At 64.5% G+C, this 112,859-nt stretch overlaps 3 protein-coding genes across 5 annotated transcripts; 1 reads left to right on the top strand and 2 right to left on the bottom strand.

Annotated features, from left to right (window-relative positions):
* Positions 1-13,547: 13,547 nt before the first annotated feature.
* On the top strand, positions 13,548-58,716 carry LAMA5 (laminin subunit alpha 5). 2 transcript variants are annotated; one of them, XM_045980319.1, is made up of 80 exons: positions 13,549-13,914; positions 18,338-18,490; positions 27,200-27,317; positions 27,962-28,080; positions 28,164-28,334; positions 28,427-28,524; positions 30,749-30,864; positions 31,198-31,316; positions 31,450-31,540; positions 31,716-31,850; positions 31,991-32,053; positions 35,647-35,787; positions 35,865-36,002; positions 36,097-36,231; positions 36,309-36,443; positions 36,519-36,656; positions 37,122-37,174; positions 37,393-37,498; positions 37,611-37,663; positions 37,758-37,863; positions 38,191-38,290; positions 38,392-38,548; positions 38,664-38,802; positions 38,963-39,105; positions 39,183-39,289; positions 39,389-39,542; positions 39,926-40,086; positions 40,178-40,286; positions 40,829-40,926; positions 41,011-41,212; positions 41,329-41,455; positions 42,040-42,179; positions 42,836-42,951; positions 43,270-43,481; positions 43,853-44,057; positions 44,264-44,408; positions 44,567-44,707; positions 44,822-44,983; positions 45,209-45,310; positions 45,430-45,513; positions 46,157-46,387; positions 46,794-46,907; positions 47,138-47,265; positions 47,443-47,523; positions 47,614-47,828; positions 47,995-48,095; positions 48,210-48,390; positions 48,473-48,622; positions 49,085-49,236; positions 49,306-49,416; positions 49,561-49,672; positions 50,070-50,240; positions 50,344-50,540; positions 50,658-50,774; positions 50,926-51,080; positions 51,360-51,501; positions 51,615-51,717; positions 52,188-52,298; positions 53,074-53,250; positions 53,344-53,492; positions 53,573-53,743; positions 53,820-53,956; positions 54,032-54,185; positions 54,321-54,454; positions 54,531-54,693; positions 54,771-54,905; positions 55,000-55,157; positions 55,242-55,374; positions 55,454-55,597; positions 55,702-55,832; positions 55,938-56,105; positions 56,214-56,352; positions 56,452-56,597; positions 56,666-56,858; positions 56,929-57,093; positions 57,220-57,382; positions 57,465-57,589; positions 57,697-57,790; positions 57,895-58,017; positions 58,247-58,716. In XM_045980319.1, exons 1-80 carry the CDS (start codon positions 13,609-13,611, stop codon positions 58,384-58,386), a joined length of 11,112 nt encoding a protein of 3,703 aa, XP_045836275.1. In that variant the 5' UTR covers positions 13,549-13,608; the 3' UTR covers positions 58,387-58,716. The 2 variants fall into 2 exon arrangements, with proteins under 2 accessions (XP_045836276.1, XP_045836275.1); XM_045980320.1 differs by lacking the exon at positions 36,519-36,656 and having other exon boundaries at positions 13,548-13,914.
* Positions 58,717-58,851: 135 nt separating this feature from the next.
* Positions 58,852-64,502, bottom strand: ADRM1 (ADRM1 26S proteasome ubiquitin receptor). The gene is made up of 10 exons (XM_045980321.1): positions 64,417-64,502; positions 63,712-63,925; positions 63,165-63,281; positions 61,602-61,725; positions 61,043-61,129; positions 60,401-60,482; positions 59,937-60,169; positions 59,583-59,740; positions 59,300-59,402; positions 58,852-59,081 (listed from the first exon to the last, which is right to left on the bottom strand). The coding sequence occupies exons 2-10, from the start codon at positions 63,922-63,924 to the stop codon at positions 58,978-58,980; spliced, it is 1,221 nt and encodes a 406-aa protein (XP_045836277.1). The 5' UTR covers position 63,925; positions 64,417-64,502; the 3' UTR covers positions 58,852-58,977.
* An 8,119-nt stretch (positions 64,503-72,621) lies between these two features.
* OSBPL2 (oxysterol binding protein like 2) lies at positions 72,622-112,626 on the bottom strand. Of its 2 annotated transcripts, none has more exons than XM_045980612.1 (14): positions 112,605-112,626; positions 96,411-96,580; positions 92,669-92,813; positions 91,011-91,086; positions 86,908-87,042; positions 86,282-86,379; positions 83,480-83,662; positions 82,003-82,110; positions 81,327-81,416; positions 79,263-79,386; positions 77,811-77,939; positions 76,668-76,791; positions 75,783-75,873; positions 72,622-73,935 (listed from the first exon to the last, which is right to left on the bottom strand). In XM_045980612.1, exons 2-14 carry the CDS (start codon positions 96,445-96,447, stop codon positions 73,833-73,835), a joined length of 1,443 nt encoding a protein of 480 aa, XP_045836568.1. In that variant the 5' UTR covers positions 96,448-96,580; positions 112,605-112,626; the 3' UTR covers positions 72,622-73,832. The 2 variants fall into 2 exon arrangements, with proteins under 2 accessions (XP_045836568.1, XP_045836567.1); XM_045980611.1 differs by lacking the exon at positions 112,605-112,626 and adding an exon at positions 109,508-109,631.
* Positions 112,627-112,859: the final 233 nt, after the last annotated feature.

The following is a 112,859-nucleotide window of genomic DNA, read 5'->3' as shown; positions in this document are numbered from 1 at the left end:
CTGGAGCCGTAGGGACGGGTGTGTGCGAGCTCGGGACCCACCAACCGAGCAGTCCAGCGGGTGTTGCAGCCACAGCCTCCCAGCCTGACTCTGGCCTGTCCTCTGCTCTCAGACACAGGCGATCCCTGGCCCTCCCCGATCCCGACGAGGCTCAAAGGAGGTCATGGCGGGCGCGCAGCCCCACCGTGCGGTCAACATCGCCGTCCCAGGCCCCAGGGCCTCTGGTGTCCTTACTCCAACAGTCAGCGCTCCAGGGAGCCTGGGAGGGCCGGGCCAGCGCCCCCTTCTGCTTGATTTTACCTGATTTTATGATCTCATTTTGTCACTTTTGTTTTATTATTTCCCTATTTTTTACTTATATGTCAGTTTATTTCACTTTATCGCAATGTCTTACTTTATCTTGTCATTTTATTTTCTTTCTGGATTGTTTTCACTGAGATGTAACGCACGTGTGGTAAAAAGCACAAACACGGGTCCGGAGTGTTCCAGCCCCTGGGTGTTTGCGCCTGTGCACGCCTAAGGCATAGTCTTCTGGTGACCGTGCGTCCTGGGGCAGCGTCTTGGTGGGCCAGCCCCCTTCCCCAGCAGACTCCCAGGAGGTTCCTGCTGGCCCCTTCCCAGGATGTGGCTAGAGGCACCCCGGAGGGCCAGCTGACACGGGGCAGCCGCCAGTTGGGGGGGAGGGGCACTGAGCTCAGAGTCACCCAGGACTGTTCTGTCTTCTGGCCCCACCCCTCCCGCGGGGCTGGGTACAGAAGACTAAGCCAGGTGACAGGAAAGGAGGCGCTTCTGTCGCAAGCACACACAGAGCGTCCCGCCGGCTGGTCGCAGCACACGGAGGGTTTGCCAGGCTGGCTGGAAGCCCGTGTGTTCCCACCCGACCGCGCGGCCTTTCAGGTTCCGTGGAGAACGCTGCGGGGCACGGGCAGCAAAGCCCCGGGGGGGCAGAGGCCGGGGTCTGAGCCCACGCTGACTTCTGACCCCAGGCACAGACCGAGCCCCAGGGCAGGCGCCCCCGTCTCGGAAGGCAGCACAGTAATGAGGGCGAGGCCCCGCGGGACGTGGGAACGGCCTGTGTTCCAGCACCGGCCCCTACTCCTGGCCCTTCTCCCTTCTGAGCCTCTGTTTCCGCCTCAGGAGGGTGAAGCCGTGCTCCCAGTCCCGTGGGTGGGGGCCAGGCTTCCCCGGAAGGGGCGGGGAGGGAAGCGGGGCTGGCACCGCGGCACACCTTGGGGGGCTCCGACTCAGGGAGACAAGGGGCGCCCACCCTTCTGCTGCTGTTCCCCCCCGTCGGAAACGGGCTGGGGGCTCCCTGCCTGCCCACCTGTCTGGGAGGTGACCCCGCGGCAGGGCGGCCATGGGCACCAGGCTCCCCAGCAGTGGTGGCCGCAGTGTCTGGCCAGACGCCGTGTGGAGGGAGCTCCCCGCCTGGCATTTCCAGCGCCTGCGAACTGCGGCCCGAGAGGGGCCGCCTCCTGGGGAGGGTCCAGACCGCTGGCCTAGCACCCAGCACAGAGGCCCTGTGGCAACCCTGAGAGGAGGGCAGTTGTGAGCCCATTTCACGGAGTGGGAAATAGAGGCCAAGTGCGAGGAGGTCCCCTCCCTCCAGTCACGTAGCTGGGGTGTGGCGGGGAGCAGGGGTGAGGTAAACGCCGCCAGGACGGCCGCCTCTGTGCTGGAGAAGGGCGTGAACCTGGAGGTCTTAGCAGGGGCACCCGCAGGCTGGCACCCCAGGGACGCCCACTGTGGGCCCGGAGGGACTACACAGGTAGGTGGCCTGGGTCCCCAGCCGCAGGCGCTAACAGGGCCTCCTCCCCGCGCCCGGTCCCGCTGCCAGCTGGGCATGTCAACAGCTGCTGAAACACGCCCAGAGGCAAAGGTGTGTTTGGCCTCAAAGGCCAGGGTGGAAAGTGACGGATCCAAATTCCTGTCCCAGGTACGTGGGCCTGGCCCAGGCTTGTCTCCTGCGGCGGGCCCCCACTCCTCTCGGCCGCGGGCCGCTTTGCCCCCTTCCCCCATCCAGCTCTGCAGGCGCTCTGGGCTCCCGAATTTCTGGGGAGTCGAGCACTGCCTCTCACTGGCCCTGACCTTGTGCAAGTAGCTACGGGAAGGCAGTGGGGCGGTGCTCCTGGGCGCGGCCGGGCACTGGGCCCTGCAGTTTGCAAGACACATGGTCCCCACCCCAGGGAGCTCCTGACCCGAGGAAGAGGCCCCGGACAGCGGCTCTCACCTGGGGGTGATTCCCCCAGGAACCATGCCAAGGTCGTCATGGCTGGGGGAAGAGAGGTGCTCACTGGCCGCTCGCGGGGGGAGGTCCGGGCACTGCTCCACAGCCCAGTGCCCAGGACGACCCCTCAGGGAGGCCTCGAACCAGAAGGCCTGGGCTGGGGTTTTGAAGGGTGGTCAGGGAAGGCCTCTCTGAGGAAGGGACATCACCACCGCGCAGCAACCAGCCCCGGGGGGTCCTCGGGTCCTCCCGGGGGCCCTGGCAGGGAGGAGGGGAGAGGACTGAGCCACAGGCACTCTGGGCTGGGGGCAGGGCGAGGTGCAGGCCCGGGGAATTCCAGAGGGCTTCTGGGCTCCCCGCTGCCTCAGACACATTCCTCCCCGGGGTGGGCAGGATCTGGCCCGGTGCATTCCTGGAGGAGATCGGCAGGGGCAGGCCGGCAGAGCGAGCCAGAGGCGCAGGCCCTGCCCCTCTCCGCTCCATGGGGCCTCGGCCTCGTTGCCAGGACTCAGGTGGGCCTTGGCTGGCGAGCCGGTGGCACACGACCTGTCCAGCAGACCTGACCAGCAGACCGTCCAGCAGACCTGACCAGCAGACCGTCCAGCAGACCGACCAGCAGACCGTCCAGCAGACCTGACCAGCAGACCGACCAGCAGACCGTCCAGCAGACCTGACCAGCAGACCGTCCAGCAGACCTGACCAGCAGACCGTCCAGCAGACCGTCCAGCAGACCTGACCAGCAGACCGACCAGCAGACCTGACCAGCAGACCGTCCAGCAGACCTGACCAGCAGACCGTCCAGCAGACCGTCCAGCAGACCTGACCAGCAGACCGTCCAGCAGACCGCCCAGCAGACCGACCAGCAGACCTGACCAGCAGACCGTCCAGCAGACCGTCCAGCAGACCGACCAGCAGACCGACCAGCAGACCTGACCAGCAGACCGTCCAGCAGACCTGACCAGCCGACCGTCCAGCAGACCTGACCAGCAGACCGTCCAGCAGACCGTCCAGCAGACCGACCAGCAGACCGACCAGCAGACCTGACCAGCAGACCGTCCAGCAGACCTGACCAGCAGACCGTCCAGCAGACCGTCCAGCAGACCTGACCAGCAGACCGTCCAGCAGACCTGACCAGCAGACCGTCCAGCAGACCGTCCAGCAGACCTGACCAGCAGACCTGACCAGCAGACCTGACCAGCAGACCGTCCGGCAGACCGACCAGCAGACCTGACCAGCAGACCTGACCAGCAGACCGTCCAGCAGACCTGACCAGCAGACCTGACCAGCAGACCGACCAGCAGACCGTCCAGCAGACCTGACCAGCAGACCGTCCAGCAGACCGTCCAGCAGACCTGACCAGCAGACCGTCCAGCAGACCGTCCAGCAGACCTGACCAGCAGACCGTCCAGCAGACCTGACCAGCAGACCTGACCAGCAGACCGTCCAGCAGACCTGACCAGCAGACCTGACCAGCAGACCGTCCAGCAGACCTGACCAGCAGACCTGACCAGCAGACCGACCAGCAGACCGTCCAGCAGACCGTCCAGCAGACCTGACCAGCAGACCTGACCAGCAGACCGTCCAGCAGACCTGACCAGCAGACCGACCAGCAGACCTGACCAGCAGACCGACCAGCAGACCGTCCAGCAGACCTGACCAGCAGACCGTCCAGCAGACCTGACCAGCAGACCTGACCAGCAGACCGTCCAGCAGACCTGACCAGCAGACCTGACCAGCAGACCGTCCAGCAGACCTGACCAGCAGACCGACCAGCAGACCGTCCAGCAGACCTGACCAGCAGACCGACCAGCAGACCGTCCAGCAGACCTGACCAGCAGACCGACCAGCAGACCGTCCAGCAGACCGACCAGCAGACCGTCCAGCAGACCGTCCAGCAGACCTGACCAGCAGACCTGACCAGCAGACCGTCCAGCAGACCTGACCAGCAGACCGACCAGCAGACCTGACCAGCAGACCGACCAGCAGACCGTCCAGCAGACCTGACCAGCAGACCGACCAGCAGACCGACCAGCAGACCGTCCAGCAGACCGACCAGCAGACCGTCCAGCAGACCGACCAGCAGACCGACCAGCAGACCGTCCAGCAGACCGACCAGCAGACCGTCCAGCAGACCGTCCAGCAGACCTGACCAGCAGACCGTCCAGGTGGGGAAGGAGCACTTGCAGACCGGGTCGGGACTCAACCTCACGGCGCGTCAGCGGGACCAGAGCCGCAACGGGCCAGGTCACGCACGGCCTCTCTGATGGCCGGTGCCCACCTCTGTAAAATGGGATTTTAGTGACGACAATGAGGCGGGAAAACACGATCAGCCCCGTCTACAGAGGAGTGCAGGGAGGCCGTGCCCCTGACCTCAGGGCACACGGGCCAGCCCCGGCTCCCAGCCTGCGCTGTCCCCCACTGCTCCTGGCAGGTTCCGAGAGGAGGCCCAGGTGAGACCAGGCGTGGGGCCCAGACTGCTTTCCAGAAGGAGACTGGACTCCTGATGGCCCCAGCGGCCCGGCGGGGGCCGGCAAGTCTCCTGTGTTTACAGGAGCTGCAAGAGGAGCCGCAAGACACGTTTGTAAATGTTGGCGCCTGAGGCAGACAGAGGCCTGGAGAGGAGCCCAGCCACTCCTCAGCCGGGGGCGGGGGGGGCAGGTGACCCCTGAATTGCTCTCAGCAGCCCACCCCTCTCTGCCCCACCAGCAGGGCCGGAGCTGGAGGCCGCGGGCCCTGTCCGGGTGGGCACCTCCGTGTTCACCCACCAATCTGGTGTTCGCGAGCTCTCCTTACATGAGTCGGGGTGACGCTAGATGGACCGGGTCACAGGTCACTGAACTGGAGCACCGGTGACCCTAGGGGAGCTCCCTGTCTGCCCCCGCCCCGGCTCAGGCCTGCTGGGGGACGTGCAGGGGTGCGGCTAGGAGCTCAGGGCTCATTTCACAGTCCGGCCTTTGGGCCCCCAGTGGCAGGCCCCCTGCACAGCGACCAGGGCCTGCACGGTGAGACCCGCGGGGCACTCAGTGGGGACAGGGCGGGGTGGGGGCATGACTCAGAGTCTCCACAGACATGACCCAGTGACATCTCACGCTCAGGCTGAGTCAGTCCGCTCTTGAGGGTTGGGGGTTCACCGCAGCCCTAAACACAGGCCCACGTCTCACCAGAAGCTGGGACCAGCCGGTGAGCACGGGCAGGCCACGTGTGGGGGTCGCCCACGTGCACCCTGACGTGTCTCTGCCACGGCCATCTCTGCCTGAGGCCTGACGGGCACCCATTCCTGCCTACGCGGTGCCTCCGGGAGGCCCACCCAGCCTCCACGATGGGAAAGGCCAGTGGCCGAGCCGTGCCCAAGCCCTCTCCTGGTCGCTGGGCGGCCTCCTCGAAGAGCCCGTGTCCCAGGACACATCCATGTTGCAGCGGCCGACGGACCTCAGTGCTTTCCAGGCTGACCAGCTTCCCCCAGCGCACAGGCCTCACCGCATCCCCTGCTCACCCACGCACGGACCCAGGCACTTGTGGACACGTGCCTCCGTCTCTCCCGCTGACGTCCCCACAGTCGAAGGGCTGGGTCCCCTGGTGGGGCGGGACTTCGTCTGCAAGGAGACCACCCCAGCGGCCATGAGGGGCTGCGGCCGCAGAGCAAGGATGCTGCCGTGGACCTCGGGCCCTCTGGTGGTGCCGGGACCCCATCGGGCTGCCCACCACGTGGCTGCCAGGCCAGGGGAAAGCAGCGGCCGGGGGTCTGGCTCCTGCTCCACGTGGGGCTCCGGACACAAGATAAGTGACCAGACAGTGAAATGAGGTCCTGCATGTGAGCAGCTCAGTGGACAAAGGAGAAAGGAGGACTATGGCACAGACAGGGCTCTGGGGGGTGACCATGGTCTGGGGTGCACTGAGAGCGGGGGAGGGAGGCCTTCCTGGTGGCAGGAGCCCCGTCATCACAGCAGCGCCGTGGAGGGGGCGTTGTGAGGCTGGAGTGCAGGGGGACGTGCAGCCTCTCAGCCGAGGCAGGCAGCGGGGGAAACTTGTTTCTCAGTGGGGGTGGCAGGGCAGATGGTCTCAGCCCCCGGATGGCGTCCAGGCCAGGGCTCCCCAGGGAAATGACTCAGCCTCCAGCCAGCCCAGTCTGAACCGCTGCAGGAGAGACGGGGCAGGGGCTGCCCGGGGCCTCCCCCGACACACAGGTCCCCGGCCAGCCTCGGGCGGTGTCCCCTTCAGAGCACGTCCCAGACAGACGGCTGTCCACACCGCAGAGGGTGCCTCCCTGGCCCCTTCCTGGTTCCCTTCCTCCCCAAGCCTCAGTTTCCCTTCTGGGAAGTGGAACAGTGATTCCCAGCCGCTGAGAGGCTGCTTGTAAGGTGCAGGCACGTGGGGGGCGCAGGGGCCCCCACAGGGTTCTCAGGAAACCTGGCTGAGAAAGCGACTTGGGGGAGGCACAGAGGGTGGTCCGGCCCAGCCCCCGATTTCGGTCACTGTGGGTCCCCACCTCACCCTGCTCCCCTGGACCGTGGGGGAGGCGAGAGTCCCTGCCTTGCACAGGGGCCTGGCGAAGGGCCACACCCAAACACATAGTGGGGGCCATTGGCACTCGTCTCCCTCTGCCCGTGGCCCAGGCCTCCCTGGGTGGTAGCCGGGGGGCTGGCGGGTAGACTCCGGGTGGGCAAGCACGTGGGGGCAGGAAGATGGCACCTTCTTGCCCCTTGGACAAGGTGGACATCGCCTCCACCTGCGGTGTCCTGGGGCTGCGTGGTGTGGCTCAGAGCCGGGGAGGGCATCTGTCAGCTCAGGGCCTAGGGGAGCCAGGTCCTTGCCAGTGACCCTGCTCCCCGGCCCAGCCCACGAGGGCCGCTGGAACCCTGTGACCACAGCTTCATGGCAGGGGTGGCCCTGTCACCCCTCTGAGGCCAGACATGGGGCCGGGGGTGCCCCAGCGGGGCCCGAGAGGCTGAGCGGGGAAGAGCTAGGGCGTCGGGCAGGAAGGAGAGGAACAGAGAGAGCAGCCCGAGAGCAAGACGACCCTGAGAGGGAGAGTCAGAAAAGACAGAGGGTCCGCAGAGAAGGAAGGGGAAGGTGAGGGAGGCCCTGGGTCCAGGCCAGTCCAACCCAGGCGGAGGAGGAGACCTGGTGGGGGCTGGCTGCCGGGCTGGCTGCCTGGCTCGTCTGGCCCAGAGCAGGGCTGCAGCGGAGGGAGGGGACTGCACCTGCTGGGCACTGGTGTGGCTCATGCGATGCCCGGAGGGGCTGGCTGATCTGCATCGCCCCCCGCACCCCTACACCCCCCCCACAGCAGACCCAGCAGGATTCAGGGGAGTCTGCTCCTGCCGCCAGGACCAGAGGCTGTGAGGAGCTGCAGTTGGACCCCCTTCATCACAGGACCCCCAACCAGAGATCCCAAAGCTGGCAAGGAGGTCCAGGCTAATCTGGCTCCTTTCTACGGAGGGTGGGCCCCGGAGGCTGGGGTCTGGGCGCTGCTGGAGGGAGTCCGGGCGGTCGGTCCTGGCAGCCCCCGCCCTGCCCTTCCCGGGGGATCAGATTCCTCCTGCACCGAGGACTCCTGGCCATATAAGGCCGTCTGCGGGCACCTCCTGGAGAAGCTGCAGAGCCCTCAGCCCTGCCCGCCCCCCGTGGGAGCCCGAGCTTGGCCAGGTGCCCAAGGATGGAGGCGGGGAAGGGGCGTGCTGGCGCCCGATCCTGTGTGCGCCGGAGGACAGCAGGGGTGGCGGGCCTGGGGCCACACCGGACGGGCTCCCTCTGTGCTCAGCCCCAGAGCCCCTCACCTGTTCCCCCCACCCTGGGGCTGCCCAGTCTGAGGTGTGACAAAGGGAGGCAGTGGAGTCTGTCTCGCACCCCAGCCAGCGCCAGGAGGGGCCCCTCAAGAAAGGGGTGTGGGGCAGGGGGATCGAGAGCAGCTTCATTGCGGACCAGGACCTTCCTTTGCTCTCCCAGACGCATGGATGCTGGAGGAGGGGGGTCTCTGCCCTGCCCGTCCCTCCCCGCAGCCCCCTCCAGGCTGGGGCCCGAGGGTTGTTGCTGGAGCTTCTCCCCGAGGCCCAGGGAGGGGCTTCTGGTGGAGGGGGACAAGGGTGCCACTTTCCCGACGTGCCCCCGCAGGGGCTGCTTCTGGTTCACAGACCCCAGCCTGGGACGGGATGCAGGATGGGGACAGGAATGGGGTCATTGGGGCAGAGCAATGAGGGGTTCTTCCTGGGGGCCTGAGCCTTCCTCAGAATCGCTCCCCAAGTCGCCGGGCCCTCCACAGCCTGGCTGGCCCGGGGGAGGCCAACCCGAGAGGCCGGTCCTCTGTGCAGGGGCCGCTCTCCGGCACCAGCTCTCCGCCAGGCCCGGAACCACTGGTCACAGCCGACGAGGAGGCAGGACCCAGCTGAGATTTAACTTAACAGAATGAGTAAGTCCAAGAAGTCAGATGAGGAACCAAACCCGCTGACTCTGGGGGCGGTCCCTGGAGGGTCCAGACCCGGGGCAGGAAGGGAGGGAGGGGCCGGACAGAGAGCAGAGCGCTCTTGCGTTCCAGGGGGGAGGTGACAGGTGACGAGGCCAAGGTCCCCTGAGAGGGACAGGGAGCAGGACGCTCTCTAGCAAGGACGACTGGGCGGAGGGGCACCTGCTCCACAGGGCCCGGCGGGCTGTGGCGAGGGGTCTGGCTCTCATCCTGAGCCGAGTGGAAGCCCCTGCCGCTGCTCCAGCCCGGAGAAGCAGCCTCGGACAGCGCCGAGCTCTGCGGCTCCTTCCCGCCCGCCGCGCACTCACAAAGCCAGGTGGCTCGAAGTCATTCGGGGAAGGGGAACCCCTCATCTGAGGCCCAGGAGGCTGCAGCAGGGGGGCATTCAGGCTGGACCCCAGACTGTGAACCCTGGTCCAGGGTCCCCGCACATTCGTGCCACTCTCGCCGCATCCTTGGAGTCATGCAGCCCTGTACTCCGGAGCACCCAGGGGTCACGTGCTTTTATAGGCCACCCTGCCTGTCCAAGGCCCCAAGTGGGAGGAAGGCAAGCCCAGCGGGGGAAAGGAGCTTTGGGAACCCTCCAGGGAGAGCCCAGGATTGGGCGTTCCGGCTAGCCCCGGTCTCCTGTGGCGCCTGGCCACACCAAAGCCTGCCTATGCTCCGTCCCGTGGGCAAGTCCTCCTCCCGCCATCAGGATGCCCACAGGTCAGGCCTGCAGTGGGCACCCCGTGGAGCACGGCCTGGGAGCTGGGCACAGAGCAGGCAGACAGGGAAACTCCTGGGGTTCTGGGGTCAGAAGGCTCCCAGAGTAGGGACCTTGGCTGGGCAGCTTATGGGTCAAAACCATCTGTTCCTGATGGGGGTTAACTCTGAGCCTGGCAGACTGTGAGTTTCCTAGAACCACATGCCCTTGAAGCCAGGGAGAGCCCCGTGATGGCCAGCCAGGGCTGTAGGCAGGGAGCAAAGAGTACCGCTCCTTCCAGAGCAACAAGGGGCTGCCTCTGGTCCCCCTCCTCATGCCGGAATGCCGGAGCTCTCCCCTGGCCCCATCCTCCTGAGGGCAACAGTCCTTGGGGGGGGGGGGGGACACGGGCGGTGGCGCAGGAGGTAACAGGCTCCTGGCCTCAGGGAGGAGCCCAGCGGCTACTCTGGGCCTCCTTCCAGCTCTCGCACCCCCCCCCCATTCCTGGAGGCCTGTCCTCTGCCCGCTGGCCTTTAGCCCTCCCACCCCCACCCAGCTCCGAAGCTCTGGGCCGGTCATAGGGTGGGCTGCACCCACGAAAGGCCACGGGAAGGCTGTGGGCTGAGCAATGGCCAAGAAGGGACGAGGAACTCCCTCGGTCCTGCCGGGCTGATGACCTCCTGACGAGGCCTTCTCCCAGCGGCAAGTCTTCAGGGCGCCCAGCTGGTCTGTGTCTCCCTCCCACAGGACGGGGTTCCGCCGTGGCTGACGGTGGCCACCAGATTCGGCTTGGTATCTGCCCCCGGCCCCCCTGCCCGTGGCTGGGGTACATGTTCTCACCAGCTGGGGTCCCCGGAAGGGAATCAGAGCAGCCCTCAGAGATCCCAAAGCACAGAGCGAGCTACCGGGCAAGTCCTCTTCCTGCAGAGACGGGCTTTCCCAGTGGCAGCTCAGAGCCCCGTGGCCTCCCTTGGTGGGCGGGCGGCCGCCGGAACCGCAGGGCCTCCTCCGCCTCACAGCTTGGCCGGGACACCACCCCAGCCGCACAGCTTCTCCCCAGAGCGCAGGGCCGGGGGAGAGCTGGACTCTGGGGACAGCAGGTCGGGCACAGTCATCTGTTACCGACTGGGACGGCGATGATGCATGCGGAGCGAGGAGCGAGGGGACACCCTGTGCCCCCCCTTTCCAGCCAGGCCGGCTTCCTGAGGCTATGGCTCAGGCTGTCAGACGGGTGGGTGCCCTGCCCCCCACACATCTGCCCTGGCGATGGCGCTGACTGGGGGGCTCCTGAGGATGCCTCTGCCGAGTGGCGAGCGGGGTAGGGGCTCAGGTGAGGGGGTCGTCCTGAGGCCAAGCTTATCTGGCTCAAGGGTGAGGGCGAGTGGGCCAGGGCCAGGGGGAGTACCTCATCCCCCTCCCCCACCCGTCTCCAACCTCCCACTGGTCCCATTTACCCTGAGGCTGGGTGGAGAGGGGCTCGGGTTTGGGGCCTCCCTCTGGTAGTGGCCAGTGTCTGGTAGGAGGAGGAAGACCTGTGGCTTCGGAGCCCCTCCCCGCTGGCGCTCCTGCCGTGGACAATCTGCACCCTCCCCTCCACCCCACCCCCACCCAGGACCCAGGACCCAGGACCGAACGCTGGGCTGCCTGGTTGCTGGCAGGGCTGGGGACCCTTCCTCAGGACCAGTGATCAAAAGGTACCCAGTTAGGTGTCGGGGAGAAAGTGCACGGCTGTCCTCCTCTCTAACGGGCCCTCCTGACAGTCCTGAAGCTTTTGGCCTCGGCTTCCCCACTCGCAAGAAGGAAAAGGGCCTGCTGGCCTGGGAGTCAGAGGAAGACGGGAGCCATCAGTGGGTCATTTGGGGGTGACTTGCCGGAAATGTGACTTGGGAGGCCAGGGTAGAGGTGGGCAGAGAGGGCCCCGCCCTCCCCTGCCCTGCCCGCCTGCCTGCAGAGGGCCCCTCCAACAGGCCAGTGTGCAGCCTGACTGGGACAGCGCCTTCGTCCTCCCGCTGCCCCCTCCCTGGGTACAGCAGCTGGCATGGGCACGGGGTGGGCACATTCTCATGCCCACTTCGGTCCCCCCCACCACACCCCAGTTGCTCCTGGGACAGCTGTCTGCCGGGAAGCCACTAGCCCTGGATTAACCCTTCCCGCACCAGGTGCCCTGGCTGACTGGGCACGTTCTCAGGCCGCCCCTCCTCCCCTGGCCTGCTCTATGCCCTCAGAGGGCAGAGGCCTGGCCGCTAGGGGGCTCAAAGGGCTCCCACATGCCTCTGCCAGCTGCCCCCCACCCAGGCATGCTGGGAAACTGACCTGAGAGGAGGGTGGAGAGTGGGAGGGTCCCCAGCCTCCAGACCCCAGACTACCAGGACCCCAGCTATGAAAGGGGCGCGGGGTCCGGAGCACGGTGCAGCGATGTGCACAGTGAGGAGAGCTCTGGGCTGTAGGGAGGACAGGGTGGGGCAGGTCAGATTCCCCTCTGGAAGCCCCATAGAGGTGGCTCTCTGTGTCTCTTGCAAGGGGTCATGAATTAGCTCTTGAGCTGGCTTGTCTGCTTGGGGATTCCAGACTATTCCATGTCTCCCGCCCACCCTCTGGGCCAGCTCCTCCCCAACTCGAAACTTCTCTTACAAAGGCAGCTGCAGCTTTCGCCCTCCCCCAGGTGGAAGAACTAAAAGAAAAGTTACAAAATCATGGAAGACTACAGGGAGGAGGGAGGGTCATCCTCCCTGCTATGTCCCAACTCTGAGGAGAAAGAGCCACTCAGCTCCCTTGAGATACAGGATTTGGTGGCGGCCAGGGACACCCAGAAGGATGTGAATGGTGGAGCACCCTTCTGGGGCAGCTGCTGCCGCAGGACCCCCACCAGGACCAGCTGGCCACCACCCAGGACTGTGGGACATACGCACCCAGCTGGCCTGGCTCAGAGAATGGGGGGAAGCTGCCAGCCCAGCAGCTGCACACCAGGCCCCCCCCACCCCCCCCAGGCCTCCCTGTGAGGCCGATTTGGGCCAGGAGCTGGAGGGGAGGAGACCCAGTGGTCACAGCCACCGAACTGCAGAAGCAGCTGGGACACAACCCTGAGCCCTGGCCTCTAGGTCCTGTGTCATTTCCCAAGCATCCTCCAGTGCCTGGGGGCTGTACCCGCTGGGGGGGCTGTACCCGCTGGGGGGGCGGCCCTGAGCTGGGAGGGCATGGCCGGCAGAAGACGGTGGAGTGACGGTCCTCCAAAGCACAGGCACAAGGGCGAGCTCCCGGGTGACTAACAGCCCATGCTCAGTAGAAGTCCTTTGCAGCCCATCTTCCTGGCACCCTCGGGGTCCTGAGCATCCTCCCTTTGCCACAGGGGCCCCACAGTGGGCATCTGTGTCCTGTGCCTCTTGCTCCCTTTCCCTATTTCAGAATGTTGAAGAGCCAAGTACAGGTGGGTGTGGCAAGGTGGAATCGGACCTGCCTGCCCCAGGGACGCCTGGGTCCCCAGTCCGGATCTTTCTATCCCCCTGTGATTTGGACTCCCTCTGGGGCCCCACCCACAGCCACGTGTGACTGGCAAGGGCTCACCTCCACCGCAAAAAGAGGCAGATTTTGGGGGGGGGGGGCTAATAAGGGGAGAAAAACCAAACACTGAGGAGAGGAGTGAGGCTGCACAGGGTCTGCGGAGGTCACCCGTGGAGTCCTGGGGAACCAAGCGTCGGGGCTCCAGAGGGGAAATCACTCTGGACACGGAGCCGCTTCTGGGATGGAGGTGGGAACGGGCTGGGCCCTTGGTGAGGCAGAGGGCCCAGGCGGGCCGCTGCGCAAGCTTTCACCGAAGCGCCAGGTCCCGGGCCGCCGGGGGCGCTCGGCCTCCAAGAGGTGCCCAAAGTTAGGGAAACAAAGAGCGGAGCCGCCAAGCTGGGAAGGGCGGGCCTGGCGCCCGGGACCCGGGGACGCCGCTGGGGACCGGGAGCCACGCCCTGGGGGGGGGGGGAGGTCGCTGTCGGGCCGCGTTCCCACGGCCTGGCCGGGGGCCAGCAGGTGCCCCTTCTGGGGAGGCCGGCCGGGCCGGGGTTCGAAGGGTTAAGGCCCCCGGCCGCCCCTCCCCCTCCCCGCCCCTCCCCGCCCCCTCCCCGGGGCCCGGGGCCCGGGCGCCCGGGCGGGCCGGGGCGGGGCCTGACGTCCGCAGGCGGGGCGAGCCGGCCGGCCACAGCCGCACTCCCTGGGCTCCCGCGGCGCCGCGGTCCCTGGAGCTGGAAGATGGCGAAGCTGGGCGCGCGGCTCCGCTCGGGGAGCGCACGGCGCGCGGCGGAGTCGCGGGGCCCCGGGCCGCTGCTCCTGGTCGGCCTGGCGCTGCTGGGCGCAGCGCGGGCGCGGGAGCCGGCGGACGGCGGCTTCAGCCTGCACCCGCCCTACTTCAACCTGGCGGAGGGCGCCCGCATCACCGCCTCGGCCACCTGCGGCGAGGAGGCCCCGGCGCGCGGCGCCCCGCGCCCCACCGAGGACCTCTACTGCAAGCTGGTGGGCGGCCCCGTGGCGGGCGGGGACCCCAACCAGACCATCCAGGTGAGCGCCGGCCGGGGCTGGGTCGCCGCCGGGCGGGCGGGGTGGCGAGGACGCCGTCGCGGGGACGCGGGCGCCGGGGACGGACTTGGCGGGGAGCGCCCAGGTACGGACCGAAGCCCGCGCGCCCCGTGCCGACGCGCTGGTTCCGCACTTCGGGAAACGGGAGGGACCCCAGCTCGGCCTTTCTGGCTCGGCCAGAGTAGTGCGCGTCCCGCGGTCAGGGCGGGACGCAGCGTCCCCCGGCGGCGGTGGCAGAGCGGGAGGGGGGCTGGTTCCCGGTCCCTGGTCGCCCCGAGTCCCGGGATCCTGGCGAGGGCGGGTCTTGGCTTCCAGCGCGGCTGCCGGTGGGGAAGGGGCGGGCCCGCTCTGCCTTTCCCCGGGGCAGGCTGGAACCTGCCGGCGCGCAAGCCACTGGGAGGACGGCGGGAGGGTCGGGCTTCCTGGAGTTTGGAGCCCGACACTGAAGGCTTCACTGCTGGAGCAGAGGGTTGAAGCCAGGGATCTAGGGACTTGATGGGACCCTTAAGGTGTGTGCCTGGGGGGCAAACAATGGCATTTCTAATTGGGGGTGCGAACACAGATGCAGACCTGGGCAGCATCACTGCCCCACAGGTGCTGGTCTGTCGTCTTCAATCTCCTTGAGTGGATGGGGTTCCAACCCCTGAAGGCGCTCCGGGAGGCATGCCCACCCAAGCTAGGAGTCTAGGTGGGGGCCGGGTTCCGGGACTCCAGCTGCAGGGGGCACCTGACTGAGAAGGCAGCGCTCTGAGGATTCTCTGGGCTTAGCTTGAGGGCTGGGATCCTGTGAGGCCACTGGGCCACCCTTGGAGGCGGGTACCGGCTTCCCACCCCTCCCGAACCTTAGGGAGAGTGGAGGCCCCAAGGCGGTTGTAACCTGAGTCACCACAGTCCCGGTAGAAGAGGCAGGGGGAGGGGAGGAGGGCAGTTGGAGGTGGATTAGCTGGGGTGGGTGATGGCTGGAGGAGCCTCCGCTGGCCCCCTTGCTTGGCCTGCCCCCGGCCCTCCCCTGGAGCGGGGAGCAGAGCGGCGGTGGGGGGTCACCTGTGCCCCAGAGCCATCCGGCCATGCATGCTGGCCTCCCTTAGGCTCCTGGGCTTACCTGTGTGCCCTCCCCTGTGCCCAGCACAGCTGATGTAAGGGGTGTCAAGCCCGTGTTTCAGATAGGGAAACTGAGGCCCAGAGAGTTGTACTGTGGACACCTGCTGAAAGGCCTGCTGCCAGGCCAGGGTCTGGCGCAGGCGAGCAGTGAGAACCCATCCCTGCCGCAGGCTCTTGGCACATCGGTTGATGTCAGAGGCTGGGTGGCAGGAGGGAGCTTGTGTGGGGGTCTCCAGAGGGCCCGGCTGAGCCCTTGATGCCCCTTCCTGGCTCCTCTGGGCCCCTTAGAACCCCCATCCTGTACCTGCAGGCCCGGGCTGAATAGCCCCCTCGAGGACTCCTGGCTTTTGTCTCTTTCGCTCACTTCATGTGCTTAAGGGAGCAGCCCGGGGGCCCAGGTCAGAGCACCTTTCCTCTGCTTCTCCTTAGCTGTGTGCTTTCTCTCCCTGGGCCTCGGGCTTCTCGTCTGCCAAATGGGTATGAGAGCCTGCTTCACCTGTGGTTGTGAGCCTGGCGGGGGAGCCTGGGAAGCCCTCGGTTCCGGAGAGACTGCTGACGCACATCGTGTCACGTGGGGGGGAGCAGGCCCAGGGTGAGCGCCGACAGCCCTGCCCCCGCCGCTCCTGGCCTGGAAAGAGAGAGAGGGGGGCAGAGAGAGGGGGGCAGAGAGAGGCAGAAGCTCCCCTTTGAGCGTTGGGAGCACAGGTTAGCCTGGTCTAGCCGCCAGCTGCGCTAGGAAGATGCGTTGGCCCGAGGGGTACAAGCTGCACAGCCACGTGGCCTTGGCTGCGTCCCTGGCCCGGCGGTGCCTCTGCCTTCGCCTGTAGCTGCACAGGCCCCTGCTTGCTGCCCCGGCCCTGGAGCGGGCTGTCGAGAGAGCCTCGCCTGGAGTCCCTGTCTGGAGCCCCCGTCTGGAGCCGAGCTCGGGGTGGGGGGCGGGGGGAGGAGCAGGTACCAGGGAGGTGATGGCCTGCTTCTCTGTCCTGAGAGTTCAGTCTTGTGCTACCATGGGCGTTGGGTCCCAGAGGCTGTGGGGCCCGAGAATGGGGGCTAGCGGTGCCCAGGACCCCTGGAGGAGGCGGGACAGAACCTGGTGGCCTGTGGCGGCCAGAGCACGCAGAGGGCAACTGGGGCACTTCAGCCCCGTGGCCTCAGGTGGGCACTGCGGGAATTCCGGGTTGGCCTGGGCCCTGCAGGGGAAGTCGGGGGCTCAGCTGCCGGCAGGGTGACTCATGGGGAGGGGACCTTCTTATCGTTGCTCCCTGTTTCCTCACTCTGTTCCTGGCAGGACCCTCAGCAGAGGGGAGAGGGAGCCCGGTTTCCCCAGCACTGTCCGCTGCGAGCTGAAGCCAGGCACACAGGCCGGCCGGGAGGCCCGCACCGTAGCCTTTGGGGACCAGAGTCACCCTGTTTGACTCTCTGGGTGGGCCTGAGCAGAAACTTTCCTGGAACGCCTTGACCCAGCTTCCTCCTGGGCTTGGTTGTGGGGGGGCGTCTGACCCCAGGCAGCCTTTTCTGGAAGGCCCCCCAACCCAGCCAGGTGGCCCTGCCCACCTCCTCTAGGAAGGCCCCCTGCCGCCCTCGGCCCCTGAAGGCCCCTGACGCCGCACGCCCGCTTGTGGTGCGGGCTCCCTTTTCTGTTTACCTCCTGGGAACTCCTCTAGGTCCTGGGAGCCAGAGCCCTGGCTTCTAGTTTGGGGCCCCATTTGAGCTAGGCAGTGGGACTTTCCTGAGCGTCCCCTACTGCTCCAGTCCCTAGGTACGGCAGCCCTGGGCTGGGGGGAGGGGTTGCTCAGGGGCACAGGAAAGAAGGAGAGTTGCCACGAGGGGGGAGGGCAGTGAACGGAGGACCACTAGTAGCCGGGCAGTTTCAGCTCCGTGATAGGATGGAGAAAGCAGGGTGATACGTGGGTTAGCCGCCTGGAGGGTCTGGAGCCCGGGGGCCCCTGCCGAGGAGGGGACCTGTGCGCTGAGGCAGGACGTGAGAGTCCAGAGCCCCCTGGCCCGAATGAGATCTGAGCTGGGGCGGCCCGGGGCACCGCGTCTGAGGGGTCCTGGGAGCCTGCTGGGTGGGAGGCGGGTCTGCAGGTCCCGTGCATGAGGTCGCACGGACCCAAGCCCACGGGGGAAGCGTGGGGCAGACCCGCATTTGGGGCGGCTTGCCGGATGCTCTCCATGGCTGCCAGGCCTGGGATTGGGGCAGCAAGGGGTCTCCCACGCTCCCACCTCCAATTCCTAGGACAAGGTCTGGCCCCCTGGGAGGTTGGGAGGGGTGGGGCGCCGCATGTCCCAGACACAGCCTCTGGGGCTCCATGGATGCCAAATCCCAGAGCGCTGCCTTTGTGTGGCAGGAGGTGGAGGTCTGGTTTCCCCCTGGCTGGAGGCTGGGCCTCTTGCTGCCAGTGGCCAGGGCCCAGCTGTGTTCCGCCCCGTGGTTCCGCCCTGTGCCCGGCTCCCAGCACCTGCTCCTCCCTGACAGGGACGCCTCTGTCCCTCAGAGGACAGGCTCTAGCAGGTGCCTGGACCAGGGCAGAAGCAGCTGCCAGGCCCCGTGTGGGACCTGCTAATCTTTCCACGGCCAAGGCAGGTGCTGGCGTTACCCCCACTCTTCAGATGGGGACACTGAGGCGCTTGGCGCCGTGAGTTGGCCTGGTCCCAGGGCCCGGAAGCGGCAGAGCCTAGCCTGGAGGCTGCCCACACGCCTCCACACCGGGGCCTCTCCCCACAGGCTGCTGGAAGGGCTTAATTCCTTCTCTCTGGAGACCCCAATCCAGGGTCTGGGTAAGAGCCCGATGGGAGGGCTGTAGGGGAGGGGCTGGAGGCCGGGTGGGGGGCAGTTGGTCTCTCCCCATCGTCCTAGGCACCTGGACCCCCCCCACCCCGGTGCTCCGGGGCCTTCTGTCTGGGGCCTGTGGCCCCCCCAGACCAGCCCTCTTTCCGCCTGGGCTCCCATTCCATTGGCCTTTGGGTCCTGGCTCCCTGCTTCCTCCTGGCCCCGGGCCTGCGGGGCTCCCCCTCCTGTCTGGAGCCCACCCTGCACTTGCAGTCGAGGCCTCAGACGCCGCCCCAGAGAGGCGAGCAGGGATTTTCCCACCCAGAGAGGATGCCCTGCTCCTTCCCCGCTCTCCTGTTTCCCTGTGAGGGGTACGACCGCCCCTCCCCAGAGCCGAAGCCCCACTCGGTGCTTGCCGAGCAAGCGGGGCATGGAGGTGTGGGTCGGCAGGTCGGGGGTGCGGGGCTGGGGGGTGACCGAGGGGCAGGCTGCCAGCCCCCCCCCCCCGTCTGACCGTGTCCGCCCCCCCAGGGCCAGTACTGTGATATCTGCACGGCCGCCAACAGCAACAGGGCGCACCCCGTGAGCAACGCCGTCGACGGCACAGAGCGCTGGTGGCAGAGTCCGCCGCTGTCCCGGGGACTAGAGTACAACGAGGTCAACGTCACCCTGGACCTGGGCCAGGTAGGGTCCCCCGCCTCGGCAGCGGTGGCCGTGGGGCCTGGTGGGAGCGGCGGGTGGCGGGCCCCAGGCCGATGGAGACGTGGCCGCGGGCACCTTCTGTGTGTCCCATCAGCACCCCTGCCGCACGCAGGGGGAGAGGGGGCGGGAGGGGGCTTCCCAGAGGTCACAGTTTGGGTCAGGGGACAGCTTGGAGGCGGGCCCAGATGCTGGGAGGCCCTGGTGTTTACTTGGAGGAATTCCTTTGCCTGGAGCCTGGCGCTGCCTGCGCCGACAGCGGAGGAGGCTGTGGAAGTGCACATTCCTGGCATACCTGTGCTGCGGGCCACCTCGGGTCAGGTGGGCCTGCTCAGGCCACCGCTCTGTGCCCTCCTCCCCCTCCTTTGAAGCCCCGGCTCAGGGGGCAGGGGGCAGGCATTTCTCAGTGAGCAATGAGCCCTGCTCGCTAGCGGGATCCAGGGCGGGGGTCAGACTCCCTCAGGCTCTGTCCTGCTCTGTGGGGGACTTGGCCAGTGCCTGGCCCCGGTGACCTGCCTGTGAGACGGGCCTGCAGTCCTGTTGCCGCTGGGGCTGGAGTGGGGGCAGGTCGATGAGGCCGAGCCTGGAAGTGACCGACCCCGGGTCTGCCTGGGGTCCCGGCGACGAGCTCTGTCCTGCTGGAGCCCTACCTGTTCACGGTGGCTGGCTTTGCCACCGTCCTGGCGTGGGACCTGGTCGATGTCTGCTCCTTGCTGGCCCCCCATCCCCCTGTCACCCTGGTGTTGTTAGGAGAGGTGGGGAAGTGGCTGGAAGGGCGGGGTCCGGGGCACCCGGGGTATTTTGCTGGTGTCCCTCCTGCCTGAAGCCTGGAAGCCGGCAGGCCTGGCCCAGGGGAAGGTGGGCCTGGAGGGGAGTGGGTTCATTCATGGTTATGCCCTCAATTACCCCTCCGGAGAAGCCGCCCTCGTGCAGGGGGAGGAGCCGGGCCCAGGGTGGCATGGACTGGGGAGGGGCCGGTCCGCTTCCGCTCAGCTCACCAGTTCCTCCGATCACATCCGTGCTGTCCATCACCTGGAGGGGGTCTGGGAGGGGCATCAGAAACCCGGTGGGGCCCCGGGGTCCTCCTCTCCAGTACTGCCCTTGCGGGCCCCTGGGCGGGGAAGGACAGCTTGTAGCTGTTCTCGGGCCGTGGGCAGGAACTTGTGCTGAGCTGGAGGGCTCTTCCTGCCTCCCTCCTCCTCTATGGGACAGACCTGGCTAGGGGGTGGGGGAGCGGGGAGGGAGGAAGGCCCGAGCCCGGTGCAGTCTTCATGGCTGTGCCAAGGTGGCCGCAGAGCTGATGGGCACGAGGCCCCCCTGAAGTGCAGTGCGTGGGGCCGGGGAGGGGCTCGGACGGCGCTCTGCCCCCTCCAGGCTCCGGGGCCCCGGCCTCCCCATCTGTGAAATGGGCCGGAGCTGATGAGGCTGGCCCTGTGTTTGCTTCGTGCACTGGTTCCACCCTCGAGCGGCTGTCACAGCATATCCTGACTCCCCAAGCCTCAGTTTCCCCAACTGTGACATCACAGAGAAGAACACGGGAGGGAGGAGTGACGCACTCATCCCAAGAGTCACACCCCTCTCCCTCCCTCACCCGCCCTTCCTTCCTCCCCGCCCCTCCTCGCACCGAAGTCTCTTCCCATCCACCCACTGCCCCCCTCCCCTGCCACCCGCAGAGGAATCCCCCTACCAGACGAATGCCCCTACGCCAGTCTTGGTTCAGCCAAGGGGCTGCCGGCGTGGATGACACGGACTGCCTGCTCACATGCTTTGGAGCTGGGCAGCGTAGATGGACCTGGTGTCTGGCTGTGTGGGAGAGAGAAATCTCCTTCCTCGACATGTTTCCCCGCTGAGATGGGATCCCAGAGGAAGTTCCCGCTTTCGCCACCACTCTCTTGGAAAGGGAGCTCGTTGCCTCTTCCTCCCTGAGCAGCAACGGGGTCCCTTGGCGGCGCCCCTGCTTGCTGGGGTGGGGGAATGGAGGCCAGGCCTGGCCCTCAGTGCCCCATTGCAGGGCAGGGGAGCCCCACGTAGCGCAGGAGTAGCAGCGACGTTTCTGGAGGGAGGCTTGGAGCACCAGGGGGCATGTCTGGGAGCCTAGAATGTGGCCGTCTCAGTGACCTGGGGTCTGAACCCTCAAGAGCTCCTTGTCTGTTGAGGTCCTGAGGATGTCCCCAGGGTAGGACCCTCTGAGCCCACTCCCTGGCACAGATGGGGTGACAGACTGAGCTCAAGGGGCCTGGCCAAGCTAGCACAGCCCAAGGGGCAGAGCCCAGGGGTCCTGGCCGCGTACTCGGTTTTTCCCCTTTGGGACGAGGCGTGCTTGGAGGCATGGGTCCTGGGTGGGGCTGGGCTTCCGTGAGGAAGCCAGGCCGAGCGGGCAGTGGGTCTGGGCACGCCCCCTGTGGCGGGCCGCCAGCAGCCTTTGTTCTGGCCTCTGGAGCGGATACCCTGGGAGGGGGGAGGAGGCAGCTGGCACCGGGCACCAGGGGCCTTCCTGCCCCCAGGAGAGCCGAGAAAGGGGGCAGGGAGGCTGCATGCCCTGCGGGCGGGCACGGAACTGATGGCGCGTGATCCCTGCCGAGTCTGGGGGCACAGGAGCCCCACGGGGCCTCCGTGAGCCTGTTCCCTCTTGCCCTGAGTCACCTCTCCATCCCCTGGTGGCCTTTCCCATCTCATGGAGGCGGGGGACAGTGGGACCCTCTTCCTTCCATTTGGCAGATGGAGAAACGGAGGTTCTGTGAGTAAAGTCCTGGCTGGGCAGGGCACATGAGGCCCAGGCCCGAGTTCCCTGCCGCGCTTGCCTCGTGGACCTTGTCTGGGAACCCTCAGACCCAAGAGAGCAGAGCTGTTGGTCTGACGCTGCTGGGCACCGGCCTCAGAAGTGGGTGTCCTCCAGAGGGGTGCAGTCCCAGGACCTGCCTGGGGATGCTCCTGGGGCCCCCTGCCAGCCTGCGGCTCCCCTTCCCTGTACCCAGGGCAGGGTGGGCGTTGTTTCTGACAGCCCGGGCTCAGGCCGCGCGGCGGGAGAGGTGCTGGCTCCGGCGCCCTGCCCCCACGGGGGGCTCTGGACAGTGTCTCGAAGAGCTGGGCAGAGATAGCGGGGACTTGCTGTGGGGGGAGAGCCCCGGCCTTTCCAGACGGCCCCTGGGGCCTGCCGTGGGGGAGGGACTCTCCCCGCAGTCCTCTCCCTTCCCTGCCCACTGCGGCCACTGGGCCCAGACCCGGCTTCTGGGGGGGCATGCTGATCCCTCCTTACCTGGGACCGGCCAGGCCAGCCCTGTGTCTCAGCCCTCCAAGGCCAGGGGCAAGGGCATGGCAGGGGTGGTGGGCTTCAGCGTCAGGGTGCAGGCTGGGGCAGTTGGGTATGCGGCCAAAGGTTGAGGGCTAGAAATGCCAGGGTCAGGGGTCTGTGCACTCCCTGGGGGACAGTGGGGAGCCAGGGCAGACACCAGCTGCCACCACCCACCAGACAGGGCATACTGAGGAGCGAAGCTTTGGCACAGCTGTGAGCCATTGCAGGTGAGCCCTCCCTGGGCACTTGGGGAACCTGAGCCAGGGCGGAGTGACCGAGACCCTGGTGCCGGTCTCTGGAATTGACGGTGGGCTTGGGGACAGCCCGGCCATGTGGGCTGTGGCTCCTGGGCTGTTTCCTCTCTGAGTGCAGGGATGAGAGCTCCTGCATGTGGGCCAAGGGCCTTAGAGCACGCTGGCTGCTTTGGCTGTTAGGGTCCCCAGGCAGCTCTGCCCTGCCTGCCCTGGGTTCGGGCAGCATGTCGTCAGAGGCCGGCTGGCTCGGGGCTCCCTGGGAAGGCCTCCTGGTCCCGGGGTGCCTGCTGGCCTGCTGGCTTATGAGGCTACGGCCGCTGGCCCAGCTGTCTGGCCTGGCTGGGCACTCAGCCATGTGGCCAGCACCCTGGGAATGTCAGTGGGGTTGTTCAAGGGAGGTGGCAGGAAGTACGGGCAAGGCTGGCCAGGCTCTGGTTACTGAGCCCCGCAGCCGGGACAGGTGTGGGGGCTGGACTGGACATGGGCCCTTGAGCCGGGCTCCCGGGGGGAGGACACTGGGGGTCCTGGCGGTGTCGGTGGGGTAGACACCCCTCCTCCAGTGTGGGCCTCGCCTCTCCTCCTGAGAATGAGCAGGGTCCTTTGCTCCGAGGACGTGGGGCCAGAGGCACCACCCGCGCCCAGGCCTGGGGGCCATTTGTCGCCAGCCCTGCGCATCTCATCGCTGACACGCTTGCCTGTGGCCGTCCGGTCGCACTCAGGCTGGATACGTGCCTCCCCGCCACCTCCTCTCCCCCTGCCCCCGGCGAGCCCCCAAAGCCTCCAGTTCTCTATGTTTAAACAACCCCACGCACTGGTCTCCAGCAGCACCACTCACCGAGACTAAACTGTTTAGGTTTGGGGGCTCCCCCCAGGGATAAACTCTATATCCTGTGGCTCACGATTGACCATCTGGCCTGACCCGGGCCAGGCTGCAGGGAGGAGGGGACTGGGACAGCCCCTGGCGGTGGGGGTCTTGGAATAGCGAAGTGTGAAGCCATGTAGGACAGTCGTCCTCCGCTCTCGCCGGTGGGGCCCGCCCAGCCCCTGTTCCCCAAAGGTCTCCCCCCGCTCTGCACACCTGTGCCCGAGCGCCCTGATCGGCAGAGTGAGGCCCTGAAGCCGCCAAGCACGTCCCGCGTTTCCGGGTTGTGCTCTCCTGCCCACGACCCCTGCCCCTCCTGGAGCGTGCCGGGCCGGGCGGCCGTGCTTGTCTAACCAGCTGGGGGCTCGAGGAGGCACAGCCGCCCCCTCTGCCATTCGTCTGCACTGTTTCCAGATGGGGTCTCTGCAGGGAGGGTGGGCAGACCTGGTGTGCGGCCCTGAAGGTGGACCCTGCAGTCTGGTGGGGGGAGGATCCAGGAGGTCTGGGTGTCCCAGGGCTCTCTCCAAGGGGAAGCCCGACGCCCGGCTAGGAGGGGCTTCCTGCTTCCGCCCCGCCACAGCCTGGGACCCTGGCCCGTCCCGGGCAGCGGCGTGGGGCCCTGCTTCCTGTGGGGCCAGGGCTGAGTCACAGACTGCCCGGTGATTCACGCCGGCCGGCCCAGCAGAATGGGGCCGGGGCGGGGGGTGGCGGACAGGCTCCCTCTTCCCCTGGGACGGGGCACGAGGGCCAGCCTGGGTCTTCCCAGCCCCGAGATCGGCCAGGGCGGGGGTGGGCTGTGCCGGCCACAGCCCTGCCCTTCGTGACGTGGGTGCCCCAGCCCAAGTGGCTGCTGACCAGCCGTCCCCCTCTGCCCCCCTTCCCGTGCCTGGGGGCTCCAGAGGCTGCGGTGGGGTCTGGGGCAGCAGCGTTCTTGTTAGCCCTCCCTGTGCTCCCCGTGCTGTCCAGACCCCAGCCCTGTGCACGACCCCACCCCCCGCCCTTGCAGCATCCCCACCAGGCCGCCGACTCCTGCTTGCCCACTTCCAGGGTAGGTGGTTTCTGCCTGCTCCAGGCTCTGGGGAGACCCAATGTCCCGACCCACTCCCCTGCTAGGTTTGTCTTCCTCCTGCCCCCCCGCCCCGTCCTGGGAGGGAAAGGGACAGCGGGGCTGTGCAGCCACGGAACCTGGAACCCACCCGGGTCTCTTGCCCCGGGGCCCTAGCCCCCCTCCGGCCATGGTCCCCGGGGCTGTGCTGCCTGCCGCGGAACTCTGACCCTCGGCACTCAGGCCGGGCGTGGGGGCTGGGGCTGGGCAGCCGAGAGGCCGGTCGGGCTGCTGGGCTGGAGACGCGCCTGCCCCCAGAATAGCCCAGTTTTTAAAAATAACTCGGCAGGCTTTTGTTCAGCTTTATGCGTTCAAAGACATTTCTCTTCTGCCCAGAACTTTGCAGCAGCAGGAAAGGTCAGCCCCCATTGGCGGTGGCGCGGGGCGGGCGGGCCGGTGGGGGAGGGCTGGGTCTTGGGGGGGGGGGTACAGGGGTCTGCTTGTGCTTCCAGGCCCTGTCTGGGGCCTCTGTGGGGTCCTGGCAACCCAGCCCCGCTGGGGACAGATGGGGCATGCAAGGTGCGCGGCTGCCTCCCCTCCAGCCCAGGGCCGTGGGGACAGGCGTTGAGGGCCCATGCGACCGGCGAGGTGGTACGCGGATGGAGGCAGGGGTCCTTAAGCATGTCCCAGGACGCTGTGCACGGGGGCGGATGCTTCCACACCCTGGTCCTGCCCGATCCGTGCGTTTGAATCGATATTCGTGCAAGTGCTCTCGACTGGGAGGAATGAGACCAGCGCCGACCGGGGGGAGGGCCAGAGCTGGTCAGCAGAGAGGGCAGCCCGGCGGCCTCGCTCAGGGAAAGGCGGGGGTGGGTCCCAGGGGAGCTGGCTGGGAAACTTTGAAGTTCCTCCGGGCTTTGGTGGGGGCCGAGCTGCCGGGCACCCCCCAAGAACAGCCTGTGGGCATCTCACACAACCCAGTGCCCCCCTACTCCCCGCCCTTCTTGCTGTGACCCCTTCCTCACAGAGACCCCTCCTGGCATGGGAGCCATGGGAGGTCCCCCCAGAGCTCCCTGGAGCTGCTGAGGGTCAGCCAAGGTGCCAGGTTGGGTGTAGGGTCAGTAGCCACCCCTCTCCCCCAGTGGGTGGGGCTAATGGGACTACGGCAGAGCCTGGCCGCTCTGGCCGCTCTGGCTGCCGTAAATAAGCCCGTGCCCCCCCACCCACCCTGGGGAGAGGCGGCTCTTGGCCTGAGCTGGCCCTGTCTCTGCGAGCGCCCGGCCTTCTGGAAAGGGCAGGCCTCCGAAGGCATCTCTCAGGGGCCTGACCTCCCGCCCCCCATTCTTAGTAGCCCGTGCCCACCTTCCTCATGAGGTCACCACAGTGGCCTCAGGTTGATGGGCGGGGGGGGCTGACTCTGGGCCTCGGGCAGCCCTAAAGGGGCCCCTGCCCTGTGCCGTGGGGCCCCTCTGCTCTGGGCCCGGCCCGCTGGGTCCAGGGAGGGAGGTCCTGGAGAGGACCCGCTCCCGGAGCTGGTGGGGCGCCGATGAGGGTGCGGGGGATGGGCCAGCACAGGATGTCACCTCTGAGGTTGGTGCACGCTTCACTGCCTACCTGTGGGGGCCCGTGGGAGGGGCCTGGGATGGCGGTGTGGGCTCCCACCCCAGGCCCCCAAGGGGCATGTCCACTAGCTGTGTCTGCCCTTGTCTGGGACCTCCCACTCCTCTTGAGTGTCTGGCCCTCCCAGTGCAAACTGGGGATGTCCCAAGTCCCACTGCCCTCCCTGCCTGGGTCTCCTCGGAGCCCGAGCATACCCTGCCCAGAGGCGAGCCTGGACAGTGGCCTGCCTGCTTTGTTGTTCCCTTGACTTTGGGGCGGAGGGCTGGGAGCGGGGGAGGCACTGGCTGGCCCTCAGAGCCCCAGGGCCTGGAGGCCATCATCCCTCCCTGCAGCGATCGCTGCCCTGTGGTGGGCCCGCACGGAGGCGGAGGCTGGGGTGGGTGCCCAGATGGCAGCCCGAGAAGTGTGCGAGCGGGGGTGCCCCAGACACGCACGGCTGGGCTTGTGAGGGCAGCCGCCCTCGGAGGGGTCTTGGTGGCCTCATCATCGAGCCCCCAGGCCATTCTCAGGGCCCCGGAGCCCTTTCCTGGGAACTGTGACCCGGGGCTGGGGGCTCTGGGCGCTGATGTGGGGATCCCTTGCCATGTACTATGCCCCCGGGGCGCTGGATGAGGGGTACCTTTGGTAGCGAGAACCCAGCCAGATGGGGTTGGGGGCCAGGGCTCAGACCTGCTAGGGTGCAGGCCTGGGGGCACGATCGACAGAGGAGGGGCCTCAGCCAGCTCCCGGGGCATCCCCGGATGCTGACCTCCAGTCTGGAACAGGTGAGAGGCAGGCATGAGCGCTGCCTGGAAGTGCGGTTGTGCGGGGACCGGCGACGGAACAGGACAGGCGGGTCTGACTGGGGCTCGAGGGGTTCTTGGGGCCTCTGGAGGAACAGCTTCGCCCTTCCCCCTGTCTCAGTGCCGCCCTGACATGCCCGGGGCTCCATGGCCCAGTCCCGAGAGGGCTCATTCCCTGGTCTGCCTACCCCACTGGGGCCTCCTGAGGAGGACAGGGCCTGTCCCCGGGAACTCGGTGGCCATGGGCCAGTCAGAGGGAGGGGGGCAGGTCCTGAGTCAGCCCTGAGAATGGCGAGGGGCTAACCAGGGCGGGCTGGGACCGGGGCCCCGTCCTGGGATCTGCTGGCTGTTGGCAGAGGCCCGGCATATGTGGGAGCCGGGCTGCCAGCCGGCCGCCTGCCCAGGCCTGGACACCAGAGCTTCAGGGACCGTGGAATGAGCTCCTGTCCAGGCCGGCTGGCCTCACTGCCTGGACACTGGGCAGGCTGCCCCTGTGGCCCCTTCCATCACAGGCCCGCCGATGGCCTCAGAGCCTGACAGACCATGTTCCTCTAGGGCAGGGACGGAGGGAGGCACCCCTCGGCCCAGGAGCGGAGACATTCAGGAACCGCGGGTTCCCGCCCTTTGTCTCTGCGTCCCCGGTGCCAGCCTCAGCAGCCACGGGCCCGAGTGGGCTGGGAGCCGCTCCCTGAGCCGGCTGGGCCCCACAGGCCAGATCCCCAGATGGCCAGTGTGGGAAAAGAGCCCACCTTACAGGGTGGGGCGGCACCCCGGGTGTTTGGGGCCCTGAGCTGAGTGGAGGGGGCCCGGGACGCCAACACCACGCCGCGCCCCCACAGGTCTTCCACGTGGCCTACGTGCTGATCAAGTTCGCCAACTCGCCCCGGCCAGACCTCTGGGTGCTGGAGCGGTCCACAGACTTCGGCCACACCTACCGGCCATGGCAGTTCTTTGCCTGTGAGTCTCTGGGTGGGTCCCCTGGGGTGGGCTGCTGTGGCTGGGCTCTTTCAGGGTCCCCGCATGCCAGGCCAGCCCTCATGCCCTCCCTCCCGCACGTGTCCGGGGCGTCAGGCGTGAGTTCCCAGGGCAGGTGCGTGGTAAGCAGCTCCTGTCCCTGATGCGGGGCACGGCTGGCCCCAGAGGCTGGTGGCGCCGGGCGTCCCTGGTGCTACCTCTCGCCTCCCCGGTCCGGCAGCTCCTGAAGGAACAAGGGGAGCCGGGCGGGAGGCAAGGTGACTCCCTAGCCCGCCACGGCCGAGGCCTCTGTGACCTATCACCACGGGAGCCTGCGATTGGGTGGGCCTCGGTCACGGGTCCCCCAGACTCCACGGGCGAGAGCAGTTGGAAACGGTCGTCCAAGGATGGGGGTGGGGGGCACTTGTCTCTGCAGAGAGAGGCACGCGTGGCGAAGGCCGGGAGGGGTCAGTCCACAAGGCGTGGGCAAGTGCAGGGTTTCTGGGCTCGGGCAGGGGCCGCCCCGCCCTCCGTGCGCTCCTGGGGAGGCACCTCCCTCCTCCTTCACCCAGCGCTGCGGGGCTGGCGGGGCGGCCCATCGGGGAGTGGCAGCGCTCCAGCGTGCTCTGGGCCCCGCGTCCCCACAGCGTCCAAGAGGGACTGCCTGGAGCGGTTCGGGCCGCAGACGCTGGAGCGCATCACGCGGGACGACCACGTCATCTGCTCCACGGAGCACTCGAGGATCGTGCCCCTGGAGAACGGCGAGGTGGGCCCTGGGGCCACGGGGTGGGGGTCCCCACTCGTGGGAGGGTGCCGGTCCCCCGGCCTGACCCTCTGCCCCGCGTGCAGATTGTGGTGTCCCTGGTGAACGGGCGGCCGGGGGCCAGGAACTTCTCCTTCTCACCCCTGCTGCGGGAGTTCACCAAAGCCAGCAACGTGCGCCTGCGGCTCCTGCGCACCAACACGCTGCTGGGCCACCTCATGGGCAAGGCGCTGCGGGACCCCACCGTCACCCGCCGGGTGAGGCGCGCCCGGGGTGCGGAGGGGCTGTGGGGCTGGCGGGGCCCGACTGGGGCAGGGGGCCGTGGCACTCACCGCCCCCCTCCCCCTAGTACTACTACAGCATCAAGGACATCAGCATCGGCGGCCGCTGTGTCTGCCACGGCCACGCGGACGTCTGCGATGCCCAAGACCCCACAGACCCCTTCAGGTGAGGCCCGCTGCCCCCATCCTCCTCATCCCCTTCCCAGTGCAGGGAGTGGGAGACCTGGTTCCACTGCCCACTGGGTCCCTCGTCCTGCGTGGCCAGCCCTGGCCTCCGTACCCTTAGGTGTGCGGTGACGCGGAGGGCCGTCCTGTGCCTGGGCGGACCTATTTGTCTCGTAGCCAGAGGTCTCTGCCATCCCCGCAGAAGCCGGGGCCCTGTGCGGGGCAGTGGGGATGTCCTTGGCCTGAGGCTGCACGTCCCGTTCTCCAGCCCCTCCCTTCCGTCCGGACACGGATAAGACGCTCCTTGCTGTCCCCAGCTGCCCCCCGCCACCCCGCACGGTCCTCGCGCATGGCTCCCGGAGCTCAGGCCCTGCTGGTGGCTCTGGGAAATTAAGTGCCCAGTGGGGACGTCCACTGGCAAAGAGGGGAGCCCGCGGGCCCCAGATCAGCCTCAAGAGGAGCAGCGGGCCTGCCCTTACTTGCTGGGGAGGCGCTAGCATCCGCGCTGACTCACCTGTGCCGGGGTGTGCCCTGAGCCCAGCTCTGCCTGGAGGCGCGAGGGGTGGGGTGGGCTGGGCGGCTTCCCCAGAAGCAGGAACACCAGCAGCCCCACACGCTGTGTTTCGGGGCACCAGCCCATCGCCGTGGTGGCTGTGTCAGCCTCCCTCTCAGGGCGTAGTTTAGCTACAGAACTCCGGTCGGCAGTCATGCCAGAACGTCACCTGGCGTCCCGATGGTTGGCAGAGCCCGCGGTCACCTGCATTGTTGCCCCTCTGGCTTGTCTGCCCCTTCTAGAGGGTTCTGTGGCCTTCCCCTGGTGGTCTGCAGATTTCCTCTCTGGCATCAGGGAGCCGTAGGTCTTCTGTGGCTCAGGACTCCTGCCCTTCTCTTTCTTTTTTTAGAAGATTATTTATTCATTTATTTGACAGAGAGAGACAGAGAGGGAACACAGGTTGGGGCAGAGAGAGAGGGGGAAGCAGACTCCCCACTGAGCAGGGAGCCCGATGCGGGGCTCGATCCCAGGACCCCGAGACCATGACCCGAGCCGAAGGCAGAGGCTTCACCCACTGAGCCACCCAGGTGCCCCTCATCTCTCTATTTTTTCATAGCATCGCGTTTTCTGTGTTTCAGGTTTGTTTGGTTATAACTTTAAGCATTCTTATCTCATGGTTTCTACCTACTTGCTCCCGACTCCTGGGGTTGGATCGTGCTGACCGACGCGTTGACAGGCCGGCCGCGTTGTGTCCCACGGGTCCTGCAGACGTGACTCGTCTGTGCTTGGTTGGGGACGGTCGCTCCCCAGGGCTTTTGTGGGGTCCTTTGCCCAGTGCCCTGCGATGTCACCACCCAGCTCCACGTCCTGGGTCGTTTCCCGGTGAGCAGAACGTGGCACGGCCAGACGCCAGCTGCAGGTCCGACGTCAGACCGCCAGAGCCGGGGCGGAGACAGGCTGGCTTCCTGGAGCTGCTCCTGCTCCCTGTCCCCGGGAGGCCCTCCAGATAGCCCAGACCCCGAGGGCCACAGTGTTGATTCCCAGGGCGCTGCAGACACTTTGGGTTGCGGGGGCGGGGCTCTGACCGTGTGGTCTGAGACCTGGGGCTCCGCAGACCAGCTTCCGAGGTCCGGCTCGGGGCACACAGAGCACGGCAGGTGCGGTGCTGGCCGGGGCCCACCGAGCAGGCAGCCCCACTGTGGCTGAGTCATGGAGGGGTGTGTCGGGTGGGGCTCTGGTAGGGCTGTGTGAGTGGTGGGAGGCTGCGACCTCAGGCCTGAGCCGTGGCCAGCTGTCCCCCTGAGCCAGCAGGAGGCACTCTCCAGAGCGGCCGGCAGGGTTCCAGCCTCTGCCTGGTGTCCACCCCTGCTGGAAGAGGAAGCAGTTGCTGGCCCCTTGCCCCTGGGGAGGCCTCCTGGAAGCATGGGGGCGTCTGGCTGAGCTCATACTGCTGAGTGAGACCCGGGCCTCAGCCCTGGCCCAGGGAGGCTGTGGGCTCAGCCCGAGGGCCTGGCCATGGCAAGGAGGGGTTAGCTCAGTCCTGAAGGACCTGGAGCAGCAGGCGCTCTGTGGGTGGAGCCCACCCGCACCGACCAACTGACCACTCAGTCCCTGTCCCGGTCCCCACCCGCCAACAAATCCCGTCCCTCCTGCTCCCCTCCGTGAAGGCTGGGTGTAGCCCCTGTGGCCCCCAGGTCCACAGGGTGGTCCCTCCTGTCCCGTGTCCCCACAGGCTTCAGTGCACCTGTCAGCACAACACCTGTGGGGGCTCCTGCGACCGCTGCTGCCCCGGCTTCAACCAGCGGCCGTGGAAGCCGGCTACCGCCGACAGTGCCAACGAGTGCCAGCGTGAGTGCCCAGCACGTGCTCACCTGCATCCTGCCCCCGCTCACCTGCCCGCTCACCTGCCACCTGCGCGCCGGCTGCGTGCTGCCCCCGCCCCCCCGCGCTCATCTGCACACCTGCTCACAGGGTCACCTGCACACACACCCTCCTCACCTGCAGCCCCGCGCACACACCTGCCCAGCTCTGCCGGCCTGGGGCAAGCTCCAGCCACGTGGTGTGCGTTGTCACCCACACCAGGCCACATCCGGGCCGCTGGTGGTTTGTGAGATGTGCCCTGGGGTCGCCGCGAGGCGGGCCCCGGGGGGCCTGTCAACAGCTCCGCCCCCTTCTCTCCAGCCTGCAACTGCCACGGCCACGCCGATGACTGCTTCTATGACCCTGAGGTGGACCGGCTCGGCGCCAGCCAGAACCAGGACAGTGTCTATCAGGGAGGGGGCGTGTGCATCGACTGCCAGGTGGGACAGGGCGGGGGGAGCCCGTGGTGGCAGCGGGGGTGGGTCTGGGCACTGGGGTGGTGGGCCGGGGCCAGAGCTGGGGGAGTTGGGGGGCAGGAGGGTCTCCGCACCCAGCGGCCCCATCCCGCCCCAGCATCACACCACCGGCATCAACTGCGAACGCTGCCTGCCTGGCTTCTTCCGGGCCCCAGACCAGCCTCTTGACTCTCCCCATGCTTGCCGCCGTGAGTGGGGTCAGCCCAGGGAGGGGGGCTCCTGGGGGACGGGGGTGTCGGGGGGGGGCCTCGTGCTGCCCCGGGAGGCCGGCCTGGCTCTCCTCCCCCTTTCCCGCACTGGGGAGGCAGAGCCAGCCCCGTGGCCCCTGACTCGGGGTCTCAGGAGCCCCCGGTGCCCGCCCAGGCTGCAGCTGCGAGTCGGACTTCACGGATGGGACGTGTGAGGACCTGACTGGCCGCTGCTACTGCCGGCCCAACTTCACGGGCGAGCGCTGCGACGCGTGTGCCGAGGGCTTCACCGGCTTCCCGCACTGCTACCGTGAGGGCGTCGGCTGGGGGCGGGGGGGCTGGGCCACAGTCCCCAGAGCCCTGTGGGGGACCCGGGGTGGAGCCTGCGGTCCTGCCTGCCTCTGGCAGCGCTGAGCCGGCCCGGCCAACCCGTGCTGTCTCTTCCCTCAGCGGCGCCCTCCTTCTCCCCCAATGACACCGGGGAGCAAGTGCTGCCTGCGGGACAGATCGTGAGTAAGTGTCCGCCGAGGCCCCTGCCCTGCCCTGGGCCCCACGGAGGCCCCCCGAGAGTGGGGCTGTCATGTGGTCCCCTCACGTCCGGCTCTTGTGTTTTTACGCACACGGTGCGTCTTTGTGTCAGGAAACTTGCGCGTAAAGCAGAACAGGTGCCCAGGCTAGCGCCACTGTCCGCGGTCCCTCCCCCGCAGCTGGGCCCCTCCCGTGCGCCGCCCGCGGTGCGGGGCGAAGACGCGTGTGTGTCCTGGGAGCTGCTCTGGCTTTCCTGCCACCGCGTCCTGTAAGCGTGTCCCTTCATGTTCTGTGTCACCGGACAGATGTAGCATTTCTTCAGTCAACCCCAAATTGTTGGAAGTTTAAGTTCTTTCCAACTAAAACATGCCACAGTAAACACCCTGGCAGCAGGTCTCCGTAAACTCTCAGTGATTTCTGTGCGACAGTTTCCCAGAAGGTTCTAGTCACGGGACGTGCCTATTCTGGCACATTCTGGGCTGTAGGTTGCCAAATCGCTGTCTGGAGGGAAGCCGTGCTGGGCGACGTGACGGTAGCGGCATCTGCAGGCGCCGACGGTCGTCGCCGGACCACGGGCCCTGCTTGTGGCCGTCGGCGCGGCCGGCGGGGACCCCCACCCCCTGCCATGTCTCTGGAATCGGGCAGCTCTCAGGGCGGTTCTCCTTCCTAACGGGGCGCGCACGGCTCCAGTGGGGTCTTGGTTAGACCGCATTTGACACTGGTCGTCTCCCGTGTGTCTTCCACGCGTCTGTGAGGGGACCCTCTTTCCAGTGTGTCTTGAGCACGTATCTGCTTTCCTGGGCAGTGTCATCCGGGCTCTGTGCTCACGTTTCTGTCCGCGGGCCGGCTCTCCACGCACCGTGTCCCGGCCGGGCCACCCTCTCTGTGTCTTCAGGGCTCCTGTTCCCTGGGCTGGCATGTGGACCCCCAGCTGGTCCTGGGGCCGCGGTTCTTGCCTCTGACTGCCTCTGACGCATGCGCACGTGACACGCGCTCCGCTCGCTTACTCGTGCCTGTCGGTGTCCAGCGGTTTCTCCTTCCGTGTTCGCGTCTGCTTCGCTTCGGTGCTGGGAACGGGGGTCGGCGGCCTTCTCCCAGGAAGCGCCGGATAGTACTTGCATGCTCTCGACGGCAAGGGCCGCGGGTCCTGTCGTGCGTGGCTTTGGAGCCCCGCTGTCACGCGCCGTGGCTGGATCGTGGCATCGAGCGTGCGGACGTGCGTGGGCCTGGCTGCGTTCGGGGAAGACTTGACTTGCAGAACCGCTGGAGCGGCCCCGGGGCTGCGGTTTGTTGATGCCCAGCAGACGTGCTGGGGGCCCTCCCGTCCCCCGGCCCGGGGTCGGTGCTGCAGACAGCCCGCGCTGCTGGGGCTTCAGTGCCGGGCCGTGGATCGTGCAAGGAATTCTGTTCGTGCCTCTCCTAGCGAGCACCCTGTGTCTGTATTCGTAAGGGAGGCGGGTTGAAAGCTTTCCTGGTTGTTTTTTTGGTCGGGTGTGTGTGGGCCGTCTTGCTTAAGTTTTGTAATTGAAAGTACTTGGGAAATGCCCCGTACTTGGTTATGCTCCACAGCAGTCTACAAATCATGGGAATCACCCGTGTCTTCCTTTCTTCCTTTAACATTTTATTTATTTGAGAGAGAGCACACAAGTGGGGGAAAGCAGGCAGAGGGAGAAGCAGACTCCCCGCCGAGCAGGGAGCCCGATGCGGGGCTCAATCCCAGGACCCTGAGGCCATGACCCGAGCCGAAGGCAGACCTTTCATCAGCTGAGCCTCCAGGCGCCCCGGGAACCACCCAAATCTTAGGAGTCTGATGGAACTTAGAAGGATGCCTGGTCCTGACTCCTGCTGACCTTCGATAATCGTCATTTCTTCTCTGGTTCTTGTGTCCGTTCATTTCCCACCTCAGCGTAGGTCGGTTTTAGTCATTTTTCCTTACCAGATTGTGCCCTTTGGATTTTAAAATGTATTGGTATAAAAATAAGGCACAGGGGCGCCTGGGTGGTTCAGTTGTTAGCCGTCTGCCTTCAGCTCAAGTCATGATCCCGGGGTCCTGGGATCGAGCCCCGCAATGGGCTCCCCGCTCATTCCCCCTCTCCCACTCCCCCTGCTTGTCTTCCCTCTCTCGCTGTGTCTCTCTGTCAAATAAATAAAATCTTTAAGAAAATGAAAATGAAAATAAAAATCACGCACAGCATTCCATCGTGAATTGTGCCTTTCATTTCTCTTACTGTCTGGTTCAATTTCTTCTGTTTCCTCCACTTACTAGACGTAGCAGAAGTTTCCTGAATTTATTGGTGTTTTCAAGTTACAGCTTAAGATTCCGTCTATAAGATCCACTGGGGTTTTTCCTCGTTTCAGTTTGGGGGAGAGATCTAACTTCCTTTTCTTTTTTTTAAGGTTTTATTTATTTATTTGAGAGAGAGAGCGCAGTCAGATGGGGTTTTTGCTTCTCACCTAGAACGTGACGCCCTTTGGAATGTCCCACGAATGTGTGATGGGTCGGCAAGTGCCATGCAGGGTACAGGTCGCCACGTGTACGCCCACAAGGTGCACGTGTTCATTAAGCTGTTTAAATCCACGCATCCTTGGTCCAGCCTCGTCAGGGTCTGGGGACGGTGTCTCCAGCCCTTCTGTCCAGGATGGTGCTTTTGCTAGAAACTTCCAGCTCAGGGGTTTTGGCCTTTGGCACCCTGCACCCCCGTGGTCCTGCTCTTAGATTGCGGGGCGTTCTGCAGACCTGGGTGGCGAGCTCCCTGTTGTCCCGCTGATGTGGCCTTGGGTTCCCTGGAATGTTCTGGGGTCTCTGCACCTTGCTGTCCCCTTATGAAGCTGTCCGTGGCCCATCTGGGTCCTTGGTTCAAGGTGCATCTTTTCAAGAGAACGTGACTCGATTTTCCTTCAGGAGCCAAACAGGCCTCTGCTCTGGGTGGTGAGAGGAGCCGTGGCCCGGGCAAGGCCGTGGTCCGGGCAAGGCCGTGGTCCGGGCAAGGCTGTGGCCGTCAGGCGGGGCTTGCTTCTGCTTCTCCGTCTCATCTCTCCTCCTGAGATACCTCCTTCCCGCCTGTCTTGCCGGGTTGGGCAACAGACTGGTTTCGGTTTGAGATGACTTGGCGTTTCTTCTTGGAGGATTTCGATGTTCTGTGTCTCTCTGGTCCAGACGGGGGTCACCCTGTGCTCGACAGATATCAGACCGTTGCTTTCTACGGGCAACAAACAGTAGTCGTGACTTCTCTTTGTGCGCAAGACGTTCCGCGTGTTTTCCCTCCTCTTTTCCAAGCTGCAGAATTACTCATAAATCAGATCGGAGGCTTGTTTTTGCCTTGTTACGGTTTTGTTTTTACGTCTTCTCTCGTTGTGTTGGCGTCTGCTGCTAGCCGTGTCGCAAATGGCGTCCCGCGAGTTTGGGCCGCCCTGATGTGACACGCTTCTCCACAGACAGCGGCTCTGCCTTCCGGCGGGTTTTGCCTCCTAGCACGGTGTGAGCACAGTGTGGCGACGAAGGGAGCGGGTGTGTGGCGGGCAGGGTCTCCGGCGGGGAGGGCCGGGTCTGCGGGCGTCTGAACCCCCCTCCCCTCCAGACTGTGACTGCAGTGCCGCCGGGACCCAGGGCAACGCCTGCCGCCGGGACCCCCGGCTGGGACGCTGCGTGTGCAAACCCGGCTTCCAGGGCACCCACTGCGAGCACTGCGCCCCGGGCTTCTACGGCCCCAGCTGCCAGCGTGAGTGTAGCCCTGATCCTGTCCCCCTGGCCCTGGGAGCCTGTCCCCGCTCCGACTGAGCACGCCCCCCCCCGCAGCGTGTCAGTGCTCCAGCCCTGGAGTGGTGGACGAGGACTGTGACCGGGACTCGGGCCGCTGTACCTGCCGGGAGGGCTTCGAGGGACGCGCGTGCGACCGCTGTGCCCCGGGCTACTTCCACTTCCCTCTCTGCCAGTGTGAGCGAGGCCTCCCCAGCGGGCGCGGGTGGGTGTGGGGCCGGGGCATGGCCTGCCTGGCTTAGGGGCCCCGGTGTGCTGCTTTGCTCCCTAGTGTGTGGCTGCAGCCCTGTGGGGACCCTGCCCGAGGGCTGCGACGAGGCTGGTCACTGCCCGTGCCGGCCGGAGTTTGACGGCCCCCACTGTGACCGCTGCCGCCCGGGCCACCACGGCTACCCTGACTGCCGCGGTGAGCAGAGGGCGGGGGGCCCGAGGGGACCAGGAGGACCCGCCGCGCGCCCAGGGCCTGACCCCGTGTCCCCGCAGCCTGCTCCTGTGACCCTCGGGGTGCCCTGGACCAGCTCTGCGGGGCGGGCGGGACGTGTCACTGTCGCCCAGGCTACGCGGGCGCCACCTGCCAGGAGTGCAGCCCCGGCTTCCACGGCTTCCCCGACTGTGCCCGTGAGTGCCCGTGCTGGGGGCAGGGAGGGCGGGCGCGTCCCCACCGCATGCCCACGCCCTGCCGTCCTTGCCTAGCCTGCCGCTGCTCCGCCGAGGGCTCCCTGCACGCGTCCTGCGACTCCCGCAGCGGGCAGTGCCCCTGCCGGCCCCGGGTGACGGGGCTGAGGTGTGACATGTGCGTGCCAGGCGCCTACAATTTCCCCTCCTGCGAAGGTGAGCCCGCGCGCGGGCGTGTCCCGTGCCGTGTGCGTCGTTCCTGTGCCGTCCCCGTGCACGTGCCGCGTGTGTGCCTGCGTGGGTTCCTGCGGCCGTCCGTGCGCACGGCCGCGTGAGCTTCGTGTGCTGCGCGTGGACGGTCGCGTGCACGTTCCGTCGCACGTCCTCGGTGTGCAGGCTCGTCACCCTGTGTTCACGGGCTTTGTGCACACGTGTGTTCGCAGCCGTCCGCACGGCCCGCGTTCACACACACGTCGCAGGCCTCGTGGCTTGTCGTGTGTCGTGACTGTTCCCTGGAGTGGGGGAGGGAGCGAGCCGCCGCAGCCACGGCTTCACGCCCGCTCCCGTGTGGGAGGCATGTAGGCGGCTCCACGCAGCCATGGGCCCGGGCCAGGCCTGGGGAGGCCCTTGGCCATCGGAGTCAGTGACCGCGAAGTGACCACAGGCTGGGTCTCTCCCCAGCTGGCTCCTGCCACCCTGCTGGCCTGGCCCCGGCGGATCCCGGCCTTCCTGAGGTAAGCCCTAGTCGGCCCTCGGGGCAGCGCAGCCCCTCACTCCCCCGCTGCTCTGTCGCCTTGGCAACCTCGGGGCCATTTCTTCCCCTGGCTTGTTCTCTGTCCCCGTTCCAGGGAAGGCCAGAGATGGGGCTCTGTCGGGGCTCCGGGGCTGAGGGTTTCGCATAGGGGGTAGGGGGCAAGGACCCATCCTGACCCTCAGTCTCACCTTCTCCCAGGCACAGGCCCCCTGTATGTGCCGGGCCCACGTCGAGGGGCCCAGCTGCGATCGCTGTAAACCTGGGTTCTGGGGGCTGAGTCCCAGGAACCCCGAGGGCTGCACCCGTGAGTCTGTGGCAGGGGGAGCCCGGGAGTGCTGGGGAGACTGGGGAGGGCAGCAGCGCGGGGAGGTGGGGGCCGGCCCCGCAGCGTCCAGGCCCTCTCTGCTCTCCGCCAGGCTGCAGCTGTGATCCCCGCGGCACGCTGGGCGGACTTGCAGAATGCCGGCCGGTGAGTCCGAGGCCCGAGCTGCCCGGGGGGGCTGTGGGATAGGCACGTCCAGACCCCGCTCCGCCTGGCGTGGTCTCACCTCCCCCCGCCGCAGGGCGACGGACAGTGCTCTTGCAAAGCTCACGTGTGCGGCCAGACCTGCGCCGCGTGCCGGGACGGCTTCTTCGGGCTAGACCAGGCTGACTACTTCGGCTGCCGCAGTAAGTGCCCTGTGGCCCTCAGCCCACATCCCGGGGGAGGCTGAGGCCAGGGAGGGACGAGTGAGGCGGGCACCTTGGTCTGGGGAGGCCTGTGCTGGGCACGGAAGGAAGGGGCTGCTCCATCTCCCTCCCCTCCATCCTGCGCCCCGGCAGCCCCCGGTGGCCCGTCGGAGCTGGCGTCTCGGCCCCTGTTGCTCTCCACAGACAGTGGACAGGGGCCTGGGCGGCCGGAACAGGGTCCAGAGCCCACTGTGGTCAGGGCAGCGAGGCCGGGGTGGGGGCGGAGGGGGCAGCTAGCAGCATGGACCTTGTTCCCTCCCACCGCAGGCTGCCGGTGTGACGTCGGCGGTGCGCTGGGACAGGGCTGTGACCGGAGGACAGGCGCCTGCCTGTGCCGCCCCAACACCCAGGGCCTCACCTGCAGCGAGTGGGTGCCTCCGCGCCTGGCTCGGGGGGCAGGGGGCTGGCCGGGTGGCTCCCGCGCCGGGGACCCCGTGGGCTGCCTCTGACCGCCCCTGCCGCGGCCAGGCCGGCGCGGGACCACTACCTCCCTGACCTGCACGACGTCCGCCTGGAGCTGGAGGAGGCGGCCACGCCGGGTGGCCGCCCCGTGCGCTTCGGCTTCAATCCCCTCGAGTTCGAGAGCTTCAGCTGGAGAGGCTACGCGCAGATGACGCCCGTGCAGGTGGGGGGCGGCCTCCGGCCTCGGCCTCAGGAGCCCCCGCGGCGGATGGAGCGGGGCGGGCAGGGCATGGCTGGGGAGGGGCCGCCTGATTCTCCGCGCCCCTGCCCCCCACCAGCCCAGGATCGTGGCAAAGCTGAACGTGACCTCCCCCGACCTCTTCTGGCTGGTCTTCCGCTACGTCAACCGTGGGCCCGCCAGTGTGAGCGGGCACGTCTCTGTGCGAGAGGAGGGCAGGGTGGCCGCCTGCGTCAACTGTGAGTGCCCGGCCGCCGCGCCCCTCCCCGCAGCCCCGCCTGCCCCGCAGTCCCTCCGGGGCCGGTGGGTGGGTGGGTGCCCTGGCCCTGGGGTACCCGCCTCCTCCCTGCCAGGGTGGCCCACGGGCAGAGTGAGGGGTCTCACGTTCCGTGTCCGCAGGCACAGAGCAGAGCCAGCCCGTCACCTTCCCGCCCAGCACGGAGCCCGCCTTTGTCACCGTGCCCCAGAGGGGCTTCGGCGAGCCCTTCGTGCTGAACCCCGGCGCCTGGGCCCTGCTCGTGGAGGCTGAAGGGGTGCTCCTGGTGAGGTGGGGGCTGAGCGGGTGGGGGCCGGGCCCGGGCCGAGGGCCAGTGTACCGAGCTCACCCCCTGCCCGCCAGGACTACGTGGCTTTGCTCCCCAGCACCTACTACGAGGCGGCCCTCCTGCAGCTGCGGGTGACCGAGGCCTGCGCCTTCCGCCCTGCAGCCCAGCGTTCCGGGCACACGTGAGCGCCGGCCCGGTGGGGGCGGGGGGGCTGCCCCTCCCTGGGCCCGGGCTGCTCGCCCCTGCTGACCGCAGCCGTGTTCCCCCTCCCCCACCCCAGCTGCCTCCTCTACAGCCACCTGCCCCTGGACGGCTTCCCCTCTGCGGCGGGACCGGAGGCCCTGTGTCGCCAGGACAACAGCCTGCCCCGGCCTTGCCCCACAGAGCAGCTTAGCCCCTCACACCCGCCCCTGGCCTCCTGCCTGGGCAGTGACGTGCGTGTCCCTGGGACCTCGCAGAGGGGCAGGGTCTGGAGTGCAGGGAGGGGGTGGGGTGCATATTGCCAGGACAGGACACGAGTTTGACTTTGGGGCCTCACTCGTAGGTAGGGGGTCAGTGGCCGCTGCCCCTGGCTCATCGTGAGGAGGAGCGGGCATTTGTTCTTTCCTAAGACCCGGGCTAGGCGTCTGGGCAGCGGGCTGTGGGGAGGCAGGGGCGGCGGAGCGGGGAGCCGTGGGGGGTCCTGGAGGGGTGCCCCACACAGCGAGGAAAACGGGGGCTCGGGCAGGTGGGGAGGCGGGTGAGGGCCGTGTCTAGCAGTTTCCCGGGACGACGTGGGGGCCTGGGGCGGGGCCTCTGACCGCGGTGCCGCCCGCAGGTGGACGTTCAGCTTCAGGTGGCCGTGCCGCGGCCGGGCCGCTACGCGCTGGTGCTGGAGTACGCCAACGAGGACGGCCGCCAGGAGCTGGGCGTGGCCGTGCACACCCCCCAGCGGGCCCCGCAGCAGGCGGCCCTCACTCTCCTCCCCTGCCCTTACAGGTGCACAGGGAGGTGCAAGGATTCGAGTCTGGGGGAGCCGTGTGGGAGGGCTCGGGCCCCCCCCGCTGAGCACCCCTGCCCCTTCCCGCAGCACCCTGTGCCGGGGAACCGCCCTGGACGCCCAGCGCCACCTGGCCGCCTTCCACCTGGACACGGAGGCCAGTGTCCGGCTCACAGCCGAGCAGGCGCGCTTCTTCCTGGTAAGGCCCTGACCCCCACCGCACGGGCCCCCAGGACTCCCCTGCCGTGTCAGGTCCTTCAGAAGATTTTAAACAGCCCGGAGGGCTCGTCACCAGCCCCCGCCGCGGTCCCTCGTGGCCGCCCCGGCTCTGACCGCCGCGTCCTCAGCCTGTCCCAGAGTTTGTCAGCAGAACCTGCGACACCCAGTCGGCCGTGCGGCGTCCTGGGTCTTCCCCAGGGGGTGTTTCCAGACGGCTCTGCCGGCTTGTGTTGTGCGTGTCCATTGCACGCACCTACGTCGTGTCAGACGGTGCCGCTCGGGAGAGGCCCTTCCGCCCGGGGGGAAGCTGGTGGCCGATGCGCAGCTGAGCTCCGGCAGGGTGGGCAGCCGTGAGGACAGCTGAGACGGGCTCCCAGCCTGCAAACTGCCCTTGACGGCCGGGGGTCAAGCACCCAGAGGAGGCAGAGACTTGGTGCAAAGAGGGGGATGCGGGTCGGATGTAGGGGTGAGGGAGGGACCCCGCCTGTGTTTCCATGTCCACGCCTGGTCCTCTGTCTGCAGCACGGCGTCACCCTGGTGCCCGTGGAGACCTTCAGCCTGGAGTTCGTGGAGCCCCGGGTCCGCTGTGTCAGCCGTCACGGTGTCTTCAGCCCCAGCAGGTGTGGGGAGGGGGACGGCGGGAAGGGCCGGGGCAGCCAGAGGGGCGCGCTGGTCCAGGGCCTCACCTCCACCCTCGTCCCCAGTACCGCCTGCCTGCTCTCTCGCTTCCCGAAGCCGGCCCAGCCCATCCTCCTCAGGGACTGCCGGGTGCTGCCGCTGGCCCCCGGCCTCCCGCTGGCCCAGTCGCAGGACCTCGTCCCCGGCGCACCCCCGTCGGGGCCCCAGCCGCGGCCCCCCACTGCCGTGGACCCGGATGTGGAGCCCACGCTGCTGCGCCATCCCCAGGTGAGGGCCCGGGCCAGGAGGGACGGGGGTGCAGACGGGGATGGGATTCCAGGCCCCCAGCCCTGCCCGGGGCCCCACCCCTGCATCTGCTCCCCAGAGCCCCTCCTTCCCTGCAGGGCACCGTGGTCTTCAGCGCTCACGTGCCTGCCCTGGGCCGCTATGCTTTCCTGCTGCACGGCTTCCAGCCCGAGCACCCCACCTTCACCGTGGAGGTCCTTGTCAGCGGGGGCCGGGTCTGGCAAGGTGAGTGGCCCTGGCGGGCCGTGGAGGCCGTGGGGGCAGACCCCCGGGACAGAAGCCCATCGGGGGTCTTCTCACAAGCCCCGCTCTGTGGTGGTCGTCGCCGACGCGGGCAGGTCTGTCCTGCTTTCAGTCCTTAAACGGGGGCCAGGGCCCAGCGCCCACAGCAGCCCCAGCCTCCCGGCCCCTGCCCAGATTCCGCTCCTGACTCCCTGTGGACGTCGGGATTCACCCTGTCACACGCCCGGGCAACCGAGGGTTCGCCGTGGGACGCGCGGTGATGGGACTCGTGTTCCCGTGTATGTGGGAGCTTTGTTTCTGCCGACCAAGCTCGGGTCTGTGCCCAGTGGGCCTTCGTGCGTGGCCGCTCCTGACCCGCGTCGTGCGAGTGGGCCCTGCCAGCTGTCCTCAGACGCACCACAGGTCCGTGCTGCGCGTCACAGCTGCACGCTCTTGGCGGCACTGTCCGGTGGCATCTCTTCCTCCCTGGTGACCCCAGGAGTGCCCCTGGGATGAGGCCACAGGACCAGAGCTGGTCCGTGGGGGGTGGGGGGGACACACAGACCTGCCTTTCCTTCTCCCTCCAGGCCATGCCAATGCCAGCTTCTGCCCACATGGCTACGGCTGCCGCGCTCTGGTGGTGTGCGAGGGCCAGGCCCTCCTGGACGTGACCGACAGTGAGCTCACCGTGACCGTGCGGGTGCCTGACGGCCGCTGGCTCTGGCTGGTGAGTCCAAGGCTGCCACGTCTGTGTGCGGAGCACTCGGGGCCTGACACGGGGCTAGCCTTTCGGGGTGTGGACGTCCTGACCCTGCCCAGGGACGAGCCGTCCTCCCACCTGTCATGCCATCGGCCACTCAGCCCAGGTGCATCCCCCGTCTGCCTCGGCCCAGCCCTGTGCCAGGCGCCAGGGAGCAGCAGCCGTCAGGGGCCTCCAGGCCGAGCTGTGAGGCTACAGTGTGGGGCAAGTACCTAGGAGCCGAGATGTGGTCCACCAGGCCCCTGGGGCCCTGCTGGGCAGGGTGGCCTTCCTGGAGGAGGAGGCCTGGCTAGATGGAGACGGAGAGCCAAGGCATGTCTGGCAGGCAGGGATGGGAGAGCGCACCAGGAGGCCAGGCACTCCTCACAGACCCCAAGCTTCCACCAGGCCCCAGAAGCCGACTCCCTTCTAAGCAGCCCAGTGGGGACCCAGCTCCTGCCGGCCTTGCTGGGGCCCAGGGCTGGGGTGTGTTGCTGCCGCTACCGTCACGGCTGTCCGGCCGGACCCTGGCCGGTCACAGAGACCCCCGGCCACGTGCTTCTGCTGGCAGGCTCTGGGGTACTTCCCCCCTCCCGGGTCCTCTCTGGGCCCCATGGGAAGGTGACCAGGTCCTGACCCCGTAGGAGTACGTGTTAGTGGTCCCCGAGGAGGCCTACGGCCCCAGCTACCTGCGAGAGGAGCCCCTGGACGAGTCTTACGACTTCATCAGCCAGTGTGCCGGCCACGGGTACCACGTCAGGTGCGCCGGGGTGGGGCGGGGGCTCACGGCAGCGCGGGGGTGTGAGGGGGGGCTGACGGGGCGGGCCTTCCAAGCGAGGGTTGGAGCATGGGGCCAGGGCCGGGTGGGGGGCCCTGGGGCGGGCCAAGGGCACGGGACCCGGGCAAGAGTTCGGGCTTGGGGCCAGGGCTGGACTGGGACAGGGCAGGGGGTTTGGGGCGAGGGTGGGGGGCCCGGGGCAGGGCAAGGGCACGGATCCTGGGCAAGAGTGGGGGCTGGGCTGGGGCCAGGGAGCTCAGGGCCAGGAGTTGGCCTCACACCTGCTTTTCACCCCACCAGCTCCACTGGCTCGTCCCCGTTCTGTCGAGATGCTGCCTCTTCTCTCTCTCTCTTCTATAACAACGGGGCTCGGCCTTGCGGCTGCCACGAAATGGGTGCCACGGGCCCCACGTGTGAGCCCTTTGGGGGCCAGTGTCCTTGCCGGGCCCACGTCATCGGCCGTGACTGTTCCCGCTGTGCCACTGGCTACTGGGGCTTCCCCAGATGCAGGCGTGAGTACCTGGGCCCACGGGAGTGGCCGCCAGGGAGTGGCACCTGACCCCAGGGGGCTTCCTGCTGGAAGGAAGGAAGCGTCCTACCGTGGCTACTGTGGCTGCCGTGGCCACCGTGGCCACTGTGGCCAGGAGGAGGGTCTAGTGCTTGGCAGACCCATCCAGCTGGCCCCCGCCTACAGGGCGTCTGGCCGCTAGTGGCCTGGGAGTCACACAACAGGGACCAGATGGCGATTCTGGCAACTCACCCCAGGCCAGAGGTGCGGCCCGGGGCTGGCGCTGACACAGCTGGGGGGGAGGGTGCCCCGGGCCGCAGCCAGGGCCTCCGAGGGGGCGGAGGGCTTCACCCCCCAGCCTGGCGCTCCCCACAGCCTGCGAGTGTGGAGGCCGCCTGTGTGACGAGCTCAGCGGCCAGTGTGTGTGTCCGCCGCGCACCATCCCGCCCGACTGCATGGTCTGCCAGCCCCAGAGCTTTGGCTGCCACCCCATGGTGGGCTGCGAGGAGTGCAACTGCTCGGGGCCCGGCGTCCAGGAGCTCACCGACCCCTCCTGTGACGTGGACAGTGGCCAGTGCAAGTGAGCTGGGCGCCGGGGCTGTCCCCGTGTCCCCGTGGCTGGTCCCGGGTCGGGGGGGCGTTGCCACCGAGCACGCGCTCTCTGTTCAGGGCATGGGGCTGGGGGGAGGGGCAGGCCTCGGGGGACCCCCTGTGCTTGGTCTTGGTTCGGCGGGAGAGGTCGGAGCTGGGGGCACGTCCGGCCGGCCGCTGAGCCCCCTCTCGCAGGTGCAGACCCAACATAACCGGGCGCCGCTGTGACACGTGTGCCCCCGGCTTCCACGGCTACCCCAGCTGCCGTCCCTGCGACTGCCACGAGGCGGGCTCCGCACCCAGCACGTGTGACCCCCTCACAGGCCGGTGCCACTGCAAGGTAAGACCTGGGGGTCGGCCCCCCCCACCACGCTGCCTTAGCTAGGGCTTCCTGGCGCTCTGGGGAGAGGCGGCCGTGGCGGAGGGCTGGCGAGGAGCCGGGCGTGGCGGGGGTGCAGTGCGCGGCCCGGCTGACCCGCCCTGCCCGCCCGCCCCCAGGAGAACGTGCAGGGCCCGCGCTGTGACCAGTGCCGCCTCGGGACCTTCTTCCTCGATGCCGCCAACCCCAAGGGCTGCACCCGCTGCTTCTGCTTCGGGGCCACCGAGCGCTGCCGGGGCTCCACGCTCACCCGCCGTGAGGTGTGTGGGCTGTGGGACCCAGCCCAAATGGCTGCCACCTCGGGGAGGGGACGTGCTACCCCCCGCCAGCGTGCCCTGGCTGTTGAGCTCAGTGCGTTTCCCGTGTGCCCGCAGCACATGGACATGGAGGGCTGGACGCTGCTAAGCGGTGACCGGCAGGTGGTTCCTCACGAGCTGCGGGCAGAGGCCGAGCTGTTGTACGCTGATCTGCGGCGCGGGTTCGAGGCCCTCCCGGAGCTATACTGGCAGGCCCCACCCTCCTACCTGGGGGACAAGGTAAGCCGGCGAGGCAGGCCCTGGGGAGGGACTAGGAGGGTGTCCGGGACCCCCCGGAGGCGCGGGGAAGATAACAGCGAGACTGCCCGTGTCTGAGGACGGATGGGGACTCCATGAGGGTGCCCAGGTCTAGCCCAGTCCCCAGCCCAGGGGTGCCCAAGGCCACTGCCGTTGACTCTGGGCCCACAGGCAGGATCTGGCCAGGTCACGGTGCTCTTCCTCCAGGTGTCATCCTACGGCGGGACCCTCCGCTACGAGCTTCACTCAGAGACCCAGCGTGGAGACGTGTTCATCCCTACGGAAAGCCGGCCGGACGTGGTGCTGCAGGTGGCCGACGGCATGGATGTGGCTGGGCGGGCCGTGGGCACTCCCGGGCAGGATGGGGGGCAGCTCACTGCCAGCCCTGACCTGCCCGTCCACTGCCTCCCCCCCCACCCTGTGCCCAGGGCAACCAAATGAGCATCATGTTCCTGGAGCCAGTGTACCCGGTGCCCGGCCACATTCACCACGGGCGGCTGCAGCTGGTGGAGGTGAGCAGAGCTGGCCTGGGCACCCGGGGCCCTCCTGGATCCTGGCGCAGCCCAGGGAGGCCAGAGGGGCCTCAGGCTGCCGTGCCTGCCCTCTAGGACAGAAAACGGGGGGCCGGCCATGTGCTGGCCCGCAGAGCCCCGAGCCCGACGCAGGAGCGGCTGCCCGTGGGCGCACAGCCCCGCGGTTCCCTCCGTGAGCTGTCGGCCTTTCGCCCATTGCTCCTCCTGCTCGCGGTCTCTCCTTAGAGCTTTAGAGAAGTCGTGTGCGTCCCCTGCCATGCCCCCGTGGAAGCCGCGGCTGTCCTGGCCCGTATTCTCGGTCTCCCGGAGGTGTCTTTCGATGAACAGAAATTCGGATGTTTACTGTACCCAAATTTATCAATTCTTCGTGTGCAGTTAGTGTTTTTGCCTGATTTAAGGAACTATTTGTCTCTCTGAGATCAGAGTATGGGGCTGTTTTGTTCTAAAAGCCGGAGGCGTCTTCTCATGTGTTTGGGTTGCTGATGGGTCTGGACTTGGGCTTTGTGCCTGGTGTGAGGCAGGGGTGCCGGCGCCGGCTCCCCCGCGGGTGTGGGCTGACCCAGCCCCCCGGGACCGCAGCGCCCCGGCCCTGCTGCCCCACTGAACCGGCCGCGGCCCGCAGGGGAACTTCCGGCACTCGGAGACGCACAGCGCCGTGTCCCGCGAGGAGCTCGTGATGGTGCTGGCGGGCCTGGAGCAGGTGCACATCCGCGCACTCTTCTCCCAGACCTCCGCGGCCGTCTCCCTGCGCAGCGTGGCGCTGGAGGTGGCTGGTGAGGTGGGCGGGGGGCCGCCGGCCAGCAACGTGGAGCTGTGTATGTGCCCGGCCAACTACCGCGGAGACTCGTGCCAGGTGAGGTGGCGGGGGCACATACCGCCCCCACGCGCCCCCCCCCCCCCGCTCTGTCTCCCCGGCTCCTCCCTCACCCGCTGGGTATCACCCTCCCAGCAGCCCTGCCTTCCTGCCACGGGCTGGGCCACTCCGCTGTCTGCTATGTCGCTGCTGGGCCCTCCGTGCACACAGCCGCTCTGTGTCCCTTCGCCGCTCAGTCCGGTCAGGCGTCGGCCACCGACCCGCTCCCGGACCACATGGTGGGGAGCTGCGCACCTGAGCCGGGGGACCCGTATGGCTTCGGGGGCTCTGACTTCGTGTCTCTAGCGGGTCAGGGCCAGGACCCCTGCGGGTCCGAGAGCATGGTCCTTTTCCTGCCCCTCGGGCTGCCTTGCTTCCTTCCTGACCATGGATGCCTCTGCTCCAGGAATGTGCCCCTGGCTACTACCGGGACATCAAAGGTCTCTTCTTGGGTCGCTGTGTCCCCTGTCACTGCAATGGCCACTCAGACCGCTGCCTCCCTGGCTCGGGCGTCTGCACAGTGAGTCGGGCTGGGCAGAGGCAGGGCACACACCCCAGACACTGACTAGGGAAGAGAGGGAAGACCGGGGGCCTTTGGGTCAGGGGTACGGACACACTGGGGTCCGGGCGGAAGGGAGGTATCCTGCGTGGGGCACTGGCCGGCCTTGGGCGTAGTGTGCCCGGCATGGCTGGGCGAGCGGGTGGGAGGCAGAGGCCCCACCGTCGGTGCTGCCTGTCGCTTCTGCCCAGGGCTGCCGGCACAACACCGACGGCGACCACTGCGAGCTCTGCCAGCCTGGCTTCGTGCGCAGCGGGTCTGAGAACCCGATGGCCCCCTGTGTCAGCTGCCCCTGCCCCCTCGCGGTGCCTTCCAACAAGTAAGCTGGGCCGGCCCGCCCAGGGTCAGTCGCCCTTACAGCCCTGGTAGGGAAGGTCACCATCCCCTACCGGCTGAGCCAGCACGGCCCCCTGGAGGCCGGAGCAGCTGGGGTGGGCTGGCCAGGTGCACCCCCCATCACGGTGGGCCGCTGTCCGAGAACCGTCTGTGTCCGCAGCTTTGCCGTGGGCTGCGTCCTACGAGGAGGGCGCGCACAGTGTCTCTGCAAGCCGGGCTACACGGGCGCCTCCTGCGAGCGGTGAGCAGGCGGGCGGGCGACCTGCGGGAAGGTGGGCGTCGTGGGCGGAGCAGCCCAGACCACTGACCCTACCCTCGCCTCCCACCCCAGGTGCGCGCCGGGCTTCTTCGGGAACCCGCTGGTGCTGGGCAGCTCCTGCCAGCCGTGCGACTGCAGCGGCAACGGTGACCCAAACCTGCTCTTCAGCGACTGTGACCCCCTGACCGGCGCTTGCCGGGGCTGCCTGCACCACACCACGGGGCCCCGCTGCGAGAGCTGTGCCCCTGGCTTCTTCGGCAACGCCCTGGTGCCCGGCAACTGCTCCCGTAGGCCTGGCGCGGTGGGAGGGAGCTCATGGGGCAGGTGCTCCTGATGGGGGACGATCCCCCCCCCTCCCCCCCGCGAGTGAGGGACTGAGGGTGGAGCAGGGCTGCCTCGGGTGGGAGCTCCGGAAGGGGGAGGGCTCGGGCCGTCACAGCTCCCCTTCCGCAGGGTGTGACTGCTCCACATGCGGGACAGAGACCTGCGACCCCCACAGCGGGTACTGCGTGTGCAAGGCGGGAGTGACCGGGCCTCGCTGTGACCGCTGTCAGGTAGGGGCTTCCTGGAAGGGCGGGGCTGTGGGGGGCGGGGCCTCTTGGAGGGGCGGGGCCTGCGGAGGGGCCCGCAGGCCCCACCGGCAGTGCCTGATGGCGGTCTGTGCCCAGGAGGGGCACTTCGGCTTCCAGGACTGTGGGGGCTGCCGTCCGTGTGCCTGTGGACCAGCCGCGGAGGGCTCCGGGTGTCACCCCCAGAGTGGGCAGTGCCGCTGCGGGCCAGGGGCTGGAGGGCCCCAGTGCCGTGAGTGTGCCCCTGGCCACTGGGGCCGACCGGAGGAGGGCTGCCGGCGTGAGTGCCCGTGGGTGGGTGCTGTGGGGTGGCCGCGCCCAGGGCCCTCCGCCAGCCCCTCACCCCGCTCCCTCGCACCTAGGCTGCCGGTGCCGGGGCGGCCCCTGTGACGTGCACACGGGCCGCTGCACCTGCCCCCCTGGGCTCCGTGGGGAGCGCTGTGACACCTGCCGCCAGCAGCACCAGGTCGCCGTGCCAGGAGGGCCTGGGGGCCACGGCGTCCACTGCGAAGGTCCGTCCCTGTACCCCGGCTCTGCGCCTCCGCGGTTTGGGCGCGGGAGGCCCGGCCCTTCACGACCCGTGGACGCGTCTGTTGACCTTCGCTCCCAGAGACGCCTCGTGGCCCCCAGCTCCCTCTCAGTTCTCCACGGGACCCCTGGGCTCTGAGCTGACCTCCTTCCCGCCTTCGGATCCCTGAGTCCAGAACTTCCCAATGGTCCCTACCACCCTGGGACCCACTCCGAGCTTATACTGACTTCCTGGCACCTGCCCCCTTCCCGACTGACGACTTGACTCCCAGCCTGACCTTTCTGTCGGTCCCGCGACCCCGGGCTAACCTCTGACCCTCAGCAACCTCCTCACCCTCAGCCTAGCTCAGCACTCCAACTGCATGACCCCGGGCAGACTCACTCCCACCGCGCTGACCCTGTGAGTCCTTCCCCAGCCCCGCACTGACCCCCTGTGCCGCCCGCAGTGTGCGACCACTGTGTGGTCCTGCTCCTGGACGACCTGGAGCGGGCTGGCGCCCTCCTCCCCGCCATCCACGAGCAGCTGCTCGGCATCAACACCAGCTCCGCAGCCTGGTCCCGGCTGCGCACGCTCAACGCCTCCCTCGCCGACCTGCAGGTACCGCTCAGCCCGGCCCACGCCAGACTGCCCTCTCGGGCTGCGGGTCTCACCTTCTCTCCTCCCCAGAGGCAGCTCCAGAGCCCCCTGGGCCTCCGCCATGAGACAGCGCGGCAGCTAGAGACCCTGGAACGGCAGATCTCCGGCCTCGGACAGGACACGCAGAGGCTGGACGGCCAGGCAGGACCCTGGGGACCCCTGCCCGGGACATGCCTCCCCTACGAAGCCCCTTCTGTAGGCCGCACCCCCCAGGGCCCCGGAGTGTCCAGCGTCACCCCCGATCCTTGCTTTAGACCGTGGCCTGACAGGATGCTCTGTCCACAGGCCGCAAGAGCCCTCGCCGAGGCCAGCCGGCTGCTGGACAGCACCAAGGCCTCACTGGGCCGGGCGCAGGCGCTGCTGGCGGCCATCGGGGCTGTGGACCGCCTCCTGAGCGGTAGGGGCGAGCCCGGCTGGGGAGCGAGTGGTGGGCAAGCAGAAGGGTGGTCAGGGTCGGAGGAGGATTCGAAGAACTGGCAGGGTCTGGCCTCTTAGATGCGGCTGAGTGAGCAGCAGGGCAGCGTGGGAGGCCAGAGAGGGTGTGGTGTGGCCAGACAGCGGGGGCGGAGGTCACTGAGGGGCGCCTGCTGGTGGCACCTGAGTCAGCCAGAGCGGCGGCCACGGGGGAGGCACTGACTCTGCCCAGGGGTCGGGGAGGAAGGCGGTTGGTGCTGAGTGCTGGCCTGCAGCAGGGCTGGTTGGGCCAGGAGGCCTAGGGGACGGGGCAGGGCGGACGGGCAGGGGTCTGCCTGGTCAGCAGGCTGGCCCTGACTGCCCTCCCCGGCTGCCCACAGAGCTCGAGTCCCGGATGGACCACCTGTTCCCGGCCAATGCCTCGGCCCCGTCGGGCGAGCACGTGCGGCGGACCCTGGCTGAGGCGGAGCGGCTGCTGGGGGAGATGCGGGCCCGACACCTGGGCGCCCCAAGAGCAGCAGCCGAGGCCCAACTGGACGCGGCCCAGAGATGTGAGCAGCTGAGACCGGCTTGGGATGGGGCGGGGTGCCGGGCGGGCACTGGGTGGGGACCCGGAGTCACGGCCCAGCCGTCCCCACCTGGGATCTGGGCCAGTGCTGGCCCGTGTGCAGGAGCAGCTGACCAGCCACTGGGAGGGGAACCGGGCGCTGGCCGCACGCACCCGGGACCAGCTGGCCCAGCACGAGGCTGGCCTCATGGACCTGCGAGGGGCCCTGAACCGGGCAGTGGGCACCACTCGGGAGGCCGAGGAGCTCAACAGCCGGAACCAGGAGCGCCTGGAGGACGCCCTGGTGAGGGGTCCCGCTCTCCCCCTCCTTCTCCCTCTCGCCCTGCTGCCCTGCGGCCCCTCGTTCCCACCCTGTCACACCTCCGTTCTTGTCACCCCCTTTCTTCCCCGCGATCTCCAGCTCCGGAAGCAGGAGCTGTCCAGGGACAATGCCACGCTGAGAGCCACTCTGCAGGACGCCAGTGACACCCTGGCTCAGCTCTCTGGGCCCCTACGCGGCATGGACCAGGCCAGGGAAGTGAGTGCTGTCCTGCCTGGGGGCACCGGGGCAGGGTTGGCCAGGGGTCTGCACGCGGAGCGCGGCCTCCGGGTTCCCAGATCAGGGGAGGGTGAGTAAGGGATTGGGTTGAGGAGGGTTCCGCTTACACCCGTGCCCCCGCGCCCCCCAGGAATATGAGCGCCTCGCTGCAAACCTGGACGGGGCCCGGACGCCGCTGCTGGAGAAGATGCGGGCCTTCTCCCCGGCAGGCAGCAAGGTGGGCTTGGTGGAGGCCGCCGAGGCGCACGCGCAGCAGCTGGACCAGCTGGCCCTCAACCTGTCCAGGTGCGCGGCCTGCAGGGCGCCCCGGGGATGCAACGGGGCCTTCCTGGGGCACAGCCGGTCTGGGAGGGCTCCTGGAGGAAGCGGCTCTTGTCTGTACAAGGTCCGTGCAGGGGTCCCGGCCCAAACTGGCTGCAAGGGATGAGAAAGGCACGCACGGCGGGCCGCAGGGCAGGGGCCGAGGACGGTGGGGGGCTTGAGGAGACAGGCAGGTGGGCCTGAGGATGTCTGGATCTGGGCCCCAACCTACACACCCCACGTCCCTCTCCTGCCTGAACACAGCATCATCCGTGGGCTCAACCAGGACCGCTTCATCCAACGGGCCATCGAGGCCGCTGACGCCTACGGCAGCATTCTCCGTGCCGTGCAGGCCGCCGATGGGGCTGCTAGCCAGGCGCAGTGGCAGGCCAGCCACACGTGGGCGGTGAGGCCCTTCCCCCGCCCCCCGGCCCCAGCAAGATCCCCCACCCCCCACCCCTGCCCGCCTCTGGCTCCCAGCAGGCAGGTATGAAGCATGTCTTGCCCCCGTGCGTGCAGACCGTGGTAGAGCGTGGCCTGGCGCCCCGAGCCCAGGAGCTGCTGACCAACGGCACTGCCCTTGCCGAGGCCGCCCTCAGGGAGCAGCAGCGGCTGGGCCGCGGTGAGTGCCGGGAGCGGTCTCCGTTCACACTGGGGTGGTGGGGGGAGGGAGGGTGACAGCTGCCCTGTGCGGGGGTTCCGCTTCCCACCGGCTCGGCACATGGCCCCGGGAGCTCTGCAGAGGCCCGAAACCCACCCGGGCCTTGGGGCCAGGCCCCGGGGCTGTAGAGGGGCCGGGGAGGGGTTTCTCCTGTCCCGATGGGGCCGGTGGAGGAGGAAGCGCCGGCTGGTGGCAAGGGGCACGCGCTCTGCTGCTCGGCCCTCGGGGCGCTGGGGGTCCCTGGGTGGTGGCCCCCGCCGAGCTTCCTTGTGTGAGCTGTGGAAGGGGGTGTTTACATCTGCGAGGACCCTCATGTCTGGGTGTCTCCGTTCGTGGGCATGTTGGCCTCGTCCCTTCCTGGTGAGGCGGGCCGAGGTGGGCTGTGTGCCAGGATTGGGGGCTCCTGGGGCTGAGGCTGCCTCCCCCTGCAGCGCGGGCTGCCATCCCGGGCACCAGGACCCAGCTCCGCGATGCCCAGGCCAAGAAGGAGCAGCTGGCGGCCCGAGTCCAGGAGATACAGGCCATGCTGGCCATGGACACCAGTACGTTGGTCCTCACCTCCCCCCTTGCCTTCTACTTGTCCCAAGGTGGACCCTCCCTCCGCCTACAGCAGGGTGCCAACCAGGGCTCTCCTTGGGGCCCTGAACAGGGGCGTGTCTACACCCGTGCTGTCCAGAGTGCTGGGCAGCCCCAGCCCCGGGAACGGCTCGCTTGTCAGGAAATGACACAAACTAGCTCCAAGGAGCAAGTGAAAGTGGGAAGGGAGCAGGGCGTGCTTTGGGGAGAAACGAAAGAGCGTTTGGGGCCATGGGGAGCGTGTGGCAGGGACGTTTCACCCCAGAGGCTGAGGGGCGTTGGGCCTGCTCGGGCCCCCAGGAAGATCGTCTGAGGGAGCGGCTGGAGGGCTGGGGGGCTGGGAGCACGGAGGCCCACGGGGCACAGCCGAGGACCCAGGGCAGGCCTCTGGGCGAGGGGTGATGCGCCCAGCCCAGGTTGAACATCCCGGCGAGCTTGGGCCTGGGGGCTGTGGAGGCTCAGGTGGGGCCCCGGGACAGGCGGCAGAGCGGACACAGGTGTGGGGGCGGCCGGCTGCGGTCCCATAGGAGGCCCCGGGAGGAGCCGTCTGGTGGAGGGCAGGACACACGTGTAGTGTCTCTGCTGCCTGTGGCTCTCGGGAGGTCCACGGGGTGCCAAGCGCCCCTATTGCTGGAGCTGGCCAGGGCGGGGCTGGTGGCCCCCCGTCCCCAGCGGGCAGGTGAAGCCAGGGCGGTCCTCGCCTGTGTCCCTCTGAGCTCACCTGCACACTGCCCGCCGCAGACGAGACAAGCAGGATCGCTCACGCCAAGGCTGTAGCCGCCGACGCCCAGGCCGCGGCCGCCCGCGTGCAGTCGCGGATCCAGGATGTGCGCAGGCGCCTCGCGCAGTGGCAAGAGCAGTACGGGGGCCTGCGGGGCCGGGACCTGGGCCAGGCGGTGCTCGACGCGGGCCGCTCAGGTGGGCGCCGGGGTGCCCCAGTCCAGACGGCGGGTGGCGGGGGCCCGGGGCAGGACAGGCTGTCAGGGGCACGCCCTCCCCCGCTCCCCACAGTGTCCGCCCTGGAGAAGACACTCCCACAGCTGCTCGCCAAGCTGAGCCTCCTGGAAAACCGTGGCGCGCACAACGCCAGCCTGGCCCTGTCCGCCAGCATCGGCCGCGTGCGGGAGCTCATTGCCCAGGCCCGCGGGGCCGCCGGCAAGGTGAGCGCCAGTGCCGGGGGCCGGCAGGCATCTGGAGGACCAGGCAGCGGACACTGATGAGCCACGTGTCCCCCACACAGGTCAAGGTGTCCATGAAGTTCAACGGGCACTCAGGGGTGCGGCTGCGTGCCCCCCGGGACCTCTCCGACCTTGCGGCCTATACCGCCCTCAAGTTCTATCTCCAGAGTCCGAAGCCGGAGTCTGGCCAGGCCCCCGGGGATCGCTTTGTGCTCTACCTGGGCAGCCGCCAGGTACCAGGCGGGCACGTGGGCTGGGCGGGCATGGCGGGGCTAGGTGCCTGTCACGCTGAGTCTCCTGTCACCGCAGGCTGTCGGGGACTACATGGGCGTGGCTCTGCGGAACCAGAAGGTTCACTGGGTGTACCGCCTGGGGGAGGCCGGCCCCGCAACCCTCAGCGTCGATGAGGACATCGGGGAGCAGTTCGCGGCAGTCAGCATTGACAGGTAGGTGACCTGGCCCCCGGGGCTCCCTCCACTGCCGGGCGGGGTCCACTCCTCACCCCCCCACTCTGCCTTCAGGACCCTCCAGTTTGGCCACATGTCTGTCACGGTGGAGAAGCAGATGCTCCATGAGACCAAGGGGGACACGATGGCCCCTGGGGCCGAGGGGCTGCTCAGTCTGCGGCCTGACGACTTTGTCTTCTACGTGGGGGGCTACCCCAGCCTCTTCACGGTGAGTCTGGCATGGCGGGGGGCGGCCCTGCACTCCCATCCCAGGAAGTCCTGCTCCATGTCTGGCTGCCCACTGAGCGCCCTCCCTGGCCTCTGTCCTGGGGGCAAGAGCCCTGACTGTGCCCTGTGCCTGCAGCCCCCCGAACCCCTCCGCCTCCCTGGCTACCTGGGCTGCATCGAAATGGACGCGCTCAACGAGGAGGTGCTGAGCCTCTACAACTTCGAGGAGACCTTCCAGCTGGACACCGCCGTGGACAGGCCCTGTGCCCGGTATGTGCAGCCGGGGCTGGGCCCTCGTCGCGCCCTGGCCGACTCCTGGCTGACTGCTCTGACCTCTGACCTGCAGCTCCAAGTCGACCGGGGACCCGTGGCTCACGGACGGCTCCTACCTGGACGGCTCCGGCTTCGCGCGCATCAGCGTGGAGAGTCAGATGGGCGCGACCAAGCGCTTCGAGCAGGAGCTGCGGCTCGTGTCCTCCCGCGGCATCGTCTTCTTCATGCGGCACCAGGCACGCAGGCCGCCCGGCCCCGGCACACACCCCCTCCGCCCGCCCCTGGCCCCGTACTGACCTGCCCCTCCCCCCAGGAGCAGTTCCTGTGCTTGGCCGTGCGGAGGGGCTCCCTGCTGCTCCTCTATGACTTCGGCGCGGGCCTGATGGAGGCCACGCTGAACACGGGGGTGAACGCCAGTCTGCTGAACATGACCACGGCCAGCAAGGCGGTGAGGCTGGGCTCGGGGGAGGGCTCAGGGGCTCCGGGAGGACCGATGGGACACACGGCTCACCCTCAAGCTGGGGCCCGCGGGCGCCTCGCAGATCCAGGTGTTCCTGCTGGGGGGGAGCCGCGGCCGTGTCAGCCGCGTGCTGGTGCGCGTGGAGAGGAACAACGCGTTCAGCGTGGACCACAGCAGCACGCTGGAGCTGGCCAGCGCCTACTACCTCGGGGGCGTGCCGCCCGACCAGCTGCCCCCAAGGTGAGTCTGGGAGCAGCCGGCCGGGAGCGGGCGGGCACCTGGGCGGCGGCGGCGGCGGCGGGTCCTGATGCCGGTCGCCTGCAGCCTGCGGCAGCTCTTCCCCTCCGGAGGCTCGGTCCGCGGATGCGTCAAGGGCATCAAGGCTCAGGGCAAGTACGTGGATCTCAAGAGGCTGAACACGACGGGCGTCAGCTCGGGCTGCACTGCCGACCTGCTGGTGAGCCCTGGCCCGCCCTGGCCAGCAGCCCCATTCCAGGCCTGTGTCGTGGTGGGCCCTCACGGTCACCCTCCTCTAGGTGGGACGGGCCATGACTTTCCACGGTGACGGCTACCTGTCCCTGGGGCTTCCTGATGTCCCCCCCGTCACGGGCCACATCTACTCCGGCTTCGGCTTCCGCAGCTCCCAGGACGTCGGTCTGCTCTACCTGACACACTTCCCGGTGCGTGCGCCCTGCTCCCGGCAGCAAGCAGCGTGGGGCTTAGGGGGCGAGAGGACGGGAGTGCAGGCCCTGGCCTGCTCCCCTGACCTGGCCACTGTCCCCAGAATGGGCCATACCAGGTGTCCCTGCAGCAGGGCCGGGTGGCACTCCAGCTGCCGGGGACAGCTGTGAAGACCCAAGGGCGCTTTGCCGACGGTGCCCCCCACTACGTGGCTTTCTACAGCAACGACACGGGGTGAGCCTGGCCCACTGGGCCCCCAGCAGCGGTGTCCAGGGACCGGGAGGCGGCAGCCCTGGGGGCGGATGGCGCAGGGCGGGGGAGACACTGCTCTCCTCGCAGGGTCTGGCTGTATGTGGACGATCAGCTTCAGCAGACGGAGCCCCACCGGGGGCCGCCCCCCACGCCCCAGGCCGATTCTGGGAAGAACCAGCTCTATTTGGGAGGCTGGTCTGGGCCCGGCGACTACTTCAACTTCACTGGCTGCATCAGCAACGTATTTGTGCTGCGGTGAGTCGGCAGGGGGTGGGGACAGGCGGGGGGGGGGGATGGGGGGGAAGGGGGGTGTGGCCCAGCGTGCCCCCTGCCCCACCTGTGCTGACCCGCCACCCTCCGCAGGCCGCTGGGGCCGCAGCGCGTGTTTGACCTGCAGCAGGACTGGGAGAAAGTCAGCGTGAGCTCAGGCTGTGCCCCGGCCCCGCAAGCCCAGACCCCACGGCAGGCACCTCGAGGACTGAGGGCCGCAGTGGCACGGAAGGTGGGGGATCCGGACGCTGGTGTGCCAGGCGGGGCAGGGGTGTGGTCGGAAGGCCATCACCACACATTCTGCTTCCCTTCTGTTCCCCCCCCCCCCCAGGCTGGCCGACGCAGCCACCAGCACCCCGAGGACCCCACCTGCACCCCACCCTGGTCTCTCAGGACCGTCCGAGACGCCTACCAGTTTGGGGGCCCCCTGTCCGGTCACCTGGAGTTTGCCCACATCCCGGCACCCCCCAGGAACTGGTAAGGCCAGGCCAGGTGGGGAGGGTGCAGAAGGGCCGCCCAGGCTGACGGCCTCGCTTGGCTTCCAGGTCCCACATCTCGATGCTGGTCCGCCCTCGCACCCCCCGCGGACTCCTGCTGCTTGCAGTGCCCGGCACGGCCAGCGGCCCTTCCCTGGCTGTGCTCTTGAGCCACGGCCACTTCGTTGCTCAGACGGAGGGCCCTGGGCCCCAGCTCCGCGTCCGGAGCCGCCAGCGCTCACGGGCTGGCCGGTGGCACAGGGTGAGTCGCTGAGGGGGCACGGGCCGGGTCCCGGGAGCTCCCATTCTGACGTGCTCCGTCCTGCCCCCAGGTGTCTGTGCGGTGGGAGAAGACTCGGATCCAGCTGGCGATAGATGGGGTCTGGGCCCAGGACCGGGAGGGGCCCGGCCAGCAGCACCAGGGGGCAGGGAGCCCCCGGCCCCAGACTCTCTTCGTGGGGGGCCTCCCAGCGAGTGGCTTCCGCGCAAGGCTCCCAGTGAGAACCTCCTCCGTCTACGCCCCCAACCCTGAACCACCTCCCCCCGCACCCCATCCCCTGCTGAACGGCCCTCCTGGGCCCCTGGGCCCCCCCCCCACCACACCAGCCTATGTGTCCCCACAGGCGGCCGCCGGCGGCTCCAGCTTTGGTGGCTGTGTGAGAAGACTGCGGCTGGATGGGAGGCCCCTGGGGGCCCCCACGCGGGCAGCCGGGGTCATGCCATGCTTCTCCGGCCCCCTGGAGAGGGGCCTGTTCTTCGCAGACGGCGGGGGTGTCGTCAGCCTCGGTCTGTAGGGCACGGGCGCGGCCTGCCTCGCGGGAGGGGTAGCCCCGCAGCCCTGCCCGTCCTCACGGCTCCCTCCTCACAGACGCCGCGCTGGCCCCCCTGGTCCTGGAGCTGGAGGTGCGGCCTCGGACGGCCACGGGCCTCATCTTCCACCTGGGCCGGGGCCTGGCGCCGCCCTACCTACAGCTACAGACGCAGGCCGAGCGGGTGAGCTGCGGGCCGGGGGCTGCGGGTCGGGGGCTGAGGCCGCAGGGTGGGGTCGAGCTTTGCGAGACCCTCCTGACCTCCACGCCCCCCCGCCCCCCCCCGCCCAGGTCCTGCTGCGGGCGGACGACGGCGCGGGGCAGTTCTCCACGTGGGTGACACGGGCTGTGGCCCTGTGTGATGGGCAGTGGCACCGACTGGCCGGTGAGCTGCCCCCCACCCTACCTCTGCTTTTCCGCTGAGTAGAGCGCCCGGGAGGGGCAGACAACCCCCGGCCCCTCCCAGTCACGGGGACCCTGTGCCCACAGTGACCCGAAGCGGGAACATGCTCCAGCTGGAGGTGGACACGCAGAGCAACCGGACCCTGGGCCCCACGCTGGCAGCCTTCACGGGCGGTGCCCAGTCACATCTGCACCTCGGGGGCCTGCCTGGTGAGGGTGGCCTCAGCCCGGGGGTGGGGGTTGCCCGCCGGGGGCCTGCCTGGTGACGGCGGCCTTGCCTAGGGGCAGGGGCTGCTCCTTGGGGACCAGGTGCCGGGATCAGCTGCTCTTATCCCCCCCTCCTGTGATGGGGCAGCCAGGGAGACTGAGGCATGGGGGGCGGCACTGGGACGCTGGCCTCTGCTCTGACCTGTCTCCCCCTCTTCTCCTGCTCCCCCAGAGTCCACGAACACACAGGCTGAGCCTCTAGGCTACCGCGGCTGCATGAGGAATCTGGTGCTGAACGGGGCCCCCATCACGTGGCCTCGCTCTGTGGGCGTCCAGGGGGCCGTGGGGGCCAGTGGCTGCCCAGCCACCTAGCGAGCTGCCCCTCCAGCAGCCACGCCCAAGAACCTTCAGGGGCCCGGGCCCAGTGTCCACAGGAGGGCCGCCCTGGGCGGGCAGGCTCCCCCCTTCCGGAGTCCCCGGCCCCCGCACTCAGCCGGCTTCACGTCGAGTCTGTCTGGACCCTAGGTTCAGGGGCTCATGACACTTCTCTCTGGGGCGGTCTAAGTCCTACCTAACGTCGCAAACTGAGGCTCTTGGTCCGTTTTCTTTGGTTTCGTGCTGACATTTCCCTTCCCCCAGTGTTTCCTAAAGTGAGGAACCTGCCCTGCTCCCTGAAAATTAAAAAACATCTTGTTTAACTGAGTGTTGACTTTAAACCTGAAAGCGGAGCGGTCAGAGACGGATCTCGACCCCAGACTTGCTCGTGGGGGAACCACCTGCCCAGGGGGCCGCCCTCATACCAGCTCCCCTGGGGGGCACACAGGAAAACCACAAGTGGCAGGTAAAAGACAAGACCTTTATTTCTCAGCAAGCCGGAACGGAGCTGAGGGCATGCGCCGCGCCCCAAGTCCCATCACTGAGGTCGCCAGCCATGAACCCCAACCCCTTGGGGACAGCAGCTAATTAATCTAAGCTCATGTCTTCCTCTTCGTCCTTCTTGTCCTTCCCGTCACCCTCCTGCTCGGGTCTGGCACTGTTCTGCATAGCTTTGGCAAATGCTTCCACATCTAAAATGCATTTAAAAACACAAGGCGACCTTTCTAGACCCTGGCCTGGAACTGCTGACCAAAGGGGACAGATGAAAATTTCAAGACTAAGGCCCAAGACCACCGACACGCCATGACCAGACCAGCTAGCCCTGTACTGTGCAAACGGGAAAGCCTTTTAACTACAACGAGAGAGACTTTCCCTTGGCCACGTGGGGTGGGGGGGGGCAGACACTTACCGCCCTTGTTGGCGGCCTCCACGGCCTCTGCAGGCAGCCCAAACTGGCACATGAGGGGGCCCAGCTGCCCAGAGGCCAAGGCAGCGCTGAACATGCCCAGAGCCTGCAAAGGAAATCCAGACACCCCTGAGCACACGCTTGGCAAAAGCCCCAGGGGAACGGGGCGGGGGGGGGGTGCCTGGGCCAGATGCAGGGACACATGGTGACAGGGAACCATGTGGAAGGTGAGCCATGTCCCCTGCCACTGAGCACACAGCAGGGGCACCCAGGCCACAGCATCTACCTGCTGGAACTGGGGCGAGGTCAGCGTGTTCTGGATCTCCTCTGCCGTCTGCGGCAGTGACTCCCCAGAGGGCAGGTAGGGCAGCAGGCGCTCCTGGACGTCCGCGTTGGCAAGGATAGGTGCCATGATCTCGGGCGTCAGAACACTGGCCAGGTCAACTGAGGCGCAAGCACAGCCATCAGCGGCTCGAGGCCAACCGCAGACGCCCAAGCCATGGCATCGTCGGGCGGGGCGGGGCGAGGGAGCCGCGGCTCAGCCCGCAGACGGGCTCCGCCCACCTCGGAAAGGCAGGGAGCGCGCAGGAAGGGGGCAGCAGGCCGCTTCACCCCTGGAGCCGCGCGGCGTGTGCGTTACCTTGCTGGCCGCCTCCCGGCCCGGCCGGCACGTTCATCGTAGCCAGAATGCTCTGAAGGTCGCTCAGCTGAATGGGCTGGGTCGGGCTGGCTGCCGCGCTGGTTCCGTTACCTGAACTGGGTGCGGGGCTTGGGCTGGTCACCGAGGCAGCTGCTGGAGCAGAGGGGGCTGGGGTGGCTCGGGTGGAAGACGTGGTGGAGGACGGGGTGGCGGCTGCCGACTGGCTCCGGGAGCTGGAAAGAGCGAGGGCAGCCGTGGAGCGACCGCGCACCCTAGAGGTGTCCACGGCACGCTGCCCCTGCAGCAGCACTCCTTGAACTGCCAGGGGTCCGGAACAATCTAGACTCCGAAGAGGTCCCTCCACCGGTGTCTCTTCCGTCCTTCTGCATCTCCTATGCCCAGTCACCTTGAAGGATGGGACCCCTGGTGGCACGTAGAGGGGGTGGGGCGGGGGCAAGGCTTACCTGGATGAGGAGCTGCTGGCTGGAGGCCCTCCGCTCCCCAGGAGGCTGGCCAGGCCCGGCCCCGTCAGGGCCCCCAGCCCACCTGCAAGGACACACGGGCTCAGCTGCCATAGCGTCCCGAAGAGCCCACCTCTCCCTGCCAGATGTCCTACACTAACACCAAGGGACAAGCAGGGGAGAACGGGGACCACAGTAGGCCCGGGTGCCAGAGCCGTGACTGCTCAGGCTGTAGCATTCTAGAAGCTGATTCCACGCGTCACATCATTTCTGTCTCCTGTCCCGCTAATGACGCACTTAGGTCCATGGCAACGCGCAGCGCACACCTGGCCGCGGAGCGAGGCTTTCCCTCCCGCCCAAGCGGCAGCCATCCCAGCGCGAGAGGCGGCGGCAGCGGGCGAGCGCCCCGCAGGGGAACCTGAGCAGAGGGCCCCCGCACGAACCCCGCTCCCGGGCCACCTGTGGGTCCCTCGCGTACAGAGCGAGGCCCTCCCCCTGACCAGTTCCCAGCTCAAACCACAGGGCACATGGGCCTGGCCCCGGGAACAGACGTTCGCAGCTGTCACTGAGAACCACCGAGAAGGAAACATTCCCATCCCAAAGCGACCCTCGCCAAAGGCCGTGTGGCGCTCACGCGGGGCTTACCCAGTCCCCCGAGGCCGGCGGGTCCGATGAGCTGCATGAGCTGGCTGTGGCTCATGTTCCCCAGCAGGCTCTGCAAGCCGCCCTCGCCTGCAGGACAGGAGGCGCTCAGGCCCGGAGCCGTGGGGAGCCCGCGCGCCCCGCGAGCCCGCCCTTCAGCATCCCCCGCCCTCACAGCAGCGCCTGGGATGAGACAACGCGGCGGAGCGCACACACTGATCCCCGGAAGCTGGACGGAGACTTGGACTTGGGGTGGCTAACAGGCTTCTAACTCGGAAAGCTCCGGTCCCACTGAAAAACCACAGGGGCTCAGTGGGTTGAGTCTGCCTTCAGCTCAGGTCACGATCTCAGGGTCCTGGGATCAAGACCTGCGGCAGGCTCCTTGCTCAGCGGGGAGTCGGCTGCTCCCTCTCCCTCTGCCCCCTCCCCGCCGCACACGCTCTCTCTCACAAAATCTTAAAACAAAGCAAGAACCCAAACCGAGCAAAGGACAACGACCCGCGCGGCATCAGGAACACACGTCCTTCCCGGGGACCAGCATGTTCCCGAAGGTGACGCCTACCGCCCAGCGCAGACAGCTCGTGGCCTCCACTCCCGCTCGCCCCCAGCGCACCAGGCATCGGAGGGTTGTTCAGGTACTCGTTGACCTTCCGGCAGTGCTCCTCGTCCTGGTCGGTCTTGGGCTCCTGTGGGGGGAGGACAGGACCACAGCTGCGAGGGAGCGGTCCGCCGCCAGCACCGAGGACCCGGCAGGGCCGACGGCAACAGCAGTCCGGCGGGACCGCGGTGCTGCGGCCACGCTCACTCGGTGGGCCGGAGACTGAGGCACTGAGAGCCCCCGGGCTGCACACAGCGACGCCTTCTGAACACCGGAATTCGGTGCTTTACACGATAGCCTAAAACCCACGAAGCCCTCCTGTACCCCGTGTAAGAGTCTAACACAGCAACGTGATCCTGCGATCACACCACTGCCCACGAACCACCCCGCCCGTCGGCCTTCCGGGTTCGCCGGGAACCCCAGAAAGTACACTAGCAGGCGCTCGACACCAGCGCCCCGGGGCGTAGGCCGTCCTCAGGGAGCACCGCCCCGTAAGTGCTCCCAGAACCACGAGACGAAGCACCCACAGCTGGGCATGTGCTGTGGGTCTGCTGGGGGCCAGGGACACAGAAGGGGGACAACACAGTGTCCCCCACGCCCAGAGCAGAAGGGAGCAGGGCAGGCGAGCAAAACCACGCGGGGTAGAGCTGGTGGAACGCTTCCTGGGAGAACCTGGAGAAACAAGCTCGGCCCCTCCCCGTGCCTGCCAGTCGCACCGCTGCGTGCCGCACCCGCCCAGCCGGCTTGTCCACGCAGCTCTCTCGCCGCGTGGGCAGAGACCAGCGCCTGCAGCACAGCCTGTCCGGCCCCGCGAGAGAAACCGCTCCCGCCCTGCCCTGGTACGTGCCAGGGGAGAGCAGTGGGGTCAACCTCCGGGGAAGGAAACTGGAAACGTCTGTCTGCAAAGGCCTCCGATTATGTACTTCTAACCCGTGCGCTTCGGGCTGTCGGCACAGAGACACCCCCACCCCCGTATGGGAAACAGCCTCAGCTCAGAGTCCCTCTAACCTGCTGCGGCAACACCGCGACCAAACAAGCCCAGCGGCCAGCGGGCAGGAGGAGGAACAGCGGCTGCTAAGCCCAATGGAACAGTGACCGCAGCTGTGGGCGTGGGGAGCCCTGGCACACGGACCCCCAAAGACCCCCAAAGCAAGCGACGGGGAAGGCTAGGGGAGGCAGGGCTCAGGACAGCTTGCGGAAGGACACATCACTTTGTAAACACAGCAGGGAGCACACACACGGTCAGCCCCGCTCGGGCTTCGGGCGCTCACGACGGGGCGGGGTGTGGGTGCGCAGACACAGAGCCACAGGAGGGTCAGTCCAGGAAGCACTCTTGTCCGTGGGCCAGGAATTCCGATCTCGCAAGGGCAGCAGGAGCCCAGCCACAATGTCCAGGGGAGGCCCTGCCCCAGCGGCCCCAGCCCCCACCGCCACAGGGAGACACAGGAACCGAGGGTCCGAGAGGCTCCGTGAGCATCGGCCGTTTGGGGAAAGTGCACCCCGCCGCGCCGGCAACCCTCCACGCACCTGCATCCAGAAGAAGAGCCGTTTGGACCCGGCCTTGAACTTGAGCACGTAGACCCTCCCGCTGGGACACTGCGGCACGCGCTTGAACTCACAGTCGTCGGGAAAGATGATCAGGTCCTTGGGAGAGCCGGGGGGGGGGGGGGGGGTCAGCCTCCCAGAAACACCCACTGCGGATCCCACCGCCTCCCAGGGAAGCGCGGGTCTGCAGGGGAGCGGTGGGGCGGGGTTCCAGGGCTCAGGCCCCTCACCAGCAGGGTCTCCCCTGGTGGAGAAGACAGGGTCAGAGGCGCCCCCAAGGGCATGAGGGCCAGGGGAGGGGCTCCGCGCTTGCGGCTTTGCAGAGATTGTGAACAAAGACGCCTTGGGAAGGGGCGACACGGGCGCCGGGAAGGCGGAGCAAGGCGGGGAGGGCAGCCGCGCCCTCGGGGCTTCGGCACTTCGGCCGCGCGTCGGCAGAGGCTGGCCCACGGCGCGAGGCAGGGCTCCGCGGCACCGCCAGGCCCGGACGCAGCGCAGCGCCCGGAGCAGCCCCGCCGCCGGCACTCACGTCCTCCACCGTCCCCGACGCCCGGTCCTTCCAGCAGAAGTGAATGAGGGAGTCGTCCGTCTGCTGGATGTACACGAGCCCTTTCCGCTTGTCCGGGGTCACGGTCGTCCCCTTCAGCGACATCTTCCCCGCGCGGAACTCCACCAGGTACTTGTTGGAGGAGCCCCGCGAGCCCGGCACCAGGCTTGGGAAGAGCGCGCCTGAGGTCGTCATCCTGCAAGGGCCGCGGCGCGCCGGGTCAAGGCAGGGCGCCCCCGGCCACAGCCCCGCGGCGCCCTCTCCCGCCGCCGCCGCTGCTCCTCGCGCCCTCTCCCGCGGCCTGGGCCCGAGGGCAGCCCCCGCCGGCTTCCGCGGGGCCCGTCCGCCCGCCAGGGCAGGCGCGCTGCGGGGCCTCCGGGCCGGCTCCGGGCAGGGGGCGCGCCGCCCCCGCCGCCCCCGCCGCCGCCCCCCGCGCGCGGCCGCCCCCACAGCTCGCGGCCCCGCGCGGCCCCCGGGCGTCACGCCGGCAGACGGGCGACACGGCCGCGGCGGGCCGAGTCCGGGGCGCCCCAGAGCCGCCGCCCCGCGCACAGGCCCCCCCACCCGGGCTCGCCGGCCGCCCCCGCGCCCCACACCCCGGCCTCCGCCGCCCCGACCCCGGCTCCCGCACCCCGACGGCGCAGGCCCCGCCCCCGCAGCCGGCCCCGCCCCCGGCGACCCCCGCACCTGGCCCGCGCCGCGACTCGGCCGAGAGGCACCGTCCGGGCTCGCTCTTCCTCCTCAGCGCCTGCCGGGCCCCGCCGGAAGTCCCCTCTCGCTCCGCCCCTCCCGCCGCTCTCGCCGGCGATTGGGCTGCGTCAGGGGCGGGGCCGACGCTGAGCGGCCGGCGATTGGGGAGGACAGCCGTCCATCGGCCCTCCCCGGCCCGCCCCGCGCTCGCGTTCCCTTCCGGCGGAAGCGCGGCCGGGCGCGCGGGCCAGAGCGGCTCCTATTGTTGCTGTGTCATAGGGGCGCGGCGGCGGCCCCTGGCGGCGGCGCCCGGAACAGCGCGGCGGGCGGCGACCGAGCCGGGGGGCGTTGCAGCGCACACCCCCACGCCGCGGGAGAGCTGGTGCACCTGCGGGGCGGGAGCGATTCGCGGCCAGATTCACGGCCAGAGCGACACGCCAGGTCCCAGGACGTGCGGGAAACAGCCCCCACGTCGGGGGATCTAGGACGCTGAGGCTGGGGAGCGCCGACTTCGCGACCCCAGGGGTGTGTCACAGCCCGGACGTGGGGGTCCAGGAGTCAGCGCGAAAGACACCAGCGGTGGTCGTCTGGGGGCGACGGAGATGCCGCGCTGCCTCCCTGATCCCGCCGTGTCGGTGCTGGCGTGGCTGCCCCCATTCTCCCCGGGGGTTGGGTCTCCCGCTCCCTGTATGCCCCTCTGGGGGTCCCCGTCCTCCCTGTTCCCCCAGGACAGTGCTGGCATTTCTGCCCTTCATTCTCCCTTTGGGGTCCCCCATTCTCCCTTTGGGAGTCTCCTTATTCCCCCATTCTTCTCTTGGGTTCCCCCCTCCCCAGTGCTGGCATGACTGTCCCCATTCTGGGGGGTGTCCCCACTCCCCCTTCCTCCTCTTGGGGTCCCCCATTCCCTGTGATGACAGTGCTGGCATGACTGCCCCTCACTGTCCCCTCGGCAGGCCTACCTCCTCCCCCCATTCTCTCCCGTGATGAGCGCTGGTGGCTGCCCCCCACATTCCCTGTGTGTGTGGAGTTCCCAGAGGCTGATGTGTGTGCTCCGAATGGAATGGAAGAGGCCGTCGAGCCCGACTGGACATTCACAAGGACCGGTGCCCTCCATTTCCACCCTGGGCTCCGCTGTGACCCAGTAACCACGCGGGGCACCCCCACCCAGAGCCCCGGGCCCTCCCAGCCCGCACCAGAGACCCCTCCAAAAGCAAGGCCACTCTGCACCATGCTGCTTGACAATTGTCATCCATGTGTTAACTTTGTTAAGTTTTTCAATACTTTAAAAAGTATCAAAGTGGAAGGTGGTTTTGTTTCGAAGGTTTATTCCCGTTGACGCAGGTGAGTCTGGTGCGTTCACTTGAACCCATCCGTGACGTTCTGTATAGTGCTCAGGTACAGCCACTTTTTTTTTTTAAGATTTATTTTTTTATTTTAGAGAGAGCGAGCACGGGCAGAAGGAGGGACAGGAAGAGGATCTCCAGCAGATTCCCCGCTGAGCAGGGAGCCTGATGTAGGGCTCCATCCCAGGACCCCGCAGTCAAGACGTGACTCAAAATCAAGAGCCAGGCACCCAGGTGCCCCTGAAGGAAAACCACTTCTGTATCCGCTGTTTTGTGATCTAAAGACTCGCCAGTTTTGCTTTGTTTTCGAAAACATACCTGTTTTTCATTTGAAAATGTCTATGTTGATAAATAATAAGCTTGTTAGTTTTTAACTAGCAAATACTTCCACTTCGTTTCCTAGTAAATACCAACAGAGCAAAGCACACACAGGAGCTCCCCGGGGCCCCAGAGACCACACAGGAGAGGGGCCTGGCCCTGAGCCCATGCCAGCAAGTGCCCTGCCGGTGACACTCGGAAACACAGTGGCTGCCTGAACACGGGCCAGCGGGCAGGAAGAGTCAGGAGAAGGGAAGAATCGGCCACAGGAGGCCCGGAAGAGCACGGTTCCCTCCAGCCCGTGGCCTGGCGGGGCTCACCAGAGCAATTTCTCTCCTCCAGCCAGGGGCCCGTGTCGGAGGCTGGTTCCATGGCTAACATGCAGGAAAGACAGTGGCCGCAGGCAGACGAGCATGGCCAAGGCCCCTGGGTATGCCCGCCCCTGACTGTGGGGTGCCGTGGGGGACAAGGCAGCGGGGTGGGCGGCCCAGTGGCTCCCACACAAGTGGTGGGCAGGGCATGGGGACCGTGGCGCCCGGACACATCACCAAGGGGGTACAGCCAGCAAGAGGCACAGGAGAAGAGAGCCCGCGCCACTCTTCGGAAGAGAAACGCAAATTAAAACACACCGATGAGGGGCGCCTGGGTGGCTCAGTGGGTTAAAGCCTCTGCCTTCGGCTCAGGTCATGATCTCAGGGTCCTGGGATCAAGCCCCGCATCGGGCTCTCTGCTCAGCAGGGAGCCTGCTTCCTCCTCTCTCTCTGCCTGCCTCTCTGCCTAGTTGTGATCTCTCTCTGTCAAATAAATAAATAAAATCTTAAAAAAAAAAAAAAAACACCGATGAGAAGGGCAGGAACCCCGAGAAGGGAGCGCGACAGGGCTCAGTGCTGAGGCCGTGGCGGTGCAGCCGCACGAGGGCATGGTTCGGCAGCGGGGTTCCCATGATCGTCTTTCTTTCCTTTTAACGATCCTTTTTTTTCGGAGGGAATTGTAGGTTTAGTCCCAAGGTGAGCAGGAAGTACTGAGAGGTCCCATGTGACCCTCCGCAGGCACCTGTTCCTGCTGTCAGCATCCCCGCCGGCGGGCGTGTGTCAGTCCACGGACCCGCGAGGACACACAGTGTCGCCAATGGCCTGTCTCCCTGCACGCCACCTGTGCGTCTGGACTAACGCGTGACACGGACCCACCATTACGGTGTCGCACGGAGTGGTCTCACCGCCATAGTCCTCTGCCCTCCTCCTGTCCAGCCCTCCCTCCTCCCTAACCCCTGGCAAGCACGGACCACTTCTTTCCAAATTTTTTAATGGTGGTAGGACACACGACATAAAATTCTTAACCCTCAGCGAGCCGTTCCGACGGTTACACACAGCGAGCCGTTCGGACGGTAATACACTCACGATGTTGTGCCGCATCAGCATCCTGTCACCTTTCGAGACACCAAACCTGCACCCCCCCGCCCCCGTCCCTGCCACCGCCATCCTACTGCCCCTCGCCTTCTGACGACCCTAGTATGTGACATCAATGGAAGTCCTACAGTCTTTGTCTTTCCGTGATGGGCTTGTCTCACTGAGCGGGGCGTCCTCAAGGTCTGTCCACGTGGCAGCAGGTGTCTGGGTCCCCCCTCCCCGGCACGCGCAGAGCACGTGGTGTTCATCCGTCCATCCCCCGGCAGACACGGGCGGCGGCCCCCGTGACTCAGCAGTGGTGGGGAACAGTGCTGTCCGCGTGGGCGGGCAAACCTCTCTTCCCGACCTTGCCTTCCGATCTTCCCGGCACAGCGGCGCAGTGGGATTTCTGGATCCTCCAGTAATCCTGTCGGGAACGCTCTCCGGAGCGGTGATCCTGTCTTCCACAGCAGCTGCCCGCTCTGGATTCCCGGCAGCAGCCCTTTCGGGCTCCGACCCATGCAGTCTTGCCGACACTCGGTGCGGGCTTGTCGCGCCCAGGTCGCCGCCCTCTGCACACTCCCGGGTGTGAGCTCTGATTTACATTTGCCATGTGATTCGCGGGGCCGGGTGTCCTCTCACGGACTTACTGGCCCTTTGTGCATCTTCTGTGCATGGGGTCCTCGGCCTGTTTTTGGATCAGGTTTTTGTTTGTTTAGTTTGAGAAATTCTCTGCATGTTCTGGATGTCATTCTCCTGGCAGATGTTGTGTTTGTCTGTATTTTCTCCCACTCTGTGGGTTGCATTTTTACCTGATGATACTGTTTGATGCACAAACATTATTTTAAGTTTCCATCTTGTCCAATTTATGTTTTCTGTTGTTATCTGTGCCTTCAATGTCCTACCCAAGAAATCACTGCCAAGTCGTACGTCACTAAGCTTGTGCCCTATGCTTTCTTCTACAAGTTTTATGATTGGGGCACCTGGGTGGCTCAGTCGTTGGGCATCTGCCTTCGGCTCGGGTCATGATCCCAGGGTCCTGGGATCGAGCCCCACATCAGGGTCCCTGCTCAGCGGGGAGTCTGCTTCCCCCTCTGCCCCACCAACTTGTGTTTGTTCTCCATCAGATAATGAAATATTTTAAAAAAATAAATTAAAAAAATAAAAATTTTATGGTTTTGGGTGTGACGTTCAGTTCTAATTTTGTAGAGGGTGTGAGGTAGGGGTCTAGCTTTCCCAGCACTATTCGTTGAAAAGACTGTCCTTTCCCCCTTGAATGGTCTTGACACCCTTGTCATCTGATCCTGTGTGTTGCTGGTGACTGTGAGACAGTATGGATTTTGTCAAGTGCACATGGGGTGACCTTCACTGTAAAAGTCAGGATTCGCTCCCACTTTCTCTGGTTACCTGCTGTAATCTAGGGCAAGCCCACCTTCCTGCACCCCCTTTTCCTCCTCCACTGGTTGGACTGAGGGAATTGTGGGGATTAAGCACCCAAGACAGTAGGTACTGGCTCTGGCCGTGCTGAGTGCTCCCTGGTCCCCGTCATCAGACACCACAGCCCATAGGACCCTTATCTAGGCACCTGAGCATCCCAAGGGCATGAGCATCTCAGGGACCATCTGTCCCTCTGGCCGGAGCCACCGTGGCTATCCAGAGGACTTGTCCCAACTCAGCTCACACTCCTGGACAGTATGCGGCTGCTGGGTGCCTCAGACAGGGGCCAGGCAGCAAGGACCCTCGAGTCAGACTACCACTGTGCTCTGGGCATTTCGTTGCTTTCAGCAATGGGCTCTGATCCCCAGGACAGAAGAGAGATGGTCACTCAGAGCTCCCCACCGCTCAGAGAACACAGACCTCTTCACCCATCCAGTGGCCCGCCTGGTGGTGTCACAGGTGTCCCTGAATCTCCTCTCCACCATGACAAGCAGTTTTCTGGAACATTCCATTTGCTGGGCCAATCCAACAGAACACACAGTCCAAGCCTCTGGCATCGGTGCATGGGACTCGTCCGTAGCCCATCTGCAGCCCTTTCCAGAGAGGCCAGAACCGCTGAGACAATGAAAAATGTTCAGTGCCAAACAAATATCAGTACAACCCATTTGCAAAGAAATCACACGGACCTTCCCAGATCTGTACCAGTCCCCCCTCCACGATCCGGGAGTGGTTGAGTCTGTTTACACAGACGGTGCCGGTTGTTACATATTATAAAAATAAATGCATCTCACTAGCACGCATTCTCGCCTGACATTTCCCTGCTACGCTGACAGGATAAACAGTGCTGAAAGCCGGCCACGCACGCACTCGCCAGGGAGGGGGACCGGTGTCCGTGCTGCTGGCCGCTGCAGAGATCACGCGGCCTTTTACTGACCGTGTGACTTGGGGCAGTTTGCTTGTCAGAGAGGCAAACCAGCTGTGCGACCACTGGGTTGACTGTCCGGTAAACCCCCAGCAAGAGACACCAGACGCGCTGCTCTCACGTGGCAGAGCCCGTACACGGAGAACGCAGAAGCCAGCAAAGCCCAGCGTGATTCATCCTGAGGAGGGACCCCAATCTTTGTACCCACTGCAGACCCAAGAAAGTCCCATTAAAAAATATTTTAGGGGCACCTGGGTGGCTCAGTGGGTTAAAGCCTCTGCCTTCCACTCAGATCATAATCCCAGGGTCCTGGGATCGAGCCCCGCGTTGGGCTCTCTGCTCAGCGGGGAGCCTGCTTCCTCCTCTCTCTCTGCCTGCCTCTCCGCCTGCTTGTGATCTGTCTGTCAAATAAATAAATAAAATCTTTTTAAAAATTTATTTATTTAACAGAGAGAGCGAGTGAGAGCAGGAGCACAAGCCAGGGGAGCGGGAGAGGGAGAAGCAGGCTCCCCGCGAAACAAGGAGTCCGATGTGGGGCTCGACCCCAGGACCCCAGGATCATGCCTGAGCCGAAGGCAGACGCTATGACTGAGCCCCCCAGGCGCCCCCAAGAAAGTCCTTTGGAAGACGTTTTAAAGTCTGGATGCTGAGAGAGAGAAACTGGATGGGGAGAGCTCTGTACTAACCGAACTTTGCCCTGGACCACCCGTCCCACTAGGGACGCAGCTCTTCCTGACCCCGCCCTTCTCCCCTGCTAGGGGAAGAGTGTCCCAAGGGGAAGGGTTACTGGTGCTTCTGGGCTAGGAAGCATCCCAGTGCTGCCATCCTCCGTGCTCCCTGTGGATACTGGGGACCGGCAAAGCCAGTCAATCACTATCCCTCTTGGGGAACACTTCTCAAAGAGCCAGTGTCCTGAGAAGCAGCTTCTGGCCAAGGCTGCCCAGAGGGCTGGCTGGATCTCGGGGAGCCTCCTGGCGTTTCTCTTGTCCTGCTCTGATTTCCTGACCCTGTGTTCCAACAAGGACCCGCAGGCAGGTGGCGTGTCCTCTGCGTTCACTGTAAACGTCTCCCCGTGCGTGGGCTCCGGGCTCCGTCAGACGCGAGGCCAGCGGCAAGGCCCCAGGCCTGCTTGGGGCTCCAGAGGCTGCCAGACTCTCCAAGCGCCAGGCCTGCTGGGTCTGACGGGGGGGGGGGTCCCCCTCATCAGATCGTGCAGTCTGGCAGGTCTGGGGGCCGATCTTCCCACAAGCATAGGCGCCATGAGCTTTGCGGATGGGGTCGAAGGGGCTGTGAGGCCCAGAAGGCGCTCGGCGCTGCCCCCCAGAGGCGCCCTGCGTGCGGCCCCTCAACCTCCATTCGCCGGCATCCCGGGCAGCCGAGACCCTCTCAGAGCACCGTGTTTGCGGAAAAGGGCCCCTTGGACCCTCGCATCCCAAGTCCGCCCGTGCGGAGACGAGACTGCTTGGGCGGGCTCCAGCGTCTGCAGCGGCCTAGCGTGGCCTACTGCGGTGACGTCCCTGACCTGCTTCTCCACAGCTCCTCCGGGCCACGTGCCACACCCACGCGGGGGCTGCTCCCGGGCAGACTCGGGCTGGCTCTGCGCTCCAGACAGGACTGACCCCAACATGAGGTGGCCTGTGAAGTCCGGTCAGAGCCAGGGACCCCAGGACATTAGTCCATATTATACACAAGACAAACTCCAGGACGGCGTCTGTCTGTCCAGGGCGAAATCTCCGGGGCCCCCGATAAATGCACAGAGTCCAGGGCCACGTAACGGAACCCAGACTTCAAAGGGGAACAAACCCAAATTTCCGGTTCTTTGGGGAAAGCAAGCTCTACTTTCATTCCCCAGGGGTGTTCTGAGCTACAAAACAACTCCTGGGCCCGTACGGCAAAGCCACGAGGACATCACGGGCCGAGGCCGCCACCACAGTCCGCACGCGCCAAATGCACCAGCACCAGGTGCTCCTTCTTTGACGTATTTCCTACCCAAACCCCATTACAGACAAGGATCTGACACCCGAGACTATCGGGGCAGACAAAGCAGAGGCTGTAAGTTTACATACCAACATCTGCAGAAGCGGCAGGTTAAAATCTGCAAAGCCAAGTGACCAGGGAGCCGCAGACACACTAGGCCCTGGCACCGGCCGTCCTGTCCTTCTCCTCCAGCGCATGGGCCGGGCCCATGCAAGAAGCCCCCGAAACCCGTCCTTGCCGGCCAAATTAAAAGCCCAAAACTTGGGGCGCCTGGGTGGCGCAGTGGGTTGAGCCTCTGCCTTCGGCTCGGGTCATGATCCCAGGGTCCTGGGATGGGCCCCGCATCGGGCTCTCTGCTCAGCAGGGAGCCTGCTTTCCCCTCCCCCTCTGCCTGCCTCTCTGCCTACTTGTGATCTCTGTCTATCAAAGAAATAAATAAAAAGTTTAAAAACAAAAGCCCAAACCTTGTTGGCCAATGACTGGTGGCAGTGAGAAATGGATTCATCCAGAACAAGTCGCTAAAATGCCCTCAATCCTGTCATTCTAAACGTGTCCTGGGGTTGTGCCCTTCGACACTTTCAGCTTGCGCTCGCCCGCGCATGACAAGCCCAGCTGCCCTGGCCACAGGCACGCAGGGTCCCCCACTCAGACAACCAAAGTCTCTTCACGCCAAAGTCTCTCTCGGAATAGCGTCCCCCCGTGAGCCCTGCACCAGCCACCCGCTCCCCTCTGGGTCCAGCGATCACCCTTGGTTCCGGCCCACACTGCGCCTTCCGGCGTCCACAGGTACAAAATCAAGCCTTCAGAGCAAGCATTTGCTTTTAAAAGTGTTTTAATTACAAATGTGATGTTGAAGCCTGGACACACGGTGAGGACACCCTCTCCCGGAGAACCCGCCACTCCCTACGTGTGACCGCGCGTGCCTGAGTGTGCAAATGTGTGCGTGCACTCGGCGGAAGGCCTTCCGCTTGGAGCTCTGCGGTGCCCTGTGGCGGTGACATTGCTACGGAAAGGCCACAGTCACTTGAAAAGATGTTTGCTAAATGGACATACACTCCGTTTTTGTCAAATAATTTTAATTACAGGCTGCTCTGGACCCTCCCGCGGCGCCCGCCCGCTGGGACTCGCCTGCGTCCGCACGCACATGCTGGGCAGACGGGACACGACCGCGCCGCGGGCATGGGCGAGACGCTGCAGGCCGGGCCACTGGCTCCGTGAGGCAGTGTGGCCCGTGCTGACAAGGACGTCCTGGTGACAAGAGGAGCGGACGAGGGCAGAGGCAGGGCTCCCTTCCCCGCTGGGAGCGGCCCGGGAAGTTCGGTCAACAAGCCCCGAGGTTTCCGGCCGACGCGGAGGGTCAGGTTAATGCTTCGTCTCGGACAGACAATTGGGGATTAATGCATATGCTCTTCAGCAAAATACTATTCAAGTAGTTTTAACTTAAATATTTTAAAAGTAATCTTTACATTATCGAAGATTGGTAAAAAATACAGAATCTGACAACTTTTCATTTCATTCAGCCTGCTGCTTTGACAACCTCCACTCTCGCACACCGTCATTCCCGGCCCGGGTAAAGCTCTTCGAAGGACTTTTTCAGATCCACCTTCCCCGTTCCTGGTTCACACTGGACAGTCCCAGAAGCCCTGCGCCCCTGCGCGACGAGGACGACTATGGAGGGATTTACCGCTACGGGAGCCCCTCCTGGTCACGGGCTTCAGCTACAAACTTTACAGGGAAGAGGGTGCGGTCAGTGACACAGCCCAGCCAGGTCCCGTCCGCGGAAGGACTGCAAAGGGTTCTCCTTTTCCACCCTCGACGGGAACATGGTGAGCCCAAGTGAAGCTTTACAGAGGCTGCGACAGTAGAAGAATGTTTGGCAAAATCGGAAGTTAATTAGAATAAAATCCCCCACCGGGGGACGGTGGTGCCGATGTGCGCACGGTCGCTGGAGAAGTCGGTCTCTGCTGCGGCCGGAGCTCCGGGCAGCTGCTCGGCACAGTCCGGCCTCCGGTCCCGCGGCCACTCCAGCCCTCAGTAGATATCCGGGCAGCGGGAGAAATTCCGCTCAAAGTAGCCCCCCGTGTACAACCAGTCGGGGGTCCCCGTGTGCGGGTTGCTGCCCTGGTGGAACCACCTGCAACACAGACGAGGGCTCGGGAGGCCAGGGGCTCGGGAGGCGCGCACGCGGTCAGGGCCGTGCTCCCCCGGCCCTGAGGACGTGGCCCCCCACGGCAGCGGCCCCGAGCGGCGACTTCAGTTGAGAACACCTAATCACGCCTAATCACGCCTTCACTGGGACGGACGCTGTCCCCTACGAACAAGCCTGGGGTTCGCCAGCCAAAGCCCAAGGATTTAACAGAAAACACGCTGCGCCAGCAGCAGAGAAGACTGACGTTGGCTCCGCGGGGCCTGCCCCTCTCAGGATGGGAGCGCACATCGCTGCGCCTTCCCGTGGAGCCTGTGTCGGGCCGCGTAGAGAGGAGAGCCTGCGGGCGGAGGGACGACAGTGGCTACCACCAGGCCACGTTTTAAGCCATGCGCCCGAGGAAGACCCCACTGGCTCCCGTGGGGCACCTGCGCCCCTGTGCCATCCACCATCCCAACCACCCCCCCACCATGCACCCGCTCCTGCAGCCCCCCATCCCCTCCCCTGCACCCCTCCTTACTCCGCTCCCACACCCCTGCAGTCCCCCTCCCTCCTCTGCCCCTACAGCCCCCTCCTTCCCACCCCTGCGCCCCTCCCCCGACCCCCGTCTGCTTCTGTTGCGCCACAGGACGAGGGCAGAGGACGCCTGCAGGTCACCGCGCAGTGGGTGTGGGGGCTCACACAGTAGAAGTTGCCCCCTTAGGACAAAATACCATTATCTCCACAATGTATTTTTAAAATCAACTACTTAGAGAAAAACAATGAAATAAGGTTAACTCGGGGCGCCTGGGTGGCTCAGTGGGTTAAGCCGCTGCCTTCCGCTCAGGTCATGATCCCAGGGTCCTGGGATCGAGACCCGCATCGGGCTCTCTGCTCAGCAGGGATCCTGTTTCCCTCCCCATCTGCCTGCCTCTCTGCCTGCTTGCGATCTCTGTCAAGTAAATAAATAAAATCTTAAAAAAAAAAAAGAAATAAGGTTAACTCTTTTCAAGCTTTTTCTGGAAGGAAGCCAATTCCCAATATCAAGCTCCTGAAAGCATGGTGAGCTCAAACCGGGAGCCCAAGCACAAGGAGTGGGTTTTAAGAACATCGGTCACGAGACCATGGCCGGAGGCTCCCGTCCTGGAGTCCGAAGCGAGATGGGAAGGAGCAGAGCGACCAGCGCGCAGCCGCCGGGACACTTCCGTGGACTCACGCGTGAACAGACACACGTTTCTAATTGTGCTTAAATGTCACAGCACTTGCCTCACTGAACCCTCTTCGAGTGGGTCGTTCTCCCCCTGCGACTGACGACTGACAAAGCAGAAGTCCCCACGACGCCGCAGGGAGAAAGCAGGCGGCGGCCCGCGGGGACAGCGTCCGCTCTGTCCTTCCGCGTCTCTGTCACCTGGTCTGAGCATAGGTGTGTCCTGGCCGGCGGGCGCCCCCGGGCACACGGGGCACCGTGCCCCACCCCCCGCAGCCCCTCAGGCCACCTGTGCCATGGGGGCAGGTGGCGTGGAGAAGAGCAGCCAAGCAAGCGGCGGGGCCACGGGGCGACGGCTCAGCACGCAGCTTCTTCCACGGCGCTGCCAATCTGAAAGCTGGGCCTGCCTCCCGCTAACGGCCTGGTTCAGACTACGCTTCCTTCTAAAACGTGCCCTACCTGAGCAGAGCGCTCGGGGTCAGACACGCCGTGGGCAGGACCGCGAGGCCCGGGTCTGAGGTGACCTGCACCTGCACCGCAGGCCCGTCTGCGCCGTGGGCCCCACGTTGACGGGCCCCAGAAGAACTTCTGCTCAGCCCAGGGGCACCCGGAGCCCTCACCATGCCCCTCCCGGCCACCGAGGCCTCACCTTGTCTGCCACTCAGCCTCCTGTTTGGCTCGCTCTCTCCGGGCCTCCCTCTGCTTCTCCTCCAGCCGCTCCTTCTCCTGGCTCGCCAGATCTGGGGGCCGAGCACACGACAGTGAAGCTTCCGGCCGAGCTCCAGCAGAGCAGACGCCGGGACACTGCCAGCCCCCCGGCAAGAAATGTCATCGGTAAACCAAACTCTGTCGTGAGGGCACGGTGGCGCCCGGACGCCAGTGAGGCCACAGCAAGGGGCAGGGCACGCCACACAGCCTGTGAAACAGCACCACGCAGGGGTGCAGTAGGCTCACGGGCAATCCGGCCCGCAGGGCAGGGGCGGCAGGAGCCGCTTCCCATGGACCCGGCCCGCAGGCTCAGCCGCCACGCGGGAGCCCGGGGGCCGCTGCCTGGTCGCGATTGCGAGCTCAGAGGCTGGTTCTCGAGAGAGGGGTCTGCACGCCGGCCAGCCCACCCTGAGCAGCCGCTCCACTGAACGCCAACTGTGTACACAAACGCCAGGGCCTCTTCGGTCACGGGCTGCTGCCCTGACTGAGGCAGCAAGGGAGGGAGCCTGCGGCCAACTCCCTGGTCACACAGACGTGTCCACGGGACAGGAGAGGCCGAGCCTGGGACAAGGCCTACTTTTAAGGAACACACGCGCCCTCTCTAGATGCCACCCTAATGTCTGCCGACACTGACAAGGCGGGGGCTTGTAGCTTCATCGCCTTTTTCCTGTCATGTAGTTGTACTGTACTTGCAAAACCACCAGCCTGCAATTAGCTCGCATCCTTAGAACTCCTGCAGCACCGAGAGGGCACCAGATGCACCGTCCTGCGCGTCCTGTCTGTGCACCTGCGGCCCGCGCACCCCTCCCCCCGCCCACGTGCGCACCCATGTCACCGTTCTCCATGCCGCGGATGTCAGGGCGCCAGCGGCAGTCCGTGGGGGCCAGGGTCTTCTCCATGCCGCTCTGCAGCTCGTTGAGGCTGACAGTGAAACTGGTGAAATTGTACATCTGGGGGAAGAGGCGCAGACGCCGTTACTCTGAACGGCCCCGGCGTCTGCGCACGGCTCACAGCTCAAAGCCACGGGGGCAGCGGAGGGTCACCCGCTGCCCACTGATCCCCCGCCCAGGTGCGGCCTCAGAGCCACACACCTGCCCCCGCTCCCCACAGGTACGGAGACGGCCCCGGCACCGCCGCAGACACAGGGGCCAGAGCCAGGGGCCATGGCCACCCCACACGCCAGCTCCGTTCCTGGGCCCGGGGCGCGCCCAGTGTCTGGCAGGCAGCCCCACACAGACTGAGCCGAAGGACGAAGAAATGAGCGCTACCTTTAGAGAGAAATTCCCTCAAGATACATAAGCCTTTGTTTCCGTTCCATCACACTGTCCACATCCTGCTGAGAGTAAACCCTAGCCGGCTAGGTAACAGGTACACGGGGGTGTTTGGTTTCCTTTCACGTCCGTACACGTGTTCCGCCGCGTTAACAGAACGTGGAATACAATAGGAAACCGTGTAACTTACACACGAACAAGACAATTAGAAGAAATTAAATTAATTTACTACGTTATTACGTTTATTATAGTCACTTTATATATGGTACGTGACTGTACACAATGTGACCTCATTATATGTAATATAAATTAAAAACACACACTAAAATGAATTTAAGCACAAATTGGTAAGTGAGAAAAACAGCGCCTCAGACCAATCCTGAAGCGCTTCAGGCCCCGGCCGGCGCAGGTCGTCTAGAGCAGACGGGGTCACGCGCTGTGCGAGCTGGGGTGCGGCGTGCCCACACGTGTGGGCAGAGCATGGCCTTCGCTGCGGGCCTGGCCTTGGCGGGGGTTCCAGGAGTGCCGGGGCCCCCAAAGGCTCACTCTGCAGCACGGTCCGACCCGGGGACAGAGAGCCCCTGAGCTCCGGGACAATGGCCTGAGGCAGCGTGCGCACAGTACCAGGGAACAACTGAGGGGCCTCGCCAGGGGTCGGGGGCACAGAAAGGCCCGGACCTGCAGGGGGGCGTACAAACCTGGGCAGAGTTGGGGGGCCGAGTGTTGACCCTCCAGAGTAGCTTGCTGCCAGGAATGACCTGCACTGTCTCCTGAACCTCGGGCACGGTGTCTGCCACGTCGCCGTCAGCTTTCTGGGAGCCGTCGTCCTGAAACACAGATCGCCTTGGGACGGCCGGCCCGGAGGGACAGCTCCGCGTGAGCGACTGTCCGGCCAGCGGAGGCTCTGGGCCGAGCGAGACGGGCTCACTAGCGAGGAGAAGGTGTGGTCGTGCTCTCTTTGCCGGGCTCCCCGGAGAGAGGGCCGGGGATCAGCGGCAAGGCAGGCCCTTCCTGGGGGGAGAAGCCCACACACACAGCTCCAAGCTTAGCCAGCGAGTCTGCTCGCTACTGGAGGGGCCACGCCTTCCCAAACAGCCGGTCAGGTTCAAGCTAAGGGAGGGTCTCCTGAGCCGGAGGCAGTCCCCACACGCCACAGCTCTGCCCGCAGTCGAGAACTGGCTCGCACCTGGGGTTTCATGGCATCTCAGCACTTCCACACTAAACCCCAGCTGGAGAGCACCTCTGCAGAAAAACATACAATGACCACCTTACTCTGCAAACTCAGTGGGGCCTGGAGAAAGATGTGGGTCCCCACACGCTGTTCCAGAGCTGGACTATGACACTGTGGCCTCAGGAACCCTCAGTCGACTCTAACAGGGTGAGGGGCTGCTGGCCGCAGGTCACGGGGTTTGCTACCAGAAAGCTCGGTAAAGGCCGCTTAGGGATGAGTGTTCACGTAGCACTCCCTCTCACATCTAGGTCACCCAAAGGACAGCGGAGCTAAGCTAAGTCTCCGTGTTCTTTAAATGGAACTTGCCTTTTTTCGGAAGTCAAGAGCACTGTCAGAAGGCGGCCACACAGCCAGATGCTGACGCCCTGGGGGAGGCCCCGCACCTTCGGGAGAGAAATCCTGAACATCCTGGGTCTGGCCCGTGACTTCTTACCTCGCAATATCGGACGCCTCTTTCGAACTTTCTAGTCTGAGGCTCGAGTAACTAGGCCCGAGGGCACCAGAATCCCAGAGCTCCCGGGGAAGCCCTGTGGCCAAAACACTGCGACTGTGGGACACATCCTGAACTGAAAACAGGCATGACACTCTGGGTGTCTCAACAGGGTCTAAGCAAACAAGGGGCAGGAAGACGGCAGGTGCACAAAGAAGCACCCAGACCGCAGGGTCCCCAGAGAGAAGCGCAGGTGCCCGTGCATTCTGCCAGGCTTAGGGGGACGTGGTGGCACCAAGGAACCCCAGGCCAGCTGACAACGTAGCCAGTGCACCACCCGCATGCAGACGCGCCCGAGCCCCACAGCGTCTGGACAAGCAGCCAGCCTGCAGACGGAAGTCTGGTTCCCAGCGCTGGGTGCCAGCTGCCGGAAGCCCTGTCCCCCACCCCCACCCCGGGGACCACCCCTCGGGGGGAGCAGCGCCTTACCGGCTGCGTCTTGCTTGGCGGGTCACCTCTCCTCTCCCGTTTCCTGAACGATTCATACGCAGCAGGGTCAACGCCCCACAAGCACTCTGTCCATTTCCCGTAGATCATGAAGAGCTTCTTCTTGCTGTAGTCAAAAGAAATTTTTATTTTTTTCTAGTTCATCGTTTTAGTAATCTCTCCACCCAACTCGCAACCCCGACGTCAAGAGTCATGCGCTCTCCCAACGGAGCCAGCCGAGCGCCCCATCGAAAGGAATTTTAACCCTGAACCATTCATCCAAATGTGCAGCACCTGAATCCTGGCCACGGAATGAACGCCCATTCTGACCTGCCTCCTCGTGAGTCTTAGGACTTCTCTGGACCTCTTTCCTCTGCAAAGAGGAAAATCTGCCTTTGTAGGGTCCCTACGCGGGCCTGATTCGCCAAAGCAACAAAGAAGAGGAGGACACACGGCCCTACCACCAGGAGAAGGTAAGAAACAGGGGGCGTCTGGTGTCACGGAAGCCTGTGGGCCTGTAGGGTCACCGTCCCTGAAACGCACGAACTTCTATGCCACTGTGTCCTCCCCCTTTCTTTTAAGTCACTTCAACACCCTTTCAGTCTCCGCGGACGTCGCGAGCTTTGTCTTCGCCACCGCAGGTCGGATGCCCGCACCGCCACTCGCCCTGCTTGCTTCACGGAATGACCACCTCTGGGCACCGTGCAGACCGACCAGCTGAGCACTCTGCCGATTCCAAAAGAAACACGGACAGAGCTGGACTGTGTGTGTTTCTTTTCTGCATCCTCCCGCGGGGGGAGCACAGTGGCCACGCGCTCCTGGAAATGCTGCTCTGGCAGGCGCGACAGCCTGGGAGGCCCCCGTCTCGGGCTCAGCCTGGAAAGCTGGCACGGGGGGCTGGGCGGGGGGACACTCAGCCAGTCCTCGCTTGACAGACACCTCGGCCGATACGGTCTATCTCCAAGAGGCACACCATTAGGGAAGAGCTCACCCCAATCTGGGACAGAAAACCAGAAAATCAGAACAGGGCTGGCAGCCCCTAATGGCTGGCGAGTGTGGCCCCGAGGGGCGGCACGGACGCGCACCCCGAGCCTGGTGTCCTCCTGGGTTGCTTCCGCCCCAGGGAGGAGCTGCCCAGGCGCTGCTCGCACTCTTGTCCCAAAGACGACTGTGTCCTCCAAGTCTGTGGGCTGAGTCCTGACTGACTTCGAGGGGCAAGGTGGTCAGAGCCCAAAGCCTAAAAGCATGTCACAGGCCGTTGAACAGGTGACTTTCTGGTACCCACGAGCAGGAAGGAGCAGAAGCGCTCACTGCTTTACAGGGAAGACTTGTTTCTAATCAGAAACATGCAGGGGCCCTGGCTGGCTCCGTGGGTAGAGCAGGTGACCCTTGACCTCAGGGGGGTAGTTCAAGCCCCACACTGGGCACAGAACCTACTTTTGAAAAGACAAAAAGAAGGAAAGAAGAAAAGAAAACGTATAGCTTTGGAAGCAGACAGGAAATCCATGACATTATATGAAGCCCGAATTCCTTATTGGGGGGAAAGAAATGAGAAATTTGAGACCAAAAACATAAGGTAACCCAAAGGAGCGAAGACCCCAGAAAATGTGTTGTGACCTCCTGACCATTTCTCTCCTCACAAAGACTTTAAATGTCCCTCCCTCATCGACTGGACGGAGCAGGCCAGTCGCACAGGCGGGGGTCCGGGCTGTGCCCACCGCCTGCGGCAGGCGCTGCCAGAGACGGGGAGACGTGTGCTCACGGGTTCAAGCTCGGTTCTGTTGCAAAACCTCAGGAGTAGCTCTCCGTGAGGACGCCTCATTTTCTCATGTCCATTCTATCAAAGAACAGACGCAGATCTGTCCTCCCCCAGAGAGGGACGGACAGACCCCACTCTCTCTCTCGCCACCCAGTGGCAACAGCTCCAACTAACCCTTCGTCTCCCTGTGGACTCAGTAAGGACCTCTTTTCTAACCAAAAGGAGTCCTCGTCTGTTCTACCGTGAGCGGATGTCCCCGGCGTCACTAACAAGGTACACGCGCCTGAACCGTCCGTGCGCAGACCTACTTCTTGTCTTGAATGTGGCCCTCCACTTTGTGAAGTTCTTTTCCGAACAATCCACAGGGTTTAAAGTGAAGCACACACTTATCTCCAGTTCTGCGGAAAAAAACAAACACAGGCCTCTGTGTGTGGCGGGAGAGGTGGACGGGGACAGAGAGGCCCGGGGGTGGCGGCGGGGGGAGACCACACATGGGTGTGGGGGAGCTTGCTGGGCTGGAGGAAAGGTCCCAGCGCCACCTGGGGTGACGGCTGCACGCTTCAGTAAATACACTAAAAACCACTAAAGTTCCCACTCTAAATGGGCGAATTTTAAGGTCTGCAAACTCTGGTCCCCATAGAGCTGCCGGCAGAGGAAGCCTATAGGTCCTGCGCTTCCAGGGAGAAGGCAAGGACAGAGGGAAGCATGGGAGGGTGGTCGTGACTTTGTCATCTGGGAATCACACCGTTCTCCGCTGAAGTTTACAATTTCAAAATAAATTCGTGCTCATGACTAACACCAAAACGGGAAGCAGCAACGGGTACCGGAGACGATACCAGGGCCGACCAGCGCCGCACCAGCCAGCACGAGGCCCGGCCCCCAGGGACGGGCTGCGGGGAGTCGGGTGAAAGCGCCCCCTGGAGGACGCCGCGCGTGCGCACGTTCCTCGCACTCGGCGCCCGCCAGCACCCCGGGCACCGGCACCTGTGGTTCACGATCTCCACCGTGCCGTACTGCTCTATCCAGAGCTTCCCGATGATCACGTTATGTACACAGCAGGTGGGGTTGGTCCAGGTGTAGGCTTCGCCGTGTCTGTGAAACAGGCCAGAAAACAAGCAAGTCAGAGGCCGGCAAAGCGAAAGACACGGCGTGACCTAAAACGCAAGATACCAGACAGAATTAAACCATAATTGCCTTAAAACCTGTATGAGAGCAGAATGTGGCTTTGAACTCCCTCCAACAGTGGCGATTTATTTAGCATTTGTTTGAAATTCATTTCTGCTTTCCTTTGTAGCATCAACAAAGCGTTCTGCTGAGATGTCAGATAATGAGGGGCAGGAGGCCGCCCAGACAGAGAGGCGGACGTCCTGGGACCTGCAGCAACAGCCCAGGCTGGCCCAGGGGTCGGGGAGCCGCTCCGTGGCGGGGTGCTGGGGTGCACGCGGCTGCTGGAACCACCTTCCAACACCTTTGCGTGTGCTCTTCCGCCCCGCTGAACGGCCTGGCCCAGGGAGAGAGGCCCAGCAAGCATGAGACCCGAGTCTGGAGGGAGGTCGTGTGAAAGCCATGCTCAAGGGCAGAGACCAGCTCGGAGCAGAAGCATCCAGGACCAGCATCTGGATCCCTCAGACTTCCGGGGGTGGGGGGGGTACGAAAATGCACCAATCAATACAGTTTGCCACGTTTCAGTTCTGCACGCCTCACCCCAAGAAAGCAAAGACTGGCAAGCTTCCCAGAAAACGGGGTGCCCCCACTGGGCCCAGAGGTGCACGGGACTCAGGCACTGGTCTTCAATGGCCCCCGTCTGGGCTGAGCAGGGCCAGCATGAAGCAGAAATGACACCAAAGGCTTCATGATGGCTATGGGGAGCAGGACCAGCCCTCGGAGAACCAGAGGCCCGCCGGGGCCCAGACCATCATGGATGGTGCGGCCACATGGGGGTGATCACTGGGCACTCAGTTTTCGGTCTGCGAGGTGTCTGCCCAACACGGCCCTGGGGAGGGGGGGCCGGGATGGAGATTTAACAGGTGCATGGGCAGACTCCAGGACGCCCCTCGATGTTCCCAACCTCCAGGATTCAGCCTGTGCCTCTCTCCTGCCCTCAATCTGACCAACAGGGGTTTAAGGTTAGGATCGCTTCTGAGATGAGGTCATAAAAGACACCACGGCTTCTGCCAACTCGAGGCTCCCCGGCCTTGGCCCTCTGAAACCACGTGGGCGGGCAACGGTGGTGGCTGGAGGCTCGAACATTTGGGGAGAGCTGGCCCCAGCCGCGACAAGGGCGACCCCGATCCCGTGGGGCACGCAGCACGCCAGCGTGAGAGCCGCACCCGTCCCGGGAGGGGTCTGGGGAGCCCCCCTTAAAGGGGCTGCTGCGGTTGGAAAGGGCTAAACGGCGAAAGGCTGTGGCCTCCCGGGAGGAGGAGTGTGCGCTTCCGTCGGGCCCCGCCGCCGCACTCACTTGAGCAGCTCCAGCGTGATGGTGCCCTGGGGCTCAGCCTCCACGCTCTTGCCCCAGAACCTGAGCTTCGGGTAGATGGAGCCGTGAAACAGGAAGTCTTGATTGAGGCCTTCTGAGTGAAACGCACTAATGGGGGGATGGTGGCTGACCTGCTCAGATATGAATCTGAATCCCAAATCCTCCCTGCGCACAAAAACAAGAGGGGGGAGAGCCATGTTAGAGACCACAAAAGCCCCCCAGGGCCGGCTCGGCACCCGTCTCGGCCCCACAGCCCCTGGCCCGGCGGGAGGGGCCCTGGGAGAGGCGCACGCGCGCTCCGTGCCCCCCGAGGGGCGCCCAGCCCTGCTCACTGGCCGCACACGTGGCCGAACGCTCCCTCACGCGCACACACACACTTGCACGTGCGTCCACCGTGCCTCTGGGGCGCATCTGAACGCCACACGGAGCGAGGAGGAGTGTGGAGGGTCTCTTCCTGACCCCTCTGCCCGTGCCCCTCCAGCACACGCGGGTCCAGATGTGTCTCCTGGCACCAGGGACATAGAGGCCCCGAGGCCAAACCGCCGTCTCCGTCCTCAAGGGACGGCCCGCGCCTCAGGGCTTCTTCTCTAGCTTCTCCTCAGGCTCCTGGAAGTTTCCGGATGGAATGTCTGATGCCCAAGACACTCCTGGCCAGGAAACAGGATTCTCAGTACACGTTCTTTTTCAATAAAAATGTCAGTTTTTAATTGTTCCGGAACTGTGAATACACCTACAGCTGTAGTCATTAAAAATTATAAAAGCTAAACCACATAATTACTAACTTAACTGGAATCAGAATTTCCAATCATCACAGAGGAAAGTTGAAAAATTAGATTTTAAAAGGTTGCCTACCAAGGTATGTAATTTACAAAATGAACACTTGTCTAAGAAAAGAAAGTGCTATTTTGGGCTCAGAGGAGCCGTCTGTAGGGAAAAAGACGCGGAGCACGACTTGGCTCACTGGCGTAGCTCCTCACACAGGAGGACCCCTCAGGGCCCTGCCCGCAGCAGCGCCCTGGACGCCAGGCCGGGACACGCGTGGCACGTGAGAGGCTGGAAGGCTCGTTTCTCTGTCCGAGGAACCTGGCTCAAGCCCTGGACGAAGTTCCTGGAAAAGACGGACGTCCAGGTGTCCCCGTGTCCGGCACCGGGGCTGCTCACAGACCTCAACCCACACGGCTTGTCTGGAGCTCCTTCTGGATTATGTTTCATTTCTCTTCTCAAGATACGTTAATGGTGCTTCTGAATCAACGAGAAGGCCAGCCGTCTGCTCAGAGCTAGACAATGTCAGAACCCTGAACTCCGTCCCCACGGCCCCTGACTTCAGGGAGGCGGCTGTTGCTCCAGAGGAGGACTTCTAGAAAAGAGAGAACCTCCACGTAATTGAGGACAAAAGGTTCCCTGAAGAGGGACTCTCGAGGCAGGTTTTTCCCTCACGTGGGCCTCAGTTTCCCCATTTCTGAACTGAAGAAGCAGGGACTTGCCATCTTCACGCAGGGTCCCCTGCTGGCTGCTGGGGCCGCAAGCACCCACGGCAGCACCGGGCCTTGACCCGCCAGCCCCAAGGGAGAGCAGGCGCCCGAGCACTCGGTGCCCACCAGCCTGTCGGTCCCTCAGAAAAGAGGCCGCTGCCCCAGGGCCAGCAGCAGGCCCGCCCAGGGCAGCCAGAGACAGGCGAGTGCCGGACACTAGACACTTGGGTCGCTTCCCCAACTGCTGAGTGACTGCCATGAAGAGGTGCGGGCCCGCCTGCGTGGCTGCCGGTGACGACTCTGCCCGCGGCCGTCGGACACCAGGGCTGCCACTCGTCCCGCCACACGCCCGGCAGCGCCGCACACGCCCACGGTGCGGACTCAAGCAGACCAGCGTGCCCGGTCCCCGCAACCACTTACTCCCCCTCGAAGAGCCCACAGTCGGTGACAGCAAACGGTACTAAGGGCAACGAGGGGCCCAGGGAGGGTGACCTGAAGGACTCTGAAACCAGGACGCCGGGGACCACACGACGCACCGCGGCTCCAGGACAGAAAGCAGCAGCGCCAGGCACACCGCGACACGCGTCAGACACGACACACGGCAGCGTGACCCCGCACAAGCCCGGCACATCACGGGCTACGAGGACGGCACGATGCAACGTGGCAAGCGATACAAGTGACCGCGGTCCCACCACGTGAACACACACGACCCACGAGGAGGTCCGGCCGAAAGCTAACGCGACAGGACCACGTCGGACTCGTCTCGCTTTGCGCAATTCACACGTTTTCTTCAAGGAGCATACTCTTAAAACCAATACCAACTTTCATGTGATAAAACATCCCAATAAACTCTCCCCAGAACCCGGGGAGAGACAGAATGAAAATCATCCCCATCATCTCCAAACGGCCCCACAGGGCTGTGCACGGCCACACTCACACTCCCCCTCATGAACTCCCAGGGCCACGGCCGGGGCTGGACAGCTCGTCCTTCCCCGGCTGATCTGGTGACAAAGACAACGCTGCCCTCGGCTTCTGCGCATGTGCCTGGGCGGGCAGCGGGGTGGGAGGCGCCCCAACAGGCCCAGCTTACCCTCCGGGACCCCGGCAGGACCGCCACAGGCAAGGCCGGCCCCGGACCGTGCAGGCCTTGGAGACGGGGTCAGAAGCTGGGGAGTTGCCCAAAACCGACTCCCCCCAGAAGGGTCTCAGTCCCCCTCACTGGCCACCGCACTCGCCAGCTCCTGCCGGCCCTCCAGCAGCTTCGTCCCTCGGTGTCCCCAGCCCTGGCAACCCCGACAGCCTATGTCCTTACCTGATCAGCTCGTAAGTCTCTCCCAGGAGGGGGTTGAAGGGCTTGCCGGTCCTCTCCCACTGGGAAGCCACGGCAGACACAGCGAAGGCCGCCACGCACTGGGGGCAACACACACAGCAGGGAGTGGGGGGGGGCACGGCTCCCCAGTGCCAGGACACACTCCTGGAGGCCCCAGGCTCCTGCTGGTCACGTGTTTGGAGATTACAGAACTTCCGGAGAAATGCCTTTATCCCGGACACTTCCTCAAAGCCACACAGGCAGGAACTGTGTGCGGCTTCCCCACCCCCGCCCCACCCAGCCCGGAGGCCCCGCAGCACAGGGGTCCGTCTGGCTGGTGCACCCACACGCACGCAGGGTGCCAGTCCCAGAAGGACCAGGAGGAGCCGAGGCACAGGGCCCACCACCACCCACGGAGATCAGGCCCTGGGACAAACGCCAGAGCCGTTGAGCAGGACGCCCCCCAAAAGTCAGTGTGAGCCACATGGGCTCCCCCCCCGACGCCCCCCAGCTGAGGTGCCTGGCCCCCACCACGATGTGGCCGATCGGATGGTGTCAGGTTCATTAGAAACTGCAGTCTGGCACGCACGCTCCATGTCCAGCACCCCGGGAAGGAGCCCACCACCTACCTGCATCCTCTCCAGTGCCTGGGGCCGGCCGCAGGCGCTGCGGACAAGGTGCACGTGCTCCATGTACTCGGTGAGGCGCTGCAGGAAACTCAGGGGCTCGTTGAAGGCGACGGGCATGGTGATCTTGGACAACTCCTACAAGGGACGGGGGAGACCTGTCACCGGGGTGCTCGCACGCGACGGGCATGGTGATCGTGGACAACTCCTACAAGGGACGGGGGAGACCTGTCACCGGGGGGCTCGCACGCGACGGGCATGGTGATCGTGGACAACTCCTACAAGGGACAGGGAGGACCTGTCACCGGGGGGCTCGCACGCGACGGGCATGGTGATCGTGGACAACTCCTACAAGGGACGGGGAAGACCTGTAACCGGGGGGCTCGCACGCACCTGTTCGGGGCCCAGGGAAGATGCTTGCCATACTCTTCAACAGAAGGGAACTAAACTATGGGGGACCCGCACCGCTCACCTGCTCAAGCGGAGACCCTCTAACCTGCCTGGGGCACGGCTGGGGGAAGGGGGCCCCCAGGGACCTGGCCGCGGAAGCATAACCCCACACACACCTCCTCTGTGGTCTAGCGTCCCATTTCCAGGAGCCTGGCCCACAGGTCCCCCGGCAAACGTACAAAGACCAGACATCACTCAAACAGCCCCCACGGGGCCTGGGAGGTATGCACAGCCCCCGGAGGCCCCGGGAGGCCGCCTGACGCAGGACCACGCAAGCAAGCAGGGGCTCCACATCGCCATGGCTCCACCGGGCAAGGAAAAGGTGCAACAGCTCGAGCCTGTCTGAAGAGAGAGGGAGGCGATGACACCCATCGGGGGCAGACAGACTAGAAAGTTCCAAACTGGTCCCCTCCAGGGGAAAGGGGACGTGCACAGACAGGTCAGCGACAGGAAAGCAAATTCTTAAAATATACTGGAATCTCAACTGCAAGATTTGACTTTGGATTGACAATTTTGAAACAAAATTAACTTAGATAAGCAACTGCTAAATGTCAAGAATGAAACGAAACAAGCGAACGCACACAGACGCTTCGAGCACAGATGCCCGGGGACAGGGTCACCGCAGGGGTTTAAAGCGCACCGACTCGAGATGCACCCTGAGGACGACACGAACCACAAAGGACAACAAACTTGCACGTTTCAGTAAACCCGCCGTCAGCGGCAGAGCCGGCCCTTCCCTCCAGAACCGTGACGCATGTGGGATAGAGCAGGTGAGTCATTACGTGCTCGTCTAGATCAGACATCTCCAGTGTTGCTAAAAACTGGGATTATCGGGGGCGCCTGGGGGGCTCAGTCGCTTGAGCGTCTGCCTTCAGATCAGGTCACGATCCCGCGGTCCCAGGATGAGTCCTGCATCCGGCTCTTTGCTCAGCGAGGAACCTGCCTCTCTCTCTGCCCCTCACACTGCCCATGCACACGAGCACGCTCTCTCTCTTAAATAAATTAATAAAAATCTTAAAAAGAAAACTGAGATTATCAGTGTGGGAGAAAAGAGGCACAGACAGAAGACAGAGGAGGTTAGATTAATCCTGTCATCCCAAATTTAGAGCACCGTTGAAACACATCAAAACAGCGCCTAGCTCTCTCCCCTGGGAAAAATCTAGAAAACAGCAACCCGATAGCCTCCCTAGGGCCCAGCTACGGTCTTGAGTTCTCTCTCTCCCTGGACAAGGATTCTGGACAGGGAGGTACAGAATGAGCTGGAGCATCTTCTGTAAAGGACGGCGGCCAACCTGAAGATGCTATTGCTGGCCAGAGGTGGGGTGGCTCGGGGCCAGGACACACCAAGGAGCTTTGACTCCATGAATTCAAAAAATGACAGAAAAAAGGCTGGCTGGTCATCCTGGTCACGCCAGGTAACGCAAATGAACCAAATACATCACTTGACAACTGGGATAAAGAATCACTCCCTGACCCTGACTTTCTTATGCAAACCACACTCACAGCAGTGGAAGGGCTGCTCTCGGCACAGAAGCGTCCCAGGAAATAAAGGCAGAGTGACTGCGCTGGCGCAGCTCCATGACAACTGGGGCACCGATCGCCGAGAGCGCAAGGTCAGGAGAGAAGCAACAAAGAGGTGTCCACACACAGACTGAGAAGCACAGACACGGGAACGGTGCTCAAGACAGCCGTGAATTTGAGGACATTAACAGACCACGTGTTTGCCTGCACTAGGGTACCAGGACTGCGGTCGTGTTAGAACAGGATCTGGGGGCATTGGGGGCCTCAGTCAGTTAAGTCCGTCCGACTCTTGGTTTCCGCTCAGGTCGGGATCTCAGGGTCCTGGGATCGAGCCCTGCATCAGGCTCAGCGCTCAGTACGGAATCTGCTTTAGATTCTCCCTCCCTTTCCTCCCGCTCTCTCAAATAAATGAAATAATAATAAAACCCAGAATCTGTATCCTTTAGCAATACAAGACATCTTCACAAGTGGAGTTTGCTTCACAATACCAGGGGAGGCAGGAAGTGATGAAGTGTGGCTGGGGGGTGACGAAGCCATGGATGCCGCCGTGAGCCGGGGCGGGACTCAGCCCTGCCTGCTGCTGCACGTGCGGGAAACAGCCCATGTGGGCCGGCGCGGCGCCGGGGTGCGGCAGGCCGAGCCGTGCAGAGAACCATGTCTCCGCTCCAGAGGCAGAGCCCCGGCATGCTCCGCTGGGGCGGCTCTGGGAGCGAGCTGACCCACGTGTTCCGTTCGCTTTAATCTGAACGCATCCCATCTCCAGAGTGGACTCCTCGGGGAATGCGATGTAATGGTGTCACTTTATGAAAACAAGCCTCAAGATCAAGGTCAAGTTCATCACCTATCTCCAGACAGACACACCCATCTGGACCTGACCTGCTCGCACCCTGAGAAACGTGGGCGATAATAATGCTAAGAGAAGAGAATCCCAAATGTACCATTTTAAAACAAGAGACTTGTGGGGGGCCTGGCTTAGTCAGAGGAACGTGCAAGTTCTGATCTCAGGGCTGTGAGTTCGAGTCCCATGTGGACTGCAGAGATTACTTAAAAATAAAAATCTTCAGGGGCGCCTGGGTGGCTCGGTTGGCTGAGCAGCTGCCTTCAGCTCAGGTCATAATCTCAGGGTCCTAGGATCGAGCCTCACGTCGGGCGCTCTGCTCAGCAGGCAGTCTTCTCCCTCTCCCTCTGCCTTCCTCTCTCCTGCTTGTGATTCTCTCTTTCTGTCAAATGAGTAAATGAGATCTTTGGGAAATAAAGAAAGCAAGCAAGCACCCCCTCCAGCAGGATGGCAGCAGGGGGGAGACTGGGAAAGCCAAGTCCTTGTGCCGCGAGCAGTGATGCTCCAAGAGGAGTCCCCTCGTCTTGCTCTCTGAGCTCCGGCTACTATGTGACCGGTCACCATGACGGGCAGCAGGGTGAAGGTGAACAGTGCGCCTTTGTCCAAAAGTATTTCAAAATACACAAACTGGGAGAAAAGGTGCGGTTTCGGATGGGAAAAAGGCTTCCCACTGAGGGCAGAAGCAGGCGCAGAAGCATGCTGGTGAGCAGCACAGGGGTCGGGGCCACATGCCTGCTGCAGGACAGTCACCGGAGTCCACGTCAGCCACGGCCCGCGGGGGCGCTCTTCCCTCCCAAGGGCCACAGCTCACATCCCCATGACCATCCAGACCGTCACGGAGACCATGAGAAGAAAAGCCCGTGGCTCCGGACCCCAGACACCCAAGCCTCCTGCTGCAAACCCAGAGCAGCTGAGCTCTTCCTGCAGCAGGCACGGGAGGCTGGGGGCCCGGAGCCCCGAGTCCTGCACGCTTGCCCACGGCCTGCCCTCGGCGTGTGGCAGGGAGTCCAGCATCCGAAGCCGGCGACTCCCAGCCCGTCCTGGGGCTGGACGTGCACCCCCGTGGTGCTGCCTGCGCCAGGAGTGCGACCTGCGGGACTGTCTTCCCGCTGCCTGTGAACACCGTGGCCTCTTCTCTCCCTTGCCCTCAAGTCTCTGTCCTTTTCCGAGTCTACTACTCGGCCTCACGCCGCTACAGACACGCAGAGCACGTCTTCGACGACCAGCGGTGCCGCAGATTCATAGGAATTAAAAATGTTTTAGCTTAAAGCCCCAAAATGGGTCCATTTGGACTTACCAAGCCGATGCATTTCTTTAATATGCTCCACACGCTGAAGTCGCTTCTGGAGAACATCGGGGCGGGCAGCGACGTCCTGCGGAGAAGCGACCGAGAAGCTCGAACTTAACGAACTTAACTCCGCCCGCACCACAGTCACTCTTGGCCGACTGTTTTGCTCAGAGGAGTTCTTGGATACGAATGCGCACGTCTGCGCTAGAAGCTGCAGTGCTGCTCCGTGCCAGAGAAACGGTCATGGCCACACGGACAACCCTCCTTGCCCTCCACAGAGTGGGGGAGAGGGCGCCCCCCCGCCCCGGAGCAGCCCCGGAGCAGCCATGGGCCCACAGGCAGAGGCCAAGACACGAGGACACAAGAGGGAACCGAATTAACAAAACCTTTCCAGAAGCCTGCCATAAGCCCCTTTCAAACGTGAGTTTGTTTTCCTGAGCTACATTCCTCATCAGGCTTTCTTCCCGTCACTTCTGGGGGAAGCCCGGCAGCCTCCCTCCTGGGACTCTGGGGCTGGGAGGACATGCTCTCTCCTCCTGGAAAGGGGGTGCCTGAGCAGACTAGGAATCCAGTTTTGGGGGGAGGTGCGCTGGACCCACGCACCGCAGACAGCCCATCGGCAGGCAGCCATGGTGCAGGGGGCTCCCAGAAGGTGCCAGGGTCAGGAAGGGCCTCCCCCCCGAGGTGAGCCTTGTGTGAGTCAAAAGGAAAAGCCACAACTAGACACACAGGAGGAGAGCACCGTGGCCAAGGGAGCCGAGCGCACAGAGCTCCGCCGTGGAAAAGGCCCGGGTGTCCCTGAGGACTCAAGAGAAGCCCCTGTCAGCTGGGACGAGGGACAACAGGACAGGGGCCTGAGCCGGAGGAGTAGGGCCAAGCCCTCGTCCCAAGAGAAAGGTAGCCTTGCAGTCCCCTAACCCAGCTGAGACCCTTCTGTTAGCCATCACCGGGGACCACATGGACATCGGCCGAGAATTCCAACCACGAGGTGGAGGAGGCCCGGTCAGACCTGCCTTGTGGAAAGATGACTCTGCCCGCAGCACGGAGAGGAGACGAGAGGGTGTGGAAGCAGTTACGGGTACCACGAGGCTCAGGAGAAGCGGGGCCAGCTAGCCTGAGGTACAACAGAGGGACTAGAAGCCCGGAGGGACCCAGGCCCGTGGAACGGGGCCAACATGTCAGAGCTGGGCGACAGCGCAGAGGGGAAGGAGCGCGGCACTGGGCCGACGTGTGAACCAGACTCCCGGGGCGCTGAGGGGAGGACGGCAGAGCTCAGATCAGCAGAGCACCGCCTGCTCTCGGAGAGGCCATCTGGGCACGCAGGGGGAGCCCCGACATCTGCCGAGCGAACGGACGAACAGAGGTGGGAGCGAGGCGTCTGAGTCCCCCCGGTGCACACATCCAGCAGGCACAGGGGTCGAAGGCTCAGAGCGGGCTCTGCAGTGAGGCTTCGGGGCTCCCTCAAGCCACAAAGCAAGTCATCGTGCGTGGACAGAGGCTGCCTTCCCACTGCCATGGGCCATCCAGGGGCCCCAGCACAGGTGACAGAGGCCAGGTTGCTCCTCCCGCTCAGGGCCCAGGAGAGCTTAGGGGCGCCCCTGCAGCACAGCGGGGGGCGGCCACAGACGCCCTGGAAGGTTCTACGTTACACACGCAGGACGACACACCTGTGCTTCTGAATTCCGTTCTCTCGAGGGGGTCTCTCCCCGACCTTTCCGGTCCCGTTGCTCTTGCCAGTGTCCACGCGCATCACTGCGGCAACCCTCTGATCCGCCTCTGAAAAGTCCCCGGCAGAGTTCTCAGAATCGAAGCCTGCACACGACAAGCAGATCGGTCATTCTCGCAGGACTGGGAAGACGCCCAGCCCACCTCCAAGAGCTCCGACCCCGCAGCAGAGTCCCAGAAGCACCGACACACGCTGTAGCCGCGAGCTCTGCCCCAAGAGCCCCAGGCCGAGACAGAGGACGCGGGCACACCGGCTCTCGGGGGCCTTTCCCGGGAGCAGCTCGGCTGGGCTGCTGCCCCAGGTTTGGCCCTCAGGCAGGGAGCATTCTGGCCTCGCTCCAGTCAGGCCCGCCTTGAGGCTGCAGCGCACTCTGACCCTGCACGAGGTCTTGTTCTAGAACACAGGCCACGGCAGTAGCCTCTGCGGAACAGGAACCGTGCGCCGCACACACATGCTGCCAGACTCACGCCCGTGAGCGAGAGGCCGAGCACGGCCAGAGCGGCTGGAGTCCAGCAAGCCTCCCCGCAGCACAGAGCTCGGGCGTGGGTTCCTGGGGACTTGCCCACTGGGAGGGCCTCCTCACGGTGCAACGAATGGGCGGCTGCAGGGAGAAGGAGGCCCGCCTCCTCTGACACCAGCCGCTGTGGCCCACTGAGGCACACGCCTGCTGCTCCCGGGCTCGCCAACACTGGGCCGAGGCTACCAGGACAGAGTCCGCCCAGCCCGGGACGGGGCTCCGGGACCACCGCGCTCGGCCGTGACTGTGACCACCGGCGGGAAGGCACGAGACCCAATGGGAGCTGAGCTCCCACCAGCCCCTCTCTTGGCAGAGGAAGGCGAGGCCTGGGGCATAAGGCCAGGCGGGGGAGCGCTGCCAGACCCGAGACGTAAACAAATCTGCTGCTGTGCTTTCCGGAGAACATGCGCAACATCCTCCCTCCTGCTCCTCCCCGCGGACAGGTTCACGAGCTGCAGCAGGTACCACTCAGCGGCCCCGAGGGGGCTGTCAGAGACGAGCCTCTCAAACGACCACTGCTGCCCGGAACAGCCGGGCACCTCTGACCTTCCTACCCCCGCAAGAGTGGCGTCCGGTTAACCCCAGTCTAAAGTTCACTCCTTCCTTTTCGTAAGATTTATTTATTTCCTTGAGAGAGACAGAGCATAAGCAAGGGGAGGGACAGAGCACAGACCCTGACTGAGGTCACCGCCTGAGCCAAAATCAAGAGTCGCCGTCTGCTTGAGTGACTGAGCCACCCAGGTGCCCCTCGCTCCTTTCTTAAGGAGACCCGTCCTGCAGGACCTGCCCAACCGCTTGCGCCATGGTCCCTGTCCCCACGGGTCCCTCAGCACTAGGAGGTCCCACCTGAACGTGCACCCAGGAAAACAAGGCAACTTGTCACTGACCATCACGTTGAAGTCTTTTCTCCAATTAAGCCAACACTACGACCAGGTTAAACGTTTTCATATACAACACGTTTATCATAGAAAACAAAAAAGAAGCTAAGCAAGGGAAAACCCTGAAATCACCTGTAATTTGATCACTCAGAGGCGCGAACTTCTAGCCAGTCGGTCTGCCTCTGTGCCCATTTTTCGCGCACCTCAAAACCTTCCCCTTGTGCCGCCTGGGCGGCTCAGTCGTTACAAGTCTGCCCTCAGCTCAGGTCAGGATCCGGGAATCTCTGGGCCAAGCCCCACGTCAGGCTCCCTGCTCAGCAGGGAGTCGGCTTCTCTGCTTGGGCTCTTCATCTCAAATAAATAAAATCTTTAAAAAAAAACTAAATTAAAAATTAAAAAACAGGGGCGCCTGGGGGGCTCAGTGGGTTTAGCCTCTGCCTCCAGCTTAGGTCATGATCCCAGGGTCCTTGGGTCGAGCCCCGCATCGGGCTCTCTGCCCAGCGGGGAGACTGCTTCCCTTCCTCTCTCTACCTGCCTCTCTGCCTACTTGTGATCTCTGTCTGTCAAATAAATAAATAAAATCTTTAAAAAGATAAAAAAAATTATAAACCAAAAATAAAAAACAAAACCTTCCCCTTCCACGGTGCTGATCCTTGGCCGAAGTAACTGCCTCCCTAGCCTCCATCTGGCGCCTGCTGGGCTTGGACACTTTGTCCTACTTTTCCCTCCCAGCCACGGACTCAGACCAGGGCTCCGCAGTGAGGCAGTCAGCCTCTGCGGCTCTCCGGCTGCGTCACTGCACTGGGCGACTCGGTGCCTTTCTTCTATTATCTGGTTTGGAACCGAAGGACTGAGATGAGAAGGCGCCGTCCCCCCGACAGCTGTGTCCGCCTCTGTCTCAGGGCGCGCAGATGAGCGCTGCGAGCACAGAGGCAGAGACTGAGTTTCTCTAAATGGCACGCTGCACAAAGCCCATGTCCTCTCCAGAGAAAACTCTCCAGGCCAAGGTCAGAGACTTTCGGGAATCTGGCTACACTGATCCCAGGCCAAAAGGAACTTCCTATGAGACCCTGAAGAGAGGGGTGCACCAAGGCCGCTCTCTTGCTTACAAACACCATCGCCCCCCACAAGGGCCTGGTGGCCCACGGGCGTGAATCCCTGATGACCACCGCGCTCGGCGGTGACCAGCTGCGCATGGTGACTGAGGAGAGAGGTCGGGCAGAGCAACACGCTTCCCAAGGAGCACGTCTGCGAGGAGCACCGCAGCCCCGAGATCGTGGAGGAGGACTTAATCATTTGGCCTCTGAAAACCATAGGCAGCTCAGCGCCTCCTGCTTCTTGGGTTTCAAAGAAGCAGCAAGTAGTCGGGGGCTGCCAGTCCCCCAACCTGCCGCGACCCTTGGTCTGTGGCTGGTGAGTGACGGTCAGCCCGAGAGCCAGCAGACAGACATGGTGGCACATGGCCAAGCAGGCCTGGAGGGCACCGTGACAGCAGGCACTGGCAGAAGGAGCCCCTCTGACCTGAGAGTCCGCCACTAAAAAGCCCAAGAAAGAGTTCAAAGTTGCCATTATGGTCCTCTACCTAACAAGGGGGGGAACGGGACTACAAGAATCTCTCCAAGTCCCTTTCCACCAAGAACGGTCCTCAGCAGACGACACACGATGCTCCAAATGTTGACCATGAGGAGGAATGGCCGGCTTGAGCGTGAAGGGTCGTTAGGACCAAACGGTCACTGCACACTTTTCCCCTCAGGGGCTCGGGGCTTCTTCCCACCAATGGGGAGAAGAGGCCACTCGAAGCCAGTGTGAGCTGGGCCGGGCCAGCCCACCCTCCCCTCCCCGCGCCCAGCCCCGCACACGCACACATCGGCCTTGCCCCGTGCTGGTTCCTGCAAGCCCACGCTGTCGTCTACGGGAGCACGGACAGGAGGTGCGCCAGTCCTGACAACGGTCTCAGGAAAGCGAAACTAAACCAGATCTAGCTCTAACACGAAGACAGCAAGGCTTGATCCGTGCATACAAACGACGTAAGGAAATACACCGTCTCGTTTAGGGATGCCGATAAAAGCATGTACGCTCCAGGGCAACTCTTAAACCCAAAACCCAGTTGCCCTTTCTTGTTATGGCCTGTGGCCTAGAGCCTCCCCCCGCGTGCTTCTCTGAGCCGCAGCGTGGGGAAACGGGTTCCACTTCTTGCCTGCACGGCTTTACCGAGCCTTCTCACGCCCGCAAGGCCAAGTCTGGGGCCAGGACACCATGGCCTCGGAGTCACTTCCTGTCCCGCTCACCTGTGACAGCATCGAAGAATTCCTCCTCGCCGTTCATCCTTCAGTAACCGGGCTCCCTTGCCGCCCGGTCTCGGCCTTTCTACGGAGTCATTGTACTGGGCCTACACCAGCATAAGTCACTGTGTGCTGCCAACTTCCCTTCTGGTCAAAACCCAACAGGCAGTGGGGATCTAAGGGGAAACACATTTCCATATACTCAGCTTTCAAAAGTTTTATGGCTTAGAAACATTTAAAAAATACCCAATCACCATTATTGGAATCAATCTCCATTTACAATTTCAGCAAAGAAATTAAATGAATCATCTAACAAATGCATGATTTCAAAAAATATGAAACATTCCTCATATAAATATCCATCAACGAATAACAGATTAATAAGTAACCATTATCTGAAGTTATTTTTAAAAATCATCTACAGTTGTATAAGAAAACAATAAACACTAGAATCAACACCACGAGAAGCAAGTATTGGCGAGGACGTGGAAGAAAAGGAACCCGCGGGCCCTGCTGGTGGGAACGCGGACTGGGGCGGCCACTCTGGAGCACAGGAGGGAAGGGCCTCCAACACTGAAGCCAGAACAGCCATGTGATCCGGTAATTCTCCGTCTTTACCCAAGAAAACAAAAACACTAATTCTGGACGATAGATGCACCCTTGACTGCAGCAACACGGCTGGCAGCCAAGAAGGAGACGCAACAAAGTGTCCACAGATAGAGGACCGGACAGAGACGGGGTGTGTGTTAGAGAGAGAGGGAGAGAGAGAGGGAGGGAACACGACTCGGCCATAAAAAGGACGGAATCTTGCCATTTGCAACAACAGGAATAACCCAGAGAGCGCGACGTGAAATATGCCGGAGACGGACTAATACCACACAAGGTCACTGACATGTGGAACCAGAAGACAAATGAATAAACACAGAAACAAACAAGAAGCAGAAACAGACCTATAAATACAGAGAAGAGACTGACGGTTGCCAGGGGCGTCGGGGGATGGGGGAGGGGGAGGGGAGGGTCAGGCTTCCAGCTGTGGAGGGACCAGTCACGGGGGATGTCATCCGGGGCACTGTGATAGCGGCTGCGGCGACAGCCGGCAGCCACACCTGTGGTGAGCGCAGCATCACTGGATTGTACACCTGAAACTAACGTAACATTGTGTCAAGGATACTTCCTTGTTTTAAAATAGTAACACATTTTTAAGAGGAAAACAGACAGGGGCGAAGTTAAGCCCCTGACTTCGTGTTGGCTCCGGCGTGATCTCAGCGTGACGAGGTCAAGCCCCGCACCGGGCTGCGCTGGGCGTGGAGCCTGCTGGAGGGTCCCCCCCTCACCGACCTCACGCACTCGCTCTCTCTCTCCCTCGCTCTCTCCGTCTCTTTAAGAAGGAAAACCACGCAATGATTGATGTGGGGGAAGCTGCCGGAGAGGCGGAAGGGCAGGTCAGTTGCGCTGAGGTGCTCACACGTCCGGGGTTCAAACACAGCCCAGAACCTCCCGCTGCAGGTCGCTGTGAACAAAAGCGCGCAGTGCCGTCCGAGCCCGCGCCACACCGACTTTACACCAAGTTTCATCCCGAGAATTCGGGCCGCGTTAGGTGAGCTGCCATTGACACAAACTGACACCGACTTACACTTTCTCCGAATTATCTTGGCGGAACTCACGCATCCCTTTCTGAAAAGCAGGATTTCATACACAGCAGCAGCAGGTCAGCCTTGTCCCCAAACCTTCCCCTTTTTATGAAAACGGGCTGAGTCTACATCTAACTGCATCAGCCACACAGACGCTGGGGCCCAGAGCCCGCCTCCCGGTTCTGGGGGCAGCGAAGGCGCCGGCGGTCCCCAGGGAGGGACGCGCCCTGCGTCCTTGGAGTGGCGGCACAGTGCTGGGTGGGCCCTGCTCCTCTCCGGCCGCGGCCTGAGCACAAGGGAGCGTGGCCTGAGCACAAGGGAGCTTCCACGCTGCGGGTCGGGCCAGCATGAAGCTGCCCCGAAAGGCTCTCGGAGACCCCGTTCTTCTTCCCGCCGTGTGGAGCCAGGCACCAGGCAGCTTCTGGAAACACCCATACAAAGCCTCGCCCAGCGGCCCAACGTTGTCGCCTACCACGTTAGGGAAGTGAGCACTTCCTCTAATTCCTCTCTGACGTGACCTGCCCCGTCCACGACACACAGCCACTTGCTCAGCCCCTTTGGAAGCCGCTCGAAGAACCAGAGCCCCTGGGGGGAAATGGCTGACTCCAGGACCAGGATCCCTCTTGGGCCGCAAGAAGCCGGGGGCTCACATCACAAGGCTCAGGACGAGCCCACAGAGGCTCCCGCTGCGACAAGGGAACCGTCCAAGCGCCAGAGTGCGGCCGGAGACAGAGACGCATCAGACACAGCTGAGCTCGTGAGCTCTGACAGACGCCGCAAGGAGACGAGTGGTCACCCTGGGGGACGCCCACACACTGAAACTGGTCACCGACCGGGAAGCACCAAGCCTCCACACAGCCTTCTCGGGTGTGGGCTCTGGGCCACCGTCTGGCCAAATGCTGGGGGGTGCGGCGTGACGGCCGGACTCTGAAAAGTCGGCACAGGGGCAGTGTAGGTGCGTGAGGGGCACAGCCGTGCAACATGGACAGGTGGCCCTGTCCGGTGCCGCCTGGAGGCCGCCCAGCAGTGGTGCAGCGGGACCCGAACCGGGGCGCCGTGTGCCCCCAGCACAGGAGGGCACCACCCCGGTCCGCCGCTGTGCCCCGGAACCTCAGCCCAGACGCGGCCCGGCCTCCGGCTCTCACCGCCAACCTAAGGAACACAGAGCACAGCGCAACGTGCTGAGCTCCAGCCTGATGACAGTCAGCAAAATCCAGACTCTCGGGTAGTCTGCACGACAGACCCAGCTCCTCGGAGCAACAAATCACGAAGGACCGAGAGGGGGCGGGACGGTGGCCTCCCCAGTGCACCCGGCGCACCAGCTACACGTCCAGCTACCCCCAGGAACGGTCAGCCCTGCCCAGGATCAAAGTGTGGCAGAGCGTGGAGGGCCAGGTCCTGACCGAGGGGACGGTTTCAGGGGTGCATACGCAGGTCAAACTTTACTGGACGGCTTAAATATGGGTACTTGGTTGTACATCACTTAAACCTCAAATAAGGTACTTTTCAAAAAGGCCCAACTGTCCTAATGGCAAACTCACACTGAAGTCCGTGTGGATGGAAGGTTATGGCCAGGATCTTCCTCCAAGTAACCTGGAAGCAGTGGGCGAGGCAGGTGGGTGGTGGCCCAAGCCGGTCCCCGAGGAAGCCAGAATGGGCGCACAGGGGACCCTTGGGCTCTGCCGCCTGCCTTCCTGCACACTGAAAATCTCCCATGATAAAAGGTACATGAAAAGCCATGACATTTTCCTTTTTTATATGCCTTCTCACCCAGAATAAAACACCTGATATTAAAAGTAAATCAATCAAAATGTATGGAAATCTTTAAATTGAGCCTCTAAGATGTCACGCAGGACAAGCGCTGGCTGTCAACCAGGCCAGCGCTGAGGACCGGAGCCTGCCTGGAAGGCCTCTGCCACTAACCCACACACCGCACAAGGTCAGTGATGAGGTCTGCACAGCACCCGCAGGCCGACTCATGTCCTCCAAGGTCAGTAATTAATCCTAACAGTCTCGAGGTCATTCCTGAAAGAGCTATCTTCATTTCACCTGGGCACCCGAACTGCCCCCTGCCACAGACCATCAAGGCCGAACGGCGATTTCCCTCACGACTTCCACAAACATCCACCGACGGCCACTTGGTGCCAGGCCTGGGGGGACTCCGGGAGGCTCTGCGGGGCAACCCCAGGTCCTCACACGCCTGCCGGCCCGCCTGACCTCATCCCAGAAGAGGGCCCCGGCCACCACCTGGGGCCCTGCAGCACGTGGTCGTTCACCGAAGGGGCTGAGCTGTCTGGGGCGCTGGACGTGGGTCTCCCACCCCCAAATCTGGCCCACACACCCTGCAGAGGGGAGCACAGGGCCGTATGCGTAAAGGCGTCCCCACCCCCCTCAGCAAGAAGGTGATGGAACTAAGGGACACTGAGGCTTTGTAACTCAGTCCTCCACCATGATACACGGACACACAGCAAGTCAACTGTTCAAGAAACAGCATCGAGAAGGCAGAGTTTAGTATTTCCTACATATGTTCTTCTTCGCAGATTTTATTGGGCATTCAGAAGACACCCATGAAGGCAGTATTTCAGGAAGGACTTTCTTTCTTTCTTTTTTTATTATCTCTTTCTGTCCAACTGTCCCTCTTCCAGCTGCAGAGAAAGTCCAGGAAACGAAGCCTGTACTGCCCATCGTCACTGGCCTCCTGTCATCTGGCTGTCCTTCTGCACTGCCCTCGGGCCCTAGAGTGATGCCACGGGGCCTCACGGAGGGAGCAGAGGAAGGAGGCAGAGGTCCTGACCCCTCCGTGGGGGGACCTCCCGCCACGCGCCGCACTGAATCCTCACGCCCAGACTCCTCGGGGGGAACGCCAGCCCGTGACCTCACCATTCCTCCCAGTCTCCCGCAAAAATGCCTACTCCCTTGAGAAGAGCCACGGCTCTCTCTACCATGTGCGCCGGCTGCCATCTGCACGGCCGGGAGCCTGGCTCCACACAGAACGTCCCGTTGCCACTTGTACAAACACAAGCACACTTGAACAAACGCCACTCCGGTCTTGCAAACCCAGCTGTACCACGCCCTTAGAAAACCAGATCTACTCACACGGGCGTAAGGGACGAGCTAAGGGACCCGGACACTGACCTTCATGGTCAACTCACCAAAGAGATGAACCGTGCGTTATTTCTCCTCTCTATGGAAAACAGGCAAGGCGACCGAGGTGTGACCTTCATAAAGGAAAGGGACACCAGCGATATGAACACTCTAAAAGTACTTTTGCGGGGCGCCTCGGTGGGTTAAGCCTCTGCCTTCGGCTCAGGTCATGATCTCAGGGTCCTGGGATCGAGCCCCGCATCGGGCTCTCTGCTCAGCGGGGAGCCTGCTTCCCTTCCTCTCTCTCTGTCTGCCTCTCTGCCTACTTGCAATCTGTCTGCCAAATAAATAAAATCTTTTAAAAAATAAATAAAAAATTTTTAAAAAGTACTTTTGCAGTTCAACATCAACTGTGAATTTCAACTGTCCAAAATAATAGAAATTCTATTGAATAACTTAAAAACGCACTGGCAAGCATCAAGCCGACGGGTGGTACGCGAGGACACGGCACTCCGGACCACGAGCCACAGGCTGGCGGCGCACACAGAGCCAGCCCGCAGCACCGGTCACACACGTTCTTCCCGAGCACACACGGGACAGTGTCCAGCAGATGCTGCATGTCAGGCCACAACCTACATCTCAACAGGTTTTACAAAACAGTCTCAGGCAAAGCATCGCGTCAGCCTAAAAGGCGATGAGTTAGAGATCAGGAAGAACAGGAAAACTGGAAAATCCCCAGACCCGCGGGGACTCAATGGTGGGCTCTGGAGCGAGAGATCAAAGAAGAAACACAAGAGCAATCAGGAAATACGTAGAAACAAAGGAAAATGCACACAACCACGTCCACAAACCCGGGCGGCGCAGCAACGGCAGTGCCGGCGGGGCTCCATGAGGCAACACCGACATCAAAAAATAAGAGAAAACTCTCGCACTAAGGAAATAGAATCAACACCAAGGTTAGCAGAATGAAGGGAATAAGAATAGAAACACCGAGAAAAACCAATGAACCAAAAGCTGGTCCTCTGATGAGACCAACAAAATCGATCACCGCGGGAGACCGACGAAGAGAAAGAGACGAGTGTGCGACAACCGGACATCGCCACCGAGTCCGGCAAACAGACGGGGCTGCGGCGAGCCCGCGAGCACCGACACGCCGGCCACCGGGATACTCCCGCTGAAGTGGACAGACTCCCAGAAACTCTAGATCCACCAAGACCAACTCACGCAGAAACAGAAAATCTCTGACCAGTCAGGACACTGACTCCGTGACCAAACGTCTCGCGGTGCAGACGAGCCCGGGTCTGACGGCTCCCATCACGCCCGTCAGCAACGGCGGTGAGCGGGCAGCGGCCACCTCCACCAGCAGCCACAAGGCTCTCGTTCCCCGGTGGCTATTAAGGTCAGGCCGAACGCTTCTGGAAACCGGTGCACGTGCACAGTGCAGAGGACACGGGGAGCCTCAGGCTAGTGACAGAGCTGACCCAAAGTCCCCGCCGCCGCCCCGCAGGGCCTCTCCTTCTCCGGGAGCCACCCGGCCGGCAGATCCCCGGAGAGATGCTCCCGCGACACTAAATTGTTACTGGGGATGCAGCGGGCGCCGACACGGGAAACACTGTCCTTCCTGAGTGCGAGCCACACGCTTGGCTACGAGTGGGAAGAAGAGACAGACAGAGATGGGAGAAGGAACTCAGGAAGAGGGAAATCAAGGTCACCTGGTGATGTTAACACGCCAAAGGAGAAGGCCGGCCCTGAGGTATACCACAGCCTGCCGGCTCTCTCCACCCGGCAGCCCCTGAGGCAGGAGTGAGGGGCCCAGAGCCACCTGTCCCTGTATCTCCAGAGACCTCACCCCTCCCCACAGCAATGCCACTGTGGGCAGACAGTTCTTGGCTACACTGTCCTTGTGGTCATTCATGTTTTAGTGTTTTAGTCTTTAAGCGTCCACTTTGTGCACAAAACCTACCCGTCACCTGGATGCCTAAAGACCCTCATCCTACCGATGCCCTAAGTGCCACAGTTCCCAGCTTCTTTCTTCTGTAAAATACCAAAAACAGGGGCGCCCGGGTGCTCAGTGGGTTAAGCCTCTGCCTTCAGCTCAGGTCATGATCTCAGGGTCCTGGAATCGAGCCCCACATCGGGCTCCCTGATCAGCAGGGAGCCAGCTTCCCCCTCTCCCTTTGCCTGCCTCTCTGCCTGCTTGTGATCTCTCTGTCAAATAAATAAACAAAACCTTTAAAAAAAAAAAAACACCAAAAACTAACGGAAACAGGCTCAACTGCACCGGCTCCAGAGCCACGGCGCAGAACCTGCGGCCTGGCTAGAGATGTACTCGTCTGTTGGGTCTAGTGCAGTAGCCTGTGAGCACCTGAACCGCAGCTGCCTTGTCCGACAAAGGGAAGGCTTACTTTTATGTAATGCTAACGGACTGAACGACTTCCGCTTCACCATCCATCGTGGACGCAGCACTCCAGGCCCTCACTGGGTGACCTTCTCGTGGACCACGCAGCAGCCCTGGAAAGCTCCGGGGCTCCCGCCCACAGAAGCACATGGAAAGCAGGCGGCCAGCAGAGCAGGGAGGGGCGGAAGCAACAGACTGGACCCACTGGCAGCAGTCCTCCCCAAACCCACCGGTTAGATGCGACACAGCAAGGACACTGGGCCCAGGCTGTTTATTCTCATCTCCAAGCCCGCCTGGACGGCTCCACGCCCACGGAAACGTGCCCACTGCCACCCGCGAAGGAAGCTCAGGCCCTCGATCTCCCACAGCTGGTGGACGACCTGCTCTACTCACGCAGCCTCCGTCGCAAGGTGAGTGGCACGGGGCTGTGTAACCCCCGTACCCCAGGCACCTCTCACACCGGGTCTCGGTGACCTCGGGCAGGGGCGGAGGCGGGCCCTCTGGACACGAGAACTGTGGGAACGTGGCTCCGACCGGGGGCACAGGATGCTCCGTGAAGGGGCCGGGAGCCGTGCGTTCTGACGCGTGTGGTTCTCCGTCTCTGCCTTCCCCAGGTCTGTGCCACCAGCACGGCGATCAGCGGCCTCACACTGGACAGGATCACAGGCTCCGCTCCAAGGGCAGGTTTCAGCTCTGCTCCGGCACAGACGGACGAGCAGCAGCCCGGACCGGAGCCAGCGGGGCCCGCATCCACACTGGGGTCCCGCCCGCGGTGGGGTCAGCGGCCATCACGCCGGGCCTGTGGGACCTGTTAGCGGTCCGCGCAAGGAACAGCGCCAAGCCCTCACGCTACGCAAGCAAACGTTCGTGCCCATCGCCGATGGTGTCCCCTTCTCCGTGCCAGCAGGGGCACCTTGAAAGGCAGGTGGAGGGTAGACCGGCCGGGCCCCAGGAGCGGCAGCAGCCACAGCGGGGGAGCCGTACTCCCCGCGGGCTCAGCAGGCACGAGCAGAGCGCCCCGTCACCCTGACCCCCTCAACCCAGCGGCTTATCGTTCAGCCGCGAGCGCCAGAAACGCCCCGCACCCCGAGGTGTGAACCCGGACCAGGACGCGCGCCAGCTTTCTCCACACGCTGGTCTTCACCCGCCTCGTCGTTCTGTAACACGGGAAAACGCGGTTCCAACCCACAGCCCACGAGAGTGCGTGAGGATACTCTGGACAGGGAGCTCGACCCCGGTCTGCAGGCTGTGCTCGCAGAAAACCACCGAGCAGCCACCATGCCAGCGGGCCCGGTGCAGGGCGCTGAGAATCGGAGAATCTGCAGGGAGCGTTCCCCACCCCCGCCACAGCAGGCCCGTCGGAACGGGAGAAGGCCACGCGCGTCCCGGGAAGCCCCGATCCCGGAGAGCTGAGGCTGGGCCTTAGAACTACGCCTCTTACAAAATCGCGCAGGCTTTTCCGACGAGAAGCCAGACGGAAGGACCCCATGATGCTAACCCGGGAGCCCTCCACCCTGACAGGCCTCAGCATTCAGCCCAAAGCCCAGCTACCACAGAGACGGAAGCCACAGCACCTCTCAGGGAGCTGGGCCCCAGCACAGGGGACCCCTCCTGCCACCCTCCCTCCCTGTGGCCCGCCCTGCACTCCCTCTGTGGACTGAGTCTCTGGAACACAGGTGCTCAGTGCCCAACCCAACAGGATCCTCCTCCCTCCCCGCGGCCAGACGGCGTCACCACACGCTCCCCACTCCTCCTGTCACTCCGGTCATTCTTCACGGTGCCTCTTGTCACTCTACCGGTTTCCAGTTTGGACGTCAAATCGTAGTCCCGCTGGTTTCAAGGCAGCAGAAGTCACCTTCCAGCGAAGCAGGGGCTCGAGGTGTCGGAATGCAGCTCGTCTCCCCCACGGCCAGGCTTTGGGCAGCCTCGTCTGTTCAGTAACACAAACGGCCTTCCTTGCCCCGTGGCCACCGCAGGCTTCTCTAGAACCTGGATTCAGTACAGCTTCCCCATAGACCATTCTCGCCCATGTCACGCTCTCCCCAGGACTCCTGCTCCAGCCTGGAACAAGCCTTACTCTGGGCACCTTATAACCCTTCGTGAAGGTATGAACTCAGCAGTGAGACAGGCCCGTCCACCCAGACAGTTCCCACTGCGGACAGGCCACAAGCCTGGGGACAGCCCCAGATCCTGAGCACCCAGGGACCCAGGGCTTCTGGAACAGACCGTCAGGCTTGGGGGGATGAGGCCCAGAAGAGCACCCCCCTCCACCCCACGCCGGTCAGGCCCCAAGGCTGTGCGTCTGGGAGCCAGTTCAGCCAGGACTGATCCCACAGCCTGCGTCTCAGAACAACCCTGCTGGCACTACCTTGACAGAAAGACGAAGCGAGCAGAGACGCGGCCAGCCAGGATCTTCCAACATCCCGCTTCTTCAGACAGTCCTCTTCATTTTTTTAATTAAGTTTTTTTTTGGGGGGGGATGCCTAGTTGGTTCACTCAATTAAGCGTCTGCCTCACACTCCAGCCCCGATCCCAGGGCCCTGGGATGGAGCCCCACATCTGGCTCCCTGCTCAGGGGGGAGACCGCTTCTCCCTCTCCCCCTCCCCCTTACTCCAGAGCTCTCATGTGCTCACTCTCTCTCCCTCAAATAAAATCTATTTAAAAAAAAGATTTTTTTTTTTAATTTTATTTTTAAGCTACCTCTACACCCGGCGTGGGGCTTAGAACTCACCATCCAAAGATCAAGAGTCACAGGCTCTAGCGACGGGGCCAGCGGGCACCCCAGATAGCCGTCTGTGAGAGCCTGCTTCCCTGTCTAGCTCCACACAACGGTTATCATATTTGTGTGACCTGAAGATCCAATGGAAAGAACGGTGATTTGAAGTCCGGCCAGATAACCTGAAGTTGCTTCCTGAGCTTCAGAGAAAAAGCAGAACTGCCATCAAGTTCACAGACAGTCTACGGGGCTCTCAACCACATTAAGGAGAGCTGCGGGACGGTCCGCGCCCCACACCACGTCTGAGTCTGGGCTTCACCTCAGCCTGAGCGCCACGGGCTCCAACACCAAACCCTTGGAAAGAGCAGAACTTCCAGCAGACACACACAGCAATCACCCCCGCCAAGACTGCGTTTAAAGCGTTAACCTCAAACCCAAGACGCGACCTCTGGGGACGGAAGTACGTTTTCTTACTCAGGTCGAACACGAAGTCTCCCGCAGTCTCAGGAAGTCGTGCTCCAGGCTCAGAATTAAGCCTAACACGAGGCAACGTGCACTCGACAGTAAGCCCAGGGTCTGCCCGCACCAGCCTGGCGCAGCGGCGATGTCCATGCATGTGCAGGGCCCTCCGCTGTCCCAGGGTCCTCCCAGGGCCAGGGGTGTTGGCGTGAAGTCCTGTACGACCCCATCTCAGTAGTCGGAACTGGAGAGTTTCCTGTAACTCGTTTCAACAGAACGTAGCCCTGCCGACCAAAGATGTCCTTGGCTTCACTTCTAACCCGCATCCACTTGTGTCTGTGCGTCACGGTCAACGTCAACGCTCCACGGTCCAGGAGAGAAGATGTGCAGAGCACCCGTGACAATGCTGGGCGCTCGCCATGGCACGGTCTACACTGACTATGTCCCTCACAGTAGTCTGTTTTACAGCTACAGACCCTGGGAGCACAGAAAGAGAAAGGGAGCACCCTGTCCCCACTCAAGAACCCACATGTCCCTGGCCCTGGGCACTCCCCGCTGCCCCTGCCCCCTTCAGAGCGACCCAACTCTCAAATGGAGCACGTCAGCCACCTGGAGGGCCCACGTCACCGCTCTCAAAGATGGGAGCCCCACCTGCCTCATATCCGCCAGAGCCAAATTCCCAGGAAAACATGAGGCCCTGGCTTTCCAGGAAATGGAAATACTAGAATAGTTTGCAAGAGACAGCTGACCCCTGTTGAAGACAGCACGGAAGTCCACGACAGGTTTCAAAACCTTCCCCAGCAAAAAAACAAATGTCACTTTTATAATTAACTGGAAGTAATAAAATCTTTAAAGACTCGTTTGCCAGCATTCCCTAGAGGGCAGAAGGCATGGCTAAGGGACTCGAGGGTGACAGTCAAGTGGTACCACGAGACGGAGGGTCACACAGAGCACCAGGCTGACCCCTCAACACGCCTGAGGCAAGGAACGCCCGAAGCACAGGGTTCACAGCTACAGCAGGAGGGGGCTCAGAGCTGAGCGCGGATCACTGCCTCGACCTTCTGGGCATGTGTCCCTCATCGACCCACTCCTCTAACTTGGCCGTCCTTGCAGTGCCCCGCGGCCACCTCGCTGCTCACCAAAAAGCTGGCCGGCAAGGGGACTATTTCAGCAAAATCTGGGACAGCCGGATGAAGAATTAAATACTTTATTTTAGAAGAAACAAATTGGGGGCGCCTGGGTGACTCAGTGGGTTAAAGCCTCTGCCTTCGGCTCAGGTCATGATCCCAGGGTCCTGGAATCGAGCCCCGCATCGGGCTCTCTGCTCAGCAGGGAGCCTGTTTCCTCCTCTCTCTCTGCCTGCCTCTCTGCCTACTTGTGATCTCTCTCTGTCAAATAAATAAATAAAATCTTTAAAAAAAAAAAAGAAGAAGAAACAAATTGGTTTTCTAAACCCTCGTGCTCACAAGAAATGGCAATCTGTCAGGTGGATAGCGAAAGCAAGCAGCACAATTCGACACAGAGTAACGCAGCAGCGCAATTAGAATATTCCAAAAGAAAACGAGTGGAGGAGACTGTAAAAAGGCAGTGCGGGGACACGGTTCAGGTGTAAACTCGAGCCAGCCCGCTTGGGTTCGAATCCCTGCCCGCCCCCACCACGGCGGCTTGGAGTAAGTCACCCACAGTCTCCGTTCCTTGGTCTCCCCAAGAGCGCACGAAGGCGGCGGCCCCCCGGGAACGGAGGGCGGGCGGTGCAGCCGTCTGCGGAAAGCAAGTGCTACGGGGACCGGCCGCCCGAGTCCGGAGCTGCCGTCCGTCCACACAAGGGCGCGGGAGGCAACCGGGAAAGCCGCTCCCCGGAAACGCAACCGCCCGTGCACCGCCGCGTCCCCGACGGCAGCACCGCGCCAGGCACCGCAGGACGAGGCGAGGCCCTGCCGCCTCCTGCGGGAACAGGGGGGCCGGGAACGGGCCGTCCCGAGCATCCACCGCGCGCCGGGCTGGGGCGGGCGGGGGCCCCGCGGGTCACCGACACGCGCTCCCGGGAGGGGGCGGCCGCCGGGGGCCGGGACGCGCAGCCCGCAGGCGCGTCGGGAAGGGCCCCCCCGCCTCGCCGCCCAGCCGGGAGCCTCGGGGCCGGGTCGTCCCAGCACCCCCGCCGGGCCGCAGGGGTCAGGCCGCAGCAGGCAGCGGGCCCGGCGGGGCGAGGCCCGGTCTGCAGAGGCGCCCGCGCGGCCCGGGAAAGGGGCTGGCGCCGCCGCCGCAGCGGGTCGGGTCGGGTCGGCAGCCGCGCCCGGGCGGGCCCCCGGGGCAGAGGCGCGGGCGAGAGCGCGGCCCCCGGAGCAGCCCCGCGGCCGCACAGCCCGCGTCGGACTCGGGCGCCCTCCGAGCCGGCCGCGGGCCGCAGCCTCCTCCCACAGGTGGTCGCGGGCGGCCGGATCCCCGCGGGCCGCTGCCCTCCGCGCGCCGCGCGACCCCCGAGCGCGCCCCCGCCCGGCCCCGGGCCCCGCCGCGCAGCCCACCCGGCTTCCGGCGCCGCAGTTGCCCGGCGACGCGGGGCCCCGCCGCCCCCCGCCCGCCGCCAACTTTCCTCCCAAGTTTCCCCGGGGCCGCGGGCCGGCGGGCGGCGGGGCGGGCGGCGGGGTCGGGCCGGGCTCGGGGGCGGGGGCGGGGCCGGGTCCCGGCTCGGCCGGCGGGCGGTGGGCGCGGGGGCCCTGGCTCCCCTCCCCCTCCCCGGCCCCGCCCGGCCTCCCGCCCGCCCGACGCCCGCCGAACCCCGCCGACGCGGGGCCCTGGGGCTCCCGGGCCGCTCACCTGGACCGCGGTCCCTCCGGCGCCGGCCGAGCCTCGCCGCCCACCCCGCCCCCGCCCCGCAGGCCCGCGACCCGCTGACACCGAGGCGGAAGTGCGGCCGGCCGCCGGGCAGACTGACAGCCCGCGCTCGCCACTCGCAGCGCCCGGCGCCAGAGCGTCAGCCGCCGTCCGCCCAATCAGCGGCCGGCGCGAGGGCCGCGCCGGGAGGCGGGACTATGCTAATCGTTTAACCGGAGCGGCCACCCCCCCCTTTGCCCCTCGAGAGTTCCGAACTTGCGGAGGAGTGACGCCACGGACAGCCAGTCAAAGCCTGGAGAGGCGGAGTTATGCAGATATTGACCCTAAAGGGGCGGGAGAGAGGGAGGAAGGGGCGTGGCTGGAAGAGTTGAGTTTACAAACAGCGAGTCAGGGGGCGGGGCCGCTCCCTGCGCAAGTAGCTCAGCGCCGGCAGTTCGCGACCCCTAGGGACGGGCGGAGGCGGGAGTCATCCTGCCAAAGCCGCGCCCCTCAGCTCAGGCGTCTCGCAGAGCTCCCCATCGTCCGCCTTCCTGGACACACCATTCATCCCTCGTGGAAACCTGGCACCAATTTACCCTCTGGCTGCACCCCTGACAGTTCATTCCTCTGTTTAAAACCGCCGGTCTAGGGCACCCGGGTGGCTCAGTGGGTGAAGCCTCTGCCTTTGGCTCAGATCATGATCCCGAGGTCTTGGGATGGAGCCCCGCATCGGGCTCTCTGCTCGGCGGGGAGCCTGCTTCCCCCTCTGTCTCTCTGCCTACTTGTCATCTCTGTCAAATAAATAAAATCTTTTAAAAAATAATAAATAAAATAAAAATTTAAAAAACACACCGCTCTGTAGTGGCTCCGTGATTGAGCCCAGAAGCTGCGGAGTCAGACCCTGAGCTTGCGTCTGTTTCAGCTGTGTGGCCTTGGGCAGGCGTCTCTGAGCATCCAGATCTTCCTCTGCAAATCAGATTTTCCCACTCTCGTCCCCTTTATACCTGGGTCTGGTTTGGAGTAACAGGAACAAGGCGAGTTGCTCAGGGTCAGAGCAACTGGTTCAGGAGTGAGCAAGAGACCCTGTCCTGGCCATGAGGGTCAGCCCTGGGACTTCTGCTGAGGGGTCAGAGAGCTCAGGCCAGAAGGGAGGCTGAGCCCAAATGACTCTCCCGTCTACCCACAGACCTCTCCAGAACTGGGCCGGGTGAGGGAAGGAGACTGTGTCTGAAGCCACCCGTGGGCATTTTGCCACTGTGAGGGAAGGAGCCACCAGGGAAGGATGCCAGCTCAGAGGAAAGCGAAAGCAGATCTCCTGGGTCACCTGGGACAGCTACACCTGAAGCAAGCTCTGTCCTAGGCTTTTCGGTTCTATGAGCTTTTCTATTTTCTTTGCTGCTTAAGTCTGTTGGAGTACAAAGGAGTACGGGTCCCTGCAGCCCTGCGAGTACGCACACATTACCCGCGACCGTGCGGCGCATGGAAACGGCCCTCTCACCGCCGCCCCTTCCACGAAGCCGGACCCACTGGAGCCTCTGCGCTCCCTCCTCAGAACACGAGTCCTCCTTTCTAGCAAGACGGACGGACAGACAGACAGGTCGCCCACAGGGAGTAGGGGTGCCTTGAGGGCATGGGACAGGTCTTGACTGCCCTGTAAAGATGAGGGCCTGAGAGCATGGGTGGGGTCTCTGGCGGGGCGGGGCCCGGACTGCATTTCTGCGCCCAGAACACCTGTCATCCCCCATCCCAGAGGCTGGCCCGGCTTGGTGGTGGGCCCTGTCAGCAGCGCGGTGCCGCCGGCATGCTGGGACTGAAAAGGAGCTCTCCCTACCTCTGCTGTAGAGAGAAACCGGGAGGGGGTGGGGCCAGGCCTCGGAAACAAAGGCGTTGCCATGGTTACCCCTGAAGAAACCGACCCCAGCAGGCGCGGGAGGTGCTTGCAGGCCCCCAAGCCAGGACAAGGACAAGGCCTGTTGCCATGGAGATGCTCCAAAGCTTCCCTTGTGGGCCTGGCCCAGGTCCAGTGCAGGGTCCCGAAACCACCATCCGTCACCCTGATGGGTCTCTAAGAGTCTGACCCAATGCAAAGGACATGCCCCGAGGGGTTCAACCTACTGGCCTACCCCTCCACCGTGACCCCCAGGCTGAGCGCAACATCAGACACCTTACTGCCAGAGGAGAGGCCAGAGTGGACAGAGGCTCCTGTCTGCCCACGGGCCACCCCGTGGCTGAGCTCGACCACCTCTGCCCTGGCCGGGGGTCGGGAAGGGTCTGGCTGCAGCTGGAGTGTGTCAGTTTACCCGCTCTAGACGGATGCAATAAACCGAAGTCCCGGGGCCAGCTGCGGCCCTCCCTGCTCCTCACGGCCGGGACCGAGGGGGGGCCCCCTTCTCGACGGATGGCTGGAAGGACGGTGCGTGGGTCCCAGTCATGATCTAGGTCAAAAGGCTGATTCCAAAGGCTGAATTCTCTAAGGATGGGACACAAGGCAGCAGTGCAAGAGGCGACAGAGGGTTTGGGGCCGCGCAGCGATGGTGGCGGTAAAGACAGGGGCGTTCCCCAGCGCCCAGTGGCTTCTGTGCGCCACGGCCGGTCAGGTGGACTCTGCATGTCGGCCCCACTGTGCAGAGGCACAGACTGAGTCTCAGGCATGTAACGTGACTCACCTCAGGCCTTCAGGGAGGAAGAGGTCCAGGCACTACGGGGTCCTGCAGACCCGCGGCCCAGCATGGGCCAAGAGCTCGTTGGAAAGGCCCATGCTTCTAGGCCTCTAGGCCTGGGGTCCGCCCCTGAGTAAGATGCCCTGGTGTTCCTGGGTGGCGGGGACCTTGAGGAGGGGCGCTCATGGAGATGTCAACTGACCGATTACCTGCCTGGTGGCGGGGGCCTTTTCACAGAGCCTCCTCCAGCCTAAGCACTCAGGCCAGGCTTGTCTCCCAGGGTCCTCTCTGGAGGGCTCCATCCATGTGCGTGCTCTCAGAGCTTTGAGAAGTGCTGGGCTAGTAGAAAACTTTCAGGGTTGACTGTTCCCACTGGAACTGCCCTCAGACCAGGCCAAGCCCAAGAGCGAACCCCGTAGTCACGTCTGCCAGTCACTCACCACCCCAGAATTGGATCCGTCCTGTCCCGGCTCCAGCGTGAGCATCAGCTGATACGACGACCCACGTGTCCTGTGGGTGGCTGACCCGTGGATCCGGAGCCTGGCGTGCTGGGCTCCAGAAGTCCCAGCTGTGGGCGCCTGCGCCCCGACTCTGCCCTCAGGAAGCACATTCACGTGCACTGTCCTCCTTCACGTGGTGGCCTCCTCCCATCTGTGTCACCAGGAGAAGGCAGAACAGAGACGATGGCTCCACCT

Source organism: Meles meles, chromosome 16, assembly GCF_922984935.1.
Source record: "Meles meles chromosome 16, mMelMel3.1 paternal haplotype, whole genome shotgun sequence".
NCBI classification, from domain to species: domain Eukaryota; kingdom Metazoa; phylum Chordata; class Mammalia; order Carnivora; family Mustelidae; genus Meles; species Meles meles.
This window is presented reverse-complemented; position numbering and strand designations above follow the sequence as displayed.

Excerpts from the sequence above, each read along its gene's own strand:
- OSBPL2 (XM_045980612.1), bottom strand. The coding sequence starts at position 96,447 with ATGAACGGCGAGGAGGAATTCTTCGATGCTGTCACAG. Across the intron at positions 92,814-96,410 it reads ATTCTTCGATGCTGTCACAG|GCTTCGATTCTGAGAACTCT; the intron begins GTGAGCGGGACA and ends TGTCGTGTGCAG. Across the intron at positions 75,874-76,667 it reads CATGGAGAACGGTGACATGG|ATCTGGCGAGCCAGGAGAAG; the intron begins GTGCGCACGTGG and ends CTCGGCCCCCAG.
- ADRM1 (XM_045980321.1), bottom strand. The coding sequence starts at position 63,924 with ATGACGACCTCAGGCGCGCTCTTCCCAAGCCTGGTGCCGGGCTCGCGG. Across the intron at positions 60,483-61,042 it reads CGCCGGCCTCGGGGGACTGG|GTGGGCTGGGGGCCCTGACG; the intron begins GTAAGCCCCGCG and ends GTGTCCTTGCAG. Across the intron at positions 60,170-60,400 it reads GCCAGCAGCTCCTCATCCAG|CTCCCGGAGCCAGTCGGCAG; the intron begins GTAAGCCTTGCC and ends CGCTCTTTCCAG.
- LAMA5 (XM_045980319.1), top strand. The coding sequence starts at position 13,609 with ATGGCGAAGCTGGGCGCGCGGCTCCGCTCGGGGAGCGCACGGCGCGCG. Across the intron at positions 41,456-42,039 it reads CGGGGGCCGGGTCTGGCAAG|GCCATGCCAATGCCAGCTTC; the intron begins GTGAGTGGCCCT and ends TTCTCCCTCCAG. Across the intron at positions 44,058-44,263 it reads GTGGACAGTGGCCAGTGCAA|GTGCAGACCCAACATAACCG; the intron begins GTGAGCTGGGCG and ends CCCCTCTCGCAG.